Source organism: Gopherus evgoodei, chromosome 9 (assembly GCF_007399415.2).
Source record: "Gopherus evgoodei ecotype Sinaloan lineage chromosome 9, rGopEvg1_v1.p, whole genome shotgun sequence".
In the NCBI taxonomy this organism is placed as follows: domain Eukaryota; kingdom Metazoa; phylum Chordata; order Testudines; family Testudinidae; genus Gopherus; species Gopherus evgoodei.
Genome location: NC_044330.1, coordinates 81345559 through 81489737, shown reverse-complemented (window position 1 = coordinate 81489737; position 144179 = coordinate 81345559). Strand labels below are relative to the sequence as shown.

General features: G+C 40.9%; 1 protein-coding gene and 1 long non-coding RNA gene across 5 annotated transcripts in view; one reads left to right on the top strand and one right to left on the bottom strand.

Moving 5' to 3' along the window:
* LOC115657935 overlaps nt 1-15730 on the top strand; it is a 19312-nt gene extending 3582 nt beyond the window's left edge. Inside the window, exon 3 of the long non-coding RNA XR_004002094.1 lies at nt 15637-15730. This is a non-coding gene — a long non-coding RNA (uncharacterized LOC115657935). The remainder of the gene's footprint in view (nt 1-15636) is intronic.
* Nucleotides 15731-29028: 13298 nt separating this feature from the next.
* On the bottom strand, nt 29029-116015 carry BRWD3 (bromodomain and WD repeat domain containing 3). Of its 4 annotated transcripts, none has more exons than XM_030574305.1 (40): nt 115930-116015; nt 115782-115840; nt 115609-115638; nt 115215-115274; nt 107558-107708; nt 104157-104255; nt 93125-93285; nt 90192-90413; nt 88437-88537; nt 87245-87315; nt 84820-84920; nt 83041-83081; nt 77306-77410; nt 74658-74811; nt 74032-74166; nt 73456-73584; nt 67861-68086; nt 66690-66860; nt 63448-63625; nt 62603-62696; nt 60732-60881; nt 58873-58949; nt 57628-57805; nt 56246-56362; nt 55860-55967; nt 54218-54342; nt 53899-53981; nt 52524-52635; nt 49280-49341; nt 48810-48965; nt 48078-48198; nt 46992-47117; nt 46822-46903; nt 44683-44739; nt 43762-43902; nt 42998-43150; nt 40908-41071; nt 37053-37150; nt 36474-36632; nt 29029-33437 (listed from the first exon to the last, which is right to left on the bottom strand). In XM_030574305.1, exons 1-40 carry the CDS (start codon nt 115964-115966, stop codon nt 32662-32664), a joined length of 5370 nt encoding a protein of 1789 aa, XP_030430165.1. In that variant the 5' UTR covers nt 115967-116015; the 3' UTR covers nt 29029-32661. The 4 variants fall into 4 exon arrangements, with proteins under 4 accessions (XP_030430165.1, XP_030430166.1, XP_030430168.1 ...); XM_030574306.1 differs by having other exon boundaries at nt 36474-36626; XM_030574308.1 differs by lacking the exon at nt 36474-36632.
* Nucleotides 116016-144179: the final 28164 nt, after the last annotated feature.

Sequence of the window (144179 nt, the reverse complement as noted above, 5' to 3'; positions counted from 1 at the left end):
ATTTTTAAATCTCTAAAAATGTCCAGAAAAATACAGATGTATGGTAACCCTAACAAAGTCCCGGGGCTGGTGATGCTTCCTGGGGCAGCTCCTGGCACCCACCCACCAGCAGGAGCCTGCAGTATGGGCAGCCCCTAGTCACAGAGGCACTGGTTCCCTTCTGCCCAATCAGAGCTGCGGGGGTGGGGCTTGCAGGTGCTGGCAGCAGGACTGGGACACAAGAGAGAGGCTTCTGGACCTGCAATGTCCCAGGAAAGAGCAGTGCGCACTGAGTAAGTGTGAGGAAAAGGCCACAGACATTGCAAAACAAATCACTGATCTGTTCCCAGTGCTGTTCTGATTGTAAAAAACAGCACCTTTTTATTATCTCATCATACAAGCATAACTGCAGCTTCTTCCTTAGAGAAATACAGGCAAAACTGTCTCTTGATCATTTGGGTTAGTCTCCAGCAATCAGGGAACCAGAACTAGTATATTCCAAACACAAAAAACTTTGTTTTAAAAATCGTTAAGTTTTATAAGTGACAGCAATGCACTCAACTACCCCATCACATACAAACCCAAGCCCTTCACAGCAAGGTAATGAATAGTTAAGGATATCATAAGTCTCACACATATCCATATGAGCATTCTCCTCAATTATAAAGAAATGTTTATTTAATCTCAACAGAACCTCTTACCAGATCCCCCTCAAAATACTATTGTTCATCAGTAATTTCAAAATATCAAACTCAATAAAAAACTTTCCTGAAAAAGAAACATCAACATTAGATATGCACACAATGATCAGCCTCAAAAACAAGTCCCCAGGCATAATTTTACCATAAATCAACTGTTGTACACTTTCCCATTAAACTACATATATAGTCTTCTCCTTAAACAGTCAATATAAATATTTAATCAAAAACCACTATAATCAGTTGATCAATATAGCCACTGATGTTTCCCACTTAACCACCTTCAAAAGAAAATGTTTAAATGTGGAAATCAAGAGAATGGAACTATTACATCAAAAGGCAACATACTGAGATGCATCTACTAAGCAAGACCAATGATAATATATCTGCTTATCCAATATGCTGGAAGAGTTCAATGGATGATGGCTTTGAGCCTGAACTTATGTGCCCTGCTTGCCCACTGCTGTCATTTCCTCTTCCAAGTACTGCCAAAGTTCTTCAGTTCTGTCTGGGGGCTGAAAGGCTTGAGAGTGACATAGTTCCATTGCAGTCTGTCCGATTGACCACTGTCATGGTATAATTCCCCATTCTGAACCTTAGCGTCCAAAAGATAGGGTACCAGCATGAATTCCTCTAAGCTCAATTACCAGCTTAGTACTTGTAGCGCTGCCACCAAACAAGAATTCCAGAGCCTGGTACACTCCGGTCCCCCCACAACCTTGCCCAGGGACCCCCAAAACCCAGACCCTCTGGATCTTAACCCAAGTTAACAAAAATTCCTAACTGTCAGGATACTAAAGCGGAAACTCCAGTTACCAGATAGGGCAGCTAGAGACCTCTCAGGTTGGTCGAGAGCTGAATGTAGCAGCTTTAGGAGCAGAAGTTCCTGCCCTGCTACTGTCCAAAGCAGAAATGAGTGGGCAGGCTCTCTGCATCCCAGAAAACCTTGTTCTTTAGGAAGCAGGGAGCCTATTTGCCTCCCTCCAGGAAGTCAGACTAAGGAGTGGTCAACAAGCTTCCAGCTAAGCCAGCTCTCTGTGCTGGGTACTTTGAAAATATTATTTGAGGATGATAAACACAGAGATGGATGCATCACCATGTAACTGATAGTCATAGACAATTAAACGCTTGAGTTAACTTAGTACTGGCATCGTATGAAGTGTACTTCAACAAAAACAGTCCAAAAATATCTGAGCATTTATCATCAATATATTTAATGGATCATTTTGCTCATACAAATTATAGCTTCTGTAGAGTGCCAGAAGAATCTCCCCTCTGCTCCTTCCTGCTTGAACCAGCCTGTTCCTTTTAATTTGTTGGGTTTTTTTCAAAGTATTGTCCTCAGTTAAAGCCTCACTAAACACAAACCATCTGTGCAAAAATCAAGGCGAACACAAGTTAATATCTGTTTCCCACTTCCTCCATTTGTTAAATCAGGATAATAGTATGTACCTGTCTCACTAGTGCTGTGGAAGGATTAATTAATTAAGGTTTGCAAAGCCCAAGCAGATGTTAACAGCTGTGCTGTGTTAATAAGAGCTAGTTTTCTTACTTTCTCTAAAGAGTGCATCTGGAGGTACTTGATATATTACTTAGTTTTATACAAGAGGATCTGATTGTTAACAGAAGGGAACAGGTACAACCAGGTGATCATTTAAATAGCTTACACACAAAAGTAATTACGCCATACTGCAGTTCACATTGATTGACAGTCTAGTGGATGTGCTACCATTACTGTTTTTAAAGTAAGTGCTCGTGAATGAGAGAGCCCTCACACGTAGCCAAGCTATTACTAGCAAGCATTGCGCAGGTGGCTGCACATCGCAGTAATTGAGTTTTTAGGACCTTTCCTGGCACTGAGTCATCCCATAGAGTCAATTTTGCAATGTGGCAACATCCACCACTGATTTCACCAAAATGATGCTTTTCCCATGTGAGATTTGTGATGTTTCCTAGAGAAAGGCATTACCCGACAAGATGGGAAAGTCTCAGCAGTTGAGCTCCCAATACATATAGACACACACATCAGACCTCACCAACTGTACTGAGGCTTAGCTCGCCTCCTGATCTTTAAGCTTTCAAAGTGTTCCCCCGGCACCACTGAAACACCTTTTGGGGAGCAGACCTGCAGTTACCCCCAAGACGCCCATGCCACCATCCTTATCCCTTGCTCTCTCCAGGTCACATGATGGACTTTAGGTTTCTTTAGGGCAGAGGTCATGAATTCATTCATTCTGTAAAGTACCTAATGCAGCTTTGGGCACTGTTAAAAATAAATTGTCATCATTAAGAGCCTCTCTTGAAAATCCAGCCATTTATTTCAGTGCCTAAATGGAAGAGGAGCTCTTTTGAAAACCTGGCACTTTATCTCGGGCAGGTGTCCATTAGCAACTGTCCCATAACACATCAATCACCAATTCCAATTGCCTTACAATACAAATGTGTTTTGCAGCAAATGAAAGCTGAGGAGAGTGTAATCACAACAAGGCCCGGACTACACTGGAAGCATAGCTAGATTGGATCTCGAAATTACAAGGTATTGGCTAAAGCAAGATGGCACCTTGGCAAGAAGCTCTGTATCTCTACAGCTACTTGCCATTTCCCTCAGACCTGGTCTATAATAGAGTTTCTTAACAAAAATATTCCCGCCGTTGTAAACACAGATTCAGCTCAACTAGCAATAACAATGGTGAAAAGCGCTTGTGTAGACAAGGCTAGTAGAGAGAAAGGATAATGCAAGGGTTAGGGCACTAGTCTGAGACTTTGGAGACCTGGGCTCATTTCTCAGCTGAACCACAGACTTCCCTGTGTCACCTTGGGCAAGTCATTGGTCTCTCTCTGTCTGTCTCCAGTCACTATCTGTAAAATGGGGACAATAGCATGGGGGTGAGGTGAGGATAAATACATTACAGCCTGGGGGAGGCACTGAGGTGCTACACAGATGAGATCAATATAAATACCTGAGATAGACAGACAGACAGACATCTTCCCTCATCCACCAGTGTACATTACTGTTATTGTTTATTTGCATTGAAGTAGTGCCTAAGAGCCCTAGTCATGCACCAGAACTCCATTATACTAAGCACTGTACAAAGAGAACAAAAAGATGGTCCATGCCCCAGACAGCTTGCAGTCTAAGTAAAAAATGTTAATGTTAGACCTGCTTTTAGCAGGGCTAGACACTCAGTGGTGTTAAATGCCACCATGGTCTATTTTGACACTAAAGTTGACACCTTTAGCAAAATTCTAATGAGATGGACACAGCCACAGTCTCAGAATCTCTCAGGTCTCCGTGTCAGCCCTTTTGATATTTTTAATGGCTCCCCCATAACTGTAGAACATTTCATTTATATTCCCTCTAAGGCATTTTGTTTGAGCCTGAGGTTACAACAGGCCATTGTTGCCCCTTTTAGTCTGAGTGGTTAGCCAAGCTGGGTTGCTTGCATTAGGAGGAGAAATTGGTGATGGAGTCAGGCATTTTACTGGTGCAATCCCATTTATTTACAGAGAATGCACACAAAGTCCTGTTTCCCTGAAAACGGTTGGAACAAACAACAGCAGGCAGTTTCCTTGCTCAGAAATCAAAGTCTGCCTTTCCAGCAAATCCTGTGCCCAAAAGAAACTCAGTCTCTTGACTTCCTCACAAGACTATGCTCACAACTGCTTTCTCCTGGCTTTCTGCTTCTCTCAGGCACAGACACACATGAGTGTAATCAATCAATCCCCCAGCACCTGCAGTTAGTCCCCAAGAAAGCCCCTTAACCCACACAGCGTAGCTTCTGCTCAGGCCTTGCTTTCCCACTCATTGTCTTGGGTGATGACTTTCTATTGTTTCAGCTACCACTGCACAAAGAGTCTTTCAGTTTTCCTTCTGTTTAGCCTGAATGAAAGGTGGTTGGCTTCAGGGCTTGACACTGGCACTTTACAGCGCTGCAACTTTCTGGCTCAAGGGGGTGAAAAAACACCTCCCTGAGAGCAGCAAGTTTCAGCATTGTAAAGCACCAGTGTAGACATTGCATCAGCACTGGGAGCCACGCTCCCAGCACCGGTAGCTACGCCCCTCATGGAGGTGGGTTTTTTAGAGCACTGGAAGAGCTTTCTCCCAGCACTGTGCCGCAACCACACAAGGCATGTTAAAGCGATGCCATGGCAGCACTTTAGCATTGCCAGTGTAGACTAGACCTAAGTTTGCAACTGATCTATAAATCAAAGACACACTTGATGATAGCCATTAACACCTTCCAGCATAACATGTTGTTCAAGAAGTTCATGCTCCAAAAAAAGTGTCGCCTACTTCTATTTTGCACCAAAACACATCAAAATAATTTTGGGCCTTTTCCATGGACTCTTGACAGAGTCAAAATTTTGAGTTGAAAATTTCAACAAAAAATATTTTTTAATTTTCATAATTTTGGGGGGGAGGAGGAATTCTGCCCAGCTCTAATAAAAAGATTTCCAACTATGTTGTTGCTTAGGGATTTTCTTTTCCCTAAAGAGCACAAACTCTTGCTGCACAAAGGATGTGGCCCGTAGTGTTTACTTATAAAAAAAAATCTGCCATCTTTAGTAAGCCCCAGTGATGGATTTGTTGTATCTCTATCATCAAACTACCAACTCCATTTTGTTGTGTGAATGCAATTTTGACTGTAGACTGCACTGTACCTTCACTGTTGTCTTTTAACCTCTGCCTTGAGTGGAAAACATCAGGAGGTGTCAGGAGAAATCCCTACAGCTAGCAGAGGGCTCACAATGGAAAGCAATCCAGAGTTGTTTACCAAGATGATCTTCCATCAAATGGAAGATCAATAAGACATAAAGTGGCCACCATCTAGATGATCCCATTCTACCAGACATAACCAAGCAATGGATCACGTGAAAGGGACTTGAAGCTGCTCAGGGTGGTGGACAGCTGACAGAGAGGACTACAATTTATAAAAAAGATTCACTCCAGCAAGGCATGGGGAGCAGACCAGGCCCAGAAAAAGATAAGGTAGGGCAGGAAGAGGCAGGGAATCTTGGACCTCCTGAAAAGACAGTGACCTAATCCCAAAAGGCTCTTGGAGAGGTCACTAAACTGAGGCAGGGGCTTGCATGCAGATTTTGTTTTTCTGCAGATCTCTATATCTCTTTTGCTATTCATAAATCATGTGTGTTTAGAAATTTTTTTTCAAAGTCTTTGTTTCTTGTTTTCATTGTCACATAGTCCCCATGAGGGAAACAGTAAACCAGAGGGTCCTCAGCTTTTGTCCATTGTTACTGGGGAGGTTTAGGAGAGCAGGCCACAGTGTTGCGAAGTAGGCAAGTCATTCGTTCAGTTTTAAACCAAACAGTCCTCTTTTTGGGTGGTTTGTCCCCTGTCTGATACTGAGACAAAACCAGAGGTGGCTTTGTCCAATATCAGGCATGGAATGCCATTTTGAAGAGCACCCCATGCTGTGCTGCTCTGCTTCCACTGGCATGACTTCACATTCACCATGCATAAGAAATCACGCTCTTCAAAATAGCATTCTTCATGTGGTGTGACTTCATACGCACAAGGTCATGCAAGCAGGGGTGGGGACATGCCAGCAGGGACGAGCGCTCGCCATTCTCAGAAGTACTGGCATGTCCAATATTCTGGGAATGCATGAGTGGCCACCCTGCCCAACTGCCACTTAGTGAAAGTCACTGGATGAGCCTTGAAAAGTCATTAGAATAGCATAAAAAAACACCACCACAACTCCAGAGACCCTGTACAAATAACACTGGTCTACAATTTTTGAGAAGTCATCTGCTTCAGCGATAAAATGTGATATTTATTATGTATTTTGATGTGCTGAATTCAAATATGACAATTAAAACAACTGATTGGCTACTGTTTCTAAGATATTTAAGTTTTTACATTTTATGTCTATGTATATTGTGTAGATAGTAGAGTTTTAATCATAAATTGTAAGCCTAGATCTTTTCATGTGTTTATGGTTGCTTTACATGATAATAGTTCACCTGTCCTGTTTATGTAACACTTTAAAAATCAGCAAAAGGGTTATATAAATAAAATTTATTATGAAACAAAAGGCAAAAAACTATTTTGTACATAGTTTAGTCCTATTCAGTGTCTACCCGGGGCTTCTTGGCTTGTCTCTTGTATTCATTAAATGGAGCATCTCTTATCATTGTCCAGCAATAGTCTGCAAGCATTGATGGGCTCCATTTGCCCTGATAGCCTGCCAGGAGATTCCACTGCTGTAGTCTGGAGCCCAACAGCTCTGCCTTACTCTTGAGTAGTTCCAAATCCCTGACAAGGTCATTCAGTTCACCTTGTGTTATGAGGTGTGGTTCAGAGGAGGAGGATGGGAGAAAATGGGGGTCCTGTGACATTGATGGTTCAGGACCAGAAGTTTCATCCTCTTCCTCTTCCTCATCTGACTCAAGTGAGAATGATTCTGGTGCATCAGGAACCGGCAGTCCTTCTCCATGGGGTACTGGGCGTATAGCTGATGGAACGTTTGGATAATGCACAGTCCACTTTTTCTTCGACACACCTTTTCCAACTGGAGGCACCATGCAGAAGTAACAATTGCTGGTATGATCTGCTGGCTCTCTCCAAATCATTGGCACTGCAAAAGACATAGATTTCCTTTTCCTGTTCAACCACTGGCAAAGATTTGTTGCACAAGTGTTGCAGCATATGTGTGGGGCCCACCTCTTGTCCTGATCTCCAATTTTGCAGCCAAAATAAACGTGATAGGTTTTCTTAACCATAGTGGTTAGACTGCGCTTTTGTGATGCAAAACTCACTTCACCACAAACATAGCAGAAGTTATCTGCACTGTTCACACAAGTACGAGGCATCTCTGCTCACTTTGGCTAAACAGAAATGTGTCCCTTTGCAAAATCAAACACTGACAAATAAGAGAGCACCATGCTGTATGATTTCTAGAGCTGATATAGGGCAATTTGTTCAGCAGAGTGATGTAAGTGTCGTTATGATTGCATCATCCATGACTTCTAGAAATAACATGATGCAATTCATATCATGTATGACACATACCAGCTTCAGATTGCATCATGCATTGTTTTGCCTCAGAAGCAAGTACTGTCCAAACCCAGTCATAGATTTATTCATAGATCCAGTCAAAGATGTATTTTAGTCATTTCAGGTTTAAATTGAGATCCCTTTCCTTTATAACTCACTTATCCTCTGCCATTCCCAAGTCAAGGGTCGTATATACTGACCCAATAGCATATCTTGAAAACTAGAGCCAATCAACAATTTTAAGTATCATTTTCGTTCTCAGTGACCCAGAATTAGTAAAGTTGGACATTTATTTCAGAAGCATTTTGGCTGTAGAACAGTGTAATCATGCACTGTGTCTCTGTCTGTTCAGTGACAGAAGCAGCCACGAGGTGCTTCTCTCCCTTCCAGTTTAATGCATGCCACTGCAAGAAGAAAAGGAGCAGCAATGGTCAGTTACCTGCAGGTCACCACTCCCACAACATAGCTCAGGCATAGGCGGCAGGTTATATGGGCTTGAGGTGCCCGGGCTCCAGGAATATTCAGGGCTGGGGGCCCTGCTCCAGCAATATTTGGAGCTTGGTCTCTCCCCCTGCCCTGCCTGGTTCGGGCCCTGACCCCGGCCCCCGCGGGTCTCCCCCCCACCCCCCCTGCCTGGAGCGGGTCCCGGCCTCCGCCTTCCACCCTTCCCCCTGCGTCTCCCCTCCTCCGCGTCCCTGCCTGCCCCCAGCAGAACTGCTGTCTGCTGCTCCAGGGTCCTAGCGCCTGCCATCCGCTAATGACAAGGCAGGCTGCCCTTACCCTGCTTTTCTGCCCAAGCCCTGAATCTCTCCAATGCCCCAAACCCCTCATTCCCAGCCAGAGCCCTCATCCCCTTGCACCCTAATCCTCATCCCCAGCCAGAGCCCTCATCCCTCTGCACCCTAATCCTCATCCCCAGACAGAGCCCTCATCCCCCTGCACCCTAATCCTCATCCCCATCCCGAGCCCTCATCCCCCTGCATCCTAATCCTCATCCCCAGCCAGAGCCCTCATCCCCCTGCACCCTAATCCTCATCCCCAGCTAGAGCCCTCATTCCCCTGCACCCTAATCCTCATCCCCAGCCAGAGCCCTCATTCCCCTGCACCCTGATCCTCATCCCCAGCCAGAGCCCTCATTCCCCTGCACCCTGATCCTCACCCCCAGCCAGAGCCCTCATTCCCCTGCACCCTGATCCTCACCCCCAGCCAGAGCCCTCATTCCCCTGCACCCTGATCCTCATCCCCAGCCAGAGCCCTCATCCCCCTGCCCCCTAATCCTCAACCCCAGCCAGAGCCCTCATCCCCCTGCCCCCTAATCCTCAACCCCAGCCAGAGCCCTCATCCCCCTGCCCCCTAATCCTCAACCCCAGCCAGAGCCCTCATCCCCCTGCCCCCTAATCCTCAACCCCAGCCAGAGCCCTCATCCCCCTGCCCCCTAATCCTCATCCCCAGCCAGAGCCCTCATCCCCCTGCACCCTAATCCTCATCCCCAGCCAGAGCCCTCATCCCCCTGCACCCTAATCCTCATCCCCAGCCAGAGCCCTCATCCCCCTGCCCCCTAATCCTCAACCCCAGCCAGAGCCCTCATCCCCCTGCCCCCTAATCCTCATCCCCAGACAGAGCCCTCATCCCCCTGCACCCTAATCCTCATCCCCAGACAGAGCCCTCATCCCTCTGCACCCTAATCCTCAGCCCCAGCCAGAGCCCTCATCCCCCTGCATTCTAATCCTCAGCCCCAGCCAGAGCCCTCATCCCCCTACACCCTAATCCTCTGCCCCAGACAGAGCCCTCATCCCCCTACACCCTAATCCTCTGCCTCATCTCTGAGCCCCCCCGCATCATGAACCCTTCATTCTCAGCCCCAACCCTCATTCCCCTGCAGCCTGATCCTCTGCCCCAGCCAAGCCTGCAGGGGAATGAGGGTTGGGGCTGAGGATGAGGGGTGCAGGGGGATGAGGGCTTTGACTGGGGGTGGGGGCTCCCCCTTCCTACACCTCCACCCCCAGCCGAGCCTGCACCCAAACTCCGTCCCAAAGCCTGCACCCCTCACCCCCTCCTGCACACCCACCCTCTGCCCCAGCCCAGAGCCTGCTCCCAGCACCCAAACTCCCTCCCAGAGCCTGCACCATGTTCAGTCTGACAGGCATGAAGAGGTTCTGGCAAACCACTCAACTCTGAGCAAGAAAGAATTCCTGCATACATGGGCTATTACACACACACACACACACACACACACACACACACACACACACACACACACACACACACACTTTCATGCTGCAAAAGAATTCATCTGTGCCTGGGTCTCAGGACCATCCTGGACTAGCCAGTGGGGGAGGAAGGGGAATCCTGTGCTGATTGAAGTGCTATGCTTTCTTGCTGCTTCAAAGTGCCCCACCGTCACAGCAAATAAATTGAGATTAAAGAGTAAACTCGGTAAACAGAGTAGCCATCAAACAAAGAGCTTTTTGAACACTCCACCTCACACCCATGCCCTCCAGTGTACAAGTGCCTCCAACAGCAAGACTGCTCTAGAAAAGTCTAAACTCAGCCCATCCCTGAGCCCGGGCAGACATGTCACAGAATCTTTTCTTCTATACTTAAGATTATGGAACGTTACTAGAATGTCACCAGACTAGATTACAAGTCACAGGTTAGTGACTTGTGTCAGAGTTCAAGGCTGGGAGTCACCATTACATCTAGTCTGGTCTCCTGTACATCCCAGGCCACCACCCAGCACCTGCACACTAACCCCACAGGAAATGAGACCAAAGCATTACAGCCCACAGGATACTACACTATTATGTGCCACAGGCAGAGAACAGGAGGAACCGAGGTGCTTGAGGCCCCTGTAATGGCAGGAAAATGAGTAAGATACAGCCAGATAATATTGGCAAGTGACCCATGCCCACATGCTGGGTAGGAAGGAGAAAACCCCCACAGTCACTGCCAATCTGACCCGGAGAAAAATTCTTTCCCAACCCCACATATGGCAATTAGTTAGACCCTGAGCATGTAAGTGAGAACCAGCCAGCCAAGCATTTCAGAAACAGAATGCTTGGTGCCACCTCAAAGCCCTGGCCCACCCTACCCCAGTGTCCCATCTCCAGCTGTGGCCCTCTCTAATATTTCAGAAGAAGGAGATTTAAAAACACCTCCCAGAATACATTGCATGGGGAATCCCTTCCTGATCCCCTGTCAGTGACCTGCTGAAACCCTGAAGCATGTGCTTTAGGAATATAATTCATAAAACTGAAGTGAATCCTGAGGCTTTTGAGCCCTGCTCCGTACCACCACAAGCAAAGCTTGAAAAATCTCTAGCAGACCTAAAAAGTTGCTAGATCTTCTTTGCCGAAGTTGGCAGCTCTTGTTCTTTGTCTCCAAGTGTTCTTGTCAAGTTTGTCTTCAAAGCTGACACACCAACCTTCTTCGTGTGCTCCTTCAGCATTTCAAAATCACTTTTTTCAGGTCTTCCTTATGCTCTTTGTCCCATGACAAAATAGCTGTTATACTCTCTAGCCAATATATCCCACATCTCATTGTCGCATCACCCAACCAGCTCAGTCAATACTCTCTCAAGCTTTTTGATGATGAGGCTACCTATAACAGGGTTTGTACTGTTTCATTGCATAGCCCATCAGTTCTCATCTTCCCCAGCATTCACCTGAGTATTCTCATTTCAACAGTGTGAAGTAGTAGCACCCCTCTCTTCCTCATTGTCCAGCATTCCAACCCATACATCATGGCCGGTCTAATTATGATCTTATACACTTTGCTCCTACTTGACATTCTTATTGCAGAGAATATGCAACTCCCTCCACTTACACTAAGCACTCTTCATGTGACTCCTAACATCCACTCTACATTCCATCATGGCTCAGCACTGAACTAAGGTATTCAAACTGCTGCAGACTTTAACTCTATCCCAGCTAATTTTACTGTCTTCTCATTGTTCCTCTCAGTGAAGCATTGTGTGTATTTTGTCTTTTGTCGGCTGATTTATAAACCATTTTGGGGGAAAATCTGGGACTGGGAGTCTGTTGGGGTCACCTGGCAGAAGCAACCACAGCTGGTAAAAGAGAGTGCAACTCAAGTGTGGCTGGCAGGCTGCAGTTACACACAGACACTCAGGGTGTGGCCTGCATGCTGGAAGGCTGTCTGTGAGCAGCCCAGGTGGGAGCTACTGCAACAAGGCATTGTAAGGCACCCAAGGTAGCGGGATAGGGATGATCCAGACCCTCACTGGTCTGGATTGCACCCTGGTATGTCTCAGTCAGTAAACAACTACATTCTTGCACATCTCCTTTACACTAGAAGATGTGACCAATGTTCTCTTCCTCAACCCATTGGGCATTTTGCCAGTAAGGAGAATTAAGTTGAAAAAATTGTTATCAATTGTTACCTTCCCTCATGGCCTAATGCTTTACATGTCTCAACTGGATACTCCCTCCAGTCTCACCATCTTCCCCCATTTCATCATATTTAGTGCTCCTTAAGTCTCCACCATGGTGATAAGTCTTGTGAAGTTGTTGCTTGCACATACTCCCCCTCGATGGCTTCTTCACATTCCCTTCATTGAGCAGTGTCTTAGAGAACAGATGCCACCCAGTGATGTCATTGTCTTCTACCAGTACTCTTCTGTTTTCATCTTTGATACACTTCACAGCTCCCAAGCCCTCTGGACTTCTTTGCCTAATCCTTGCTAATCTATATAATTCTTTTTCCCCCATCCTTCATCAGTAGTCCTGTGTACAAGGCTTAAAATGCCTGACCTTCAGCTTCCACAACCACTCTTTTCTTTACCCACTTCCCCAGCTTGTAATCCTCATAACTTTCTACCATTCTTACTTCTGTCATTGCGTAAACCTTTCCTCCTCCGCTGCCTCCTGCACATCGCTGGACCTGTTGGCACCTCCTCTTGTACGTAATCAAGTGCTTCTCCCTCTTTACAGAGTATGTATTGTCAACAATCAGGCCATGGTCGCTGGCTAATTCAAAGGCATCTCTCCCCATTCATTTCTTGTTTCCAAGCCTCGTGCTCTATGACAATCATCGTAGCCTTCATTGTGTTCTCCCACCCATTCATTGAGATCTGCTCCAATAATCAAGTACTCAGCTTGTGGTAATTTGCTTTACTATTTGGTCCAGTGCTATTTGGAATTCCTCCTTCTCCTCACTCATACAACCAACCTACAGCATGCATCTCCATCCAACATTAAATATTTGTTCTCGGCTCCATTCTGTTCTCTGCTCAGTGCTATTCTGACTTTCATCAGCTGGTCACTCTTCCTTTGGATATCCATTACGTATCTTGTATTATTTCTACCACCATTAATCCTATTCCATTACTCCTTGCTGCTGAACCATGATACATTATCTTCTAACCCTTCCTGTTCATGGATTTTGACCACTTCCATTTTGTCTCTTGTATACAGCCAATGTACACTCTCCTTTTTAATGTCTTGGCTACTTCTCTTGGTTTCCCAGTCACTGTTCACACAGATCAGGGAAGACAAATGTATTTCCTGGACACTCTTTTTTTAGCCATGTGTCCAAAATTCAATAGCCTTTTCCCACATTCCACAGTCATCCAGCAAAGGGGTTGTGCATCACTTCCGGGGAATATCCTAGCATTGTACAAATATATTCCCTGAAGACAAAGACTCTTAGGTCATGTGTAATTGACACAACTTTTACAAAAAAGATTTGGCCGGGTTTGACATTCTTAATTTGAAGTTGGAGTCTCTTCTTCAAGGCGAACTGCCTACAATGGCTAACAAGCCCTGGAGCAATCTAGTTAAAGGGCACCAAAAACCTACATTTCACCACCATGCACACTGTCATTTAAGAACACCTCTACCACAAAAAGGCAAGTGGCAGGTATTAGCTGTCAGAGACTACATATTACGCCAGCTACATGAGGCATTTTCTAGGGAATGAGAGCTCATCCTCAAACCTACCTCAACCATGACAGCTCTTTAGGAGGCACCTAGAAGTTACTAGATCTAGCAGCAAATATAGCAAAATTGGCAACACTACAAGAACTACATATTATATAGATTGTGTTTTTCAGATACTGGTTGTATTACCCAGAATCAATATTTCTTCCCTCTTATATCTATTTCTGGTACCATTGGCTCAAAGGCTACTATTATACTATATTAGAGTTTAGCTGTTATATATGAGTTAGGACTTCCAGGGGTGGCAACTTTACTTAGATCTTAAAACACGTTACAAGCACTTGCAAGCATTTTGGAGAACAGGATTAGAATTCAAAACGAGCTTGACAAATTGGAGAACTGGTCTGAAATAAAAAAGAAGATACTCAATAAAGACAAGTGCAAAGTACTACAGTGAGGAAGGAAAAGTCAAATGCACAACTTCAAAATGGGGAATAACTGGCTAGGCGGTAGTACTGCTGAAAAGGATCTGAGGGTTCTAGTACACCACAAAGTGAATATGAGCCAACGTGTGATGGAGTTGCTAAAAGGACTATCTTCATTCTAGAGTGTATTAAGAGGAGTGTTGTATGTAAGACACAGGAGGTAACTGTCCTGTTCTACCTGGCACTGGTGAGGCTTCAGCTGACATATTGTGTCCAATTCTGAGCACCACCCTTTAGGAAAGATGAGGATATATTGGAGAGAGTCCAGAGGACAGAACAAAAATTATACAAGGTTTAGAAAACCTGACCTATGGGAAAAGGTTTTAAAAACTGATTATGCTTAATCTTGAGAAAAGAAGACTGAGGGGAGACCTGATAGTCTTCAAATATGTTTAGGGCGGTTATAAAGAGGATGGTGATCAATGGTTCTCCATGTCCTTTGGTGGTAGGACATGAATGGGCTTAATCTGCAGTAAGGGAGATTTAGGTCAGATATTTGGAACAAATTTCCAACTATAAGAGTAGTTAAGCTCAGGAATTGGCTGCCAAGAGAAGTGGTGGAATCCCTGCAATTGGATGTTTTTAAGAACAGGTTCAACAAATACCCATCAGGGATGATCTAGGTCCATCTGGTGCAGGAGGTTGGACTTGATGATTTGTCAAGGCCCCTTCCATACCTACATTTCTGTGAAAGCAGGGATCATTCTTCTCATTTTACAGATGGGGAAACTGAGGCAGAGAGCAATGACTCGACCTGTCCAAGGTCAACCAGCAGGTTAGTAACAGAGCTGGGAATAGAACTCATTCTCCTGAGCTGTCATCCAGTGCTCTATTCACTAAGCCACACTGCCTCCCTATATTAAAAAAAATCAAAATATTGTGAGAAATAATTAATCAGAATAAAAAACAAACAACATGATCACTTTCCTTTGTTACTCTAGCTGAAAAAAAAAAACTTTCTGGAACAACATCCAGCACTCTAATGATTAAGAAATTTTAGATTGTGTCCAACAGGAAATTGTATTTTATGGTCACAACTAAGACTGGTTGTTTGTAACTGCAAAATATAGGAAAAGTCATGGCAAAAAAGGCCACCACTAGAAAGGGCACAGGAAAAAAAATTAAAAATCATGAGGGCACATTCTTTTTGAGGAAAATATATAGTACTTTACGGGGGAATGATGGGTTTACAATTGAAACCTATACTTTCCCCTACACTCCTCTTTGCTGGACAGGTACAGAGAAGAGTTTGCAGCTCATGAAAACATCTTATTCAGCCACAGGCAGACATGGTCATGACGAACATGAAGCTTCAGTCACAATGAGCCTAATTAATTTGACTTATTAAAAATATAACAAAAATAAATGGCAAAACTGGTAGCAAACATGAGGGCTGAGCTCTGTTTGTTAAAAGTGGTTTTTATGAGATGCATCTGAAAAAAGGCCCTGTTTGTTTCACCTCAGGTGCACAATGAGTTTCCCTGAATCATTATAATCAACTAGCTACGTAAAATGAAAGCAAGGAGACTGGCAAAGCTCTATTATGGCTGACAAAGCCAGAAGAGGAAGTTGCTCAGAAGAAAAAGATCTCTCAAAAGAAGCTGAAGAAGCAAAAACTTATGGCTCGGGAGTAAATCTGACATAAAAGATGTACATAAATAAAAAAGAAAATGGAAAAACAACCATACTGAATGTAACGAAAGTAGGACAAGCTGGTTGTAATATTCTTGGATTAATAGAAACAGTAACATCAGTGAAGAGTGAGGGATAGATTTCAAAAACACAGATTTCATATTTGCAGTAAATACATACACAATGATAAGTGCAAAGAGAGGTGGGCCCTATAAAGGAGGGCTGCTAGCCTAGGAGTCTCCACTCCCCAGTGTAAAGGCACCACTGAAGCTCTAGAGTGGGATGACAATCAGGAAACCTGGAGTTCAGAAAACAATTTTCTGAAGTAAGACCAAAAGCACTTCACAGGCCACATTCAGCTCAGGAAACCCTCCATAGTTCATTTGGGGCTAGATCCTGCTTTCCTCATGCACATAAAGCTGACTTCAGGAGATATTTGTAGTGCATGAAAAACTCTGGGTTGGCTCCGCAGACAGCTCCTCAAACAAAGCTCCTTGTATGGCATATTATCAAGTAGTACACCTCCCCAACTATGCCCTAGGCTTGGGCAGAGAATTACTTGTCGTTCAGATTTTTGGGAAGATGTTAGATAGTGACCACACAGGTCCAAATTCATTCCTGGTTCAACTCCATTGGCTTCTCCATGAGGCTGCTCAAATGGGTAAATCTTATTCACTCCCTCAAGTGTTTGCAGGATTGGGGCCTATATTAAGACTAGAACAGCAGGAGGAAAGTGCAACAGGAAGAAAGTAAGTGAGAAAAAATATATATAATTGCCTGGTCACTTGAAAGGTTAAGGCAAATACATCTTGAGACTAACAAAGAAGAGCTATTTCCCTTTCCTCCCCGCCCTGATGGGATCCATCTGAATGAAGGTGTTATTCTAAATGTACAATATCCTGGGAAGAGAGAAAGTTAACAAGAAAATGGTATCTTGTTATGGGATTTCTTTTTAAACCTGTCCCAAGGCAACCCATGGTAGGCTGTGGGTGGGGGATGGACAGACACATAACTAGGTCACCTAGGTGCTACCATAACAAACAAAAATAATAATACAAGATGTAGGTGCTGTGTCCACAGCAAAAGGGGGAAGTGGTTAGTGAGCTTCCTTGCAGGGAAGTTTTAGAGGGGGAGGAAGATGCTGAACCGCATGTGGGAAGCAGTAGTTCCATAGAAGTGTTTTGGCTCTGGGTAGAACCCCTGTTTGAAGACTTCACGGGAGAAGCACACTGTACCTGGGTCAAGAGGACACCTGCCTACAGAGCCTAAGAATGACTGGCAGCGTGAATGAGAGACTGTATTTATTCTGTGGACTCACAGTTGGTTACTGTAGCATACCCTGGAGGACCAGCATTTGGTCTGTGAGTTAACCCCTCCAAGGGTTTTGGAATATAATCCTGCCTAATATCTAAACTGTTTATAATAGCATGCTTTCTCCCACCAGTTACTCCTATAGCTGAAGGGCAAGAGATCTGTGCAGTGGCTCTGCAGGTTCAAATTCTGCTAATGACCCTTGTGGGAATGAAAAAATATACATGCACCTATATATAAAGTTAGTATAAGGGCCATGGAGTAATTGTTGAGGTGATTTTGGGGTGTGGCAGAACATGGTATTTAGTAATGAATTTGGATGATGTGCAGAAATTACCTCTGAGCCCATTGTCCCTGATGGCTTCGGACTACAGAACTCTGCCTTATTGAGCCAAACATGCTAGTCTGCTGCAACACAGATCCAGGTCTGAACCACGCCCACAAAGCTGAAGGTTTTAACTGAAAACCACTCAGCAGGTTACCTATCTTCAGCACCCAGACACCCAGTTCCCAATGGGATCCAAATTCCAAATAAACCTGTTTTACTCTGTATAAAATTTAAAATTGTCCGCCCTCTATAACACTGATAGAGAGATATGTACAGCTGTTTGCTTCCCCAGGTATTAATCACTTACTCTAGGTTTAGTAATAAACAAAAGTGATTTTATTAAGTATAAAAAGTAGGATTTAAGTGGTTTCAAGTTAACCAAGCAAAGTAAGTTACCAAGCAAAATAAATAAAACACGCAAGTCAAGCCTAATACATTCAGTTAATACAGATTAAATCTCACCCTCAGAGATGTTCCAATAAGCTTCTTTCACAGACGACTCTTTCTTAGTCTGGGCCCAATCCTTTCCCCGGTACAGTTCTTGTTAGTTCCATCTCAGGTGGTAACTAGGGGACTTCTCATGACTGGCAGCCTCCTTTGTTCTGTTCCATCCCCTTTTATAGCTTTGACACAAGGCAGGACCCTTGTCTCTCTGGATCTCCACCCTTCGTTCTAAATTGAAAAACACCAGGTTTAAGATGGATTCCAGTACCAGGTGACATGGTCACATGTTCTGTGAGACTCAGCCTCCATTCTTTCCTGCCTGACTCATATGAATACAGGAAGGCTTACAAGTAAACAGAGCCATTTACAACAAGTTGTCCTGGTTAATGGGAGCCATCAATATTCTAAACCACCATTAATGGCCCACAGTTTGCATAGTTACAATAGGACTTCGGAATAATACTTCACATTTCTAGCTTCAGATACAAGAATGATACATTCATACAAATAGGACAAACACACTCAGATTATAAGCTTTGTAAATAGATCTTTTGCATAAAGCATATTCCAGTTACATTATATTCACACTCATAAGCATATTTCCGTAAACATATGGCGTACAACATCACAGTTTGTTTTATTGTTTCATTTGTACTGTTCACACTTTGAGCTATGGAGTCTTTCATCCTTACAGTTGTCTGTTTGAATCCAGTCCAACTCAGCAGAGATTCAAAGTTGCTCCAACCTAGAAGATGCTGAGTGGTCCCTATCTGAGAGGAGATTAATGGGTCCCAATTCCAGCTTGCATGTTGCAAACCTTCACTAGACTTAGCACCAGGTTGTAAGTTCCCACTATGCATGTTTGTGCAGTGCCTGGCACAATACAGGCCCCATCTTAGTTGGGTTCTCTGTCTGTAAGAGCTCCTGCAGTGAGGACCAAAATTACCTTACTATATGTTTGTGAGAGTTGGCAACAATGCAATTGTCACACAGATATTGTGAGTAAGCAGGGGGAGTTAAAAAAAAATCAGTAGACATCCAACCCTCCCCTTCCCCCTGACTTAATGGTCTTGATTTCTTTTGCAGAGGGGGGTGGCGAGTTGGACTTCCGAGTTTTCAACTTTTGGGGCTGTTTATTCAATGTTACTGGATCGGCTAAAGCAGATGGTTCTTTAAAGCTTCCTGGGATGGTACTAGGCCAGATTACAATAATTATTTTACCATTATCGTGTCCAGTAGCTTTATCTGAAAATCCCATGTATACCTCTCTTCCACTTGTAAAAATAAATGCTACGTGAGGATTGGCACAAGCACTGAAAACGTGGCCCTTAATATTAAGCTGTCTTGTGTGCTCATGTACTACTAGAATCAGGACTTAAATTCAGCTGGAGCTGTCCAGAGCGGAGCTCCAGTAAATATTTTTGACCCTGCTGGAGTTTTCATAGCATGTTGGGGGCAGGTAGGGGGGGGGGGGGCCTCTAGGAAATACTCTGAGAATTGTAAGTCCTGACTAGAATAATCTCATTAGAATTTGCTACATCACTGAAATCACGCAGCAAGTAAGTGAAGATTTCTCTAGCCCTGCTACATAGGCTGCATTTTCTATTATCTAAATGATGCCGCTCCACAGCTTATGTTCACTGCCAAATTTCATTTCTTTGCACGTAAAACAGTTATCTCAACCAGTTTTAGCTTGGCTGATGACCAATATACACGGAAAGGATATTTTACAGTAGGAATTTTAATTTTGCCTCTTTAGCTGATTTAAGAATCTTAATATTGGATTTCTGAAAATATAGGCCCAAATTAATCTCTTGAGTTAAGCTGTACCAGTGATGAAACTGACCCATATAGATCTTCTTGCCATTTCAATTTTAAATTATTCAAGCAGACTGTGAATCCAGCTAATACTGGTGGGTTTTAAAGAGGACTCTCAGGCTGTGCACAACTTTAAAGTACATCGCACTTAAAATACAAAACCATTCCCCTGTCATTAGTTTTCCTTGCCCTCTTACTAAATATTAGAGATATTATTGTTTAAATAAGGGCTTTCTCCTATGCAGCTAGGGTTCTCCTCCTTGCAAGTCTTGATTGTGATATCACAAATTCAGTACTGTGACTTCTCTGCAGGATAATTTCCTTGGTGATACACTGTGAAGCTATAAACACAGGATTTTACAGCTTCAGTGCAGAAGCTGGGTCATTAGGGAGAATGATCTTAAGTCAAAAGAGTGCCATTGTCGAAGTCTTATGGGAAATCCATTCTGGAGTGTGGGGCTAAGTACTCAGACAGAAATAATCAATCACTCTGTATGTCGAGGCAGGGCCCATCTTTCTTGCTCTGTGTGTGCGCAGCACGGAGCACAGCAGAGCCTTGGTCCATGACTGCTGTTCGAAAGAAAGAAGTGAAACATCCCTGGCTTGGCAAGGGCACTCTTCTCTATGTTCTAGAACTCATGCCCCCTCCAGCTCATTCCAGTGTCAGTACCACAGGTTCATGGCTCTGCTGGGTAGGGCCCCAGGAAGGAGAAAAAGAGAGCGCAAACATGCATTTGCTTTCCGCGCTACCTTGGAATCTACAGCTTTTCAAGTTTACATAAATGTCACTCTTTCAGTGCATCGTTATCTCCCAATAGCAGACCAGAACATTGGACCACATGCTGCAGACTACAGAATGGCCAGGTATTTGGTACTTAGTATTTGAAAGTTGCACTCCTAAAAGCAGTTATTAGCATTTCCCTTGAAGATTTGTTTAAATATCAAGGATGTTTATGTACATAAAGGGACCACATTACAGCCTAGAGAGGTCAAGATCCTTAAGGAGCAGGAGTTGCATCCAGCCTTAGTCCTTAGAATAGCCCCAGGCAGTTACTGATGTATTTAGGATTCAGTCTGTAGCCCACTGTCATGCTACACAGCAGTGGTGAAGAATGCTGCTGTGACAATTTCATGTCTGCTACTAATTATTGTATTTGCCTTTGATGCAACCTTTTCACATTAAATCTTTACATTCCTCACTGGTTCGCTCCAGGAAAAGTGTTATCATGCATCTTTAACTTTTATCTTGCTGACTTTTATAGGTATATAATCAAAAGCTTATAATCATCTTAGAATGCTACTCAGAGCTGTGCATATAATTTGTTACCAACTCTTTACAGTAGCAACAAAGGGAGATTATTATATGATAACTTAATAACAGGCATCATTATGATCTCTTTGAAATATAAGCAGCAATTATGTGCAATTCCACTGCACAATAGGATTTATTGTACTAACATCCTGGGAAAAAATATGGAAATACTCTATTGCCCTCTCCTTCAGGGTTCATCATAATCCAGTATATTCACAGCAAGAAATACTGCTATTTTCCGTACAAGAGTGGAGTCCAAATAGGACCTCTCTCTGCGCCAAATCTGGCAACTCGTGACCGCATGAAAAAAGTCTCTAGAAAACATGTGCCACCACCTTATTCTGAGTACATAAATGGGCACTTTCTTAGCCAACTATTATAATCAAAATAACACATACAAGAGAAGAGATTACGCTTCCTTTTTCCCTTCTGGGGCACCTGGCATTGGCCACTGTCGGTAGACAGGATACTGGGCTAGATGGACCTTTGGTCTGACCCGCTACGGCCGTTCTTATGTACTCTTTTAAATCTTTTCCTCTGTAGATTTTCCTTCATCTTTTGATAAAAAGAAGGAAAGTGGAAAAACAAACTTGCAATATGTTACTGGGATTCTCTGACCTTTTCCCATTTTAGTTTCATTCCATCAGACCTTTTCAATGTTCATTCCTTTTCCTTTACACTTACAATATTTTCATTCCTTCTGTCTTCTGTTCTCTCTTCTTATTCTCTGAGTTGCCAAACACCAAACAAAACAAATTAAGGGTTGGGGTTCTCTCTCTTTGACACTTTCCTTTCTGTTCCTTTCTGTCAGTCTCTTTTTTCTTCCCCTTAAACCCTCCTCTCATCCCTCTGTCATGGGGTGCAACACTCACTCCTGGCCTGGAGTCTCCTCCTGGTCACTCTGGTGATTAACTCTTGAGGTTGATGCCCCTGTCTGCAGTTTGCACACCAACATGCTCTCCCCCACCTCTGGTCTGAAGTCCCTCTCTCAGCCCCAGGAACCGCAGTGTCCTCTTTGTGACTCAGCCCTTTGGCTGGATCACTCAGTGTTCCCCTTTCTGAGGTAGCAAAATCCCTTCTCCCCAGCAGTTCTAGGAAGTCTTCCCTTCCACTGCCTCGGTGCCACTCCCTCAATAGCTGGTAGGGGAACCATGGCTCGCCCTCTACTCCAGGTTCCAGTCCAGGGACCCTCAGCTCAGCAGTTCTGGGCTTTGCCCTCTCAACCCTTACTGCTCCTTCCCTGAACTGCTTCCTAGCAAACCTCGTTTCCTTTCTCTCTCTGGGTATATCAGCCTCAAACCCGCTTCCATTTTCCCAGAAAGTGACTGCTGCCTGCTTTCCTGAAGCCTTCCGCAGCAGCCCCAGTCTGTTTCCAGCTACCTGTCTTCATACAGGCCCCACCTGTTCCAGCACAGCTGAACCTGCTTCTAATTAGTTCCTTGCTCTCTGGCTCTTCCTACAGGTGCAGCCTGTGGAGTTGATTGGCCTGCCCGGCCACTTTAACTCCTTTCAGTCCTGCATAGGGTGGTCACCATATCCCAGAATTCCTCCCATCACTCTAGAAATCTTGCCCCCAACTTCCCTTTTCCCTTACAGCATAGAAAGCCAGCTGCTCCTTCCTTGTTTAGGGTCTTGGGAACTTCTGTGGTCCTCCAGCACCATAAAAATGTACTAATACAAGGTAGACAGATGTTGGTGCTTTGAAGTTAGCTTATCTAACCTGTCCCTTTGACTCCAGACACCCACACAATCCCTGCAGAGCCAAAGAGAATAGTCTTTAAAACCGTTCTGAAATTCCATTACTCCCATGTGAGCAAGAGAATCACACTGGTATCCATGTTCATGAATAGACTCATAGACTCATAGACTAATAGGTCAGAAGGGACCAATCTGATCATCTAGTCTGACCTCCTGCACAAGGCAGGCCACAGAACCCCACCCATCCAATTTTATAACAACCCCTATCCCAGGATCGAGTTATTGAAATCTTCAAAACTGGTTTGAAGACCTCAAGCTGCAGAGAAACCACCAGCAAGCGACCCGTGCCCCACGCTGCAGGGGAAGGCGAAAAACCAGGGGAGGTCAGAGCAGGAGGTTTGTGGGAGATGCTTAGAAGGTGGATAAGAATTTACACAAAACATGTTAACAAAATTACAGGTGAGAAACTAATCATGAGGACAGCATCTGCTCCTCCCATAAGTATAGTTCTTAGAGAAGGGCTGCAATGTGCCAGGTAATCTTGGATTTATTAGTCTATTGGCCACCCTGCAGAAATCCAAGACCAGCTGGAAGAGGCGAATGGAGTCCACCAGCATTTCCATTAGAATGGGTTTTTACCTTCATAATTCCATGCCCCTTGGAAAGACTATGTGCTCTGCTAATTAGGTACAGTAACTCCTCACTTAAAGTCCTCCCAGTTAACATTTCATTGTTACATTGCTGATCAATTAGAGAACATGCTTGTTTAAAGTTGCGCAATGCTCCCTTATAACGTTATTTGGCAGCCACCTGCTTTGTCCACTGCTTACAGAAACAGCAACCCGTTCGAGGTAGCTTGTGGGGCCTTGGAACCAGGGTGGACTGGCAGCCCCCCATCAGCTCCCTCCGCCCCAAGTTCCCTGTGCCACAACTGCCCAGCAGGCTATCAACTGCCGGGCAGTTCAGCTGTCCCTCCCCCCACCGTCCTGTGCTGCTCCTGCCCCCTGCCTTGGAGCTGCTCCTGGGAGCCTGCTTGCTATGCGAGGGAGAGCAGGAAAGGGGGCTAATGTCAGGGGCTAGAGTCCCCTCCCCCTTGCTCCTGCCCCCTGCTTACCCCATCCCCATAGAGCGGGGGGTGACAGAACAGGGCTCAGGATGGAGGGAGCTTGCCGACAGCAGCTGCTGTCTCAACTTGCTGATCTATTTAAAAAGGCAACGTACTTAGAGTGGGGTCAGCAAACTTAAAGGGGAAATGCACCTCTCTCTCTCTCACACACACACACACACACACACACACACACACACGGTGTGTGTCTTGGTCTCTGCCTGACACGCTGTCTCCCCTCCATACATTTGTGCTGCCTTGTTAATATAGCCTCACACTCTACAACAATGTGCTAACCCTTGAGGGCTCAGCTGTTTAGTTCATTTAGCAGTAAGGCATTCCCTGGGAAATATCCCACCCTCTTTCACCTTCTGACTTCACCACCTCAACCAAGCTTCACAATCATCATTGCTGTACACAGCAGTAAATTGTGTGTGTGTGTGTGTGTGTGTGTCTGTGTGTGTGAGAGAGAGAGAGAGAGAGAAATTTCCCTGGAACCTAACCCCCACATTTACATTAATTCTTATGGGGAAAATGGATTCGCTTAACATTGTTTCCCTTAAAGTCACATTTTTCAGGAACATAACTACAATGTTAAGAGTAACTGTATTTCACAGTTTTGCTTTAAATTGTAACTGGTACAATGCTAAAAATTTTCTTCCAAAAGCACCTGGGCAAACTAAAACCACTGCCAGGGCTCTGCTCACTGTGTTCCTCAAAATATCACTATAAGATGTGAAATTCACCCTGGGGCTGGGAGCCAACACAAAGCTGTCTTCATCACATAACACCATGTTGTCGCTGTGAGAGGATGGAGGAAGTCAGGAGCCCTGCCTTCCGGCTGAGATAGAAATAACTGTCCCGGGCTGTGGTCTACAATGCACCCTTCCTGACCTACTCTTCCTGCTTTGTAGTTGCAGGTGAATTTAATCTCCTCGAGTCATTTCATGCTTCCCCACAGGAAGCCAAATAACTCAAGCTTTACAATGCAAATTCCATCCTAAATGAGCAATTTTCAGATTAATGGTATTAAAAAGTGCTAGATTGTCCCCTCCATTCCCATAAACGGAGGTGACCCAGACCCAATGTTTCTGAGCAGGGTCAGCTCCACAGCATTGTTTCCTTTCTCTGACCTGACAGATGCCACTAGCCAAGTGCTCCATGGGGAACAAACTATTCGGCATTACTCTCCACTCCTAAATGAGGGAGAAATGCTGGTTAAAATTGCAGGCTGCTGCGGGGGAAGAAGGGGCCCAATACCATGAGACCTGCCACATTGGAAAACTTCCACACTGGTGACTTGGAGGAAGCAGTTGCCATTAATACCTGGGCACAAAATGCTGCTAGGAAGCACGGATGTCTATGGTATTCTGTGCCCTTTCTGTGCCAGTGTCTGCTCCCCTCCTGCTGACAAAAATTCAAAGAACATAATCAGTTCCCACTCCTGGCGTATTTCCTTTCCTCCATCCTGGCTTATCCTGTATGGCCCAAAGACCTTAAATAAGGAATGTGGGAGCTTTCCATCAACCAACCGATGTTCCAATGATTACTACAGTATAAAAAGAACAATTTTCTCTAACTTCAATGTAGAATTATCCAGAGCTAAATCAAAAGGTGAATTTTAGGTAGGCTTAAAGTTCTAACTAGTTCACTTGTCTTTTTAATGTCTAAACTGTTTAATAAGTAATGCAAAATCAAAGTAAGATTTACGTTTTTTATTAAGACAATCCCACAGCTGGAAAAATGAAACATCCTAAATTACATAAGTGACTTCAAAAAAACTCTAGAAAAAAATCTTTACAAATTTACATTTTTACAATACAAAAACTAACAGCTCGTTGCATATAAATATTACATTTGGTCTGCCATCAAGTGGCATTAAAAATCCCTGAAGTATTCATTTAAAGGGACCTGAGATAGTGGATGTGAAGATAGGGGCATAAATATCCCCTTGAAAAAAATCAATACAGAAACTATAGACATGTCAGTTCAAATCAGTTTTGTGCATTTTTGGTGGAGTATTTTAAACTGTCAAGAACACCAAAATGAGCGAGGCTAGACAGCACTATTTCATTGTTCCAAGCCCCTCAACTGTAAAAACTGATATTTCTAAATGAAATCTGCGTAATGATTCTTATGTAAAGAATGAATAACCTATATTAATGTTCCTAGGGAAAATTAAAAAATCAGCCTTAGATACAGGAGTATGTTGAGTGAATGCCACTTACTGAGAAAGCATTTTGAAAAACTAAGTGGGGTATTTGTCCGTCAAAAGAAAACTTCTATGAATGGTAACAGCACATAGCACAGAAACACCAATTTATCTTGCATTCAAACAGACCCTTTCGTTCTCTAACACGTCAAGTGCTTTCCTTTTGCCCTGCTCTTAGTTTCACAAACGTTTAATGCACCCAGAAACCAGGAAGGTATGCACTATCCTCTTATTTATAAGAGACTCGGAAATTGTTCTAATAGGTCTGGAAGTTAAAATATTTAATGATGAATTCACAAAACATGGCTGTCCTTATCTAACAGGAGCATTAGTTTGTTTGCATTTTCAGCACCAAATGCTGAACTTAGAAGTTCTCATTTAAACACTCTTATCAGATTTGAGGTACCCACATCCATGCATATATATGTATTTAAGCACCATTTTCATACTAGAGTTAAGGCTGTGACAGCAATTCCACTGGAAATCTAATTTTTCAGGGATTCATAGCAGTTGCAGAAATTTGCTGTGGGCTGAAGCATAACATAGTAAAAATGTACAAGCTTCCAACAGGTCTTTGTGTTTCTATTACCAAAAAAGACAACTTTGTAAACCAAAATTTTGTAGGCTATTACTTACTATACATAAAGGAGGGTTTTTTTAAAAAATGTGTAAACATCTGATATATTAATATTTGAAAGTTAACTACCGCACCTGAGCAGTAATTTTCTATAATACATACTTGTAATAACACGACAGCTTCATACATTACTAAACATAAAGTTATCTGTAGATTGTTAACTGCTCCTTCAGTCTATCAAGTAAATAATGAGCATTTTATAAAACTTCCTGTGACAGTTTAAAAAAACACACACCAAGAAATGTAAACACAAAAGTACATCTTAAAAACATTAAAGTTGTGATACAGACCAACAATAGTAGGACACACTAAGTTAAGGCTGATAACATCCTTAACCTAAAACTGGTTTGTTTACTCTGTCATCATCTGCAGAGGTTAAGGGTGAATTATTAGTCTTGAGTTAGTTAAATGTATTTTCTCATTTTAATACTGTATGATTTGGAATGTTCATCAGACACATTCTATAGACATCTCGGAGCCATATTTTCAAATATTTGCCAAGATTCATCTCACTTTTAGTAATCAGTTCCTCAAAAACATTGTCAGAAGCAATACATTTTAATTTGTCTTTCCTTAATGTTTCATTACTGTACATGGATATTTTACCCATCACACACCTGACTTCAATTCTCTTCAGTATTTATATACTATACAGTTTTCATATTTATGTGCAGTAGAAACAGCCAGGTCTACATTTATTTTTTAATCATAAAGGAAGTTGATTAAAACAAACAGTATAAAGAACTTAAACTAAAATCACCAACAAGTTGGTTTCCTAACTGTAAATATTTTGCCTCCTTTCTTTTACATATTACAATTCTTGTATTACAAATATGACCGATAATTTTCCTACATGGCTCATTTTTCAGCTGAATTAGTCCCCTAATACTTCTCTTTTTCAAGCAAACATACCATCATGTCTCTCCTTTTTAATCTTTGCTTTGCAGTTTGTGAAGTTAGTAGGTTTGAAAGTGAGGATTACAGACGTGAAGCAGATATAAATACACATAGGTCTGAGTTAACTTCCTCACACAGTTCAGTTTATACACTTTACTTGTGTCCTAGCAAGACCCTGCTATTGTAGGGCTCAAGCCTGCACAGACTATAGCCATGAGTAATTTTGTAAGGTTTGTACTCTTTTTAAAAACAACAACAAAAAACAAGTGGGGATAAGTAAGACATCAGAAAGGATGTGATATTGAGATGGAAGAACCTTCGTTGGGAAGCTTAAGTACACCTCATGCTCTGTAAGGGTACGTCTTCACTACCAGCTGTATCGGCGCGTAGCAATCGATTTCTCGGGGATTGATATATCGCGTCTCATCTAGACACGATATATCGATCCCCGAATGAGCTCCTGTCGACTCCGGAACTCCACCAACGCGAACGGCGGTAGCGGAGTCAACAGGGGGAGCCGCGGCCGTCGATCCCGCGCCGTGAGGATGGTAGGTAACTTGATCTAAGATACTTCGACTTCAGCTACACTATTCACGTAGCTGAAGTTGCATATCTTAGATCAATTTCCCCCCCTAGTGTAGACCAGCCCTAAGTATAACAGCTAAAAAGCCATGAATCCTCTAGACTATTGACACAAAATGAAAAAAGGGACTGAGAAACTTAAAATCAGATACTACAGTGATTCATGTGTAAGAACCTGAATAAAGTAGTAGTAGTATAGGTTGCTTGCAACTGAAAGATCCAACTGAAAATCCAAGATTTCAAAAAATACATACACTAAAGGCAATGGAGAAAACACTTTTTAGTAATTGCCTAATGCTATTCAGCTATTTTCAGCATTTCAGAATGTTTCACGTACCATAAAAGATTTAATTTTCAAAAACTCCCCCCACCCCAAAATAAAGAGATAACCTAAACCTTCAAGATATACCATGCTGATTGGTTTTTGTGATGCTGTGTTGTAACTGAATATTCCAAAGTGCAGGTAAAATTGTATGCTAATCCCACTATCTCAGACATTAGAAAGGAAACACATGAGCTTTACAGGTGTTACATTAACTCACGTTCAGATAAAGAAAATGTGATAATTCAGATAATAGCATGAAACAATTTATACAGGCCAGGTGAGGCCTAAATTTTTAATTCAAATAGTCAGAACTGGCCTGTACCTTTACCTCAGAGTGAGTGAAAACAGTATTGGCTCTGATTTGAGTGTTTACACTGGTGTAAATGAAGACCTAAAGTGCAGGACAATGGAGAATCAGGCCCAGTAACTTTCTACATTTCTATTCATTTACTAACACCACTTTTGGAAGGTTTGTTAGGTGGACAAATGAGAAAGAACTTAATGTATTCCTAATGACCCAGCAAGAGCATCAGAGTTTAAGTTGCAGCTAGCTGATCCTGCTGACACAAATGTGGGGAATACTATGGAGTGCAGGAGCAGCAGCACAGGCAGGCTCGTAGGAGAGGACAGAGAAACAAAGAACGGAAAGAAAAAGGGATGGAACAAAGCCACAAAACCAGAAGGGGACGGAGCAGAGACATGCAAAATAAGGGGAGGCAAAATGGAAGTGTGGGACTGGGCTGAAGGCCTAGTTACAGCATATCAGTGTTCAGGACCAAGCTTGGGCTTGTGTACCCTGGGCCTGCAGGAGCTGGGCGTGCTCCAGAGGTAGTAAGCTAGTATTCAAAACACACAAGAATCAAACACACACACAAATGTTCATTCAGCTCCCTGCTCTTGAAAGTGTGTTGGTGGTGGGGGCCAAAGGAACCCTCCAACACCCACAAATCACATGTAACTGCTGACTGGTGGCTCTATTTGCAATCCTGTTTCCTAAGCCTGGTAACGGGATGCCCTCAAACTGCTGACACTAGGGAGTGAGACCATTCATTCATACCTATTCCTGGAGAAAGTCTTGAAGCACCGGTATTTAAATAGTAACTAAATATCAGCAATCTACAGCCCGACTACGGATGTTGTTAGCCATTTGTATCTTAAATATATGCTCAATTCACCTTCATACACAAGTGTTAAAGAGTAGATACAAACAGAAGTTACTTTTGGTTAAAACTGTATGAATAAAGTCAATGCTGATGATTCTGCAATGAACTCAGCGTGGACAGAGCTCTGTGCCTGCACGGAACCCATTGATTTCAATGAGGCATTACATGGGCACAGAAGTTTTGGATTGGGGTCTGAAGGACTGGGCTGCAACCCTTTTGGTGCAAGGGCTATTCTTGTTTCATTGCTCCTGCTGCAGCTGTCAGGGTAAAATCAAGCGTTATGCAGCTTTAAGTAAGTAGCTTCTAATTGAATTTAACGTATGAGTTAAAAAAAAAAGTGTCCAACTTATTACAAATTATAATTCATCCACAGAATGAGGCTGCGAGAGAAATCAAATATTTAAATTGGAAAAAAAAATCCAGATACGAAATCAAGTAAAAATAGCATTCAAAAATATAAGTTATTTCTTTCAGGCTTATAAAAAGGTTTTCATGCACAAAATAAAATAAAATAAAAAATCCTCATATTCTTTACAATAAGTAATAGATCTGTTGTTCTAGCACACCCTGCTGTCTGGCTCTTAATCACAACACATTTTAGATTAATACTTACACCACAGCAAAGTGCCGTTTTACTGTTATCTTCACAGTACTTCATTACATATAAAAGATACATTTAAGAACATATTTACTCTTATTCTAATTGTTGCTAAAAATACATTTAAACTTAGGAAATCATGATTTTTTCAGGAATCCATGTTTTTCCTCCCCCTCCCCCCCAATAAATTAATAATTACAGCTTCAGCCAGCCAGAAACATATGAATAGCATTTCTTCAGAATCTCAGGACTTTAGCATAGGAATCTTAGTATTTATACTGGTTGAAAAGAACTTTGATCTAGAATGTATATGGTTATGTCTAGGAACTGACATATCCATGCTTTTCCTGATTACATAGATATGGGGACCAATAACTCTAGGGAAGAATACATACTGTAAGAAATGATAGGACAGGCATTTGTATTTTAAAGCCCAATACAGCGCTAGGAGATCCTCTGTATCCATTTCTTTGTTAAATGGAACATCTGAGTCATGCCCAGAAATTAGTTTTGGCATAATCAGGACAATGACTGTAACAAAAAGTTTGAGAGATTTTTACTGTACCATAAATTCAGATCTTTATCATATACTACTTAGACTGCTTTCGTCTCCCCACTCCCAAGCCTGATGATCGTCACAGCATTTGTTCCAGTTATCTTTCACCTGACTAGAACTGTTGCAAAGAGTGATCAGTCTGCTGTTTGTCATAGAAAAAAGGCCAGAACCAAACCTATTTATGTATGAGAATATACACTTCACTATTCCTTCCCCCACCCCGCCCAGGTTTTCCAGAATTATTGACAAAGTGATAAAAGTTGCACACTGAGGAAGAAATTTCAGAATTGCATCCCTCATTTATTTCAATTTCCAAACCTCCTCTCTCATCCCTTTTTCTCCATATGTAATCAATGACTCACTAGCTCAACTCAGCTAGAGATGTCAGCTAGGTGTCTCTTCCTTGGTGTAACATGACAGAGTCCCACAAATCTTAACTGGACCCTACAAAGTAGAAGGCTGCAACTCTCCTTCTCACTCCACAAGAACAAGCATGTTACAATTAATTAAAACACAGCCAGTCAGTCAGTCTGAAGAGCAAGATACAGAGTAATCTCCTAACCCTACATTTCCCTCATAGCATTGCATACTGTATTACTGCCAGAATTACCTTAGTCTGCAAGTTATTATTTTTCAATGCAACATTTACAAGCTAAGAGTACAGTACAATGTGAACTCTCTTCTGGAAGCTTGAGCTACAAGGACTCTTGTCAATGATATGAATGGAAACTTATCAGTAATGATACAAAAATATGAGTAGCCAGTAGAGACACGATAGCTCAATTTAGGTTTCTTTGAATGTTTCAATAATCAAATTAAAAACAGAACACAGACTTTCACTGAATAAACAATACCAGAAATGTGAGAGTGTCTACTGGCTGTTTGCCCAACAAATTACCATCTGCTAAAAGTATATTAGGCTTGTGAAAGCGTAGATGGCTACATTAAGGTTTGTTTCAGAGTGTCAATATGATGAAGAAATGGTTACTTCACAATCTGAGCAATTCCATCCCTGCTATACTCATTCTTGCCTCTTCTTCAATAAGCACTGCAAAATAACATTTTCTTTTAAGTTTCCACTAGTTGTAAACAGAGGTAGCTGAGCTACTATTAAGACATGTTATGCTTTGAAGAGGAGAAACCTTTCAAATGTTGACATTAACCCTTTGCTGCACAATCTCTATCAATGTTATAAAAATATGAGACGACAAAAAGAAAATAGATGCAAGTAACTTTTGCATTTGGCACCTTCTGTCTAGATATTCATACTTCTCAAGTATTCTCTTTTTAATAAAGTTAATGCACACATTAGGACACACCACATCAAAGGTTTGCTACATATTTACAAGGCACCAACCCTTTTCTCACTTTTTACACGAATTACAAACCAACAGAAAGCATTTCAAACCCTCCTAAACTGTAGTACAAACATACTTCAGTTCAGCACAATTCATGAAAGTTTGGCCTGGGAAGATTAAAATAATCCAGATCCTTCTTACAATATAGAAACGGTAAACATTTTATAGCTGCCTTTAGGATTGGTGTATTGTGCAAAAGTTATAATTATTACTGTGTATAAGGATTTATGACAAACCATATAAAAACTCTGTAAGAAGGTGCTATTTCTATAATACAAAAAAAACAAAAGAAGGGAGAGATTTCATAATCATGATTCAAAAGGTCATGCTATTATTGAGAAGCTGGAAGCTCCTTGAAACAAAATGAACTTGTAGTGCGTGGGGAAGAATTTCTGTAATTTAAGGCCTATTAGGTAAGGCTGTTTTTGACCAATGAAGTGTGGCAATCTGAAGTCTTAAAACAAATGTTTACTGGCATAATGGAAAGCACCACTGTAGAAAGTGAGTGGAGTCCCCCCACAACTTGCTTGGTAGATTTTCTGGTAAAATCCCTGCAGTAGAAGGCCTTGGAAGTTCATTTGAAATTTTTCAAAGATGTTTATCTGTCAATAATTCCATCCCATGAGATGGCTGACCCTGGCTTTTTCTGTCATTTTCCGCACCCTGCCCGATCTGGAAGTACCAAGATTCAGAGGATCCTCGGTATGCACAAAGTTGTCATTATCTGAATCGTCATTATATAAAACAGTTCTCCTGCCTTCATTCCTTGTTTTAATTCGTGGTGGCCTACTGAATCGTCCTCCAAACATATTCTCGCCAAATCGGCCGCCAAACAGATTCTCAAATTCATCATCTGCCATTCGTGCACGTTTGGCTCTGGTTGCTCCTCGTGAAGCTCCTCTACCTCCTCTGCCTCTTCTTCCTCCCCTGCCTCCTCTTCTTCCTCTGCCGCAGCCTCCTCTTCCTCCTCTGCCACCTCTTCCCCCTCTGCTCCATCTACCCCATCTGCCCCATCTACCTCTCCTCCCTGTTCCTCTGCCCTGCCAGTTTCTTTTCCCACTAGCAATTTTCCTTTTAATTTTTCTTTTGGGTTTAGTTTGCACAACTTTACTGTAGTCATGATCTCCATCAATGTAATCCTGATCTGTTCTAGAGGTTGATTCAGAATCTGAATCAGAGCCACATCTGCTTTCAGAGCTCGAACTGGATTCTGACTCGCCACTTTCTGATGAAGATAAACCAGGTTTTTCTTTTAATTCTCTCTTCTTCTCCTCTTCCTCTAGGTGTTCCTCCTCTTCTGAGGCACTTACTAACTTTCGCTTAACTGCTATCCGAGGCTCTCTGCTATCACCATTTGTAAGTGGTCCATCAAGAGACTGATCTAAACAAACACAAAAAACAAAGCACTTGTTAACAGTGTAAAAAAGTTAAATCTGAACTGCTGCAGTTCAAGGGAAAAATTCTTTTCAAATATAAAAAGGATTTTCTATTAAAATTTACATTTCTCTCAAATACCTTGTGCTATCAGCCCTCATCAAACATCTGTTCTGTAAGGCCCCAATCAGCATTTCAATACATACTTAATATTAAGCATGCGAGTAGTCCAACTGAAATCAATGGGATTACTAGGTACTGAAAAGCTCAGCACATGCTTTAGCGCCTTTGCTGTGTTGGGGCTTAAAATGTTTCTCCTTTCACAGTTAACATATGCTGCTTGTGAAGTTTGAAAAATTACATTAATGCCGGAAAAGTGAAGCCCTACCCCATAATAAATAACACATTTTTATAAGTGCACCTTAATATGATAGCAATTTTATTTACAAAAATATTCATATGTTCACACAGATGTGTGTACCCTTTGACAGTTTCAGAAGAGTGAAACACTTATACCTGTTCCAGCATAGCCCTGTGAAAATTCTAACCACTGTGTAACCTCTGATTAAAAAAGCCATGAGCTAGTCAGGACATTTCTGTTCAACTTTCAAAATATTTTTTCCCTTCTCTTCAGCTTTAACATGCCAAATAAAATGTCAGCAATTTCCTAAAAGCCTTTGGGAAACTCCTAACTTTCTTTGAGAATTATCAACTTTTCCCATCTTGGCAACATTTTAGGGGTGTTGGTTGAATCTTTGGAGAACATTTATCCCATAGTTTAGATAACAGATTTCAGAATTGTAAAAAATGTGTCTGGAAACATGACAAAGCAGGGAAATAAGCTCAATTTAATACTGTACTCAGGTGGAGAGATCACAAGTACATTTAGCTGTTTGAAACAGCAGGGTTTAAGCCCACTAGGTAACTGTTTCAGTACAGGGTTCACTCTAGGGTTGTCAGGTGTCCAGTTTTCTACCACAAAGTCCAATCAAAAAGCAGACCTGGCAGTGTCTGGTCAGCATGGCTGACTGGACACTAAAAGTCCATTTATCAGAGTAACCGTGATCAGCCTCTACGCCAAGATGGCAGGAAGAGCGGCAGCTACTCAGATGCTAATGGGGAGAACTGGCTGTCTCCCAGACCCAGCTCCAGCCTCTCGTGTGGAGAGAGAGGTACTGGCACAGCCACTACCGGAGGGGAGATCCTGTCTGTCCCCCATATCTGCACCGCTGTGCCCTCATTTTCTTGCCCTGGCCTCTTGCTCTGGGGACCGACCTCAGCCCACTGTGGCCCGATTTCCCCAGCCCCATCACACACACCCCACCCCACCATTGCCAGTTAATGGTTCCCCCAATTCCACCGCCCTCTCTCTGCCAGTTAGTGCCCCCACCCACAGCATGCTCCATCAATTCCAGTTAGTCATCTCCCATACCCCTCCTCAATGACATGTACTGCTCCCTCCACACCCCCAGAACCCCCTCAGTGACACTTACTGCTCTCCCTAAAATTCTAGTGCCCACATACAGCGTTCCCCCCTCAATACCAGTTAGTGCCCCTACAGTACCAGCACCCTTCAATGCCAGTTACTGCTCCCACCCCCCAACACACACTTGGGAAGTAGGGCACGGCTACTTTTCTGTGTTATCAAGAGTGTCGATTAATACATTTCTAGTCAAACAATATTCTGAGATGCCTATTCTAGCGACAGCTTTTAAAATAAGTTTGACTTCAATTATAATACTTTCTTAAACAGCCAAAAATCATTTCCCAGCTTTTCAAAGAACTATTTAGACACCTAAAAAGACTTAATTTCTACAAAAACAAATCTTAATGTGCATAGTACGCCAAAAGCCATAAAATTTGTACCAAATTTAGAGAGACTAAAACAGAAACGAGATGATCAGGAGTATGGAAAATGGGCCTGGTAGTTAGCAGTACCCTGGCAAATGGTTTGCTGCATTTTATAGCAGCATTACATATGCTGCCAGGTTTGTTTGGCGTGATCTTGATATATGAGGCATTCTTGTTTGTACAGCTGAAACTTGCCTCTTCTAAGTTTGTGGAACTTCTCATTCACCTTCACCCCAAGAAAAAACTCACATTCCTGTACCATTTGGTATCTAACACATAGAAAAGAGGTGGGATAGGCTTTTAACCAAGTTATAGGAAAATCTGTAAACTTTTTTTTGGATATTAGTGGCAGTGCTACATCTCACTTAATGTAGATGCACTTAAATGTGTTTAACCCTCACTTAAATCAGTTTAATTTGATGTAATAGTTTACTAGTACATGCTAAACAAGGATTAAATGGGTTGAAGTGCATCTACATTAGGGGGTATCATCTATTTAACTACACAGACTTCAACATTAATTTAGTTAAGATAGAAAAGTTGTACAAATATAGACAAGCTCTAAGCATTAGGACACAATTGAAAATACGTGCACATTGGGTAAATGTCCATATGTATTTGTATAATACCGCACCGAATCAGTTCATTATGTTTGCTTCATTTGAGTGTGTAATCAGGCTTCTCTTTTAAAAATAAAAAAAGTCCCTGAAAACGTGCGTGAGGAAAGCCTGCCTACAGAATAGATGAGACATTTAATGAACGCTCCTAAGGCTAGAGGTTTTTTCTACATGATTTTTCAGTGGAGAATTTTGTTGTAGAAAGGTATCAAGTAAGAGAAGACTAAGTTTTCCAAAAGGCAAAGAGCAAACACTTCTTTTAAACTTCTCACACTGTTCTAAGTCTCAAAATTCAGCACCATCTTGCTCAATCACACCAGCTTCCTGGGAGGGGACAGTGAGCAGGGGAGGAGGGGGCATCTTGGGGGAAGAGAGAGCAGGGGTCTCTGGTTTTAAACAATTAGAAAGTTGGTGACCATAGTCCTCATGGAGTTTGAGGAGCACACTGGAGAACTATAGATTTATACCATAGCTTGCAGTGCAGTAAGTGTTTGTGTACAGTAGTTCATAGATACCAGAAGCAGATTTCTTTTCTAGTAAAATTAATCATCCACAGAAAGCATATAACTTCCAACCTTGTTTAACTGGTGTGGATTTACTCCTGACTAGTCTATTTTTCCCTGGATCAATGTTATTTCCACTTCGGTTCTGTGTATTTAACCCAGATGAGGATGGCTGGCCCTCAGTTTCTTCACCAATGGCTGAACCCAGAGCCTCCTCTGTAGTATCTGAAACTTAAAACAGGACAGCATAAACCTCAAACGATTTCCTTAACCTCTCCTTATACTGACGTGCTAGGGCACAGTGCAAACAATCAGATTTCAAAGGTCCAAAATGGCTCAATCTTTTCTTTAACTAATGCAGAGGAAACCAAATTTTTGATACACTAGTAACTTACCAAGAACTTGATGGGTGTATCTAGTTTGCATGTAATCTGTGCCAAACATACTCACATAACCAAAATCTTTAATTATACAGCAATTAGATACTAGCCTTTGATAGAGGACTACGAGTTTGTTTAAGATCAGCAATAAATGCCCCTCAGCTTTTCTTCATATTGCAGTTATTAGGAAGCAGCAGTGGAAATACTTTAGGCAGCACTCCTGTTTTCAGAATTTGGTTCTGCCATGTACACCATTTTTTATTCTACTTACCATGAGATGAAACTGAAGAGCTAGTCCTAGTCAAAGGCAGTGAGGTATTCTGGTTGATTTTAGGTTGCACCTTCACTTGTTTCTGTTTCCCTTTAGGGCTGAAGATATGAGACATCCCCAAAAATATACAAATGTTAATGCAAAAGGACTTAAAAAACAAAACCACATATAACACTGTTACCAGTATAAGTGTGATATTTAAATGTAACATGGAGCATCTGATTTTCTATCTCAAAGATTACATAGTTGTAGTACTCTAAAATATATAATAGAGAAAAAATATTGGGGAATTTATTAAAGGAATACAACTGTTCAAGAACAAGATTTTATCTTGCTTTCCTAAAAGGAACATATAGTTTGCTTTGTTAAAGTGTTATAGAAATTAATATGGCTTTTATACAGCTCCTTTCACACTTTTATAAACCACCCCTCCCCTTGCTAGGATTACACACGAATTCCAGTGTTTAAACTCTCAATCTGGTCACTCACAGGAGAGACTGTACTATAAAATAAGCCATATTGTTACTGCCTTCTTATCTGAACATTTATTTCCCCCTAAAACGGAGGATTTCAAAATATGCATGTGACATTGCAGTCTATGCGTACGTCTACACTACGGGATTATTCCGATTTTACATAAACCGGTTTTGTAAAACAGATTGTGTAAAGTCGAGTGCACGCGGCCACACTAAGCACATTAATTCGGCGGTGTGCATCCATGGTCCGAGGCTAGCGTCGATTTCTGGAGTGTTGCACTGTGGGTAGCTATTCTGTAGCTATCCCATAGTTCCCGCAGTCTCCCCCGCCCCTTGGAATTCTGGGTTGAGATCCCAGTGCCTGATGGGGCAAAAATCATTGTCACGGGTGGTTCTGGGTAAATGTTGTCACTCATTCCTTCCTCCGGGAAAACAACGGCAGACAATCATTTCATGCCCTTTTTCCCTGGATTGTCCTGGCAGACACCATAGCACGGCAACTATGGAGCCCGTTCAGTGGTTTTTTTTGTTTTTTTTGTTTTTTTTTTTTACTGTCACCGTATATCTACTGGATGCTGCTAACAGAGGCATTACTGCAGCGCTACACAGCAGCATTCGTTTGCTTTTGCATGATAGCAGAGAGGGTTATCAGTCGTTCTGTACTGTCTGCTGCCATTGTAAATTGGCAGTAAGATGACGGTTATCTGTCGTCCTGTACTGTCTGCTGCTATCATGGGTGCCCCTGGCTGAGGTCGGCCGGGGGCGCAAAGGCAAAACTGGGAATGACTCCCCGAGTCAATCCCTCCTTTATGGTTTCTAAAAATAGAGTCAGTCCTGCCTAGAATATGGGGCAAGTGTACTAGAGAACCAGTGTATCAGACAGCACAGCTGCTCCATGTCAGATCCCACAAAAATGATGAGCTGCATGCCATTCATGGGGGTACCCCTGCAACAACCCCACTTGTTGCTTCCCTCCTCCCCCAACCTTCCTGGGCTACCGTGGCAGTGTCCCCCCCATTTGTGTGATGAAATTATAAAGAATGCAGGAATAAGAAACAGTGACTTGTTAGTGAGATAAAATGAGGGGGAGGCAGCCTACCGCTGCTACGACAGTCCAGGCAGGACAGAATCTTTTCTTGACACAGGAAAGGGAGAGGGCTGATGGAGCTCAGTCCCCACTTGCTATGATGAGGACGGTTACCAGCCGTTCTGTACCATCTACTGGGAATGACCAGGAATCATTCCTATTTTTACTCAGGCGTCCCGGCCAGCCTCACCTGAGGCCAGCCAGGAGCACTCACGGGCTGATTGTGATGACAAATAGCAGTCATATTGTACCATCTGCCACCAGGAAGGGGAGAGGAGCGGATACTGCTCTTCATGCTGCAGCATCGCGTCTACCACCAGCATTCAGTAGACACAGGGTGACACTGAAAAAAGTCAAGAAACGATTTCTTTCCCTTTTCTTTCACGTGATGGGGGTGAGTAAATTGACGAGCTATACCCTGAACCATGCCGGACAATGTGTTTGAACCTACAGGCACTGGGAGCTCAGCCAAGAATGCAAATAGTTTTCGGAGACTGCTGTGAACTGTGGGATAGCTGGAGTCTTCAGTACCCCCTCCCTCCCTCAATGAGCGTCCATTTGATTCTTTGGCTTTCCGTTATGCTTGTCATGCAGCACTGTGTAGCCTGGAGATTTTTTTCAAACGCTTTGGCATTTCGTCTTCTGTAACGGAGCTCTGATAGAACAGATTTGTCTCCCCATACAGCGATCAGATCCAGTATCTCCCGTACGGTCCATGCTGGAGCTCTTTTTGGATTTGGGACTGCATCGCCACCCGTGCTGATCAGAGCTCCACGCTGGGCAAACAGGAAATGTAATTCTAAAGTTCGCGGGGCTTTTCCTGTTTACCTGGCCAGTGCATCCGACTCCAGATTGCTGTCCAGAGTGGTCACAGTAGTGCACTGTGGGATACTGCTCGGAGGCCAATACTGTCGATTTGCGGCCACACTAACCCTAATCCGATATGGTAATACCGATTTTAGCGCTACTCCTCTCGTTGGGGAGGAGTACAGAAACTGATTTAAAGAGCCCTCTGTATCGATATAAAGGGCCTCGTAGTGTGGACGGGTGCGCCGTTAAATCGGTTTAACGCTGCTAAAATCAGTTTAAATGAGTAGTGTAGACCAGGCCTATATAATTTTATAAAAATATGCTAATGAGTGAATAAAACGTAACTGGAATATGCTTCACACAAAAGGTCTCTTGTAAGGTATCATTACAAAGCTTAGAATCTACTGAGTGTGATCATCCTATTTGTATAAATGTACCACTCTTTTATCTGAAACTAGAAATGTGAAATAAAACTCTGAGGGCCTATTGTAATTATGCAAAGTGTGGGTCATTAATGGTGGTTTGGAATCTTGATGACTCCCATTAACTAGGACCATTGTGTGCAGATGGCTGTGTTTTACCTGTAAGTCTTCCTGTATACCTGTGTGCTGGCAAGTGGGCAATGAAGTCTTGCAGTGACATGTGATCATGTCACCTGAACTGGAATCCATCTTTAACCTGGTGTCTTTCCATTGAGAAGGAGGGGGTGGGAACCCAGAGAGGGACAAAGAATCCCCGCCTTATGCAAACGATATATAAAGAGGTGGAACAGAACAAAGGAGAGAGGAGCCATCATGAAGAATCCCCTAGCTACCACCTGAGCTAGAACAAGAGCTATACCAGGGGAAAGAATTGTGCCCAGGCCTGGAAGGTGTCCAGTCTGAGGAAAAAAAACTTACTGAAGCATCTCTAAGGGTGAGATTATCTGTATCCAGTTTGATTAAACATAGATTTGCACATTTTATTTTATTTTGCTTGGTGACTTACTTTGTTCTGTCTGTTACTACTTGGAACCACTTAAATCCTACTTTCTGTATGTAGTAAAATCACTTTTTACTTATTAAATTAACTCAGAGTATGTATTAATACCCGGGGGAGCAAACAACTGTGCATCTCTCTCTCTATCAGTGTTACAGAGGGCTAACAATTTATCCTGCATAAGCTTTATACAGGGTAAAATGGACTTATTTGGGTTTAGATGCCATTGGGAGTTGGGCGTCTGAGTGCTAAAGACAAGCACGCTTTTATGAGCTGCTTTCAGGAAACCTGCAGCTTTGGAATAAGTAATTCAGATCCTGGGTCTTTGTTGGAGCATACGGGAGTGTCTGGTTCAGCAAGACAGGGTGCTGGAGTCCTGAGCTGGTAGGGAAAGCAGGGGTAGAAGTAATCTTGGCACATTGGGTGGCAGCTCCTGGGGTTGGGGGGCGGTTCTGTGATCTACCCTCTCACAATGCAGATAGAGAGTTTCATTATTAAGGTTACCTGGATGCTCTGCTACTAGATGGCGAACTACTACTGCTCCTTAGTCGTTTTCGATAGTGTTGCCTATTCCTCTTCTGACACTGCATGGCCAACTTGTATTCAGAGATGATGTTTTTAATATGATTTTCAAATAAGGCAGATAGTCTAAGCGTCATGCTATAGATCTGGAGAAAGAAATTATGGCCATATTTACTGATTCCTCTAACTTGTGGAGATCAATTCCAAGCAAAATAACATTGTAAAGATTCACAGAAATATATCAACCTCAATATTCCAAAAGCAAAATCCATACCGACAGACAACTGGAAAGATCATAACACATGTACTAGTATATGGAAGTCATCTGTATTCTAGCTATAGAAATCAAGAATGAAGTATTTCAGAGTTTATGTCTTAAAATATAATCAATCTTATTTATTGTACAAGCCAAATAGATGACAAACTAGATAAACAAGTTGGGAGTAGCCCTACTAAGAAAGGGTGAAAACAATTCATTAAACCTCCCAAAGTCTCAAGTGAAACTGAACATCATTTTTTCTTTTCTTTTTTTGCATGAAGTCAAGTTCAGCCTATTTAATCAAAGGATAGATTTTTTTTATTAGCCCCAATACAGCTGGTAAATTCACTGTAAGTATAGCCAAGGCATCTCACCCTCTGAGCAGCCAAGTTAGCGCTGCTTGGGTCATGCCTCCGGCACGAAGAGGGAAGAGCAGGGACTGTACATCTGATACTCCCCTACTGTGAGTGAGTGGAGAGGAAGGGGAGGAGAGTGGGAGAAGCCACAGCTTTACCTCCATATACAGTGGCTAGCAGATTGTATGGAGGTGGGGGGAAGCTTTACCCCAAGAAAGGGTGAAGTAATTTCCTCCACACCAGAAAAAAGAGGAGAACACTTGAGACTCTAAGGGCTTGTCTATATGGGGAAGTTAGTGCATGTTAAGGTAGAATGTGAATTCAAAGTGCACTAGATCATTAGTTCCCAAACTTGTTCCACTGCTTGTGCAGGGAAAGTCCCTGGCAGGCTGGGCTGGTTTGTGTACCTGCCGCCTCTGCAGGTTCGGCTGATCGTGACTCCCAGCCAATGGGAGCTGCTAGAAGTGGTGCGGGCCGAGGGACATACTGGCCGCCACTTCCAGCAGCTCCCATTGGCCTGTAGCAGTGAACTGTGGCCACTGGGAGCTATGATCAGCCGAATCTGCAGAAGCGGCAAGTAAACAAACGGGCCTGGCTATTTCCTACATGGCAGAGGTACCTGAAATGGGAACCGGCATTCTTTCCAAGTATGTTAAATGGTGGCATTAAATGAGTGTGCCGGGACAAGGGCACTGTTTTTTTAATATGCATTATTTTCCTGCATTACTAACAGTCATGCCTACATTGGTTTTGCTTGGCTTCTGGAATCACAGTAACATTACTGACTTTCAGCTCTCGCATATATTACCAGAACAAAAACAGCTCCAACTTTAGACAGTGACAACAGATGAATTAAAAGTAGTTTTAGTAACTACACCTGCCAGTCTGGGTAACTTTACAACATTGATGATGTTCCAGATATATACAGTATTAACACTACTATTTTTAGCCCCACAGTATGAGCCCAAGTCAGTTGACCCAGGCTCTCCAACTCACTGCCATGGGTTTTTCCTACAGTGTAGATATACCTATAATATCTAGATCAGTAGTTCTCAACCCATGGCCCACTTGTGTCCCCATCAGCACAGCGCTGCAGCCCATGTGACATCCTAAGATCCATACAGGTAGTATATATAGCGTGTGGATGCGGCCCACAATGGTACATAGTTTGAGAACCACTGATCTAGCTATAACTACAGTATCTGTGAATGTTGTGCCTGAAAGTTTTCAAGAAACTGAGACAGTCACCTGAAGCATGTTCTGGGAGCGCTTTGCAAAGGGGAATCATCATCCTAGGTCCTTAAAATGACAAACACTGTTCATTTATATTTAAAAATATTATGCTACAACCTCGATCTGCACATTCCAAGTGCCATTCATTCCTTATATGAAAGTGTGACTGAAGATCTTAGCAGAAATGGCCTGAGACATCACGTATCCACATTTTAATCACTTACCCGTGACTTTTTATTAGGTGTGTAAGCTTTAGAGTTGCAGAATATTAAGCGAACGTCCTTGTAAAATTCCAGAGGATTGGTGTAATTTCCTGCTTCCAAAGTTTCTTTCACAGTGCTGAAATCCATTGGAGTATCTACAATATCTCGATAGTCCTACAAAAATAACGTATGTAATATTAACAACTAGGTAAAGTTATCACTAGCTGCCATGAACTGGTTAAGTAAACATTACATGTGTTTTGCTTCATGTCCCTGTACAGTCCAATAGCTCTCAAATTTATCCTAACCCACAAAATAATCGAATTGTTTCACAAACTCTGTTTTAGAAACTTAAATCTTCTAGCTACAAGACTCATATTTACAGATTCCAAGGGGCTTTGCTGGCACTCAAGGGTTCACATTCCATCAGAGGTGAAAATGAGTTTAATGGGCTAATCCATGTTCTTCCATTCAAAGAGCACTAATAGAATGTGTCTGGCAGTCTCTGCTCAAGAGATCGTGAGATGTAGGAACCACAGGAGAGTCTGAAGCGCACTGGCTGAGCTCTCTGAAGAAGGTGGCCCTATTCCTGCTCAATCCAAGGCTACGGGTCCCTCATTTTCTCTGAGGGAATTAATTTAGCACTCACGAAAGACGACCGACTGTGACTGACAAAGAGGAGCTCAGTAATGTATCCAGCAGCATGAAGAATATATGAATTCTTAAAAGACTGAAATATTATGATAAGAATGATTTTTAATTACAGAAAGTTGAAATATATTTACAGGATAGGAGAAGAGATCAACTGGCTGTCTAAAAGGCTCGGAGTCCTCACGTTCATATATTAGGCTTAACAACTGCTTGCACTGTTCTTTCCAAGCATCAGGGCTTGCTTTGAAGGGCTGCCTTTTTATTGGTCGTCTTACCTGAAGATTTTAAGGGAACAAAATAAAAGTTGTATTTTAATAACTTTTAAAGTGTAAAGGTTTTCGTATCTACTGGTCTTGGCTTTAAATTACTATCAATGTGCTCAGAGAATGGTTCAAAATTGAAATCCATAACTAAAAACATGCAACAAAAGTTGAGTGATATAACAGTATGGACTATGCAATTTACTGAAGAATGCATTTTCTCTTTTAATAATAAAAATACCCAACTCAATATCCACACAACATTTTAGTTGCCAAGACCTGTGGTTCAGAGCTTTGTATATTTCAGAAAGGCCACAATGCCTTACTGGCTTAAGGGAAAGTTGCTCATTAATTACCATAGGAAAATAATTGCTTTTTGAGAGTTAAACTTTTATCTATTACATGTAATAGAGGCAGCTTTCCATGGTCATTAATTTAGTAATAGTATGTATTTATAACGTAAAAAAATTCAATATTTTTCTGTCCACTTCCATGACTGAAGCAGCACAAATAGCTTGCATATTGTTGGTTAATGCTCTTTGTACAGCTATACAAAGCATCAGGACAGTAACAGCCACTAAGCAACCATCAAATTATTTCTATAGTAATATAAGGTCCTGATTCTGCCAACACTTACACATGTGCTTAAACTTAATACATACAAGCAGTCTGACTGACAATGGCCTGTGTAAAGTTAAATTTTTGTAGGATTAGACCCTAAGTGAGGGTTGTTAATTCCGTGGACCAACCCAACTCCTGCAGCATAAACTGGACACAGATAAGTTATTTACTCACTCTTCTTTTCCCAGATGAAGTTCCAGGCCCATCTGAATCTACATCTACTTCTGCCACCTAAAGGAAACGATAATGATTACGCTCAAACAAATGTTAGCATGAACACAAAGAACAAAACCAAACTATTACTGTGAGAATAAACATGTTGGGTAAAATTGCAATAAAAAAAATGATTTAAGCAAAACTAGAGTGTTTTTTTTTTTACTAGAACTTTCACTTTTTATATTTTAGTATCTTTAAACAGAAAAGCTGCTTCAACTCCCTGAGTTTAAAGCAACAGAGTCCTTTGGCACCTTATAGACTAACAGATGTATTGGAGCATGAGTTTGTTTCTGATGTGTGTGGACGTATATAAATATATCTATATAGATATAAATACAAAAATTAAAATGGATGGATGGATGGATGGATGAGGTGGAGTCTTGTAAGACCCCAAAGAGAATATACAATGTATGTTCAATGCTCTCTTATTTTTGAAGAAGTCTCTATTCATTTAATTACATACATGTTACTAGAACAAGAAATAGCACAGGAGCACAAACAGAAAAACACCTTACTTGACAGGTAAAATGCAAGAGTATTGTACTACAAAAATATGCAACAAAACATTTTATTAAAATTATTTATCCCACATTTGTGAGGAAAGAGAAAATTCAGAGATGTTTTGTGCTTTTTACATTACTAATATTAACGAACATGTCTAGCACAATACACTTACGCTGGACTTTTTCCATGAAGCTAAACATTTAAACACGAAAGCCCTGATTGACAGTCCCCTTCTTTCCACCAAAAAAAAAGCAAAACAAACAAACAAACAAAAAGCCAAAAAAAAACCCCCAAAAAAACCATGGGAGGAAGCTTACAGGGTAGAAAACTCCATGGTGAGCCCTTGTGGAGACTCCCACATTGTTCTGCTGGGGAGAAGTAGGATTTCTGCCCTGAGCAATAAGCCACAAGGTTTGCCAAGTAAATGTGGATCCCAGGGTATCTGTAGGAGGCCAGCAGCATCTGTGCGGATGAGTGGCTCCGGCACCAGTCCCAGCAATTCTAGTGAGCAGCATTACTGTCAAGGATTCACCGTAACTGCAGCTGCACCCAGGGACCTCCCTCAAAAGGAAAATCCTCATTGCAGAGAGGTCTTCATAGAAAACTAATACAGGCCTATGCTGTATTATCTTTTCTGGTTGAGCTGCGTGGTGCCAGAGGGTGGGGAAAACTGCGTTTCCTCCACCAGGCCTGTCAACTCCTTCCCTCAACCTACTCATGCTTAGAGGAAAAAAAAACTTGCATTCACAACAATAGTGATTAGGACAAAAGTAACAACCACTCCTTTCTTACCCTCAAACACAATCATTCCACTGTATTCATTCTGGTCTACTATAAAAAGCTATGAATGATGTGTGATGTTTATTCATTTGGTACAGATGTTCATCCAGCAATCAGTTTTCATTCAAAGATTTGAATAATACATATATTGGGGTAAGGGGGTTGGAGAGGGTGGATGCAAGTGACCATCATAAATGTATCCCACTGTCAAAGGCACATACACCAGATTCTGAAAGAACTAAAGGTAAAACTAAGAAGTTCTAGTTATTGGCAGTCACCACATCACAATGGAAACTGCTACACTGTAATATTCTTGAAAACTGCATTTTTTAAATAGATAAAAACAGGACAATTGTGTTAAACTTTGGAGCAGTTTCTGTCTGTCAGTCATCTTTACAAGGCAAAACCAAGAAATGAAAAAAAAGTAAAGTCTCAATAGACAAAATCCACGATGGTGCCACTTGGAAGGTGGACAGATTGCAGAGAGACGACTGTCCACCTGGTTTCTTTGGAGTGAGTAATATAATATTACATTACCTCATGCATTTCCCCTTGACTCTTAGCATTTCCTCTGTGAAACTCAGGCACTCTGTGAAGATCCAGATGGCTAGCCAGACTTCAAAGAATCAATCTTACTAAATGAGGAGAGTTTATCATCCAAGACCATGCAACACAAGTTACATAACAACCATTCTTGCATCAAACCCCAAAAAACCAGGTAAAAAAACCCCATAACAATCTTTAAACTCCATCTATCTATTGAATAGAAAAGGAGCTAATTATGCGTCTGATGATCATGCTTACTGCTCTTACCTCCTCCTCGTCATCAGTACTGCTTAGATCTTCTGCTTTCACTTTATTATATATATCCAATATATCACTACAACTCTGATCCCTGCAGAGCAACAGGACAAGTCAAAATACATTTCAGAACTGGTTTAGAAACCCAGAAATGCTGGCCTAAGGAAACACAAAGTACTCACCCAATATAGCGAAGTAAGACATCCGTTACAATTTTGGCTGCTTTAACTATAGGACTGTCTGGCTCATTGAAAGTCCTAGCATTATGCTCAATGTATCGAACCTCCCACATCAATGCTGAGATTCTCCTGAGCGGGGGGAAGGAGATGAAAGAAAAATGTTACTTTCCTTTGGTGCCATAAAAAACTTAAGTTAGAAAAGAGGTAGTCCCTGCAAGCCCAGCACCAAGACACAAAGCCTCTCTTCAGATGGCCAGGATGTCTGGCACGTGCCAGGTTGGCAGTGACAGGCTCCATGGCCTATTATATGGTAAGGGAACTCACATGCCACAATCAGCAATGAACGGAATTACCCCAGGTGGAAACAAATGCAGTGAAGGAACATGGCTGAGTGGTCCCGATGGTAAATGTTTGTCCTCCTAGGGAAAGGAGATGGGGCTAACAAAGATATTATTTGCTGCTGCCCCAAAATCAGCTCAAAAAGTTGAGATGCTACTACATGAAGGCAGGAATATTGAACTGCCTCTAAGTTTGCTGCACTGCAGAGAAAGAATCAGGTGCGAGAGCAAGAAGAGGCGTGATCAAGCAAGTCTGAACTGCCTCCAATATTTGCAGGATGGAAGACACAAGGCAGATGTCTCAGATTCAGGAAAGAGATCAAGATCCAGAAATCTGGTTTTGTTTTTGCAATATGCCAATAAATAAATAAATAAAATTATCAAGACCTATTTTTTGAAGATGGGGTATGGTATGATCTTAAGCTAGACTCGCTGAGGACACTGATTACAGTAAGTGATAATAGTCACTGAAGTTAATTTGTTGAATTGTAATACATTCAGCTCAGCAGATCATTCTAGTCCAGCGGTTCTCAAATTGTGGGTTGGGACCCCAAAGGCTGGCTTAGATTTGCTGTGAACTGCAATCAAAGCCCAAGGGCTGGCTCAGGCATTAGTTCCCCCCTCTTGGGGTCATGTAGTAATTTTTATTGTCCAAAGGGGATCACAGTGCAATGACGTTTGAGAACCCCTGTTCTAGTGGGGTACATGATAAAATACACAGGAATTTAAATGAGATACAAATCAAACTGACCTATAAAATCTGTTTTCAAGTCTCCTCCTGATTGTGGTGAGGTCAGTTGGGTAAGCAACTACAGTGCAATACATGGGATAGGCACTAAGATCCACTGGAACAGCAAAGGGGTTAGAAATATCTAAAAACAAAAAGATCAGAAACAGTTAGGCTCTGCGGATGACAGCCCTGGCCGTATAACAACAACAGAATTAGATCCCTCATAAAAAGAAAAATCCAGCAATCATTGGCCCAACGATAAATATATCTACAGTCATGTTGCTCAGTGAGCCATTCTGAATGCCCAAGGGATGAAAATGAATTTCCCCCTGTATGAACTACTATATTTAAAAAATGCATTTTTAGTTAAAAACTGCATTTGAGATTTCAATGCCAGTAGCTGTTGCTGAAAACTGCCATCTCATATAAACTTTGAAGTAGGGGTGTCCAACATCAGAAATTGTAAACCAGATTCCTTCCTTATTTAACAACATTTAAATAAAATAGTTTCATATCAAGATTAGTTAAAACTAATTATATTTTGTTCAATAGGGACTCAGTCTAGCTAGCTTGCTATCATTAGACATGAATGGGAGCAGGTATAAAAATGAACATGTGCCTGCAAAGGGTACCTAGAGGAATAAGAGGCTATTTCCAATGATTTTTTGTTAAATAAATATTCCCCCCAAAGAGTCATTTGGCATCATGCTGATTTTCTGGATGCTCCTGTAATTTATTTCACGCCCAACATACCAAGGGTCAGAAGATAATCAATTCCCCTAATAACTCGTTCACATTCTTCATCTCTGGAATGGGCCCCCCATTCTCCTTCTTGGGGTTTATACAGCAGAGATGTCAGTTCCTCTGGGGACACGGGAACTCCAGCACCAACCTCGTCTGGATAAGCAGCTACAAGAAAGGTGAAGAATTCAAAAACAATGAGCCATTAATGCTATCCTGGTATAATCGTACTGACATGCAAATTACACCTCTACCTCGAAATAACACTGTCCTCGGGAGCCAAAAAAAAAAAAATCTTACTGCATTATAGGTGAAACCGCGTTATATCGAACTTGCTTTGATCCGCCAGATTTCGAAGCCCCCTTCCCCCCCACCCCCCCGCCCTCTGGAGCGCAGCTTTACCACATTATATCCGAATCGTGTTATATGGGGTCGTGTTATATTGGGGTTGCGGTGTATAATGAATTCAAAAGCATATTTACTTCCTTCTGGAACTGGTTCCATGTCCCATGGACTCATCTTTTCTCTTTCGTTGTTGTCCCAGCTATTTAAAACAAATGAAAACCATATTACTTACATGCAAATATTTAATTTTTACCTATTTTCACTGATGCATGTAGGGTGTAAAATTTCTTCCAAAAGAGACTTGAAATAAAATGGCAGTGTGATCTTCCCAGAAGTATATTAGAGATGGGCCAGAGTCACAAGTGGATCTCAGCTTCCATTATCATTGGGGGTATTTAGATCCAGGGTTTTAATTCAAGCCCATCTCTAATACACAGAGTACGGGTCAAATCTCAGCAACGTATTTGCCTTAGCAATGACAACAATTAATAAAACCTAATGTTTGGGAAGACTGTTTTACAGCAATCAATAACTACCATCACGAGAGAAAAAAAGTCAGAACATTTCTGTAACCACTAACCACAGATTATTTTTGCAACCAGTAACTGATAGATTAATATTTTTAACAAATGTTTTTGTCAGATGATATCTACCAGAAAAGGCTGTAATATAATAGCTACAGATCACTTTTGAGAATCCCAGTAGTGCTCCAGAACAACATTGTATTTTGGTTACTACTACTACATGAACAGTGATATGCAAGGAAGAAACCTGCACAGCTTCTGTAACAGAAAATGGAGCTTTTCCAACTTGGTAGCACACTTTGAACACATCGACAAGAGGGTGGATAATAGAAAAATGGTTGATTTTATTTATTTGAACTTTTAAATTAATCCTTTGACTAAACAGGAGGCTATTAAGGAACTATTTTGTCACGGGACAAGGCACAGTCCTGCCATACACTAGCAACTGGCTAACACCACAAACCCCTGCCTCCACCAACCCCAAAAAAGCCACTATAGGGACAAATCCTTGTTTTTCAGTGTGACAAAACATTAACAGTCGGATGTCCCAAAGAACCACACTAGGACAGCTATTTTACACATATATTTAGCAATGATCTGAAAAAGTGTGGAAACAATTAGGTGACACAAATTGCAGATGACTCAAATGATGTTAGTTAAAACTAAAGAAGACTAAGAAACACTAGAACAGAGGTGGGCAAACTACGGCCCACAGGCCCCTAAGCTCCTGACCCAGGAGGCTAGCTTCCAGCCCCTCCCCTGATGTCCCCTCTCCGCGGCAGCTTCAGCTCACTGTGCCGTCAGCGCAATGCTCTGGGCAGTGGGGCTACGAGCTCCTGAGGCAGCGAAGCTGCAGAGCCTGGCCTCACCCAGTGCTCTGTGCTGCACGGTGGCATGGCTGGCTCCAGCAGGCATGCGCGGCTGTAGCACCGACAGCCACCAGTGCTCCAGGCAGCGCGGTAAGGGGGCAGGGAGTTGGATAGAGTTTGGGGTGGCGGTCAGGAGGCAGGGGTGTAGCGGTCAGAGGCCAGGGAAAAGGGAGGTTAAATGGGGGAAAGAGTCCCGGGGGACAGGTAGGAAGGAGATGGGGGGTTGGATGGGGTGGCACGGGGCAAACAAGGGCAGGGATTCCGGGGGCGGTCAGGAGACAGGGAGAAGGGGTGGTTGGATGGGGCAGGGGTTCCGGGGTGGGGGGTGAAGAGTCAGGAAGGAGATGGGGGGTTGGATGGGGTGGCAGGCGGCAGTCAGGGGCAGGGGTTCTGGGGGTGGTCAAGGGGACAAGAGGAAGGGGTGGTTGGATGGGGCAGGGGTCCCCCGGGGGCAGTCAGGAATGAGAGGAGGGGTTGGATGGGACAGCGGGGGGCTGTCAGGGTGGTGGTTCTGGGGCAGTCAGGAGACAGAGACTGGGGGGGGTGGATGGGGCAAGGGTCCCAGGTGGGTCATCAGTGAACACGGTGGGATGGAGGGGGCAGGAGTCCCGGGGCGGAGGGGGCATCAGGGGGCAAGAAGCAGGAGGGGATGGATAGGGGGCGGGGCTGGAACATGCCTGGCTATTTGAGGAGGCACAACCTCCCCTAACTGGCCCTCCATACAATTTCTGAAACCCGATGCGATCCTCAGGCCAAAAAGTTTGCCCACCTCTGCACTAGAAGGATCAAAGAGAACCAGGCCAATGGGCAGCACATTAAATGAAATTCAGTGTTGACAAATGCAAGGTAATGCACATTGAAGGACAAATCTGAACTATTTACACACACTACTGGGTTTCAAATTAACTGTAACTATTCAGGTTAAAAGCCTGAGTTGTGTCAGAATTCAACACTGTATATGAATAGTTCAAATTATTATTTTCAATGTTAATTATATTACATCTTTAAACACTGAAATGCATCTGCTGCATGTGCAGCAAACAAAACATTACGCATAAATTAATGGAATAGACAATAATACTGTCAATATTATCATGCCATAATACAAATAAATAGTATGCCCTCACCTGGAACATTGGCTCAGTTCTGGTCTCCCCATCTCAAAAGAGATAACAGAAAAAGAAGGGGTCCAGAGACCGGTGATGAAATTTATTAGATGCAGGGAAAGACTTCCATATGAGAAGCAATTACAAAGACTGGGACTTGTTAGAAAGGAGACTAATAAAAAGGAGACAGATGTATACAAAATAACGAATGGTATACAAAGGGAATCAGGTGTTCCTATTTAGCCTTATAATAAAACTAAGGGACAGTCAATGAAATTGAAAGGCAAAGTTAAAAACTAATAAAAAGAAACTTTTAAAAAAGACAACATAATTCAACTGTCATGTGATCAGTGAGGCTAAAGTTGAGTAGGATTCAGAAAGGGAATTCTATATTTTTGTAGACGAGAACGTCACGGTTCCATTAGATAGGATTAATTTCTTAAAAACATTTAAAGCTTCTTGCTCTAGCACATAAAAGACAACCAGTGGCCAGAGTAAGAATGAAACCTTCCTTATGAGCAGGTTATTTCATAACTCCCACTACATGGTTTCTTGAACCTTCTTCTGAAGCATTTAGTGCCGCTGTCAGAAACGGGGTACGGGACGAAAAAGACCACAGTCTGATCTGGTAAGGCAATTCCAGCGTAGCAAGAACCAGGAACTCAGTACAGTTGTCTGGGGCTCTAATTCATATCAAATTGGGATTTTAGTGCAAAATTCTAGTTTTGGGAGTAGGTAGGTCAGAAAGAAAGGAGGGCTGTTTGTTCACCTAATTTTTTTTTCCTTGATGCAAACATGTAAATTACATATAAATATGCAGAGGAGACGAGACCCATAAATGCTTAGATATATCTGATATATTGCAACTATAGTATTCCTTACTGAACGCTGTAGCACTGGAAGGAACTATCAGGATATTCTGCCTGGAAAGGCTGCTGACTCTCCACCATTCCAAACCACCAAGCATCATCTATTATACTGCGAAACCTATCCCCTGTAATAAAATTTTTTTTTAAAAAAAGTTACATTTAGCAATGGAGTAATGCAGATAATAATATATCCATTTCTTATGTAACAGCTAAAACACTTTACTTACATAATAAAGTAAATAATTTACAAGAGTCTGCATGTCTGCCCCCTTCATCACAGCAGCATACAGGAGCCAAAAAAGACCAAAGGAGAGCATCTTTACATGGTTGGAGACTGACAGCAGATTTCCCCTAGCCTCACACCACAACCTAGCCACAGATTCTTCCAGTCATTATGGACCTATTGACTTTTTCCTCCAATATTATAACATTTCTCTTCCTCTCCTCCTACTGCTGCTGTTAGTCACCTTGCTGCTGAAAGCACAGCTTCCATTGGTGCCATAAAGATTCAATCATTAGCATATAGTAGAACAGGGATCGGCAACCTTTGGCATGTGGCCCACCAGGGTAAGCACCCTGGGGGCCCAGGCCGGTTTGTTTACCTGCCGCGTCCGCAGGTTCAGCTGATCGCAGCTCCCACTGGCTGCAGTTCGCCATCCCAGGCCAATGAGGCTGCAGGAAGCGGCAGCCAGCACATCCCTCGTCCCGCACTGCTTCCCACAGCCCCCATTGGCCTGGAGCGGCGAACTGCGGCCAACGGGAGCTGCAATCAGCCAAACATGCAGACGCAGCAGGTGACCAAACCATCATGGCCTGCCGGGAGCTTACCCTGGCGGGCTGCGTGCAAAAGGCTGCTGATCCCTGTAGTAGAAGTTAGACAAGTCAGTGTAATTTACATAATTTGATACTGACCAAGTACATGATCCTACCAGCACACCAGCCTCCACTAACTTGGTGATGGTGGATCACAAATACAGACTCTCTCTCTGAAAGTCACAACTGTATTCTGTGTGAGTATTTAAATGGCTCCTATCACAAGCATATCTGAGCATTCTGGCATTAAAACATACCAGTCATGATCAGAAATTATTAATACATAAATTGTAGAAGTGACAAACTATAATTTTAAGTAAGTTTAAAATGCTAGAAAATAAAACATAAGGTGTTCCCCATCAAAAGGTGTGTTAGAATGCTCTCAAAGAGAAGACTGCACTTGAAAAATAATCAGTACATTTAAAAGTGAACAACCAATGACTTACAAGTGCCTCTTTCATTAAAACTGGGCAAATATTTACATTATAGATTTGGAATAAAGATAATGAATTGCATCCCGTCCAATATTGGTATTCAGCATGCCAAACACATGGATGTGGTAAAACGGTACTTGCCAATCTGCCAGTTCCTTTCTTTGGCTTCATTATAAAACTGATGCAGCACAAGGAAATCAATAACATCTGGCATATCATGGTACCTATAAACAACAGAAAACAATCTTACTTCTAAACAAGATACTGCTTCAACAGTAATTGTTCTTGTGGAATCCCCTAGGCCATCTTTTTAGTCTTCAAATACTATTTCATGTTCACTGCAGCAATGACAAGTGCTTACATAAAGCCTTCAAGTGCAAGGAGATCAGAAAAAAAGGGATTCTAGACACTTTGTAAGAATATTTATTTTTTTGGAGAAATGATTTAGTCAGTTACTCACTTAATGGAAAAAGAGTCTCCTGTCATTTTGCCTGAGATTGGATCTAGAAAGGCAAGCTTCAAGCAGCAAAGTGTAGGGGGTCCGACTTCATATTTAATTCCTACAGTCTTCACAAGTTCTTGTTCCTAATGATCAAAACACAGTGTGGGTCAATGTTTAGGGATTAAAAGCAGCATATTCATGTTTAAACTCACTCATATATATGTGCAAAGAAAGGTATGTATTTACAGATTGCTTCTTCCTTCCTGCCTAGATCCTTCTATCAGTCATATGCTTCACTCCCAAAAATCCAAGAGCATAATGGTCTCTCTAACAAAGAAGGATGAGAGGGTACATGGTACTCCTCCCCGGTAACACATTCCACAAGGCTGGTCATAATTTGGTTAACTGCACTGGAAAGTGTATTGGGGATAGTGCATTTGTTCTTCCAGAAGAAGTAGTGGCCTCAGGTGGGCATCTCTGGCCAAGGCCACAACCTCAAACCTTTGCACATCAGGAGGCAGCACTAGAGGAAGCAAAGTATGGTCTTTTTAAAAAGAAGGTTCAGCATGAGCTAAATGAATGCCTCTGGAAGTGCTAGGACTTGAGAGGCAATACCTGGTAGCATTATGCCTCTCTAAGAATATGTCTGCACTTGGAATTAGGGGTGTGAGTCCCACCTCACAGAGACATGCTCGTGCTAGCTCTCATCCAATGGGCATGTCAAAACCGGAAGTGTAGTTGTGGCAGCACAGGCAGTGGCGAGCAGTGGCACAGGCTAACCGCTCCCGAGCACAAACCCACCTGGATCCCATGGGTATGTTCTTGGGACTGCTAGCTCATGTCACCACAGGTACAATATTATTGTTAGTGCACTAGCTCAATGATAACCAGCATAAATATGTCTAGTTGAGCTAGGAATCACACTCTAGTTCCAAATGTGGATGTAACTTAAGGGGAGTAAGTTCTTTCCCATCCCCTTCAAACTGAAGACGTCTTTGAAGACTCGTAGTTGGCCCCAAACAGCTACCACTGACCCAAATTTTTATATCTATCTATACCTATTATTATATAATACATAGAAAGAGATTTTATATATAATATATAATAATAGATTATATATAGATATAGATAGATATAAAAATTTGGGTCAGTGGTGGCTGTTTGGGGCCAACTACGAGTCTTCAAAGACATCTTCAGTTTGAAGGGGATGGGAAAGAACTTACTCCTCTTAAGTATATATATATATATATAGTTGGGACCCCTATTTGTTACTCTCAGGTTCTGAAACAATGAGCAGTAGCTGTATGTTCATTCATTCTAAGAATGCTGAAGTGACTACATTAACAACTTGAGAGTTGCTCGTTCTACATGAGTTAGAATGCAAGAAAAGGCAATATTTCAAATGACAGTTGTCTAACTTTTGTTAGTGAAGATACCATTCTAGGTAAACATCTTCCTTCAACTTGAATCTCCTGCTGAGTTCCCACCATCAGTGATTGATTGATTGGTGTATGTCATAAAAAATCTTTAAAGTTTGGTTTCCAAAGCAACATTTTTAAACAGCATTTTTCTTTTATTTATTCACATTTGACTTTAATGCAGAAGTTAATGACATAATTCACAGATCATGGAAGTATTTTTTTTTTTTAAGTTGACTTACCCTGAGTTCCATTTTGTTCCAAGGTTGTTTCTGCATGTTAACATTGTAAATTTTTGCCTTCCTTACTGCCCGCACATAAGCCTCATGGCCTTGCCTAAAATATATAATCTTAAAGAAAAGAAAATGGAATGTGTAGATTTCATTCTATTCATACAGTTAATCCATAGGGTTTTGTTTGTTTGTTTTTTAACAAAAAAAAAGATATCTACAAACAAGGACCATCCTTCTTAAATTCTACAGACTATTTCCATAATGATTATTTTGTTGGAAAACACTCTTATTCCTCCTGAGCAGCAGGATATTTATATTTAGGCATCTGAAACATCTTTATTGGCCCTAGTTAAGGCAATTTCACCTGCTGTCAGTGAGAACATGCACAACATTACCTCATCTCCCATTTGTGGGACAAAGGGTGAACGACGTGGTATGGTATCCAAGATCCACTGGGGTGCAAACCATTCTTCACTGGGTTCACCTTCCATTGAAAGTAATCCACTTGGTTTCTTAAACAAATTACATTACTTTTAGGGAACAAGCTGTAATTACTATTGGCAAGGCATGTCAATAAGTCATTATGTAGAACAAAGCTGATTAAATATTATAAGCAAAGCAAATCCTGAAATGCCAAGTCTCCAGGAAGATCAAGTGATCACCCATCATCATCAATATAATGGCAGAGTAAGGAAAGAATTCATTTCATATTGTGTGTGTGTATATATATATGTTATATATATATAAATAAAAACAGGCCTAACAGCATGCTAAACATCTGCCTCGACAAAAACCAAACATTCTTCAAGAGAAGTGTATAACAAAAACATTTAAAATAGGGAACTAACATAACTCCTTTAATGTTTCAGCCCTTCCACTAACCCTTTGTAGTTCTGTCTATTTGGGACATCATTCAAAGTCAATAGGCTCACTTCTGGTGTGAATCTGACCCTTTACATTTGCCCTTTGAGATGAAGTTATACAAAAGGAAAGATGTAAGGGGGTGTTAATCACTTGTTTTTCTCTTTTCCATCCTCTCCACCCCCTATATATACATAAGAGTAAAAGTAAAATAGACAGCTGAAAAATTTGAGAACCTAAGGACTAACTCCTCATCTGTTCCACTGGAGGTGAGACAAAAGTGGCTCCAAGTCACCTTTGTGGCAAAGATCCTCATGCTGGCTAGGGGCTGAACTGGCCCCTGGTGCAAGTTACAGCAGCCATTAATATGCTTTGACTTACTTCTCGTTTGTCGTGACTCCAAGGAATGTTGCAGCAGTGGGGACTGCTGGAGCACAACTGAGTTCTGGCCCTACCTCTCCAATCCTCAAAACACTACATCCCTCCTCCTATGCATGGAGTGTACTGTGCTGGCTTTGCACTAGACAAGGAAATCCTCAGACAAAAAAAGGTCCTTCATGTGGGCCTGGTTCTGGTCACAGTTATTCAGAAAACACAAAAAACTCGGTCTGTAGCAAGTAAATATAAAAGTCTCTCTCACTAACCTAGCTCTTTTATAAAAGTCTGTTCTTTTTAGCATCCTAATTACAAATCACTAAAATATCAAAATTACCACTACACAACAATAGCATAACAAAGTTACACATCCAGAATCCTATTCTGTTCTACTTTAAAGTGAACTGTGACTACTGTGTTACCAGTCAGTCATCTTTCATATATAACTGTTAATGAAAAAATAATTTGAAGACAACCATTTATGAAAGATTTATAGCCATACAGCCATTTAAAAAAAAAAAAAAAAAAGAAAAAAGCTAACCTTTTTTCTAGTCTGTTTGGGTTTCCTTCGTTTCTCTTCCAATCCTTTAGTTTCCTTCATGTTTTCATCTTCAGAGCTGCTACAGATCTTCCGAGTCGCCTGTCTGGTTTGTCTCTTTGGAGGCTGGAGATTAATTCCAGCATCTGCTGTCCAGTCAGAATATTCACTTGAAGAATCACTGTAAATATTACAAAGTAAAAAGCTAAACAACAAGGTGTCAAGAAAACCATAACTCTGACTTTCACACAATACAGTCCTAGGCCTCATCCCCATGCTGCTCCATGCAGGTGGATTCCTGTGGTTGAGAGGACAGCTGGCAGGATTAGAACTAAATTCACATGAAGTCTATAGAAAGCCTAAATCATGCATAATTTAGACATTTCAGCATACTATTTCATTTGCAAATTCATATACAAGCCAGCATAATATTTAATATTTGCATCATAGTAATGATTCCACTCATTCACAGAAGGCTGTAGGAACATATTTTACTGCCCTCACGGTTTCACATAAATTCTTAATGGATTTATTACTGGAATTTGCCAAAGTTTTAGCCTATAGTAGCATTGTATACCACCAAGCATTGTATTTTTAAAAAATTCTAAAAATTATGCACCAAGATATTTTAACAAATTCATTACAGAGAGCAGAACAGATTTGGCCACTTTAGCACAATGCAATCATCCTGTGTCAATACTATTACTTCACTAGTCAAATAATCACGTAACATTTGTGTTTTGGGTAGCTGACTCACAAATATGCAGATCTACTTCATCCTAGCTCCTAATCTTGCACAGAGAATACAAAAAACTGTATAGAGGATAAGAAAAAAAGAAGAAAGTCTTCAGACTAAACAACATTTGAAAGTACAGATCTTTCACACTGCCTTTAAAAGTGTTTACAAAAGCACTTACATTTTGTTAACACTTTTATAATTACTTGGTCAGTTTCACTATGATATTTCCTAGTTAAAGAGACACAAACATTCTGTCCAGAGTGATGGAGCCTGTGAACTTCAATGGTGAGCAATGCAGAGCACAAAAATCTACTAAACAAGGTGTGATTCTCCTCCTTACCAATCTCTCACAGGAGTAACAGATTTACTTATTTTATAGTGAAATAAGTCCTAGATACTCATTTCCATATTGCAGTCATGGCTCCAGAAATACCAGCCATTACGGTATGGCTTTCTAAGACTACATAATCACTAGATAAAGAAGAAATATTTAGGACAGGAAAAGCTACCTGGAACTGCTTTCACTTTGCCACACAGCTACAGCGTCGTCCACAGAGGCATCACTTGTGCCAACTGTTTCATCTTCCTGCATTAAAAACAAAAAAGAGTCGTGTTGTTATTCCTGCTGCCACACTTTCACCAAATATTTTCTCTTTCACAGTACATCAGAGTTATGAACAGACCAGTCAATCACACACTTCATTTGGAACAGGAACTATGCAATCAGGCAGCAGCAGAGACAAAGAAAATAAAACCACCACAAATACAGTACGGTACTATGTTAAACACAAACTACTAAAAGAGGGAAAGTATAAAAAAAAAGATTTGACAGTAAGGAAACTGTTTCTGTGCTTGTTTAATTTAAATTAAGATGGTTAAAAGCAGCATTCTTCTTCTGCATAGTAAAGTTTCAGAGCTGTATTAAGTCAATGTTCAGCTGTAAACTTTTGAGAGCACAACCATAACATTTTGTTCAGAGTTACGAACGTTTCAGAGTTATGAATAACCTCCACTCCCAAGGTGTTAATATCCGAGGTTCTACTGTATTCGCCTGAAAATGTCATGATGCAAACACTTAGATGTCATTTGTCAAAGGAAACTCAAGTTCTCAAAAAAAGGTTTCTCCAGAGTGATGTAGGAGAAGTTACAAGACATGACTCCCCTCATAAACCACTGCACCTTTGATAGTAGCATGAACTACTAAAGGCATGGGACAGCACCCACCCTTGCGGCATTCTAGAACCAATATATATAATTCCACACCCCTATAAAACTGTCCTTCAGGTCCTTGCAACCTCAGAAAACCGAACCCAAAATCCATAGGAAAGGAAAAGGCTGGATGTGGTCATTGCAGATCTACAGACCCAAAATATATTCAGAGAATTCCAGTTACTGGTACGTGACCATCGTTCCTTTCTCACAAAGTTGCCTCAGCAGAACAGGTGGAAGAAGAAAAGACTGATTTTTTGGGGGGTGATGCACATAACCTTTAATGGTTCTTGCTGCTACTGAAGGTTTGTGGTCTGCAAGGCAAAGAGCTCCTACAGTGGAGAGTTGCAAAAGCAGATGCATGAGGAAGAACTTCATATCATCAGATGTTAAAACAATTTAAAAAAATACTTAAAATGTTTTTTTCTAATATCTGAAACATATATCCATTAATATATAAGTATGGCCATCAATCAATCAAATACTAAGCTTTTTCTTCTCATCAGAATTCTGATAACTATGGCGAGCTTTTAACTGAGAATTTAATTCACAGGTATTTTAGTTTTAAGTTAGAGCAGGAGAAAGCAGTGAATACTTAGAATATGTATAATGTGTCGTCTTATTTTACATGCTCCCCTTTCCTTGCTGAGAGGAAATTCCATTTAATCTGTGAAACTTTCAGTCCTTACTCTCACCAATATCAACCACTAACACCAACACGGTATCTTTAAAAGTTGCTGCACAGATGTACACGAAACCAATCTACTTAGTGACATCTACAATACACGTGCAATATGAAGTCTCTTATTTGCATGAAACACCAGAATAGCAAATGTCCAGGCCAATTAAATTAACCCAACAACACTTCAAGACTTCCTAGCAGATGATGTCCATAAAACAATCCATTTTTAACTAGATTCGAATACTTTTATATTTATATTTCTGCCAATTTAGGCACTGAAATAAATAGCTCATCTCCTTCCCAGACTGATTTAATAAAATAATGGCATGAATCCTAAAAACAATATGAATCAAATCCTTCTTCACAAAGGAAGAGAAAATCTTGAGTCTTAATAACACCATTTTGAGAACATCTGTAGTCAAACCACACAATCTATGAACAAGGAACCTACTGAAACAATCACTTGATGTATCATACCTCAGAGGAGCTTTCAGATTCTTCCTTTGTACGTGGATTTTGACTTGCTCCCTGCTGATTGTGTTCAATGGTGGAGCGTGTTTGGTAGGCATGCTGGCGTTTGCGTTGGTTTCTTCTCAAAGATCGTCCACTCCCAGGTTGATAATCGCTCTTTTGTTATTGGGGGGGAAAAGACAAAGATTAGATTTTTTTTAACAGTTAAATATATATACACTACAAAAATATGCCATATCAAAAAGGAATGGATGCTGTCCAACTCTCAGCCGAAAACCAGAAAATCTGGAGTTCGGGCTGAAATGCCATCCCTAACTTACTCTGGCTTGGCTAGGTATTGCTGGAAAAAATATTGCCCATTGTTTTAAGAAGTGATTCGACCCTGAAAAATTAGTAATGCAAAAATACCACTTTCTTGCATAACAGCTGTTCCCTGTGGTCTTGACTACAAAAAAGGAAATTACTGTTCTAAGAACTGTGTGGTTCCTCTAGCGTACTTGTATAATGCAATGCCACACATCAAACTGTGAGATTAGACTTGCTTTCAACAAGACTCTAAATACTGTTTCAGTCAACACCATTTTAGTACTAGCCTACGCTCTATTACATGTCTGATTCCAAAGAAAAACATAGGATTGAACATATGATTTTATTGATTACGCATCAGCAGCAATGAAGCCAGCTTGACTTTCAGCTCTCAGGTTGAGTTTACAGAATTGGCACTTGGAAAAAGAATCTCATCTCTTTTACTTGTAACAAACATGAACAATGTGTGTTTTTTAACGAAGTAAAAGGTCTCCATCACTGAAAGCCCTTTCAGGCAGGAACAGTCTTTTTACTTTGTATTTGTTCAGAAACTAGCACAGTGAACTTCTAGGCACTATGATAATCCAAATAATATGAATAGAGAGGAGGAAGACGGGACTGAAGATCCCTGAAAAAAGGATCCTATCAGCTGCAATACTTGCATACAATGGGTGAAATCCATGTCCAATGAAATCAATGGGAGTTTTTTTCAATGACTTCAGTGTGGACAGGATTTCATCCAATACAGACGTACTAAAAAATGGTGTTTAGTATTTTAATTAATGGCACTTTTAAAAAGCTCTTACAGCAGGGTGTGTGACTTCGTCTTTGAATGATATCAATATTATCTGGTAGGCGTACAAAACAGATCTTTGATGTGGTATCTTAAACTGGCTGTGTAATATGAATTCATAGAACAGTGCTACTGCAATTTAGGGGCCTCTGTGCCCAAACACTGGGACTTCACATAGACCCAGGATAGCAGTTGTAGAATAGAGACGTTATATTAATCCCTTTTAAAAAAATGTGTAAAGTAGTTACACATATACAACACATAATTTGTCAAGCAGTCAGCCATTTAAACTATTTTTCAATTTAAAATCCAACATATTTGGTCCTCAAAGTCTATGCATAACAAAATATTTATTGCATTTCCGAGAGCCTGAAAATACCTTAGGCCCTCATCCTGCAAAAATCACCATGTGGAAAGACCTCTTTCCATCCACACAGAGCCCCACTAAAGAACAGGAGCCTTCATGTGGATGCAGCATTTGCCCAAATATTGCAAGTTGCAGGATCTAGATCTTGGTACCAATGTTTTTTTTTAAATCTAAGATAAGTCTTTTCTCACTTAAACCATGTACTTCACCATTTCCCCTCCCATAACAATGGTTTACACAGCTAACAGCACAGACTAAATTAAAAATGGAGCTACATATAGTAAAATTAGAAAGATTAAGTAGCAATGATATTAAAACATCTAGAAAAACTGCTGTTGGACTTTTTTTTGCATAATGCTTAAAATGGTCTCCATTCTTATTTTCCCTTTTCTTCTAGTGAAAATTACTCACTCTTTGCAAAGTGTAGGATGGTTTTCTCTTCTTTTCAACAGTGTAAAGATTAACTTCCATATCACCTTTGGCAGCTCGGCATTCTTCCTGAACCCTTAAAACATACAGCAGACATTCAGCCTATTCACTAAATCATTAAACAGACTAGCAACAATATTTGCTTCCTTGCTACCAGCTAAATGGGCTTAAGTCCTCCTAGCACCCAGAGATTTTGCTTTGTTTAAAAACAAACACAACTCTTTTGATGCCATTAGTCATTTCCTTATAAAAGGGGAGCTGGCTGGATGTTTGATAATAGCTCAAGAAATCTTTCACTGAGCATGACGACCTATTAAAAATTTTTAAAAGCTGCAGTAGGAAAAACAAACCTTTAGAGAAAGAACAGTCGAAATAAAACTGGCCCCAAAAAGGTAAGAATGGACTATCTGAACCAGCAAAGAAGGAATTAAATAACCATATAGGTAAGAAATTATCAGTCTTCAAATTCCCAGGCAGAATATAATCCTAATTTTTAAAGTCTAAGTCTGAAGAAAATATGGAACTGAAAAATCAATTTATTAAAAAAAAAATGTAAATCTCTCATTTTTGAAAGAGGCATCATTGAAACAGTACATGATTTATTCTCTTTCTCCCCCAAGCATTCTTTGGAACATTATACATGCACACAATATGATCTTTACTAGTATATATAGTTCATAATGTTTGTACAATTGATTCCATATGGACAGCACATATTGGATTAATAAAGAAATAGGAACAAATTAACTCAATGTTTTAGTATTCTTGTACTGCAAAGGAATGGAGACAGTTCCAACAGAAATTCAGCATCAATGGCTTCATCTTACCTGCTAACCCCTGGATGCAGCTCATTCACCACTACTCTTCTGCTCCAAGCCATGAGATCTCTCTCTGTGGCTATCTGACTGCGAGGAGCATTGAGATGCATTTGCCGGACTCCCTCAATCTGACCACTACGTCTGAGACCAACGTTTGGTGGGGAGTCCAAACCTGGACTTCTAAGAGCTAAAACACAAAAATGAAGATCTCTTTCATTTCCACAACTATTTTAATAAAAATCTATGCATAAAATTTAGAGCCAGACAGAGAGTTTCTTCTCAGCCCTCTGCAAGTGGCAGAGTATAGCTGTGCTGGTCCAGAGGAGGGCAGTTTTATCACAGTTACTGATAAACTGAAAATCAGTGACTAATATGAGGTGAGGGGGTTTGATGCTTTTGATGAATATCTAGGGGAATACCTACTTCTATGTGTCGCTGGAATGTTACCAACCACTTTGCACACTCATAAAAAATGTGATCAGTCAGATACCTGGAGTTTTCGAGGAGATTTCTCAGCCAAGTAACAACTAGGCCAACATAAGATGTATATGTAAAGTTTTTGTAAGTACCTAGGGGCCAAAGTCCCACTGATTTTCAATAGGACTTTGACTTAGGAGCTTTTGAAAGTGTCACGCTACAAAAGTGGATGAGATCACTGTAGGATCCAACACATCCGCTTGCTCTGTTTCTATAACCTACCCTGTTGTGCCTTTTTTGAGAGTTCAAAAAAGAACTAGATAAATTAATGGACAATAGTTCCATCAATGGCTATTAGCCAGGATGGGTAGGGATGGTGTCCCTAGCCTCTGTTTGCCAGAAGCTCAGAATGGGCGACAGGGAATGGCTCATTAGATGATTACCTGTTCTGTTCATCCCCTCTGAAGGACTTGGCATTGGCCACTGTCGGAAAACAGGATACTAGGCTAGATAGTCCTTTGCTCTGATCCAGTATGGCCATTCTTATGTTCTCAACACAACTCTGTCCCTGAGCTGCTCTCAAGGCAGCACAGCTATATGCTGCCACTTACCCAGAGCCAGACAAAGTCTGAATCTTTCCTTTAGTCAGTCAAGTGGGGATAAGAAGATGCTGTGCTGTATTAGTACCACAGCTATTCCTATCTTTGGTTTACCTGGCTATTTAGAAGTGAAATTATCTAATTTCTATATGCACAAATATGGTGCACATGGAAAGTACACTCATAATTAGGCAAAATTGTATGAAAATCTAGTTCTTAAAGTGTCAATTAGGCTTAAATGTAAACATCTCATTGAGGTGAATACGGGTAGTTAATGTGTCCCACAGCTACTGTTTAAAGTGGCCTGCAAACTCTGGAAGGCAATGGGGCATCTGTTAACACTCTGTTCATGTTTGGAGGGTTATCTTACCCATATGGACTAGATTTTTTTTTTTAAATGAAACGTTGCACTATGCAAAATTTAAAATCGGTCACAAGGGCCAGATAAGAACCTCAAGCAGGCTGGATCTGGCTTGTGAGCTAGGTGTTTGGAACCACTGGTTTAGATCAAAATAAAATTAGGTGTTCTGTTGGTAATCCTTTCCTATCACTTTGGTTTAAGGAAAGGCAGTTCTAAGCATACTGCTCCCATGGATCTGTATCAGTGGCAAATAGTTTAAATATAAGCAAGTCACTCAGTCATTTAAAACCTAAAACCAGATTACTAGCAAATGTACAGTAAACTTTTTAAGAGCTTTGGATACTATGAATAAACTGATTTGTGACTAGCTGACTTACAGCACAAGTCCACAGCATCTGTTACAACAGACAGTAAGCTGCTTTGTAATCAGCTGGTCAGATCTGACTGGGTTTGATTTTAGTTTTTAACCATGGTCTATATCAGAAGAGAAGAAAGGGAAACAGAACAGTGGGACAGGAGAACAAATTCAAGCTTTGAAATGAAACACTGGGACAAAGCAGATATTTTATTTTTTTATACATAGGCAGCAGCAAGAGAGCATTAATCTTTCGCAGCACTGTACTCTAATAACTTTGTCTAAATATTACTTATACACTGTTGTGATGACATTAAGACATGAAAAGTTAGAAAGCATCATCCCTGCAGCAAATATATGATAATAAGATAATATAGTAAAAGTTTATATTAAAATAAGTTTGTAAGAGAATTATGGTCTAATTATCTTAAGCAGTCAGGCACTGCCCAGTTAGATCATCAAGTGCCCTCATTTGTACCTCACACTCTCAGTTCTTCTACTAAGTCATCACCTGAGCTCCAAAGACCTCTGGATGGGTTACTAATGCTTAAATCAGTGGTTCTCAAACTGTGGGTCACAACCTCATTTTAATGGGGTTGTTTGGGCTGGAGTTAGACTTGCTGGGGCCCAGCGCCAAAGCCCGACCCCCACCGTCTGGGGCCAAAGCCGAGGGCTTCAGCCCAGGGCAGCGGGGCTTGGGCTTCAGCCCACCCGCCTGGGGTCATGAAGTAATTTTTGTAGTCAGAAGGGGAGGGGGGTCACGGTGCAATGAAGGTTGAGACCCCCTGGCTTAAATGATTAGGGCAAGACAGGGAAAGACAGCAAACACAAGACAGAATTATGGTAGAACTGGGCGAATAAATGATATTCTGGTTAAAATCAGCAAACTGAAAAAAACAGACAGAAAATGTTCTGTAAAATGTTAGGCATTTGTCAAAAAAACAGAAAAGGCCTTTTTTTGGGGGGGTGAAGGGGGAATAGACTTTGAGGGAGTGTGTGTGGTGTCCCTTGATAACCTTTAGCCAGCGGTTAATGCACTTGTCTGGGATTGGGAGACTCACATTTGAATCCCCAGTCTGAAAGCAGGGATCTGAATTCACATCTCTCTCCTTCTTTGTAACCATCCTAACCACCAGGCTATAGGCTATTATGCTCTGAATCTCTCTGGCTGAAGCTGTTCCACTTTGCATAAATATTCACTCAGCAAGGAGAGAGAGAGAAAGATTGCCTCCATAGCCTGGTGATTAACACACTCATCTGTGAGATAGGTGATGTGGATTGAAATCAATCCTCTGAAACAAACAGATAGAAGATCTGAATCTGGATGGACACAGACAAACACACACGCTTTTCTGAAGTTGGCCCTGAAAAACATTTCCTCAGCTGAAACTATTGGGTCAAATTTGCAAAAGCACTGGCATTCTCGGTGCAGCCAATCCAGGCACCTAGTCACAGTAGTTCAAGTGTTTTCCTAGCAGTCTGACTAAATGAGTAATCAAGACAAGGGGGGAAAACTTACCACCATTAATAGAGTGTGATCTACTGTATGGAGGGTTTGGGATAGCTTCTCCTTCATTCATTCTCCTCAGATCTTGTTCTCTCTGCAGCTCCCTAATCATTCCATCCAGAATACTCTCATCGTGGTCATTCGTTTGCTGCCCTATCACCTGTTCAATCACTTCACCATCACCTGTTGAGAACAAAAACACCAGTTTTACTAACAACTCAAACACACTCAAACTCCGCACCAAGTGCCTTCCATTCACATACACTATATAATTTTGCATTTCATTTGTATAGAGCCAAGTTGACTTTTCTATTGTAAAATACATTGCTTACCAACTAATTTCAACAAGGTGGTAGACTACAAAGATTTCCATGAGATACCTAGCTCCTCTGAATACTTTCCCATTAAGTTCAGCTCTAGTGGGTTCTCATTCCACTCATGCCAGAGATTTAAAAAACTATTTTTATCATTCATATAGATAGCAGCAAGAGCCAAAGACTATCAGTTTGTATGAAAGCATATACTCATAAAAGAACCAAGAGAAGTCTTCTTGCGATCTGGTTCTTATACCTTGTTATTTGTTACCCAAATTTCTCTTGCCATATAGGGAAATACTTTTCTACACAGAGTCCAAAATTAAAAAGATTCTCCCCACCCATTGCAAGTATTAAGCCTAAAGCCACATTTAGCAGCAGAGAAAACAAATACTGTACTAATGTTTCACTTGGTATTAACAGTCAGATTTTTTACAGAAATCCTCCTGTAGCAAAGTTTATATTACAAAGAACAAATCTGATTCCAAAACCAAAAACCCTCTTCCTTTTCAAAGATTACTTTATAACTACTGTATTAAAAAAAATACAGAGCCCTATTCTGCCAGCCTGGCATACAGCCCCACTGAAATTAATGGATTCGTTGACTATACAGAATAAGGCTCACTAATGTTTGAGTGCTACAGATTCTCTACAATAACTCAAATCCTGATTTTAAGACAGGCCAATCTGTACACTTACATTGCTTCATTCATGCTGTAATTCATCCCCCACATATTAACATTGGGCTGAAGATTACTATCTACCTGAAGAAGAGTGATAATAGATCATTCCCTCTAGTGTTGCCCTAGTTAATTAGCATTTATATACTTTTCAATAAGTTTGTTAAAGAAGAATTTTAGATAACATACCATTAGCCACATATCCCAGTTGAGGAATAAGTTGCTCATCCTTACAATTTTCACGTCCTGGTACAAGACGTTGGTATCTTGTGGGATGTGGATTTCCATCCACATCCACCAGGAATGGGGGAGGCATGAGATGTGGAGCCTGTTGGGTCTGTTCATCCAGCACATAGTTATTAGCATCACGGATCAGTGGTCGATAATCCGTATGGAAGAACATCTGATCAGGAATCTACATGAAGGACAATTTAGTAATAGGTGAGTGTCCACTAACTGCAGTCTGCTTTGGAACGGTTTCTGCACCCACAGAACACAACTCCAGCACTGGGGATCTGCAGAGCCAATTACATGATGAAGAACACAAATGCATTTTATACCCAAGGCTTGAAAATTCTGACACCATGGATCAAACTTCAGCAGGAGGATATGCCAAGTGAGGCAGGAAGACTGCCTTGTAGCCCTTTCTGATGATTCTCCTTGGACAGTTTAGAGAATGACATTGCTGGATTCTGGAAGTAAGCATGCAGTCCTCCACTCGTTATAATGAAGAGCAAATGGAGAAATAACAAAAATTAAACATGTAAGTAGATAGGGAAGAGAGTGAGAATGAGGTAGCCAGGTGCCAACAGAAGCTCAGAAGACCAAGTTTCACATTTCCTGTAAACTAAACATAATTCTATTATAGGTTACCAAAAAAAACCCAAAGCCAAAACCACTATTGGTCCCACCGCTACTCATAGACTCTAGGACTGGAAGGGACCTCAAGAGGTCATCGAGTCCAGTCCCCTGCCCTCATGGCAGGACCAAATACTGTCTAGACCATCCCTAATAGACATTTATCTAACCTACTCTTAAATATCTCCAGAGATGGAGATTCCACAACTTCCCTAGGCAATCTATTCCAGTGTTTAACTACCCTGACAGTTAGGAACTTTTTCGTAATGTCCAACCTAAATCTACCTTGCTGCAGTTGAAGCCCATTGCTTCTTGTTCTATCATTGGAGGCTAAGGTGAACAAGTTTTCTCCCTTCTCCTGATGACACCCTTTTAGATACCTGAAAACTGCTATCATGTTCCCTCTCAGTCTTCTCTTTTTCCAAACTAAACAAACCCAATTCTTTCAGCCTTCCTTCATAGGTCATGTTCTCAAGACCTTTAATCATTCTTGTTGCTCTTCTCTGGACCCTCTCCAATTTCTCCACATCTTTCTTGAAAAGCAGTGCCCAGAACTGGACACAATACTCCAGTTGAGGCCTAACCAGCGCAGAGTAAAGCGGAAGAATGACTTCTCATGTCTTGTTTACAACACACCTGTTAATGCATCCCAGAATCACGTTTGCTTTTTTTGCAACAGTATCACACTGTTGACTCATATTAAGCTTGTGGTCCACTATGACCCCTAGATCTCTTTCTGCCATATTCCTTCCTAATAGTCTCATCCCATTCTGTATGTGTGAAACTGATTGTTCCTTCCTAAGTGGAGCACTTTGCATTTATCTTTATTAAACTTCATCCTGTTTACCTCAGACCATTTCTCCAATTTGTCCAGATCATTTTGAATTTTGACCCTGTCCTCCAAAGCAGTTGCAATCCCTCCCAGTTTGTTATCATCCGCAAACTTAATAAGTGTACTTTCTATGCCAACATCTAAATCGTTGATGAAGATATTGAACAGAGCCGGTCCCAAAACAGACCCCTGCGGAACCCCACTTGTTATACCTTTCCAGCAGGATTGGGAGCCATTAATAACTACTCTCTGAGTACGGTTATCCAGCCAGTTATGCACCCACCTTATAGTAGCCCCATCTAAATTGTACTTTCCTAGTTTATCTATAAGAATATCATGCGAGACCGTATCAAATGCCTTACTAAAGTCTAGGTATATCACATCCACCGCTTCTCCCTTATCCACAAGGCTTGTTATCCTATCAAAGAATATCAGATTAGTTTGACACGATTTGTTCTTTACAAATCCATGCTGGCTATTCCCTATCACCTTACCACCTTCCAAGTGTTTGCAGATGATTTCTTTAATTACTTGCTCCATTATCTTCCCTGGCACAGAAGTTAAACTAACTGGTCTGTAGTTTCCTGGGTTGTTTTTATTTCCCTTTTTATAGATGGGCACTATATCTGCCCCCTTCCAGTCTTCTGGAATCTCCCTCTCCCATGATTTCCCAAAGATAGTAGCTAGAGGCTCAGATACTTCCTCTATTAACTCCTTGAGTATTCTAGGATGCATTTCATCAGGCCCTGGTGACTTGCAGGCATCTAACTTTTCTAAGTGATTTTTTACTTGCCCTTTTTTTTATTTTATCTTCTAAACCTACCCTCTTCCCGTAAGCATTCACTATACTAGACATTCCTTCAGACTTCTCAGTGAAGACCGAAACAAAGAAGTCATTAAGCATCTCTGCCATTTCCAAGTCTCCTGTTACTGTTTGTCCCTCCTCACTGAGCAGTGGGCCTACCCTGTCCTTGGTTTTCCTCTTGCTTCTAATGTATTGATGAAAAGTCTTCTTGTTTCCCTTTATTCCCATAGCTAGTTTGAGCTCATTTTGTGCCTTTGCCTTTCTAATCTTGCCTCTGCATTCCTGTGTTATTTGCCTATATTCGTCCTTTGTGATCTGACCTAGTTTCCATATTTTATGAAGCCTTTTTATTTTGTAGGTGACGCAAGATCTCGTGGTTAAGCCAAGGTGTTTTTTTGCCACATTTTCTATCTTTCCTAACCATCGGAATAGCTTGCTTTTGGGCCCTTAATAGCGCCCCTTTGAAAAACTGCCAACTCTCCTCAGTTGTTTTTCCCCTCAGTCTTGATTCCCATGGGACCTTACCTATCAGCTCTCTGAGCTTACCAAAATCCGCCTTCCTGAAATCCATGGTCTCTATTTTGCTGTACTCCCTTCTACCCTTCCTTAGAATTGCAAACTCTATGATTTCATGATCACTTTCATCCAAGCTTCCTTCTACTTTCAAATTCTCAATGAGTTCCTCCCTATTTGTTAAAATCAAGTCTAGAACAGCTTCCCCCCTAGTAGCTTTTTCAACTTTCTGAAATAAAAAGTTGTCTGCAATGCAGTCCAGGAACTTATTGGATAGTCTGTGCCCCGCGGTGTTATTTTCCCAACATATATCTGGATAGTTGAAGTCCCCCATCACCACCAAATCTTGGGCTTTGGATGATTTTGTTAGTTGTTTGAAAAAAGCCTCATCCACCTGATTAGGTGTCCTGTAGTAGACTCCCAGCACGACATCATCCGTGTTTTTTACCCCTTTTAGCCTAACCCAGAGACTCTCAACACTTCCATCTCCTATGTCCATCTCCACCTCAGTCCAAGTGTGTACATTTTTAATATAGAAGGCAACACCTCCTCCCTTTTTCCCCTGTCTATCCTTCCTGAGCAAACTATACCCATCCACACCAACATTCCAGTCGTGTGTATTATCGCACCAAGTTTCAGTAATGCCAACAATGTCATAGTTGTATTTATTTATTAGCACTTCCAGTTCTTCCTGCTTATTACCCATACTTTTTGCATTTGTATATAGGCATCTAGGATACTGGTTTGATCTTGCCTTCCAGCTTTGCCCTGACCCTCCTTTCTCTCTGCCATTATAGCTCGTGCTCCCTCCTGTTTCCAACCCATCTCCCAGGTCTTGTTCCCCACTTACCCGTGGGGTTTGCTCACCTGTCCCCGTCGAACCTAGAACTCATATCCTAGAATATATCTCTGAAAAGGCCTCATTTCATTTTTATTATGGCAGAGCAGCATTCTGCTCTATTTAAGGTTCAGAGTCACTGTTTAAAAGGTAACTATTGTAAGTGCACTAAAATCCACATGCTGACTCAGAATGTCTTTAAATCCACATGCTGACTGTATCTCATGAGTGAGAGGGCCAAATTCAGGTTCATGTGTGCAAAGGGTTCCTGAGATACTGCCCCACAAAATGGTGGTGTTTACAAAAGTCAACTGGAGGTTCTAACTCCTTTTGCCCACACATGGGTCTCAGACTCAAACTATAGCTCTGATCCTCTCCAAACTGGTTTCACCCTTAGGAATTTATCTAGTGCTTGGACCCACTGCCCCTTTGGAGAAGCACATTTCAAAAGCTATTGAGGGTAAAGTTTAAAACTCCAGGTCAGCATGAGTAAAACTGACATGCCAAAGAGAACAAAACCAGACCATGGTCCCTGGCAAAGCCAGAGGGCTTCCAGACAGTTATTACAAATGCTGGGAGGTGACATCCTATGGTCACTGAACCTGAGCTACACTCATGTACCACAAGGGCAAACCCTACCCTTGGCAGCTTCCAAGTGTGCCTTGTACAGGTTCCTTGCTCTTTGCCTGCACTCTGCAAAGGCTCTTTTTAGAAGTTTGTCGCTGAGATGAATATATCTACGTTACAGAGCTCTAAAATCCACAAGGAGACACTGATCCTACTGTAGAAGCGTTGTCAAGGAAATCAGTGTTAATTAAACAGAGGAAAGATGAACAACTATAGTAAGCAGTTAGGATAATGCACTCCTGTCAACCTTCTGAACAATGGGACTACGTGGGATCAAAGAAAAGTTGCTCATAAGATTTTCTGATTCTTATAACTATTTTGGTGCAGAGCTAAGGAATAGAAGGAGATCAGAGCAGAGTGGGGGAATGCAGGGCTGTGTTAGAGCAGTGCACGAGGTGTGAGGAATGGGAGGTGGTGTGGGGAATGCCCCTTTGTCAACCCTTAGTGCTGTGCTTCTACACAGCTAATAAGGAGCCAGCACACCTCGATAATGACCCTTATTAGCGTAAGGCAGTCTTTCCCAAACTTGGGATGCCGCTTGTGTAGGGAAAGCCCCTGGCAAACTGAGCATGTTCCAGGCCAATGGGAGCTGCTGGAAGTGGCACGGTCCAAAGGACGTACTGGCCACCGCTCCCAGCAGCTCCCATTGGCCTGGAGTGGCAAACCATAGCCAGTGGGAGCCACGACTGGCCAAACCTGCAGATGCGGCAGGTAAACAAACCAGTCCAGACCGCTGGAGCCTTCCCTACACAAGCGGCGTCCCAAGTTTGGGAAACACTGGCATAAGGGAACATCTAAACACTATGTTTTTGAAAATCTAGTTTTATATAGTCAATTTTCTGTTCAGTTTCAACATGGAAGAAATGATTTTATTGGATCACACAGAACATGACACCAACTGACCACCTATGATGGAGAAAAGAACTTGTGTAAAACTTAAAAGAACAACAGTGACACATTTTGATCAAATAAAACCCTTATCTCTTCCTTAAGGTACCTACAGACCTTCTTTGGTGTTCTGAGTGCTTTTTCAGAAAGTGACACTTTTCCTTGCCACGTTAAGTTAACAACAACATGTAGTGCAGGCTTGCATCACTCTCTCCAGGTCTGCCAAACCTCCTCTATTCCCACTACCAAAGGAAAATTTACTGTGGGATATTTAAATACATGCAGATTTCGATTTAGAAAACCAGTGACTGACGCATGATCAAGTACCATTTAGAGCTCATCATGAGAGAAGTACCATAAATAACACTTCCCAAACAAAACCAGCCCAAAAATGCAGAAAAGTCTAAGATTCAGTCAACCCACCTTTTCATAATATTTATTGCATCCAAAACCAAATAATAGCAGATGCCCATGTGAGTCTGTGCAGGCAAAATGCTGTCCATCTGGTGAGAATTTGCAATCAAAAACAGCACCATGGCCTTGGCCTTCAATCTGAAACATACAAACACCGCATACCCATTTAAAATCATTTATTTTCTACACTAGCTTCAACATGACGATTTAATCTGCCCTACTTCAGATTCTTCAAATATCATTATATAACTGCACACATTCTATATACAAGTCCCAGTTTAATGTAAGATCCATCTCACAGCAATGAAATGGAATTTCACTAATTCCCTCCCTCCCCCATTTAGCTATTTTTTAACATTTACAATTCTCAGTTAACTTTTAAATTAGTGTCCCATCTTTCCTAAACCTTAATACCAATGACCTTAAACTCCATTGTGAAAAAGTTGGTCAAAAACATTCCACTGATTTTCAGAGATGTAAACACGATAGATTACCAAATGACTTAGTATTATTCTTAAAGTAATTCTTAAAATCCTTCCTTCCTTCCTAAAGCCTAGTTTCATACAAGTGTGAAAATATTCTTACCATGTTAAAGTAATTGCGAATTTTTGTTCCTTTATCAAGGTCCCAAACAAAAATGTTCCCATCATGACCTGCAGAAAGCATGATCCTTTGGTCAAATGGATGTGCTTCCAAAACAAAAACTTCATCATCATGGCCCTGTGATGAAAGCAAAGTGGGAAAGGAAAGTAATGTTTCTACATAACAGCTCAATGTGCAACTAAATATTTATTTTGAGGTCAGTGATATGTAAACGCATCACTTTTCAGTCACTGTTCTGAGGACTTTTAGGTCCATTTACTATCATTCACTATCTCTTAGCCCAGATTCCCAGCTGGGCAAAGGTAAAGTGGAGGCCAACAAAGAGGACAGTTGCAGCTCTGATCTTGGAGCTACATTAATACAAGCTGGCTATGGGACTGAGGCCCTTATGTCAGCCAGCAATTTCTGGAGAGCAGCAGCACCATGATAATTTCCTCTCTCTCCATAATACACACTCCTTAAACCAGGACTCAGGAGAAGCCTACAGCTGACTTACTTCAGAAGTAAGACATTACTTAGTGCCTGGAAGGATGGCAGACTCCACTCCTTAATCTTGTTCTGGTCACAGAAGTACAGAATTTTGAAATATACACTGGATTTTTACTCACAGATAAACTATGAAGAAGCTGTCCTGTGGTCGAGTTCCATACTTTCAAAAGGAAGTTGTTGACCGCAGTGATGACAGTGGTATCATATCGATCCCAAGCCACCATAGTAACCTTCAGTTTAGTTACTTTGTCCTCCCCAGACACCAAGTTGTTACTGTGGAAATTCATAATTGAAAGTACAAATCATACCTCAGTAACTATAGCAAAACCTCTCAGTAGCAATTCAATTGGAAATGAGTGGGCGATTGGCTGTCACCACTATATTGTATACCAGAGATCAGCAACCTTTGGCATGTGGCCCGTCAGGGTGTGGGCTGAGGGATGTGCTGGCCGCCACTTCCCCCAGCCCCCATTGGCCTGGAACGGGAAGCCACGGCCAATGGGAGCTGCGACTGGCCGAACCTACAGATGTTGTAGGTAAACAAACCATCCCGGCCCACCAGCAGATTTCCCTGATGGGCCACGTGCCAAAGGTTGCCAATCTCTGCTGTATACTATTGCGTATAACAGGACAGTGAAGTTTGATTGAATTTGAAAATAAATAATGGTTCATGCAATTCTAGAATATATTTTGTTGTGATGAAAGCAGGATACAGGAAATATTTAATACATTTGACATTAACCTTAATCCTTCACTTCTCTACCTGAGTAAAGCAGCTCTTACTATTATTAAACATTTACATTGCAGAAGCACTTACAGGCTGCAACCAGCTTCAGCTCCATTGCGTTAGGTGCTGTACAAACATATAATGAATGACAGACCTTGCCCCAAGGAGCTTACAATTGAGGTGGAAAGAATATCTCTCTCCTTAGTCTTAAAATAAATTTTTGTTTTGAAACTGTGGAAATTTGAGAGACGCATGCACATCCATGCAATTTATAAACATTTGGAATTCATAAACATATTTATAAAAAACTGTGGAAAAGTTGGTTTATATTGAAAGATTTTCACTCTCTTTGAAAAGCAGAAGTAGTTTCACTTCCTGTTCTGTGTAACAGATCATTCTTTTTCCTACAAAATCAATCAATCATTCTCCCTTTTTTCCTGTAGGCACTTGAAAAAAAAACAATAACAAAAAACCACCCACCACTGTTATGTGCTATAGTAAACTCCATCACAAGTACCTACTAGTTACATAAATCTAAATTACAGTTAGATGGCCACCTTAAAGATGTTTAGTACTACACATGTAACTTTTGAGATATATATTTTCTGCAACAGCAGAGGGAAATGGACAGAATTCTCCATTAGGTTTTTTCCATCTCTATTTTCTATGCTTGTGTTTGTTCTAATACTGGGCCACTTATTGAAGTCATTTGAAGAACAGGTAAAAAAAAAAAAAAAAAAAAAAAAAAACTACCCTAAAAAATTAAAAACCCAACCAGCATATCAAATCTTACATCATGTTGCATCTCCAACAGGAAAAAAAATGTTAAGAAACACTATGAAAACATTCAGATAAAAGTCTTATAACCATATTAGATGAAGCAATAAGAAATCCCAAAATATATTTTAAAAGGGACATAATATGGAAAAAAATAAAAGAACTAAGTTCAGACCTTTTCAGCACTTTTCTGCTCTCTGCCCTTTGTTTTCAACTATATAAGACAATTTTCAAAATGACCTCACATCCTTTTACTGAAAACATTACTTCACTAGTATTCTAACTGTAATTGCAGGAAATCTTCACTATACACTAATGACGGGGTGATCCATGAAAAATTATTGAATTCATATGATTCAACACCAAGATGAATCACACAATGTCCTTTGTTTATTTTTGTCCATTCTTAGTTTAATTTAAATGTTTATTTTAATACTTCATAGTATATAATAAATATAATATGGCATATTTTGTAAAAAAATAAAGAAATCTTTGGAATTTAAGGCCACACTACAGTAACTACAATTGAATCTTCACAGATAGGTGGGAGAGACCATACTTTTTTTGTACGTCTTATAAAATATGCAGCTCAAACTGCATATAAGTGAGGTTCCACTACAGCAGAGGTGGGCAAACTACGGCCCACGGGCCAGACTGTTCTGCCTGGCCCTTGAGCTCCCAGCTGGGGATGCTAGCCCCAGCCCCCACCCCGCAGCCACATGGGCAGTGCTCTGGGCAGTAGGGTTGCGTGCTCCTGCCAAGCAGGGCGGCAGCGTGCCTGGCTTCAGACGGGCAGCACGGCTGCCAGACATGTTGCTCCTGGGGGTCAGTCAGGGGACAGGGAGCAGAGGGTGGTTGGATGGGGCAGAGGTTCGGGGGGCCCTCCATGGAGTTTTTTAAAGCCAATGGGGCCCTCGGGCCAAAAAGTTTGCCCACCCCTGCACTACAGCTTCTTTATGAGAGAGAGACTATTCAACATTCTAGTTTCTTATGTAAAATAGGAAGAATGTGCCACCCATGGGAGTGATGAAACTGCTGAGTAGATATGATAACAGAGATTAATTTCAAGGTTAATTAAAATGTTCAAAAGAATTGTGTTATTTAATGGACAAGGACACAGCTCTTTCAATACACATCAAACTACGTGCACTGAGATTAATTCAAAATATAAAATACAACATTTTTCAAATTAGTTGCTGGAAAGGTTTTGTTGTTACACATAGATGATGGCACAATATAAATTAGTGTTTTGTTCTCTTTTACCCTGTCATTTTAGTAGCCATATCCAGGACTATACTCTTCCATTCCTGCTGCTGGTATTGCCATATTCTTGCTGTTCCATCTCTGCTCCCACTGACAAATCTTAAACTGTAGACAAATGGGGAAAAAATAAGTCATGTAATTTGTTAGCATCAAAGCCAGAGAATATTTAATCTTTTCTATTTTGTTTGTACATCTCTGTTCCAGAGTATAATGAGAAAACAATGAGTTTATATTTTTTCTATTAGATATAGTACACAAGATTAATTACCGTTACAGCTAGCAGATGGCCTTGGAGCGAATTCAATGTTGTATTTCATATAAGCTGCACTTTCTCTTTTTAATGAGAACAGAAAATCCCTTGAAACAGTTTATAATGGCAGCAGAAAAGAAAATATATGGCCAGGTCCTACTATAAATTATACTGTATTAACATTTGTACAGATTATGCCCAAATCTGCAAAAGAATAGTCCTGTTTGTGAAGATGAATGTACACAGCTTTATTTTTCAAACTATTTTAGGTTAAAATGTTAAATATTTAATAAAATGACACACCCACATAAAACTGTCATGGTCATCAACGAAACAATATTTAGTTTTTCTTGTCATGGCGAAATTCCCCAAGTATTGTACATTTAATTCAAGGATGCCCAGCAACACTTTTTACTCTTACAAAAAAAAAAAAAATCCCCTGAAGCTTTCTGTGTAAAAATGCAAGCCTACAGAATTTTAATAAGTGATAGTTTCTTTTTTTAAAAAAAGTTTAATTTTGACTGTCATGGAGAAAGAAGGGAAAAATCACCTATAAATACACTTATGCTAGGTTCTTCCTTTATTTTGACTTTATTTTCTTTCAAGGACTTTTCATTACTCCTGTAATCTAAACGGGGATTGTGGAATTTATATTAAAAGCATCAATATAATAGGCTGATTGGGGAATTTTCAAGTGTCTAAGTGACTTAGGACTTTCAGTGAGACTTTTATACCTACATCACTTAGGCCAGATCTGCATTTGGAGCACTTTCCTGGTATAACTATACCAGAACACTACACAGGCAAAGCACTCCTACGGTCTACATAGCTTATACTGGCAAAGAGGGCACAGTTCTGCCAGTATAAACTACAGTAGGAGTTTTTGCTGGCACAGCTACGTTGGTCAGAAATCACACCTCTTCACACCACTGACTGACAGAGGTATGCCAGCAAAGATTTGTAGAGCAGAGCTGGCCTTAGGAACTTTTGAAAATTCTACCATGGGCCTATTGGTTTTATTCTCTAACTTTCCTCCAGTGTTTATCTTCTAGTTCAAAAGGTCCTGCAAGTAGGGACAGCGTATATATTAGTTTTCTGCAGAGTGCCAGTGACATAGTCAGAGGACAGGAAACAAATGTGAATAAAACATACCAAAGGAATGATAGCCAGGATATTAAGGTTTTAAATCCTGATCCTACAAAAGTGGAGCCAGTAGAAGGCTGGGAGTTTAGCGAGCAGATGCTGCTTACGTATATTAACTATTTTACTTATTGTAATATGGATCCACAATAGAGTACACAGGGTAATAGTCTTACTAAAAATCTGTACCAGCGTTCATAATAATTCATGCCAGGCACATAAGAGGTATTTCAGCTTAGGAAATATTAAGACTGTTACACAATATTAAACTCTATTAATACGGTTCCTCCACACAATGTCACTTGGGGAAAAAAGTGTACATAAATGACCAATAAAATGTGGAGAGAATACTAAGCAATACATGGAGCATCTGTATTCTTGTGAAAATTGGACTGTAGTGCTCTCTGCTGCTGATTACAAGAACAATTAACTGAGAGCTGCTTTTAGGTAAGTTTCAATATATCTGAAATAGGAGGGATGAAATATGATTTTGTTTTAAGTGAATTGTTATCTATTTTACAAACAGATGTAATCTGACATTTGTACTTGAAGATAAACTGCATCTCCCACTCCTCTTGGAGCGTGGTCCTCTGCTTTGTCCTTTACATACAAACCAACACAAACCCCAAAGCCAAAAACTTGGGGGATGGGGAGTTTCCAGGCTACCCCTACACAGTACATCTTTCCCTACAGAACCTCCCAAAAGCTGAGATCAGCTAAAGTGCTTCATTGAACAGCATGTACATCTGAATACATGGGGACGGGAGGCAGCATGTTAGTAACTAAAAACGTGCTTCTCTCGCATGATTTTCAGAAGTCTGTTCTGCTGAACTTCAGGGCATAGGAAAGGACTATTTGCTTACTCAAGCCATTGCCCAAGATAGGCCTGACAGAAGAAATCATATGTCAAGGAATTAGGTCAGATAGTTAGTAGCGGTTGCTGTTCTTGTCTTGCAGTAGCATATCAGCAGTTTTATCCGTTTGGAAAGCATTTTAAAATATGCCAACTATTCACTTTCAAAAAAAACAACACTAATGGAAATGCCCCCAAGAAGACTATGCAATGGGGGCATATTTTTCTATTAAATCAGATGCAAAAATAAAATAGCCTTCTTAATTCCAATATCTCTCTTACAGAAGTGAGATCAGTATATGATGGGGTCAGGACAAAAAGTGAGCCATAGCTCTTAATTTAACATTTCATATTTAACAAAAGCAAGGAAATTAAGAAAAAAAGAGAGTCTAAATTAAATTAATTGCCTTCCCACACCACCTTTAAAAAACGAACAAAGGGAAAAAAGGGGAAATAAAACTGCCTTTTCATTCAGTATCACATTGGGTTCATGGGTTCTTTTGGCCAGCTGCACTGTTGATTGCATCACTAGGATGTTGATCCAAGCACATTTCTTTTGAAATCAAAGAATTTTGCATTGTGCTTAATGCAAAGGCAGGATTGTGCAATGAATAGTGGGGGAAGAGGACACAAGTAGCCTCCTCTTCTGTGTCTCAATGTAGGAAATGGGAAAAATACAGCTCATCTGAATTCGAGAACTACATTAACAAAGCACTAATGCCAGTGGTAGCTTCTCCAAATAGGGGCTGTGGTCATGGCCTCACCTCTTCTGAAATAGCCATCAAAGATGGCTGACCATTGCAAGGGTGGTACAGTAACCACTCTCCTTGAGATCTCTGGAATTCCAGGAAGCTTTGACCCTACTTTCTGTAAGAAACATTGTTGCTCTAAGGCAGTGGTTATTAACCTTTACTGCAGCCTGCACCTCTTTGGTTCTCAAAATATGTTCTCGTAGTCCTTATCAAAAATCATTGAAGTCAGTTCTTTAAAAATAGATATATTTGTTTGTATATTACAGTAATTGTTATAAAAATGTATAATGTTAATAAATACACAGGTTTGATGAAACAAAGTAGTTGTACTGACGTGCCTGAGCTTAATTTGTGTTTTTGATGATTTACCTTCTAAAAAAATCTGACGTCTCGCACCCCCAGAAAGGGCATCTCACACCCCCAGGTTAAGAACCACTGCTCCAAGGGTATTAGTCTGCACTAAAGCAAACAAACCCCTCACAACATGCATATTTTTAAAAACTTGCTCTAAATGTGACTAAAGCCACAGCGCTGAAAAACTAGATGCCATGTTTTAACCTGATGCAATTTCCAGCTGAAAAGTTATTAATGTTAGGAGATGTACAGAAACCTAGGCTTACTGGCAGAGTTGGTCCTACTAGAATTAATTAAAAAAAATACAGACATGTCACTCAATGTGAACCTAATCCTATAACGCATGGAGCACCTCCCATGAGATGCTTAGAACCCTAAATTCCTGTTAAACTCAAAGAAGACTGAGGGTGCTAAGCACTTTGCAGCATCACAATCCTCTAAAGCATGATGTCAAGTTTACTTGCTGGGTAACCTGTGTATCCATGATAAGTCTATCATTTTTGTTAATCTTTCATTTAGGGCCAGATTCCAATACCCTTAGTCATGTGGAATAGTACCACAGTCCATGAGTATGATGTTCATCTTAGAAAAGAGATGACTTGGGGAGGGGGGAGGAGGGGATGTGACAGAGATTTATAAAATCATGCATGGTGTGGAGAAAGTGAACAGAGAAGTGTTATTTACCCCTTCACAAAATACAAGAACCAGGCGTCACCCAATGAAATTAACAGGCAGCAGGTTTAAAACAAATATAAGGAAATATTTCTTCACACAATGCACAGTCAAGCTGTGGAATTATTTGCCAGGGGATGTGGTGAAGGCCAAAAGTTCAACTCGGTTTAAAAAAAAAAAAAAGAGAGAGAGAAATGGATAAGTTCATGAAGGATAGGTCCATTAATGTCTATTAGCCAAGCTAGTCAGGGACACAATCCCTTCTTCTGGGTATCCCTAAAATCCAGACTGCCAAAAGCTGGAACTGGATGACAGAGGATGGATCATTTGATAATTGCCCAGTTCTGTTCATTCCTTCTGAAGCATCTGGAACCAGCCACTGTCGGAAGACAGGATACTGCACTAGATAGACTGTTGTTCTGACCCAGCATGCCCATTCTTATTGTTTTATGCAATCCCACTGTACTCAATAACGCTACATGTGGAGTACAAGTCTACTAAACAGAAATAAGGATACGGAACTGAGCACCCGATTTGTTTTTTCTAAAGCATAAAAAAAAAGAACTTACTATTTTTAGTGGCTTACTCCTGAGGGAATTCTGTGCCACCGCACAATGCAGAATTTGGGCAGAAGCACAGAATTTAATTTTTCCCCACAGAATCGGTGATGCATAACTGCTGGCCACAACTAGGGGCCACTGGACCCAGCAGAGCCAGGATTCCCAGCTTGCAGTGAGCGGAGCACCTGGCCTAGCAGGAATGGAGCCCTGCGGCTCTGCACGCTTTGGCTGCCGGGCTTGAGCCTCATCTGCCTGGGGACGGGAGTGGGTCTCGGAGACCCAGCTCTGGCAAAGGGTAAGGAAGGGCAGGGCTGCACCATTTCCCCTGGCAGGACAGTAATGAAGCTATGCAGAGCAGAGCCTGCAGATGAGCTCGGGAGGGGTGTGTGTGCGTGCAGGCTTCTGGTCTGGGGAGCCCCACAGAGCCCCTTCCAGCATCCCCCAAAATCCTCTCCCAATACACAGACCCCTCCTGCACCCCCAAATACACCCTCCAGTATCCCCCATACATATCTCCCCTCCAACTCTGCTTCCCCCAGGCAGCTTCCATTATTTGGGAACTTGAAATATAGTAATCCTATGAGAGCAGGTTGAAAAAAATAAGAACTGACTAAAAGACTGGAGGTGCAGAGTTTTCCCCTCCAAGATGTGCCCCACTGGCACGTGACACACCCAGACAGAGGCACCTGACAAAAGAACAACAGAGAAACAGGACTTGGACAGTTGTAGAGGTTTCTTTAACTCTCTGCTCCTGGGGAAATCTTTTTTGTTGTCTATATTGTTGCAGACATACTTGCTGACGGGTATTTTGAAATAAATTACCAAAATAACTGAAACTGGCATGACTATATTGAGTTATTATGACAAAATATGCAGAATTTTTAAATATTGTGTGTAGAATTTTTAATTAATTCTTTGGTGCAGAATTCTGCAGAAGTAGTGGTTACACTAGGAGACACTGAATCCAGACTCAGGTCTGCCATTGGCTCACTATATAACCTTGGACAAATCAATTAAAATGAGAGGACCCTGTGTAAAGTATGACTACTGTTAGAAAACAAAAGATTCTTTCTCAAAAAGTTGTTTGGAAAATTAAATACTACAACCACAACATCATCATCATCATACAGGAAAAGCCCAGAATACATGCTTACCTGTCACCATTGTTACAGAACTGAACTGCAACTACTTTGTCCTAAAAACAAACAAACAAATAGAGCAGAAAGCATTTTGTAAGTCTGGAATTCTTTTTGACTAGTTTTAAAAAAACTAAATTGGATCTTATAGAATTTCACAATACAGAAGTAAAAATATTTGGAGTTAAATTTCCAGAAACAAATATTACTAGACATTATGATCTATACCGTTAGTTAAGTAGTAGTTATTGTACTGCCACTGGAGCAGCCTGGGAAGGAAACTGATTTCCTAAGCCACAATCTCGCTACCTATTCTTGTGAGGGGGTGTGCTGCAAAAGATGTATATTTGTCACAGCACACACTCCCAGATGCGTTGATATAGCTATACTGCTATGAGCATAAGATGGAATCAAGGCTGGGAGCCTGTATATTTTATGAACTCACAATAACTGGGGAATTGCTAGGACTAGAGCCTTTCTCAGCTACTGAGGCCCAGTGAGTGCCAACTCCCAAGGAGGCTGGGGAAGACTGTATTTTAGTTCAAAGCCATAACGGTTGCTGGTGTTTCTGGATTGATTATTTCAGGATGTGAGATCAATTTATTCCTCAAATTTCAACCATATTCCCATTTTTGAATTGTTCAGCTAGACACATTATTAAAAATTTGCTCACAATTCATATTTTTGATTAATATTTCATGCAAACAAGAGTCAGCTTATGGATTGCTCCCATGACATGTTGGCCATGTGCCTTTCTTATTCACCATTCCTGACTGCTTATTTTAATCACATGGTTTTGATTCTGTTCCCTGACTGGATGACTATAATGAAAAAGAAAAATAATAATGAAGATTTATCCTGAACAAGTCTCTGATGTTTCAACTTTTCAGGAACATGCTGACAGCAGTTTGTAGAGTTAAGAGGAGCAAGGCTGGGGCTATAAAGCAGAGAGCAATAACCATATAGAGAACATGTGATGTTAACATGCGCTGTCCAACCGCTAAGCACACTGCCAGGGCTCAATATCAAACGGGTATTAAGAAATGTTCTAATGCTGGGTTTAGCAATTTCCATCACCCTTCATCAAAATTGAGAAATACATTAGTTATAACAAAAGCCACTGAGACTCATAACTTCGTTAAAGACAGATTGATATTTAAAAAACATTTTTCAAAAAATGCTGTTTGTTAAAAGGATTCTCATTAATCTTTTTCTTTCAAAATGAAACCACACTTGTATGCTCTGTTTGATTTCACACTCTAAAACCAGAACACTTGTTCTCTCTCATTACAGGCATTTCTGATCTATATCAATATTAAAGTCAGATACTTAAAAATAAAATGAAGAGGGTGAGGGTGTAGTCAGGTACTTGAGGCACTAGCATAGGGGGTCCAGGTTTGGTTTTCTACTTTGCCACGGACCTCTCATGCGACCTTGGGCAGGTCACTTTGCCTTTCTGTGCCTCAGTTCCCCATCTGTAAGATGGGAATAATAAAATCACAGAACAGACTCACAGGACTGGAACAGACCTCAAGAGATCTTCTAATCCAGTCCCCAGCAGGATAAGTATTATCACCCTGGCAAGTTTGTTCGTTCAATAGCACTTCCCTACCTTATACGTTTATTGTAAAGATAAATACATTAAAGACTGTCATGTGCTCAGATACTAAGGTACTTATATGGCCCTCATCATCAAAGACAGACTGAAAATTAGTCCAACAGGATTTACAAGACCAAACCTAAATACCAGGGTGAGTTAAAAATGGAAAGAGATTTAATTTCTCTTTCAGCTCTTACCGTATGGGACTCTAACTCAGCAATTTTCTCTGGCGATTCCGAGCCCAAATAATATATTCTTATCACATGGTCAGTGCTACCTGTTGCAATGAACATGCCACCTGAGAAAGACAGTATTTTCTGTGAGAAGAAAAGCCACTAAAGGAACTAAAAAAACTTTGTGAGCATGGTGTTACTGCTAGAGGAGCATAATTCACAGTTTTAAATTGAGGATTTTCAGTCGAATTAAACTTGTTCATAAATATTTAATCTTGGTTTAAATGTTTCCCTGATCTGCACCTTCTGAGACCATTTACACTTCAACGTATCTCCTTACTGCTAAAGAAGGGTTGAAATTACTGGACCTGTTACTGAACGAACAAGGATAACATTTCAAAATACAGCATTTAGTTACAGCAAGTCTACTGCAGTTCTATCAGCCAGACCAATACGCAGAAATAAAAGGCGAAGAATGGTTTACAAATCTCTAGGCCCAAATTTAGTAAAAGACTTAGGACTCAAGCAAATTCTTATTGAAGTGACTTCACATGCTTGTTGAATCAGGGCCTGACAGCATAAACTATTTTCTTGTAATGATTGTTCTCCGATGACAGTGTCACACAGAGTCATTATTCAGAAAGGGATGCCTGACTTGTGACAGTGAAAGTGCTCTAGTGATTTCTGAAATCCTAACTTTCATCAGGGGGAAAAGGCACAGTTAGTGTGGACCTGAAACAGACTAGCAATTTCACATAAAGATAATTACAGGTAAATGATTTTGTTTCACTCTGTAGGTAAGTACCACAGTAAGATATCTTCTCTCTTGCAAACTACAAGCCTGGATCAAAAACAGGGAAACAGACTATACATCTTGAAAGACACAGCGTGACACAAAAACATACATTACCACAAAAAATAGCCCTGTGACTGAAGTGTTATTGAAACAAGTCCCTGACACTTTTGGATTAGTTTTGTTAGTTATAATCTACAATATCATCTATATTACATGATGAACTATTACACACAAAAAATGTCAAAAGAACATTATTCAGGATGCAAAGTCAAGGACCTAAAAGTTAGGAAATGCCCAAATTAAGGAGGCCTGTACAAGTTTAATTCAGCACCCTGAGCATCTGCATGATGACACAGTCTAATTAACTAAATCATATACTTTCCCTCCCAGATTTGGCCAAATTTGGGCAGATTTTTCACAGGGACAGCACAAGGAACAGCTCTGACACAGAGGCTACACCACTGCTAAATTTCAAGTCTGCGCTCCAAATTACAGAGAGGCATGAGAGAGCTTTTCAACAAAAAAGTCACCAGAGTTTTTTTACACGGGCAAAATATTGTATTTTTCCCCAGTCTCATTCTCAGAAATGGATTAACTATGTTGGCTGAAATTTAAAAACACCTAAGGACAGAAAATTTAAAGTTTAGCAAAGTTATAAGCAACAGAAAAATAAAATAGGATCTTATAATGGGAAGTGTCAGACTACCATAATAGTAGGGAGTGCTCCCAGCTGTGCCTATGATATCTATTATAGGGAACACATGTGATCTTTTCAATATGAAACTGTTTTCTATCCAATTTCAAGTTCATAGAATGCTCTTTAAAAGTAAAAAGATTTTAAAAAGGGAAAGGAAGGTAAAAAAAAATACATTTTCTTTTGAACCACACAATGTTGGACAAAGCCATAAACACAACAGTGGCAGGAAATACAGGCTGAGAACAACATTACTTCCCAGTTTGGAAACAGAACTTATTTAAAAAAAAAAAAAATTAGAAAACTCTGGACTCTTATCGAGGAATGAGTTAGAGTTTGACTCAGAGTTTTGTAACACTACCAATGTCACAGACAGGAGCTAAATAGTAATTCCTTTACATTATACTGCAATAAAGAGTTTAATATTAAAGATAAATTTAAAAGGAGATGGAGATTCTTTTCTACCAGCCACCATGCTGAAGCAAAATTCCCTCTGAAGTCAATAGGCGTTATTTCTAAATATGGACTTTGTGATTTGACCATATGAAAAATTAATGCTTCCTAACTATAGATTTTCCCCCACTTTCCACATGAGGGCAAAATTAAGCTAATCATCTTTCCTACTGAAGAATTAGCCAATTTAAATGTACAAATTGCCACTGAATATTTAATTTAAATCACTTTGTTTCTCCCCAAAAAATCTCAGATCATTAGCAAACTTTGTTCTATAGAATATCAATGTATTCCCAGATATATTGTCTTCATTATTTTTCAGTAGCTACAGAGGACCAGAGATTGTTTTAAAGCTAACCTTCATTTTTTGTTTATGTTCTCTCTCTCTCTCACACACACACACACACACACACACACACACACACACACACACACACACACACACACACACACACACACACACACACACTAAAACTGAAGTGCTATTTCTTGACTTCCATACATACCGGAGCTGAAAGATGAACAAGATATCTGAACCCCAGGCCTGGATCTCTCAGCAAATTTCACAGGGCGATCCCTAAATACAAGAAAATAACATGACAATTTTAATTTTATGACCTTATCTTCATGTCCCCTAAGAAGAGCAGTATCAGAGTAACTCTGTGGTTAAAATTAAGGTCAGTGTTTCCAATTTAAGTTCTTTTATTACAGAATTTGTAACTTGAACTTTGCCATCAGCTAGATACCCTTAAAATCAGTTTAATAAAAAAAGTAAAGAGTCATGTTGCACCTTATAGACTAACAGTCGTATTGGAGCATGAGCTTTCGTGAGTGAATACCCACTTCGTTGGATGCATGTATTCCGACGAAGTGGGTATTCACCCACGAAAGCTCATGCTCCAATTCGTCTGTTAGTCTATAAGCTGCCACAGGACTCTGCTGCTTTTACAGATCCAGACTAACACGGTTACCCCTCTGATATTTAATAAAAAAGTAACTCATGCTTTCTACTTTTAAGAGTTAAAAAAGGTCTTTTAACCTTTTTACACTTCTTTGTTTATATTCAACAAGCCAAACACTTAAAATAGAAACTGACAAGTCACCAGCCTGTAGCATGTCATCAAACTCATACTTCTTAGGGATGAAATTCTGTCTAAAGAGGTGTACATCTCCAATTAAAGTCAATGGAATTTGCATTCCTGCACATTTTAGAGAAGAATTTGGGCCTAAACATACAGGCCTTGGGCCTAAAAGTGAGGAAAACATCCCACAAAACTATGACTTGCAAAGCATAGAGCAAAGAACTCAGGGACCAATCCTTTGCAGCCCTGTGGAAATCACAGCACACAAGGAGAAAGCACACTCCCTAAGATAGCTGCAAAGACTTATGTGGCTACCCCCTCAACCGCTTCTCACACTCCACACTGTCCCAAAGAGCAGTATGGCAATCGGGCACTGGGGAACGGGGAATTGCAGATTGAGTTCTTCACTGAAAGCATCATGCCAACCAGGCAAAGGAATAAACAGCAAGGGAAACTGCTCTCTTTTCATTTATCGACCCCAAAAAGAACACACACCTTTTCTCTACACACATCTCACTGCCCCCTCTCTGGTTCCACATGCTTCAACACTTTCTAAAATAAGTTAACATAAATTGCTTCTTTAACTGAATGATTATAATCATCAAAATGAGCTTACTTAAATTTAATTGTATTGGCATGCCACTGCCAGAAACAGATTGCTCCATCAGCACCAGTAGAAGTGAGGTATCGGGTTATTCCTTTTCTTGCTGGAGAAAACTAAAAATACAGTTATGGCAGTTAAACCAGCTGACTTCCCTGCGCTCTTAAATGCGGGTATCTTATGAAAAGAATCTACTTGCCGCTGACAGTATGAACTTTCTCTGAGTGTAAAAAAAGACTAAACACACATAGCTCCAAAATTTAAGCTTTCATAAAAGTCAAACAAACAAAGGGAGTGGAGCATGTGTATGTTTTGAGTAGCGAAGGCACTCAGAAGCTAGGAGGCCGGGAGAAGGTAAGAGTAGCCTAGACCTTCCTTTCTTACAGGACAAGGTGAGAGAATACCCCTCCTTTCCAGCAGCTGAGATTTATCTGACACACATTAGCAGAGACTGATAGAAAACTGGACACTGGATCCAGTATGATCCAGGATAGCATCCTGACAGGAATTTGAGCACCCTCCCACTTCCCAGCAGGTTGTTTTTTGGTTTTGTTTTTTGGGGGATGGGGGGAGGAGAGGGGGCATGACACTTTTCACCAGGGTGTCACTCTGTGGCCACGGGTTTGTCTTTGGTGACACCGTCTAGATAGGAAGTTTAATGCTCTTGAAACTAAGTATTTCATAAATTGCTTAAGCTCTGCTTATAAACAATAAAACCAATTTAAAATAGCATACATTCTTTACAGAAATTGTAAACTTGTATAGGAATGTCACAGAAAGCTATTACAACCATTTTTTGCATTCTGTACATGTATGTAAACCTCCAAAGGAGCTACATATTTTATGATTCATTATAACATGGCAAAAAAAGTCAAATATTTTAAATGAAAACCATTGACTCAGAAGTAAAAAACTGACTCTCTTTGGACACAAAGCTCTGAAACATCCAACAGTTACTGAATAAACTCCTGAATGAATTCATTTTCCAATTATGTGTTCATATTTATGTGCTCCTTTCAACATCCACCTACATGAAATTGTATTAGTGTAAATTAGTTGTTTCCATTTATAACCTAGTAGCATAAAGTTCAGTCTGCACTGTGCCTCCTCCCATATTAGGGAACTGTGTTTGAACTTGGTTTAAACACGGTGCCAACTATAACAATGTAACATGATTTCATCGGCTATTACAGACTACACTGCCACTACAGAATGGAACTGCTGGTAACGTAACGGAGGATGTAACAGTGCAAGTATGACCAGAGAAGTCTGCACACAGTGACCATGCTATTTCAGTTTTGTCCCTTATCCACACTTGCATGTGCCACACCATTGTAGTTATACTGCCCTCTGTCTACATATGCCACAGTTTCCAGCACATCTCTCTGAAGTTCAGATTAAGATATATGCAAATCAAATGCAAGTGATCTGAAATAAAAAGCTTTTCCAAAAAATATCTGTTTGCTAAAAGTAAATAAACCTCTAGGAGCGTCCATTCAGTCACAACCCTCTGTGCAGACTGCCAAAAGGATGACAGTTGTGATGACAGCCTTTGAGATACCTGATCACTAGGAACTACACCAATCAATGGATTTTACACAAACCACAGAAAAGTGGTTACATGGCAACAACTTTAGGTCACTCTCAAGCTGAGGCAGATTTGAACTGCCAACTCAGATGTGAAAGAGGTCTGCTTCCCACTGCTACTCCACACCCTTCCCCACCATTTTAAAAGACACTTGGGAATCTGGAGCAAGTGTTATCCCTTACCTGTATGGACGTAATGGAAGAAGAATGGCCCTGCAGCACTGCAACTGGTGCACAGGTTCGAAGACACCATACTCTAACTACCTTATCACAGCTGCCTGCAGCCAGCAGTGTGTTTTCATAGTTAACAGCCATGTCAGAAATTTCAGCTGAGTGTCCTCGCAACGTTGAGAGCAGACGACCATCATCTGTAGCCCAAATTTTCACCAAACAATCATCTGAGCCCTAATATTACACAAACACAAAGATTAGGCAATTATATTTCCATATATTTTAGACAGATGAGAATCCAAAACAAAACAACAGTCGCTGGGCCATGACTGCAAGAAATGACTACAAGAGGGCTCCAACGAACATAAGAGTCTAAGCTCGTGGATGCCTTTGCAGGATCAGGACTTTAAATATTTCTTAAAATGACAAAAATATCTGAACATGGAACACAAAGGGAAGACTACTACTGTTAATATTACCTTCTGCAATATGATCAGGTCAGCAATAACTGAGGTACATATAGGAACCTACCACATATATTTTCAATCATTTTATTCTATATAATAAAATCATATACACATCACATTTGTGGAAATGATCCGTATCTGATAGACTAAAGACCCACATGAAGTTTCAGAGCTATGTAATAAATACATTTGTCTAAGGGGATCTCTGATCAATAATCCATCCCTATCAGGATTTATTAGCTACCATTCCAACCTGTGAACCATTTTGTACACCTTCAATATTTTTAAATGAAACTTCAAATGTGGAATTTCTCCAACCAAATTACACCAACCGAGGTCTTGGGATAAGACTCAGCCCTGAGCCTCTGATAGTTTTTTTGATACCCAACAATGTCATGGAACACCTACAGCTTACACTGACTAGCTGGAGCAATGGTCATTCAGCTCTTCTGTAAACAGGACCAACAATACTGCACACATCTCCAAACAGTAGAAAAAGAGCTTCAAACCCTAAAAAGAGGAGATTCCAGCACTCACTTCTAGTTCTGATAGAAGCTGTGGACTTTAAAAATCATGACATTTTAATATACAGAAAAGCATTTAAGGTTAGGAGGTGGTTATTGTTTGGCTGGTTTTAAAATGGTTCTCTGGCTCCCCTGGAATTGAGTATAATTGGACTAGTAATAAATGAGGCACCAAGATTTAGAGATGCAATGATACAAAAAAAACCCAAGCCACAACATGTTTTAAAAACTCTTTTAAAGAGATTAATATAGGTTAGTGTTGTGTGCTAGAAAAGGTTTTATGACAACACAACATGCTCATGGCCTCACCATCCAGGAAAGACATAGCCATCCCAATTTCATGCCAATAAAGCCTTTATCCAAACCACATCACTCTATATGACACATACACACTTCAAAATAATGGCCCAAATGCAGTCCTAGCAGAAGCAGGTGTAGTTCCATGAAAGCTAATGGAGAAAAAGCTGCTCATCAGGACTGAATTTGGTCATTAAGGTAATGTGAATAGGATTTCTCTTCTTTTTCATCCTTCTGACATGTAAGTACAGTGAATCCCAGGTATACTGAATTTGTTAAACACCTTTTTACCCAGATTAAACAAATACCATTACATATTATACTGACTACAAGACTTGACTTTACACTCAAAAAAACCAACAACCCTGTAATAGAAACTGTAACACAACCAAACACTTAGGGCTCAGAGTTTATGGCCTTGTATACCACTCAGCATAATCTAGACACTAATACCCATCAGAAAAGTTCCCTGGTGCAGGGGAATTCTCTGCTGAGTATTACTGTTTTGGATCCAGGTCTGTGGCTCTGCCTTCCCAAAGCTCTGCTCAGCACAGGAGAGAATCTTGCCAGCATATTTTTTAAAGTGTAACCCAATATACTAGCACAATTGAATATAATGTGAAGTGTAATGGGGATTCACATTTAATTCCACTCAAGTGAATAAAATTTCAGAGATAGATGTGTTACATGACAGCATGTAACTGTTTCTGGGAATACAGGCAGAAAAGAGAAAGAAGATTAAAATAAAAACAGAACAGTTTGTATTGATAATGTATAAGTTTTTTCTACAGTGTGGGAAAAAGCTGCCTTTGAACATGGAACCACAATAAAAACCTCACAAATTCAGATTTACAGCTGAAAGATAAACTCTTGTGGATTAGTAAGTGAATACACACAATAAAAGGTAAGGAATAACATCACAAAATATATTTTGTTCACTAATTTTGACAGCTGCAGTTTAGTTTTATTTTTTATACTTCATAGTATGCTAATAAATGTATGAGAGGTTTTTATTTTTTAAAGAAGCTAGATAATCTTAATAATGAAACTTCAGTAATAAGAGACCTCACTACAGAATCTGCTATCTAGTTTTTAAATAAGAGATAAGCGAAAGCCTTCCAGTTTTTCAAAGTGTGTAGCTTAACAAAATGCACGCTAGTGAGGGACTTCTGTGAATGGTTTAAAAACAAACCAGACTCACTCAAGTAAGATGCATCTGAAGTATTTCCAAACCCCAGAGTATCACAGGAATCTGGCACCATTGAGCAGGAAAGCTTATAAACATAACAAATTTATTGATACAGATCACAGAGCTTTGAGCTGTAAACAACTCTCCTATAGTTTTGTGTGGGGAAGTGGATAGTTGACTAATAGTTTCAGTTGCCTGTCCACTGACGTGGTGAGCTGTTCTAAAAAACACAAAGATAAAACAAGTATACTACACAGACTCTGTGTGTGGGAAGGTGGAAATTCTGGGAGAGGTAGTGCAGAAAGAGTTGAATTTCTAAGCCTTTCATAACCTTTGTTTTTATTTCTTCCTCGATGACAAAGTTCATTCTCTGTAAGCCAGGAAGACATGTTTAGGGCATCAAGGGAAAAAAATAATAAAAACAAACAAACATTCAGTGATCCAAGATACTACAATTTTTCAACTCACTGTGAAAATTCGTCTCCCACTGCGGTCAAATGCCACACAATATACTGATGATAAGTGCCCCAGAATCCTCTTGTGCATCTTCATATGTTGATAGTTGGATGATGGGAATAAATGGTTGAAGCGCCCATATCCAGTTAATTGCTTGGCAGAGATTATATTTACTAGGGGGGGGAAAAATACATAATCATCTCCTAAGACCTTGTTTGGCCTGGATTTTAATTTAAATATATCACATTTAGTAGGAAAGTATGATTCCACAGCTTTTTAAGACTGACTCTCCCATTTCTTACATATATCTGTATATCACCTAGTACTATGGAAACCCAATCGTGATTGAGGCCTCCGAGGGTTATGACAATGCAAATAATAAGAACAACAGCTCGCACTGGCAAAAATTAAGGCAAAAAAATAAAAATAAAGTCAGTGTCTTTTTAATCAGACCACCGGGGATGGGGGGGTAGCTAAAGACCAAAACTACAATCCTTTCTATGCTTCTCATATTTAACCATCCTTCTAAGAAACAGCTTAGTTGTGTTAATAAGCAAAAATTAAATCAGATATTTTAATCATATAGAAATATCAAAGAGAAACAAGAATGAACAAAATCAAACCCAGATAAATGAAAAGTGAAGAACTGGAAGGAGGAACTTAAGATAAATTTTCAGTTGTATCAACATCATTGGCTTTCTGAGAAGAATAAGAAAGGGTCAATGGTAAAAAATGAAGCATCTGTATTCAACGCTGTAGGCAAGTCAACATGTAATTCACCAATAAAAATGAACAACACTAAAGCAACACACACAGGAAGAATTTCCCAACCCTTAACTTACATTCTGTAGATAAGAGAAAAATTCCTGTAGGTCAACGAAGAGTGCAAAATTGATCTTTATACACATGCAAACGGGAGCACTTACAATGTATCTCTTGCGCATTTTAAGAAGCTACCACCTTGAAGCAGAATGGATGCTCCTATTTTTAATTTTTAAAATTACCACATTCAATAAATTGCTTTTAACACAAACATTAAAACAGTAGTAAGAAGCAATTTTCAAAGTGGGTGCCATTATTTAAAAATAAATTACGATTTGATGTAATTGAAGTACGTGATGGAGAATATGGTGATAGAGAATGCTTATGATTACCCTCTGAACGGGCTTAGACTACTTTTCACAAGTGAAAAGAGCTACCTCCAGGACCCAATAAATTGGCCTCTTCACATACATTCCCCACAGCCTACAGAGAAGGAGTACAGGGCCATTTTCCAGTTGGAATCTCTGTTGCTTATGCTACATCTAGACTACCCGCCGTATCGGCGGGTTAAAATCGATTGCTCGGGAATCGATTATCGCGTCTCATCTAGACGCAATATATCGATCCCCGAGCGCGCTTATATCGATTCCGGAACTCCACCAACCCCAACGGAGTTACGGAATCGACAGGGGGAGCTGCGGACATCGATCCCGCGCGGTGAGGACAGGTGAGTAATCCGATCTTAGATATTCGACTTCAGCTACGTTATTCACGTAGCTGAAGTTTCGTATCTAAGCTCGATTTCCCCCCGTAGTGTAGACCAGCCCTAAGTTTCCCTAAGTGACTTGAAAAAAAGAAAAGACATAGGAAATTTGTGGTGCAACTGGGAACATAGTCCTGATCTAAGAAACATTAGCCCCACAGCCTATCCCCTAGATCAGTGGTTCTCAACCAGAGGTACACGTACCCCTGGAGATATTCAGAGGTCTTTCAGGGGATGCATCCAATTCATCAGGGATATTTCATAGATTCACAGATTCCAGGACTGGAAGGGACCTCAAGAGGTCATCGAGTCCAGTCCCCTGACTAGTTTGACAACTAGTTTGCCTAGTGTTACAACGGGCTACATAAAAAGCATTAGTAAAGTCAGTACAAACTAAAATTTCATATAGACAATGACTTGTTTATACTGTTTCATGTACTATACACTGAAATGTAGGTACAATATTTATATTCCAATTGATTTATTTTATAATTATATGGTAAATATGAGCAAGTAAGCAATTTTTCAGTAACAGTGTGCAGTGACACTTCTGTATTTTTATGTCTGATTTTGTGAGCAAGTAGTTATTTAAATAGGTTGAAACTTGAGGTATGCAAGACAAATCATACACATGAGAGAGGTACAGTAATCTGGAAAGGTTGGGAGCCACCCCCCTAGATCAGGGCCTCTCACACAAAATTACTTAATCTTTTTTTAGACGAACTGATAACACTTTGGTAGAGTACCACAAGTTCTATTTACATAACATGCTAAATAAATTAAAAACACTATTATTAGGCTTTTTTCCCCCCTTCCAGATGAGGTAACTAAGGAATAAGAGGGTGAATGACTTGGCTGGGAAGCACTGTAGTCTAATAGAACAAGCACTGGCTGTAGAACCAAACAGTGATCAGAGTTCCAATCCTGGGTTTGGTGCTTACTTGCTATTGTTTTCAGTATATTTTTTAAACCAATATTCAGGACCAGATACTCATTTGGTGTCTATCAGCATAGGCAAACTTATACCAGCTAAAGGTCTGGTTATCACAGCATCGATAGGGTTTTGTTGTGCATACATGGCTTTGGCTTTGTAAAGAGCTCCCAACAGCTCAAGTAAAAGTAGAGAGGTTATTTTACCTCTGTCTTTGGTAATGGTGTGACTACTGCTAGAATACTATGTCCAGTTCTACTCACAATTCAAGAATGATAGGGATAAACTGGAGAGGGTTCAGAGAACAGCCATGAAAATAATTAAAGAATTAGAAAACATGCCTTACAGTGACAGACTCAAGGAGCTTAGGAGGTGACTTGATCATAGTCTATGAGTATTTACATGGGGAGTAAATATTTGAAAATGGGTTTTCAAACCACCAGAGAAAGGCATAACATGATCCAATGGCTGGAAGTTAAAGCTAGAAAAAAATCAGATTGGAAATAAGACACACACATTTTTAACAGTGACTTTAATTAACCAGTGGAACAAATTTACCAAGGGCTGAATTCGCCATCACTGACAATTTTTAAAATCAAGATTGTATGTTTTTTCTAAAAGATATGCTTTACTAATTATTTTGGGAGAGTTTAAGGCCTGTATTATATAGGAAGTCAGACTAGATGATCACAGCAGTCCCTTCCAGCCTTGGAATCTATGGTCTACAACGCAATTAAAAACCCCTGGCTGGCCTGTATCAGTTGGCTCATGCTAAGAGACTGTTTAATTGCAGTGTAGATGTTCGGGCGCAGGCCAGACTTGCGGAGCTCTAGGACACAGCAAAGTGGGAGGCTGCCAGAGCCCAAGCTCCAGCCCAAGCCCAAATGTCTACACTGCAATGAAACCTCCCCTTAACATGAGCCCTACGAGCCTGCATCAGCTGACATGAGCCAGCCGTGGGTTTTTAATTGCAATGTAGACATATCCTATTAATTTAAGCTTATCTTATCAACTGAACGTTGAAGGACGAAGGTCTTCTCTGTAGCCACTATTAGCACCTCTCACTCCTTTAGTTTAATAATCTGGTGAACTGTTTGTCCCATTTATAATTTGTTTTTAATTTTATCATCCTTTAGCTACATACACAAAAGATTATGAAGGATTTTTATGAAAGGGGGAGGGAGGGAGGGAGGGAGTGGGAGAATGACATTATTTCAGAAGCCAATTAAGGTTGCCAACTGACTAGACGGTCCAATAAAAGATATTCCTCATCCACATTGTCTCTCTACACATTCTGGGACCAACACAGCTACAAAAACACTGCATACAACAATATATATACACACCTATCACATCATTTACAAATCCCAAGCACATCGAAGCAAGGTAATAAAGAAACTGCCCAGACAACCAAAACATTGTTTTCAAGTACAAAGAAATATTTATTTCATATTAGACAACTCCAGATGAGTAGTGTTTTGACATTAGTGATGAAAAATGGTATTTGTGGTATTTCAGAGTTATCTATAGTAAGTGCACATTACACACAGTGATCAGCCTCAAATACAAGTCCACAATAGAAGTAACAATTTTACCGTCCATCAACTTACACTTTACCTATTAAAATACATATTCAACTTTCTTCTCAGGGAACAGTACTATGCCAAAATATTAACTGATATTTTCCATTTAACTGTACCTGAGAACATTGTGTTAATTCTTACACTGCCTACATAATAATGTTCTTAACTATTCATGTATCTTTTTTCCCCATTACTACAGTAGTGCATAGAGGTTCTACTGTGCTAGGTTCTGTATATACATTCTTCCTTGCTTTTCAGTGTTTAGGTTTTGTAAATAATATGATAGGCAACAAAGTATTTGCCTTTTAGCAATTTCAAACAGCTCTGCACCAGAGTTTTGTTTCTGGAACATAAATGTTTAAAAGATTTAATAGTAGCATGAACCAGGAAGTTTCACATACATATCAAAATATGCTAGAAAATACTATCTTCCCTCTACTATAAATTCCACAAGGCTTTTCTCACCGTGTTATTCATAAAATTAAATATATCAGAAACCCTATTTTAAGAAAAGTAGAACATGGTTTATTTTGTTGAAAATTTTAACTTAAAAGCATCTATGAGACTTATTTTGAAAATGTTAGCACCCTCCCCTCCTCCACATTTGCTATATACAACATCAGGGAAATTTTCAAAAACAAACAGCAGTGAGGTGCTGAACTCCAACTGAAAGTCAATGGCAATCTGGCATCTACCTCCCCGCTTAGAATCCTAGGTTTATTCTCAGGTTTGCAGTTGGCTCACACCTTGACCACGTGAAAACCCCTTTAACTTCTCTCTGCTTCCACTTCCTCCATGTGTAAAATGGAAATACTATTACTTCCCGACTTTAAGTGGATGATAATAAAACTTAAATATATTCATGTTTGTAGAGTGCTTGGATATCTTTGACTACAAAGTGCTTAAGAAATACCAAGTATTATTGTATCATTAAGCAAAAAGAAGATGGTTAGCAAATTTGAAGTGTTCACACACTGGATTCCCATTTTTTTTTTAAAAAAAGCAGCCAATATTAAACACACGCATACCACACACACACACACACAAAATTAGGCTGCAATTGGTTTTCTATATTCTTATATTTCAGTGAATTGCTGTTTTCAGATAAATTGCAAACAAAAAAATACGCAATCCCAGCTCTCATCTTTCAGTGGAAGATTAAAACAAGTTTAGATATAACAAGGAATTGCATGCATGCACAAACACACACTCTCCAAAAAGCCTTTCTGAAGGCTGGTTCCTTCAGTACAATGATGTTATTGTGCTCATAATGCCTAAAGCTTTAAAACTGGGATTCCCACACAGAGAATAGGCAACATACCAGCCCTAAGAAATTTTAGCAACATCTCTCACTAGTTGCTTTACTTCATGCTATATCGGGCGTAACAGCAGCCTAATAGTCTATCTGACCACAATTATTTCTCCTGGGAGGACCTTTTTAAACTGTATTTCCATGTAGCACTCCCTCATAGGATGGGCTCTCTCTAACTGCAGATGGCATGGTGCACAGAACACAAGCACATCCAGTTCACTCTTTAAAAAAAAACAAGTGCTTCCTTAGAGTGTTCTTCTTGTGTAAGAGCTTAATTTCTAGCTGCTTAAATGATTCATCACTTAGACATATAGGTGCCAGCAAATCTTCTGGTTATTTACTGCCATTTGCAGCCATAATATTCATTTACACACTGAGATCCATGCTCCCAAAAATATCAATTGTTTGATGCAACAGATAACCTGAGTTATTCTCCCCTCAGGAAGGAGAGGATTCTTCTCTCAGAGAAGGAATCTGCAGCTTCCCTTGTACATGAAGCTTGTAGATCCATTGAGAATTTATAATTCCAACTCATAGATGTTGGGACATCTCAAGGGGAAGCCAACCCCTTTGTTGAATGTCCTAGCTCTCCTCTCCCACCCAAAGGCAGCACAACTAGCTCTGTGGCTGTGCTGACACTGAATTCCCTGATCCACATGGTATATTAACCCTCCTCACCTTATCAAGGAACAGCATTAATTTTGGATGAACTTTCCATCTGAAAAATCTGCCTATAAACTAAAGGAGCATGCTTTAGGTGTGGCTGTTCTCCTGCTTTCCCCTGACAGCTAGCTCCACTCCCTCAATGCATAGATATACACACACATTCTTACATTACGCCAATTCCTAGACAAAAATACTTAAACTAGAGTCCAAGCCATGAACACATATTAGTAATTTATGCGTAAAATTCCCAACAAGCATGTTATTTAAATAAAACACACCCAAGAAATTGAGAGTTAACGGTTGAAACACAAAAATCTGAAAATACAGAAACAGTTGCTCAATTGTACAAATGCTTGAACTACTTTAGGTGGAGAACTGAAAACATGAGCCACAGAACATTAACGCCAATGTCAGCACCATATATACACGTCTCCAATACTAGGTGTGGTGCCTTTGCACCACATTAGCATTTGTTCTTTTAATGTAAGCACTGTAATTTCATAATCCGGACATATGGAGTTTTACAGGGAGAATGAAACCTGCCTGGCTAGCTAACCCAATCAGAAGGCCTGATTTAGCAAGGAGACTAGGAACACCACACATGAGGGAATTGGGCTCTGAGTTGGGGAATAATTGCCTTCAACACATTGTTTTTATAGTGAAATATTTGTAAAATATTTTTGTGGACTGCATATGGCCAAAAAAAGGAGCAGAATTTGGAACACCTACTGTAAGAATAGAGCATTTTAGCCTTCATAGTCACTGATATGACAAAGTTCTTTTTTTATGAATAAGTAAATCTTCAGAGTTTCTGATTTTCTCAGAGCATTGCTATGTGGGCAGACTTAAGGTAGTCTGGATACCTTAACAATGAATTTCCATACATGCAATTGTGTTTCTTGTATATTGATGTTAAACTATGAATTTTCCGGTTTAATTTTTTTTGTACTACCTACAGTGATTACATAATAATGTTCACCCTTAAGTTACTGATCCATACTCTCAGCACTAACTTTTTTAAGAACAGTTCTAACATGGGACAGAGAAGGGAAGCCTGCCTGCTTCCTTATGTCTGCACAAAGGACACCTGTCTCCTGCAAGATGTAACAGGTGCCTAGGAGTAAGTTTGTGCCACCCACTGAAAGGGCTGTTAGAACTCCCAACTCTCTCTCCACCATAATTCCCCCAGGAGCCCTAGAAAGTTCACAACTCATTCTCCATCTCCCAGTTGTGATGGCACAAAGGTGGCCTCAATTTCCCACTTCTGAAGGAGAAGATTAAAGAGCATTTATATCTATGAGGTTGTCCTCATGGAAATTTCATCCCAGTTATTCTGTTAGTGGGGGAAGAGGACATCAGCACATGTCTCAAAGAATCAACAAGGAAACTCCACATCCCTGTGGTATAAGCCTCTATCTAGGGGCCGGCAGCATGATTCCTGGTAGCTGGTAGTTTCCGCAGACACATCTTCCTCCTGTCCCAAAGAGTTTCTTAAAGCACCCTATGTATAAGCACACAATTGCACTACATACCAGTACTCTTACTGCATTCCCTCCCCAATCTCCCAGTTGTAAGTTGAGTGTTTGTATTTGTTGGAGGGGGAAGAAATGATCTGTATCATTCCCAATCTTACCTCACTCTCCACAAATCCCCTGACCTGGAGGGAAAGGATCTAGGTGCTGTGCAGCACACAACTGAAGGATGAGGAGACAACTATGTGCACTCCCACGGAAGTAGCATCATATCGGTTAGTAAATTTTTGCATAATCAAGTCCTTGGTTAAGTTATTACTGAAGTCAACATTACTCACTGAGGGGAAAAATGATATTGGACACTTTTACACCTGCTATTTCTGCCCTTTGTTTATTTATCTAATCTTCAAGTGTAAATCATTTGTATGCACAACCACAATTTCATAAACAAACGAAACAATTATGTGCCTATGTTACTGGAAATTTGACACTTAAAGCAACATTAGGCTTCAGAATTAACTTATTATTTAAAAGATCTGTGAAGTACCCCGTTCACTTTGAGCTGTTTCCAGCTGTCTAAGACCGGAATACATGAGTTCACATTTGGAAGGCTCTCTTCTCAAGCATACCCACTAGAATGTGTTTATATAAAGAAAAAGTAGGGGGATGTGGAAGGAAAGGGGAATTTGTCAATTTTAAGATAAAACGTTTATTCTGCAGCATGTCCGCCTGTCACAGCGGCAGTCAGGAGCTTAACATTTCTAGTTTAAATATTAACCTGCTTGTTTACCGGAATTCAACCCATTCTACAAAGCATGTAACACGGACACTCATCTTGCCTTCTAAGCAACAAGATTTTTAAGTACAGCATTATAAGTTTGCTTGGTACTTAACAAACATACAATGGGACATCTTTAAAAACCTTACAGCCTATCAGACCCACGAGAACCTATTATGTACAAGAGGAGAATTCGGAAAACAGTTCAGAAACGTGAGTAGGAATTGTTGTGAAATCATATCCCAAAATGACCATATAGTTCAACTATAACCAAGTTTTAGGGAGTGTGGTTTTTACACATACCTGTACACTAAGTTTCCTGTCTCACCTAACAGCAGTTATGCGTACATATGGAAAGCAGAAAAAACCCTTTAAGTTGTAACCACACATATTAATATTTATACAATGAATTCAAATGTACATAACAGCTGCTTCTACCATCACAGTTTTATATCTTGGTGGGTTCAGAAGTGACAAGAGATGAAGCAGTAAGGATGCAAAAAAACAGAAAACTATTCTGCTCTTTACCACCCTAAAGTCATTTTACAACTGTTATGTCAGAGGTAACATATAGCTCTTTGACAGAACAGCCATGAAGAAAAAAGATCAAACTTCTGAGCCTAACTATAATTAACGAATGGTAATATAAATTATCCAAAACCAGCTGTATTTTGATTGGCTGAATCACCTAATTAAGGTTGTGATCCAGAAGCCTTTACATATGTATTACTTCTATTTCTATCAATAGGAGTTGTATGTTAATGAATAAGGTCAGACCCATTAACAGTCCATTAACACAACTGTTGCTTTATCATTACTAGGCTACTTTAAAAGAATAAATGGAGAGACGTTATCATGTAATACAAAGCCATAATCCCTTTGTGACTTCTAACTATCAGGATCACACACGAGTTATTAGCCAACAAAAGGAAAATTTACAAATGTTACATCGTTGCATATTATTTGTCGGGATATTAGAGAGACAAGGCCGTGAGGTGATATCTTCTACTGGACCAACTTCTGTTGGTGAGAGACAGAAGCTTTCGAGCTTACACAGAGCTCTTCTTCAAGTGTAAACTCGGAAGCATCTCTCTCTCTCCCATCAACAGAAGTTGGTTCAATAAAAGATATCACCTCACCCACTCATTGACAGAATAGAAGTAATAATGAGACATTCTGTTACTTATGTAACACACATCTTGTGCAGAGTGACACTGACGGGGTTTCATTCTCAGCAGATGTTAATTTTAGGAAATAAAGGAGGAAAAAGATTGGGATGGAGACCAGAAACACAAAAAATGGAATGGGGACAGTAGGAACAAAAAATAAGCATCCTCAACATGAAGAAGAAAATCAAAATAATCCCAGATGGGAGGGTCCTAGCTTTGGACCGCGGATAGAGAAACTCACTAAGAAGGTGAAGGGGAAAATTTCCAAAAAGGCTAAAGCAGGGATAGCGGGAAGGAAGAGAGACAAAAAAGAAAAAAAAACTTTTTTTTTTGATATTTTAAATTAAAAACAATAGTTGGACTGGATGCTACAGAAACCTAGAAAATCTCCCCTGTTACATTTGTCAGCTTGCTCTATTTGAGAGATGTGAGGGTGACAGCAGATTCCTCAGCAGACAATAAAAAAAAAAAAGTGTGCACTTGTGTGTGCCCATCTGAAAAATAAAATAATAAAACAACAAAGAAGGTGTGCGCAGAGGGCAGCTGCTTGTCCTCCAGCAAGCCATCAAGTTGGTTTCTTTGCTGTAACAATGGCTAGTTTAAGTTTTAGCCCTTGTCTACAGAAGAGAGGTTTTTTTCAGCACAGACTACGGCATGAATGTAAATCCATGTAGTTATATCACAATAAGAGTGTCCACATTAGGATTTGTATTGGTATAAGCATTCCTTCTGTTATTTTAGTTTATTTTAAATCACTTGGGAAGGTGTCTCTACTAAACCAACAAAAGGAATGTTTATATCAGAATAAAAGTATCTTCACTGGGGAGGGAGGGGGAGCACGAACTATACCAATATAACTATAGCTGTATATCTAATAAAGCACTCCGACGTAGAAAAGGGCTTAAACAGTTCAATGCCTACATGTCTTATAGTTATGGTGGGAATCACCATTGGTGCTATTATACATAGTCTTACAAGTTATTTTTCCTTAACATGTGTACGCTGTTCAGACTGACACAATGCTTGGGTTCTTAGTTTTGTGATTCAATTTCTCTTTGAGGGAGCTGTGACAAGCAGTTCGCTTTGTCTTAATCTCTCTAATCAATCCTTGAGGCAGAAGTGTTCCCCAGGAACCAAGAACTGGTGTTTTGGCTGAGATTCCTGGAAGAAGGAATTGCCTGTATGCTCTTTCTGACCAAGTCTGTTGAAAAGACTCTCATGTATAGGTTAAACAAACAAGAACATACCCCGATTTCATATCACTGATTTCTCCTCCAAAGGGATGCTAACAAGTCAGGCTCTGACATCCACCACCACTTGGCAGAGGGGCAACAATATAATTTATGTATATACAGGTGTGCGTGCAAGCACACACAGATTTAAAAATAAGAAAGCAAGAAAGCATATGAAAAAGACTCATGGAAGAAGCAAAACACTTATAGAATAAATTAAAAGCTTTTGGGATGAGTTCATCTTGAAACTCATCAAAAAATGTAAATGAAAACCTAAAGTAGCATCTGGATTAATAACAAAAGTTTCAATTAAAAAAGCTAATAAAGATACAAATAAAATCCAAAACACTTTATATTTTAATGAGATATTACTTACCCACATTTGGTGGCTTCCCATAATTTACAGGTAGTTCAGGAGGACGGCCTCTGTGAAGAGCTGCAAATGCAGATCCCTTCCATAGTGTATGCCTGCAATCTAGATCAATGAAATTAACAGTTGATCAAAAAAAAAATAAAAGAGCTGCAGAGGTGGGTTCTGCATTCAGCTGACCCATTTGTCCGAATACTTATAACACCAAAAACTCATCCCCTGACTATCTAGTACGTCCTGACTACTGAGAATCAGAGTTTTCATAAAACGCAGCTAAATCATTTTAAAGAGTCAGGTTTCAGACAAACTAGTGATGATGAAACTCTGATTTGTATTTACTATGTGATAAAGTCTTAGAATTTGGAAACATTTCTATCTTTATTTACTTGGCTTCTCAGGTTTAGAAAGTCTAAATTTGATGGGGTAAAAAAAGTGCGAGAGAATAAGAGTACATGTAATTAACAGTGTAATAACATTTAATAAACTTCCCATGAGGAAGGAACACTAAAAAGTAACAATCTCAACTTTTCATCTTAATTTGCATTAAGAAAATCCCAGTGTATTATACATCTGGGAGAGAGTACACACAAATACTTTATACTTGGGATGGGAGTGAGTAAGATTTTTGTTTTACTAAATCTGGTTTCCTTTAATTGGTGGTAATGTGCTTTCCACATTCTCTCTCTTTTAAAACATTGTTTTTAGAATTAAGGCCATTTTCTTTTAAGGTTCTCCAGCCACGTTGCTGCCAGTTGGCCTCAGACAGACTTCCCTCTAATGGAAAAAATAGTGCATTTTCAGAGCCCGCTCAACAAAGTGCCTCGGAAATCACAGTTGGGCATTTTCCATTAGTGGCCATCTGGAAGGAGAGAAATGAACTTCTATGAAGAGGAAGGTCTGTGGAGCAGAAGGCTAATGCCAGTGATGGATGGACTCATGCATCACCACTGAATCCATGAACACGGAGTGTCCAAATCCAGGCAGAACCCTGATGGAACATATAACAACCCAAAATTTCTCTTATTCTCAGCTTTCTCTTATTGTAATAATTATATATAGAAGTGCAACTTAAGCTTTCTAGAACAAAGGTGTGAGCTCTCTATTTTCTGTCACTATCTAGACCACTACTTCTCAAAGCCAATCCACTGCTTGTTCAGGGAAAGTCCCTGGCCATCTGGGCTGGTTTGTTTACCTGCTGCGTCCCCAGGTCCAGCCTATCGCAGTTCCCATTGGCCGCGGTTCACCGCTTCAAGCCAATGGGGGCTGCAGAAAGGGCGCCCAGCACATCCCTTGGCCTGTGCCACTTCTGGCAGCCCCCATTGGCCTGGAGCAGCGAACCGTGGCTAGTGGGAGCTGCGATCGGCCAGACCTGGGGACACGGCAGGTAAACAAACCGGCTGGGACCACCAGGGGCTTTCCCCAAACAAGCGGATTGGCTTTGAGAAGCCCTGATTTAGATTACTCAAGTGCAACTCTAAAAGATCCATAAAACTGTCATCTGGAAAGAACTACTACTTCTTAGAACAAAGATATTGTTTACTCACCAAGTGGCTCAAGGCCAATATATTTTCTCTATACAGAAAGTCAAATACATGGAAGAAATCTCCCTGTAACTCATCACATTGCTCTTCAAGTTATCCTATATCTCTGACTGACTCATCTGAGCTCTGCCCAGTAATCATCTGCCCTGAGATTTATTCTAACATTAAACTGGAACAGAGGTTTGCAACCAGCCGTTGTTTTTTTCTTTTGTTTGCTTTATCAATCTGCCACAGAAATGTTTTCTTCTTCTCCCTACAAGTATGGAATTTCTCCATTACATTACACCTGCCAAGCGCCCACATCAGGCAAGATTAAGCCCTGGGCTTGCAGCAGCTTTTCTGTACCTAAAAAATGGCACAATTTTAAAGGATATCCCATGGTTTAGCAGGACTACCCTCAGGGACAACATCCAAATGAAAGAGGAGACTCCCAGCTTCCCAGTGGGACCCAGAACTCACTTGTAGTCATGAAAGGACCAGATACAACTCTTCATTTTTACAGCTGCTTCATTTCTTCTCCTTCTAAATGTTACACAATTACATTCAAAGTAATGTATCTAGTAATGTACATTCAAAACTAAGTACCTAGTTTTACAGGAACAGGGATACTAAACACTGTTTCAGCAACATCTTTTAAAATAACTGAATATTTCGAAAATAATTTTCTGTACACATATCCATAGACAGAATAAAAGCTGGTATGGTATAAAAGGTTTTATGGACACTTGCTTTGGATGACCTGCATAGTGCTGAGTGGCAATGTATATCCTCTCCCAAGAAAAGCTCTATCTCAGGTTATTGCATGTTGAACTATAGCACCTTAAATTTATAAGTATAGGGTGGGGTTTGGATGCTGAGTTTATGGTTTGGGTTTTTTCATGACATATTGAAGTCTGGGATATAATTAACAAGTTACTGGCAACATCTCAAGACTCCCATTCTTCAGGATGACAATAGCTGATGGCTTACAAGCAAAGCAATGGCACCTATGTCCAGTTTGGATATTGCACACATCCCGCTTCTATACTTCCTACCAACTTTAGGCTATTTCTACACTACAGACCTTATAGTGGCACAGATGTACTGCTGCAGCTGCACTCCTATAAGATCTCCCATATAAGCTGCCAACATAGTGCTGTCTACACTGGGGCTTTTGTTGGTGAAACTTATGTCAGTTGGGAGAGTGTTTCTTTTCCACACCCCTGACCAACAAGTTTACCAGCAAAAGTGCTACTGTAGACATAGCCTCAGGCCAGTATGCCTTTTGCCAGTGCTGTTTAGGGGCAATGGGTTTTTGCAACATTGTACTGTCAAAACTCCTTGGAGGAGGGATAGCTCAGTGGTTTGAGCACTGGCCTGCTAAACCCAGGGTTGTGAGTTCAATCCTTGAGAGGGCCATTTAGGGATTTGGGGAAAAAAATCTGTCTGGGGATTGGTCCTGCTTTTATTAGGGGTTTGGACTAGATGACCTCCTGAGGTCCCTTCCAACCCTGATACTCTATATTGGTATAAAAAGGCTTTTGGCAGTACAGCATATTTTGCTTCTAGAACCAACATAAGCCTCATCAGTGAATGCACTTTTTTGCCAGTATAAACTTGGAGGGTTTATCATTATAGCTATAATGTACCAGCAAACCTTTTCTAGTGTAATCCTGGCCTTAGAGAAAGCCAAACTTTCTCCTAGTGGTTGTGTTTTAGCAAGTTTGTAACTAGAACATAGAAACTGTCCATGTAAAGTAGCATGAGGAGTGCTCACACAAGTATGCAAACACCTCAGATACTGAACTTAAAAGATACTTTGCATTAAATATTAATCATTCTTAACTGTTTAAATTAGTTGTGATTATGTGGACTTTTAAATCTTACCTTTTGCTGCCCTTAGCAAAGATTGCCGTCCTACACCTAGTAAAGTCTGCACTCCAAGAACACTCTGTGGGATCTCTTTGTCTAAGAGGGGTCCAATTCTCTCACAGATTTTCAGAAGATAGTCTGGAGGGATGTGTGTATTGGCTGCCACCTAAACACATGAAACACCACACACAATTTTTATTTTTCCTTAAATTGGAAGGGTAGAAAAAATATTTCTTTCCTCTTCATCTGAGCTTTTTCCATTTAACATTTTATTTGTTTAGTTCATATTTAAATATTTACGTACACAGACAAGCAAGAACAATTTTTTTAAAACTCAACATGAATTATACCCAGCATATCTAACAGAATCCTGTAAATATCTTGGACACTAAAAAAATTGACCAGTAAGGTCATGCCAACAGCTAACTCAATAGCTTGTATTATAGTTTCAAGTATAACATGAGGACTTCAAATTCTGAAAGCCAGAGAGGAAGAAACATGAATCCCCCAAACCTCAGTGTTTTCAAAGGAGTACTTTGAATAAGCAGAGGGCAGTTTGGGGAATCATTTTCTATTTCACCACACCAGTTTATTCTTTTTACATAAAGTATCTACTACTCAGCTAAGCAACTATGGCCTTTCTCACTTGCCAGACATTTTAACCCCATACTGTTACAAACATGTTCCATTTAAATTCTAAACAATAGGAAGTGGAGGATAACCTGAAAACATTACAACAGCCACAAGATCTGTCTGCGCAGTTTTTAGCTGTTGTGAATGGGTTCAATTAAGATCTGACATTAACTGAGCTTACTCCATACCCATGGTGGAAGATTCAAGTCTTCCATCATAAGAAAATGGCCTGCCTTCTTCTTCAGTATTGTCCTTTCCTAGATAAAGATAGCCTATTTCCCCAATACAAAAACAAGCAAATCACTTCTTCATTAGCCAGTATGACTAGCAAGCAAGTAGCTCTGGCCATCTGAAATTTCCTAAGCCAATTTTTCTTTTGCTATTTCTAATACATTTCATTTAAAATTCAGTGTTAAGATTTTCAGTTTAAATTGTTCTTCCAACATAGAACACACAGTTGCTTCCACCTCCTTTTTATGGTCAACATTAAGGGAACATTCATAATTACATACTGCAGATTTGAAAACCAGAAAATACACTGTATCACTAACAGCTATTTTACACTCTGACTACCTTTCCCAGGCATGAAGAAGAGCTCTGTGTAAGCTTCTCTCTTTCACCAACAGAAGCTGGTCTAATAAAAGATATCACTTCACCCACCTCATTTCACTAACATCCTGGGACCAACAGTACTACAATAACACTGCAAGCATTTATAGGTTATATCCCACATGCTCCGATGCGATGAAAAAAATTTCCATTAGCTAAAATGAGTCTATGGAAGAAGAGCTCTGTGTAACCTCGAAAGTTTGTCTCACATCAAAAGAAGTCAAGTCAATAAGAATTATTATCTCACTCACCTTGTCCCACTATACTGTAATCTGTCTTTTAAATTCATCAGACAGCAGAACTAACTACTTATTACTAAAGTAGGACCAGAAGTTCTGGCATTGCATCCATTGCAAAGAAGCGATATGCATGCACAGAGCACTCTCATTCCAACCTGGATAGTTTGTCAGGTGGATTATTATGACATTAGGATTCTAAATGGTCAATAGCAGTGATATTATCCTGGCACAACATGATGAGCTACATCCTCTACAATAGACTTCCACAAGCAACATCAATAGGCCAATGAAAAAGGAGGATTTTCTAATGACAAATACAACATAATATTTGATTAAAAGAAATAAAATGCTTCTGATTCAACTATGAGAGGGATCAGAAAATCAGGTCCTTCAGTGCCACCTGAGCAACCATTGCTTCTCAAAAGGAAAAGTAGCACGCAGAGAAATCAATAATAATTCCAGTAATGCTGAGCTCTCCCAAAGATTCTGGATTTAATAGCAAGATAAGGCTCATGGAAGAGCCACACCCAATACACTTAAGGATTTAAAGAGCAAACAGAACTGATTAAAGTGAATCTGTCACTTCATAAGCAGCCAACATAAAGAACACTGTGTGAATGTAATATGACCATGATTGCCCAAACTAGGCAGCAAACAAGTTGCTGCCAGCAATGAAGAAGAGCAGCTGGAACCAGTGCTAGAAGGAAGCTTCAACTATCAAGCCTCACAATCACAAGAGTATATTGTTCTGTTAAGGGTCATCATAATACAGTTAAGTCAAAAGTGACTAAACTCTTAACGCTGTTCACTGTCTGTAAAAGAGGCCCCTCAATAAATGGGAAACAAAGAAAAATGAGTCTTCATGACAGCTTTTATCCACAAGCAAAACTTCTTTCTTCCCAGAGATGGAAAGTAGATAGCGCCAACATATTCATTAGGCAAACTCATTCATATTAGAGACTGACTTTGTGGAGTTGTGGTGCAGGAACTAATAACTTTCATCTCATTAGCATATTGATCAGACCCCACTTTCTTCTTTGAAGTGATCTCACCAGTTTCATATGTATTTAATACAGGAGATAGCATAGCATCTTGAGACACCCTGCATACCAAATTCCTTGTGGATGGACATTTGTCATCAATGATAGATTTCTCCCCTCTGCTCTAGATATGACTTTCACCCAAACCCAGTTTCCCTCAGCTCCCAAAGAAACAGCCAACGGTCAACTGTATCAAAAAGCAACCAAGTCCAGAAGGACCCAAATAAATAAATGACTGTTATATAAGGTAAGCAGGAAGTTAGTCAAGACCCTGATGAGTGGAGTTTCAATTCAAAAGGAAGTTCAGAATCTGGAACTCACCCAGGATGTCATTGGTGTTCAAATGCACCTGTGGCTGTAAAGCCACCATCCACTCAACTACCTTCTCTAAAAGAAAAAGGTTTCAGAATGGGTTACAAGAACCCTATTATAAAGCAATGTTGTTTTTTTGAGATGAGGCAAACTGACTTACAAGGATTTCCAATATCTTCTCCCTTGCTAGAATTGGCATTGACAATGTCAGTCAATAACAGCCCCACAATCTCACAACTAGTTTTAAGTAACTTAGACAAGGTAAGAACTTGGGACCCAGTCCCACAATCTGATCCATACTGGCAGAGCCTTTCATTGGTATGAAGTCCCATTGAATTAATGCCTACATAGATCAAACTGCAGGATTAGTACTCAAAACCAGTAGGTCTCAGGGAACCCAGGAAACCATGTACACATCTTCAGACAGACAGACCTCTAATAAAATAAGACGGCACATCAGAAACCAGGACACAGCAAATCTATTTTTAAATGTAACGAACAAAATCTGTAAAAGTAGTCAGCTAGAGGCAAGCCAGCTGGGATAATCAGCCTGCACAACCACCAAGCAGATGTGTTCACTAGATCTCCCACAATCCAAACTTCAAATTATTGATTGTCAATGAACTCTAAGCACTTCAGGAGTTTCTGAAGGCTAGTGTGGACACAGGCTGTAACAAACACATGGAGAGCATCCACATTAGCCTTTACAAAAGCACCAGAGGTAGTTCAAAAGTTCACTGGTTATCTATAGCTCAGGGTTAAAAAAAAGTCTAGTGAAGACAAGCCTTTAGAGTCGGGTAGTGAATTATTTTTTGTTAAGGTCCAAATTTCTTGGTCAAGGTATAGTCAAGGTCCACACTCCAGAGCAAAGAAAAAAATCCACAACACTAATTATAAGTAAATAAAAAGATTTTGGGGGCCGTTCAAAAGCTTCTAGTGGTCCAGGTTTGGCCCACAGTCCGCCTATTGACTATCCCTGCTAGAGTTCACTGAGTTGCTCAGGTTGCATATGCAAGCAGTTGCACAGCATTAGTCACAGCACTTGCGTAAAAGTGCCCAAAACTGTTGTTTCCTCCGCCCCCATCTTTTCAACGAAGAGTAATACACATACACACTTGGCCAGAAAGCTCTACAGTTTTTTGTTCAGTAAGTATGTTTAAAATTCTTACTTGCCCTTAAGCACATTTTAAATGACTTCTCATGTCCCATATTATCTGCCATTTAAATACAAGACCAGGTCCAAACAGAATAGAAATACAGAGAAATCTTCACAGAAGTTCAGAAGATTTTGGATAGAACACAGAAGTTTGAGCAGATTGTTGGCAAGAATTAACCAGAGTTCTCTTATCCCTGTTAATTATGTTCTTATTGTTAATTATACAGAATCAGAGGGCAACTTTTTTTTCTAAAATTTAACAAAGAAAACTCTGTTTTTAAAAATGTACTTTTAAAAATTGCTTATGAATACCGTTAAAAACAATTATAAAATAGAGGGAAAGTCTACAAAGCAGGTTTTTAAGATATATCCCTGGTCATGTCCCAAAAGCCAAATATTTAGTCAGACTATATAAAACACCAAATTTGTTAAAACCTGTTGAATTCAAGCTCCTGACTATCATTTAGGAGAAAAGCTTCTTTTGTAAAAGATGTAAAACAACCCCTTCTCTATTCAAATCCTGCAGCAAGAACAGTGAAATCAAGACTTGATAGTCAATTTTTTTTAAGATTTGGAAAAGACAGGAAAAAAAATGAAAAAATAAAAGAGGCCTCTCTTTATACACTATAGGAGCAAGCAAAAATAAAAGTTCTTCCTTTGCAGTTCACCTATCTGCCTTCTCTCTATTGTCAATATTGGCATCAGCATGAAGAAACAGTGATGCTGCAACTTTTTTAAGAGAGGTTTGTAACTCAGTGTGTAAGTGATTGGTAAGGAGTGGTAACTGCATCTCCAAGATCCCCCGTTACATTTCCAAGAAAGACTATTACAATGAATTTCACTTTGACCTGGGCACCTCATGATGGTGACACTGTTCTGCACAATACCTTCAAAATGTCTGACTCCCTCCATAACACTGGAGGCCAGACAAGTAGTCCAAATATATACAGTCACGTACATTCAAGAATCCAGACATCAAGTATATCAAACCCTGAATGATGATGGCTGGAGAAAAGCCACTCCTCTAACATCCTCAGGTGAGATAAAGCTTTATTCTGGGAACTGATAGAAAAGGCAAGCAGGAAAGAAAATGAACAACATGAAGGCAGCCAAAACAGAGAGCTACAAACACAATATTTAATTTATACTCCTTTACTCTACTGTAACCCACCTTAACTAGTTATGTAATATTAACACAAAATGCAAATGAGGGAAATTTCCTGCCTGTTTTAAAGTCAGAAAGCAAAACCTTTTAATTATCTATTAAAATATAGAAATCACAACCACTTGCAAACAATTCCAAAACCTTGTTTTTTCCGTTTTTTTCCCCACCTGACTTTTATTGTCTTCATTTTACTGATACAAGGTTAAAGAATTTTATGTGGCCTCAAAAAATGCCATTAGATGAACAAACAAGGTGATCCAGAGGCGCCCCAATGTGCTCCAGAAAGTACGGATAGATTTAATAATATAAAGAACAAAAATGCAAAGATTAATGTTACTGTTGAAGCAAATGCCATATATGCCTGAAATCAGATTCGGTCTCCCTTACTGTTAGAGTTCATTTCAGGTGACAGATATAATAGCAGAGCAAACATGAAATAACCTAGCAGCTAGATATTTGGTTCCCTAGAAAAAAATATTACACTGAAGTTTTATTCACCACTGTACTTACTCTCCTCTCTTTCTTTCAGTTTAAATATCAGGCCAGACTACCATCTGACAGAGGTTAGATGGAGTATGATATTCTCCTTCAACTCTCCATAGCTTAGGGAAAAGAAAAACCACAAGGTATGGATGCCGCAAGTCCCCTCTGTAAGGGGTCCTTTCGATTTTTTAGTTTAACTTCAAAGTTACTATTCCAGGGGACACTGCCACATGAAAAACTTATTATTCAGTCAATAACAATGTAGTAAAGTTTGAGTAATACCATGTCACCCTTCCACACAATCATTATAATTTGTGGGGTGGGGAGGGAAACAGGTGCTTATCTTCAGTTTCTGACAGGCAGGGCAAGTCAAGATCATGTGTGTGCAAAATATGGGTGTTGTGAAAATTAATTCAAATGATTTAATGTCATTCTGAACTTCAAAGTCCTATATTGGTGCCAAGCTTTATTGTATGTAACTCCTGGTAACTTTAAAAGCACAGGGCGGGGGTGGGGGAGATATGTACCCTCCAAAGGTAATGAAAACCAACTCATTTCTTCCAGTCTTTGCTGCCTCCATACAGAACCACCACAACTTCATATACTGTCCGCAGGAACTGCAGATGCCCGCGAACTCTGAAAATTAGACTTTGAGTGTCTCCAGGCGCCTAAAGCCCAAGTGCTTCATCTGCAGTCAACAGGGGCTTCAGGTGCAACCTCCTCTGAAGATCAGGCCCACAGAGCCTCCAGAGGCCTAAAGGCCATATGTAGCTCCACTGCAGAGGGGAGCCAACTCCTCTAGAAACGAGGCACTCTCTCTGACTGCCTTGTGTCTCTGCACATGGAATCTCTGGACTTGCTAACTATAATGTGAAACATTTCATATTTTTACTACATAATCCTGAAACATTTAAGTGACATTGTGCAGGATTTATTGTTTAAATAAGGCAGTCAATTACATCAGTGTGGTGTGGTGGATTGAACATAAGCCAGGAGTCAGGAACCCTTGAATCATAATACTGTCTCTGTCCAGTGACTTCCTGTGTATCACTTAAACAATCAACCTGCCTTTTAGTTCCCCTCTTGCAAACTGTGGGTGCTTGTGTCTTACTTCACAGGGAACATTCTGAGGTTATTAAAAAGCTATTGCAGTATCTTATGTTGTAAACTCTCTTTGCCTTATCAGTAATATTGGATTTCAGTGAAGTTCTTTCAGTTCTAATAATCTATTTTCTTGTTACTATATTTTGTTTACATTTGGCATTTCGTCTCATCTGGGACAAGAGCAACCAATGCAAAGTGTTATTTGTTGATTGATGGTTTCACATTCAAGTTCTTAGTGTTGCCTGTGATGGCTGGGTTTCCAGCACTGCAGGGGAATGTTTACTTGTTGTTTTTAAAGGGAGGGAAAAAAAACTATTTACATTGAAATTCTTTTTAAAGTGGAAATATCACTGTAGTTGGTAGATTTCCCAAAAGGTTTATTTAGATCCCATTTAAAGGTGACAGTGTGTTAGTGCTTTGAAATCCTAGAAGGCCAAAGAAGTGTGGCTGGTATTGTCATCGATGACGAGGAACCCACAGCTCACAGCGTTATTACTCAGCCGCAGTAAGTGACTCTTGGGCTCCAGCTATCCCTCTGTCTGCCAGCAGCCCCCCACTGTGCCAGGGCCATGGTGTCCTCCCCGCTCCCCCACGCAGAAACACTGGCCCTGTCCTCAGTTCCCGTATTTTGGAGCTTCAGCCAATCAGAAGGCAGCTTCCATTCCCAAACACGGAACTACAGCTTGTTAAGCGTTGTGCCATTCGCCAGGCTCCCCCCCAGTTCTTTCTCGTGCCCTCAGATAACCCTCCACAACAGGCACCTCGCTCGCAGCCTCCCGCACACACGCGCCGGGGGCAGTAACTCCCCCACCCCAGTGACCGGCGAGGCGGCCGCCCCCCGCCCCACCCCGGGCTCAGCGCTCACCCCACGGTGGGGAGCGGCAGCCAGGCGGGGGAACTTACGGGGAAGTTGGAGCGAAACTTCACTTACCAGATCCTCGAAGCTCCTCCGGTGCTCCTTGCCCTGCCAGTCCAGGCGGCGGGGGATCAGCTGCGGCAGGGGACGGGGCAGTCAGCGCAGGCACGGCCTCTCCCGCAACTCCCCCAGCCCCCTTCCCAGCCAGCCAGCCCTGCCCCGCGCCCCGGCTGCTCCACGGCCCGGCCCCAGACGAGGGGCGCGCGGGGGCCGGGCGGGGGCTGATCCTTACCCCGCTCCTAGGCCCTGCCCACCCCCGCGCGGGTAGCACCTGGAGATGCGCCCGCCGCAGGGCACCCCCCCGACCCCTCCCCGCTGCCGCCCGAAGGGTCCCCAGGAGCCGCAGGGGGGCCCGCTGCGGAGCCGGGCGACTCTCACCTGCCCGCCCGCCCCAGCCCGTAGTCCCTACCTGGTGCGCCTCCAGCTCCTCCACCAGCACCTGGGGAGAGACACAAAGGACGTGAGTCCGGCACCCACCGAGCGAGCGAGCTGCGGCTCCGCCGCCTCATCCGCCCAAGCCCGTCCCCCCGCTGGCCCCGGCGGCGGGGCCGGGCCGGCCGGAGCCCCGCGCTGGCCGCTCACCTGGGCGGATTTCCTGCAGGGTCCGGACTGCAGAAACCGGGCGATCAGGTAGTAGAGCTCTGCGGAGAAGAAGGGGCCGCGGTTACAAGGGGGACACCCCTCAGGGAGCGCCGCCCGCCGCCCGCCTCCCCCCGCCACCGATACCCACCGGCTTCCAGCTGGGTCGGGGCGGCCGCTGTCGCCATCCTCCTCCAGAGGCCCGAGGGGAGGACAGGGGCGGATCGTACCCGAGGGGAGCCGCTCCTACTGCGGCCGATCCCCCATGGAGCAGCTCCGGTGCGTATCCGCCGCGCTCGTCGCTGTCTCGCTCGCTCTCGGGTTCATTGCATCTCGTTTCGCCCCATAGATATCCCGGCCCGAGGCAGCGGCCGAGCAGGGTGTAGCGCTGCCGCCCGGCGCTAGGGGGCGGCCGCCCAGGCAGGTGAAAATCCAAGCGGAAGGAAGGACGAACGGACTCGGGGGACGTGCTGGGACAGAACCACGACGCTCTGGTACGAGTATTCCGGAAACTCAGTGATTATGCGGCTTCCGGGTCTGCGTCCTGCGCGCTGTGACTTGGTCCCTCCCCCTGCGGGGGGCGATGCTGAGTCCCGCCATTGTAAGCCCTGGCACACAGCGCCCCCTGGCCGCCGGCTGCCCTGTGGCCGGCTGACGTGCTGCCTGGGCGGCCGTCCTCGCGCTGGGCCTCCTCGACCGCGCCCAGCCAGGAGATCGGGCTGAGCTGGCCCCAGCGCAGCCTGACCGAGCTGCCAGTGAAACCCGGTTCGGAATCCTGGGGCCGGCTGCACCCAGGGGAGGCGGATGCCTTCAAACACGGCAGGCCTGTAGGGTCAGAGGCGGTGCCTGCCCAACGGGGGCGCTAAGCAAGATCACTCCTCCCCCAGGCTGTAAGGCGAGAAGGAACCATCGTGTTCATCTGTCTGCAGCAGGCCTATAACCCGTGCCTGATCATCCACCATTTATTGTAGTGCAGTCCAGCCAGTGACCTAATTGTATTATTTCCCGGGCCAGACAATCCATCAACACAGCACTTATGTACACGTGTTAAAAAGCCCACATTAACTAAGATGAATGGTATTTTGGGGAGTAGTACTAATGGGTGGGAGGGAGCTGAGCTGCCTGGATCCTAAGCAATTGTTTAGTCTGCTTATGCCTAATGTCATGTCTGCTTAAATTAAAGGTGCCTTGGTTTTGATCTGCATGTCTTTCCCCATGGTTGAAATATAGTGTTTTGATAGGAAGTGACCTTTACACACACAAATACACACTTCTAAGTTTTAAGGAAGTTCATTTATCCCTTTTTGAACTATGTTTTACATATCTGTATGAATACCTGTTTATCTCTAAGCATTTTACAAAGTATGTATAATATTTTAAGCACCTCTGGTATAAGAGGCAGGTATTTCAAGCACTGGGGTACAGAAGAAGTGTGATTACAGAAGTACATTACAGTCCTGCTGCCCACACAAGGAAGTAGTTAAGAAAGAGTGAGGCCAAGAACAGACCTTTCTCAGCCCTTAACATATAAGACTGAAATTCATGAAATTCAGTTATTGTTCTACTTTACTATTATGTGAATTAGAGGTGGAAAAAGTATTAGGTCATCTAGTCTAGGCAACCTGAAAAGAGGTAAAGCTTAGCTGCAATGGTAACAGCAGTCCAAAGTAATAGGGATTTTACGGATGTGATGCCTGTTTTTGTATGCAGTGTTGTAGGTATGTTAGTCCCAAGATATGAGAAAGACAAGGTGGGTGAGGTAATATCATTTATTAGACCAACTTCTGTTGGCAAGAGATACAAGTTTTTGAGCTTACACGCTTGTCTCTCTCGCCAACAGAAGTTGGTCCAATAAAAGATATTACCTCACCCACCTTGTCATGCTTATTTTTGTTGTTTGACTGGTTACCAAATAGTTGCTACTGATAAGTAGGGCTTTGAAGACAATGTCTGATCATTTGATAGCATGAATATAGCAGCCATTTGGAAATAAGTATTAACTTTAAAAAATAATGTGCATTGTTCATGAGTCAAAGTTTTCTTAAACTAAGATACACAACAATGTGCATGTTAGTGTTTTCTAATGATATATAAAGAACTTAAATAGACCTATAAATAATACCAGTATATGTTTGTAGTGATTTACTCTCTGCTGTAACTGTTAAATAAAGGTATTCAAGCCACAATGTTCAAATTTGGGAGCCTATAGATAGGTACCTAAATAAATGGTCAGATCGTCAGAAGTGCTGTGCACTCATTTTTCCCATTGGATTAAGTAGGACTTGGACCTGCAAGTGTTCAGCTGTTCTGAAGTTCAGACCAGCCTCAGTCCTGCAGTCAGCTCAATGTGGGCCGACCCCTAAGTTCAATGAGATTCCATGTAGGTGCCAGGGTCCACCTACCCTCATCCAGTTCCAGGATCAGGGCCACACTTAGGCTACCTTTAGTCACTCAAGTAAAAATGATTTGCCCTCAGTGTTCAAGAAAACAGACATTATTGTTAAATTGCATTTTTAAAAAAAAAAGATTGCAACCATCAGAGGAAGACAGTTGCAATAGCAACCAACTTAAAGATCCTCAAGGACAGCTGATAATTTCCCATAGGAAACATGGCTTGGCAAAGCTTCAGAAAATGACTTCGCCATACCAAAAGATGTCAAAACCTGATAGCTTTATATTTTTAAGGGGTTGCCAAAATGTATCGTTCTGTCAGATAAAATGACAGCTATTCACTACAGATCCTCTATATTTTTGTGGGAACATCTCCTTAGTCCTACCTTCTCGTTACTTGTTTCTTCACTTCTTTACTAATAATTCTTTATTTTGAAGTTGTATTTTGACATATTTGGTATTCTCTAGCAGTATCTGTTTAACAATGCTTTGAATGGCTGCTTTGGCATCAGAGAAGTTGCCATTCAAGCTGAAAAAATAACAACACATGGATCTAGTACACAAGTAGCTGAATCCCAGTGTTCTGCTTCAGCATAGCTGAAACATGAGAAACAATTTAATTGTTTCTGCTTTCATTAGATTTATGCATAGTTTAAAAACTTTTGTGAAGTACAGGTTCAAAGCCCTCAGTGTTGTTATTACAGAGATGCAGTCTGGCCTACATTAATTTTTTCCTGTTAGGTTTTCAGATGACTTCAGTATTATCTGCCCTAGTTTCAGCAATAGTCCATTGAGAAGGAATCAGATTTATAGAATTTGGTTGCTCTGCACTGTTCACACTCCCAAGCTGGTTTGTTTTCTATGAGACATTTTAACATAGTAGTTCCATGTTGTTACAGCATCTTGAATTAACTGGTTGGTGGGTAGGCATAGTCTTTTGTATACATGGTAGTGTAGAAATTGCTAATGCTAGGGGTTTAAAATAACCAAGAAGCTTCCAGCCCTTGATAGCAGATATGAAATAGTGGCTGGATAAAGCATCATTACTGACAGAGATGCAAGCTGTGCACAAACAGGCTGAATTGTAAATATCAGATTTGGTGTTTGTTTCCAACATTATCTCCTCTCTGTAACTTTTTTTTCCCAATATTTCCCCAAAAACTCTTGAAAGTCACCATACCTGCACTTGTGAGAGAGAGAGAGTGCAGTTCTGTTAAATTAGTTCTCAACATAGAAAACTAATGAAGCCCCATGTTGTGTTATTCTGGAGCTATGCGTCAGTGGTGAAGAACATCAGTAATATTTCTCTCGCCCCCAGCATTAATAGTTATAGGCATATTCTTTCACGGATGTCAGAAATTTGATTGAACAAAAACTAAGAAGAGATTTTATAATATGGTTTGAAAATACTCTGCAATATAACAAATCTCTTGTCTTCCAAAGTTGAATATAGATCCATATCATGTGCAAATATCTCACCAAGAGCATTGTGTAGCACCATGTCCTTTCATGGCCCAGGCCTTCTTCTGAGTGTTAACAGTCACCCAGCATATTTCATCTGGAAAATGATAGGTTTCCTTGGCAACCATTTGATTGATGTGTCAGTCTTAATATATCTCTGCATGCCTGACCTGCACTTACTTCACCATGGCAATTGTAACATACCCTGAAACTGCACCACTGCAACAGAGAGTGGCTTTGCCATTTCTATATTTAGCTTTGGCAGAATTATTTTTGTAGGGTCTATTCCAAAGCCCACTGAATCTTTCCATTAACTTCAGTGGGCTTTAGACTGAAAGCCTAATACAGGTTGAAAAAATTCCCACGCTTGGCACACCTTTCTATTGCTCATATGCTTCCCACACATTCAAAATAGAGGTCTCTTGCCAAATGCTGCAAGATTTCACAGGATTCCTAGTCACTGTACTCACAAACCTGCCATATGACAGCTCTGCATAGTATTCCCTAATGTTCAGATTTAATAATTCATCAGCAAGAAGGCATCATCTTAATACTCACATGACTGTTTGTTAATTCATGTTCACGGAGTACAGATATTTGGAACATGGCACTATGTGTACAAATCAAATAAAAACCGATCATTAGTCATGTCCCTGCCGGCAGCTGCATAGCTCCGCCCCTGGCCAGCCTCCAATCCAAGATATTATTGTTGCGTATACTACTGCTGGGCAGCCTCCCGCCCTTGGAATCTTTTCTTTCATGTGTCAGGTTCTAAGCTACTATATCTTCACATTGTTCCCATTCTGCCAGCCACCTTCTAGTACCCCTCTAGTTATGAGGCCCTTGACTGTGAACAGTGCTGCTTTGCACATGCCCACGGATCTCATCCTAAGTGGTCTTTGCTTTCTGGTGAGTGATGCCTGCTTGCCCTCGAGCACTGGAGCACTGTTTCCTCACCACCACCACCCCGCATCTCCCCAGGCATACTAAAATTATTCCACTAATGGTTCCTACCTGCAGCTCCATGACCACCTTCTTTCTGGCTCCTCCTCATCGAAGAAACACCACTTTTGGAGGACCAGGGAGTCTCTTAGCCACAGCAAGGTGCTATGCCAGTGTCCACTTACGCAAATTGCTCCACATCCAAATTTTATTATACAAATGGACTAATGAGGGAAGCAGTATGGAAAAATAAAGAAGAACATGAACCTTAATTAGCGTGATAATTTTTGCTACTAAGCAAGAGAGCAAAATTGTCAAAGAGGAGGGGGAGATTGAAAGAAGTTAGCTGAAGTTTACCTCTCTCGGTTTTCATTACATTCTCCTTTATTTTATTTTTCTTTATATCTTTTCAGTTGTAAAGTAGGTGTTTGGGGTACCACATTTAAAAGGAGGAGAGATGGAAGGTTGGAATCAGTTTCTTTAGCAACTGGAGAGAGATGGGGAAAATTGAAGCAGTGCAGTGATATCTGCAGGATCATTTTGATAAGGGGAGAAAAAGGTCATAGAAAGCCATGTAGCACCATGTGACCAAGTCTAACAACTACATCCTCCCTCCCTACCCACCCCCCAATTTTTTGTGATAATGGGGAGCCTCGACAGTTGTTTGATCCCAGGATTACATACTATGGAAATCAAATGGAAGGAGTATGGGGAAAACTTTATTTGCCAGGTTTGTTAATGTTTTTAAATAGCAAGAAGAGGAAGACAGCCCTGGATTTATACATCTTTCTGTGCCTTAGCTGTAAAGGCTGACACAAAGAGGTTTACTCAGCATCCTTGCCGCTCCTTTATGATTATAGATTGCCAGCGAGCCGTATTTAAAGGATATCTCCCATTCATACACAATTGCTTCTCTCTGGTCATCTCCTTTTAAATACAGGTTCACATCTCCACAAACCCTACAACAGATTAAAGCCAACTTCCTTATGCCAATGTAAAATAGTTGAGTCACTGCTAACATACCTAGTTAATCTCTATACTTGAAGGTCTCGCTCATTATCCCTCTAAGATGATGATAAGAGCATGGATCTTTTACCAGACACAGTTCATGGTTTATAGTAATCTCCCAGATAAACACAATGTAGGAATGGTAGGTAATGAACCTTTACACACGAACTGAAATTATATTACTATGAAAGAGAAGAGCTTGTTGATATTGATGTAGGTCTCAAGTTGATTTATGATGTTTCCATGTGTTATATGTATGTGCATTTTCTCATATAGCTACGTATTAATGAGTTCCCTTTGCTTTTGCTCACTTCATCTTTGATCTCCCTCTGTCATGGATGTAATTAAACATCCTTCCCCAACATACCTTGTCTCCATATATTAGCAGTATGTCAAATAAAAAATATTTGGGGGGTGGGAAGAAAAACTCCCTCATAATTCTCTCATTACACCATTTACTGTGTAAACTCACCAGGCCCATTTTCAAAATACAAGTGCCTTGTCATCATACTTAATACAACTTGACCAGTCAAAGCCTAAGGCTTTATCTACACTACCACTTTTGTCAGTAAAACTTTTGTTGGCCACGGTTGTGAAAAAAACACCCTCCTGACCCGACATAAGTGTCACTGGCAAAAGTGCTGGTGTGGACAGTGCTATGTCAGCAGGAGAGGCTCTCCTGCTGACATAGCTAACACCACTTGTTGTGGGTGGTTTAATTATGCTGGCAGGAGAGCTCTCTCTTGCTAGCAAAGAGCGGCTACACGGGAGACCTCACAGCAATGCAGCTGTAGCAGTACAGCTCTGCTGCTGGAAGTCTGTAGTGTACACATAGCCTAAGAAACCCTAGCCAGCAACGCACAAACACTTCCTTTCTTCACCCATACTCGCATTTGATAATATCAGGAACTTCTCTTGCATTCACATTTATTAGCGAGAGGAACAAACATCAGTTTTTAGAGGCAGGCCATTCTGCTCCAACCAGCAGCCTCATTCTGCTGCACCAGGGTTGTTTGCATTCTTGTCTATCAGGGTTCCTCTTACGCTCTGTCTATTAGTAGCCTTTTACGTAGCCTGTTGTATACTAACGCCAGCTCTACACTACAGACTTGTGCCAGCATAGCTATTTGGGTCAGAGGTGTAATGAGATATGATTTGTGACCAACATAGCTGTGTTGGCAAAAGTGCCTAGTGTAGATACAGTTATATCAGCAAGTGCACTTTTTTCAGTACCACTTATTTTGCTCAAGGGGGTCATACCACAAAAGTGCAGTTTAGCCAGTCCACACTAGGAGTGTGTTGCCAGTATAGTAAATCAATATAGCTATATTGGCAATGCACTCCTAGTGTAGATCTGGCCTCTTAAAAACAAGATCAATGGCTGTGAGTTGAAGCTTAACAAATCCAGATTTGAAATAAGGTGTACGTTTTTAATTGTGGGAGTAATTAACCATTGGGATAATTTACCAAGGGTTATGGTGGATTCTCTGTCACCGGCAATATTTAAATCAAGATTGATTTTTTTAAAAGATACTCTGTAGTGCAAAAGGAAATATGTTGGGGAAGTTCTCTGACCTGTATTATACACTAGGCCAGACTGGATGATCAGAATGGTCCCTTCTGGCCTCGGAATCTATGAATGTAATGAAATACAGGCCATTTAAAAGTTACATTTCAAAGGGATCCAGCTTTCCGAGGTCCTTGAGAAAAACACTTGAAAAGCAGAAGAGAAAGGGAGTGACCCACCTATGCCAAAACATGGCCAAGGTGAAGCAATCTCCCATAGTAAAAAGATAAAGTGTGTGAGGAGACCACAGAAAGGGAAGGGAATGTGAACTGAAATAAGAAAATGAGAGACAGCAAAAGTGGCAGCCAACAGGAAGAGAGAGAAAGAGAGTACCTATCTCTGTGTTCCATCGGGATCCCATGTATTGTGTGGCCTATCTGAGCAGTAATCAGGAAAATACCACAGCAGGTACACCCTGCAACCAATAGCAATCATTCTTTTACAGCATCCTAGAAACTTCTACTCTTTTTGCAGCATCCTGCTAAGATAGAGATGTGGTAGCATTCTTTTATAAAAGGAAAGTTTAGCCCTTCTGGTTGTAATACACTTGGCAGTAAGAATCATTGTAGTTAAAGACAGATGGGTCAGTGCTCCTCCTGGGAAAGTTGTGCTTATAACTGATCATCAATGATAGTGTGGAAAGCAATACTTGGTAAGTAATACATGCTTTAGACTGCAGTCTTTTGTATTCACACAGAACTTACACATGGAAGTTGTATGTGAAAACTTACAGTCCTGTTCTATATAAGCAATGTTCTACTTGCAGCTGTTGGGGATGGTGGAAAGAAGGAAGGACGCTAGAGCCAGAAGAGAGATTGGAAGTCTGGCTGGCTGAAGGATAGGGTTGATGCTGGACAGCAGGTGGTAGTGTGAATGGCAGAGGATAGTGTGGTCTGAAATGGCACTGCTGATGGGGGAGAAGAGGGAATGGCTCTGTAGCTGGAATAGAGGCAGTTATGTGTATGTGTTGCTGTGTGGAAGAGCTTCTGCTCATATCTGGTCCTGAACTGTAAGTATCTCCATCTAAACCAGTGGTGGGCAGCCTGCGACCCATCAGGGTAATCTGCTGGTGGGCCACAAGACAGTTTGTTTACATTGACAATCCACAGGCATGACTTCCCGCAGCTCACAGTGGCCACAGTTCACCGTTCCTGGCCAAACGGAGCTGCAGGAAGCGGTGTCCAGCCCGCACCACTTCCCGCAATTCCTATTGGCCAGGAACGGCGAACCTCAGCCACTAGGAACTGCAGGCAGCCATACCTGCAGATGGTCAATGTAAACAAACTGTCTCGCGGCCCGTCAGCAAATTACCCTGACTGGCTTCAGGTTGCCCATCCTGATCTAAACCCTCGTGGAATTTATGTTCCACTTAATGCTATTAATTCTGCAGCATCCCCATTGTAGTTTGCAGCTGATGGGTGGGTTCAGCTGGTGGTACTTCCCCTTTCTCCTGAAACCAAGTCCGCTTCCCCATACCAGCTCACAGAACGGCATGTCCTGTGTGGAGCCCAAGTACTTGTCTCTGTCCTCCTCCCCACCTAGCAGCCTGTCAGCAGAAGCATTTGTTGCATGGAGAAAGCACATTCCACATGGTCATGTGATACAGAGGAAACAGTTACATGAATTTTTTCATAAAGATAACAGTGCTTTGGAAGCCTAATTACCACTGATTTTCAATAGGATTTTGGCTCCTAAGTCTCTTAAGTGCTTTTGAAAGTTTTACTTTTAATGAAGAATGAAGATCAAATTTCATAAAGAAGAAACAAAACGATGGAAAGCTCAATCGGTAGAAAGAGTCTAAGATAGAAATCATTAGGGACAGCAGGCAGTACATTACACTCTATGCATCGCTTGGCTATACACATCCAGGGAAGCTTCACAGACTTCAGCAGAGTTAGACTGGATTTACAATGGACTGAATAAGGGCAGCAGAATTCATCCATTTGTTTTCAATGAAATAACCTCCTGGGGGGTTGGAAGGTGCGGAAGGTCCTAGAACACTGAAGCATAGTTCCTGAGGAGGGTTCATGTCTCTCATACAGTCCAGCCCAACACTATCAATTAAATTTTTCAACATTGTCAGTTAAATGTATTTGTGGAGCACTTTACTCATAACAGATCACATTCTGTCCTCAATTATACCTGTGCAACCCTATTTGTAACACAGAGGCCTGTAGCTCTGATCCCAGCAGGATAACCTGTCTGAAATATGATAGAATTCCACTGTAATATCTAGGACCAACTTTTCAAGTCTAATTGACACCACCATATATTTTAAATGATAGTCTTTGCTCAAAACATGCAGACCAGATCAGGACTGAAGTTCACTGATAGTGCTATGAGGGAGAGTTGGCACAGCATTAAAGCCGAGCCATTTTTCAGTGGCCAAAACAAATTTGTTTGTGTTGAACAAAAAGTTTCAAACATCATTTCAAAATGACATTTTTTAAACAAAATGTAGATTAAAAAAATATTGACATTTCTAAAAAAAAAGTCATCATATTTTTTTCAACCAAAACTATTCACTGAATTCAACCTGAACTCACAAATAGTTTAGATTCCTTGAAAAAATGCATTTTTGGCAAATTTACTATTAGCCAAAATAGATTTGCCCAGCTATGCATGGCACCAACATGCACTGTACTTGTGTCTAGTCAGTAATATCACTTTCTTGCATTAATATGCTCTAAAAATAACATACTTCCAGAAAATAGTGTTTTTGAAAGATTTAAGGATATGTTCTGTCATGTGACTGAAGGTCTAGGGTTATATCCTGTTCAGATCAGCTCTGAAAGGAGAAATGAATCAAGACAAATCCTGTTGTCCAGAGCAGAATTGAATAGGCATGCTAGGGAGAAGATTTGCCTCCATCCTTAAATATATACAAAATGGGTATATGTCTGGATCTGGATTTGCCTTGACTCTTAGATATATACAAATAGGTATATGTGTCCATGTGAAGTTTAAAGGCTACAGAATTTATACAACATAAGCAGTTTTTAATGCTTTTATACATTCACCGTTGTCCTTTGTACATGTCTACCTTGCATATCACATACCTAGCAAAGACATCCCTACCCCGATATAACGCGACCTGATATAACATGAACGCGGCACACGAGCTGATTTTCAGTGGCACTCACACTGCCCGGGTCCTGGCCACCGGTCCGGAGGGCTCTGCATTTTAACTTAATTTTAAATGAAGCTTCTGAAACATTTTGAAACCTTATTTAATTTACATATAACAATTGTTTAGTTATATATTATAGACTTATAGAAAGAGACCTTCTAACAAGGTTAAAATGTATTACTGGCACGCAAAACCATAAATTAGAGTGAATAAATGAAGACTCGGCACACCACGTTTGAAAGGTTGCCGACCCTTGTTTTATAACGTGCTGTCTTGGTGACTATTAAATAAATAGTTGTGATATTCTAGAGTATCTTAGTTTGCATTTTTGCTATTTGTTTCAATTTGATACCATTTAATTTTACCTCTGTGCCATACAAATATTCCTCTAGATGGTGCTCCATAATCAAGAATTACATTTAATACTATCCCATTCTAAAGACTCCCGAGACATAGTCTTAGTCAAGAAGACAGTCTCCTTTGTCTCTAAATTCTGTATTATAATAATTCCATTTGTACTGCAATTTACAGGCTTCTGATTCAGTAAAATAGAAATACATTATTTATTGCTCTTGCAAATCTTAAAACCTATGCACCATAACACAAAATGCCATCTGTGTGGAATAATATCATCTGATCCGCTGTGGACTGATCCATATCTCATGTCTGTTATGGCAGCCATTAAGTGGTGTGAGCTGTTCAGTGTCCTGTTGAGCTGCTAGACGGTATGTATGTCATTGATTTAATATTGATAATTTTTATTTACAAAGGTCACAGATAATATAATTATCTCTCTAAATATGTAATACACACACATGTAGGTGCAAGTGTTTATATTGGATGTAGTGTATAAGAAAACAAGTAATTCTAACAACAGTGGTAATGTGTGTCCATATATGTACACGCAGATATAGAAATATATATTAGAGACCAAGATAAATAATTTTACCATTTAATTAATATATGTATCACAACATTGCTGAGACAAAATGTATACAGGAAAACTCACAAGTTATTAAGTTATTTTCAAACTAGGAAAAAGCAGAATAGGTCCTAACTGTCTAATTTTCATTATTTTCGGTATTAGAATTCTCCTTTTACACATCCATGTTTAAGGGCCTGATCCATCGTCAGGAGTCTTTCCACTGCCTTCAGTGAGTTTTGGATTAGGCCCTGAATGTTCACACATTCTCTAGTTCATGGGTTCTCAACCTTTTTCTTGCTGAGGCCCTCTTCAACATGCTATAAAAATGCCGGGGCCCAGTGGAGCAGGAGGAGGAACTTGGGGCTCCGAGCCAGGGGGGACCCTTGGGCATAGGCATAGTTTTACTTCTAGTTGGGGGTGGGGTTAAGGGCCGGCAGGGATCAACCTAGCTCCGCACAGCGGGGTCCAGGGAGGGAGCGCCATCTCCGCCCCATGACTCACTCAGGAGGCCACCGAGCCTGTCTGGGCTATGGGGGGACACAGCCAAAAAATATAACTCAGAGAGGACTCAGTTCAAAAAGTTTGAAAACCGCTCAGGGTGCAGGGAGAGAGTAGCTGGGGGCTGTGTGTGGGCAGGAGGGTAGTTTGGTGCAGGGAGGGGGTAGCTAGGGGCTGTGTGCAGGCGGGGGTAGCTCAGGGTGCAGGGAGAGAGGTAGCTAGGGGCTGTGTGCAGGCAGAGGGGTAGCTCAGGGTGCAGGGAGGAGGTAGCTAGGGACTGTGTGCAGGCAGGGGAGTAGCTCAGGGTGCAGGAGAGAGGTAACTAGGGGCTGTGTGCAGGCAGGGGGTAGCTCAGTGTAGGGAGAGGGGTATCTAGGGGTGGTGTGCAGGCAGGGGGGTTAGGTCAGGGTGCAGGGAGATGGGTAGCTAAGGGCTGTGTGCAGGCAGGGGTAGCTCAGGGTGCAGGGAGAGAAGTAGCTTGGGGCTATGTGTGGGCAGGGGGTAGCTCAGAGTGCAGAGAGGGAGTAGCTAGGGGCTGTGTATGGGTGGGGGGCGCTCCCAGTGTGGCTTCCAGCTTCTTTTCAGCCTGCCGCTGCTCCTGGCTTGGGGAGGGAGGTTTGCCAGCTTCAGCCCCACGCTGCTCCCTGCTTCAGGGGTTTGAGGTGGGGCCATTGGCTTCAGCCCCGTGCCGCTCCCAGCTTCGGCACTGGGGCTCGGGGCACTGGGTTTCAGCCACAGAGCTCTGCAGCACCCAGAAAGGGCTCATGGACCCCTAGGGGGCCGTGGATCCCCAGTTGAGAACCGCTGCTCTAGTTAGCTAAGACATTTCTTCTCATGCAAATTGCTACCATTATAGCTTTAGCTCCAATTCTAGGAAGTTGACAGTGCCCAGAAGGGCGCTTACGCCTAGAAAGAGTAATGACATTTCCTTGATAAGGTACTTGGACAGCTGCAAACCTTAAAAAAAGTGGATCCCTTTTTAAAGGCTAATCCAGTGTACCCTCAACTTCCACTGCAGTAAAGAGGAGCTGAAGGCACTCCGTACCTTTCAGGACTGGACCGTTAGCACCTGAATATATGACTCAGAGTATCTCTGTAGCAATGTCACTGTATTTACAAACCTTACTTTAATTTTAACAGAATTATGGATCTAGCTCAGGAGTCAGCAACCTTTCAGAAGTGGTGTGCCAAGTCTTCATTTATTCACTCTAATTTAAGGTTTCGCGTGCCAGTAATACATTTTAACCTTTTTAGAAGGTCTCTTTTTGTAAGTCTAGAATATATAACTAAACTATTGTTGTATGTAAAGTAAATAAGGTTTTTAAACTGTTTCAGAAGCTTCATTTAAAATTAAATTAAAATGCAGAGCCCCCTGGACCGATGGCCAGGACTTGGGCAGTGTGAGCGCCACTGAAAATCAGCTCGGGTGCCGCTTTCGGCACGCGTGCTATAGGTTGCCTAACCCTGATCTGGCTGATAGTTATGTTGTGCTAAATATTGCCTGTTTTTTCCCCCCTTTCTTAGATTAAGTGTTGAGGATTTTTAAAAATCATGTAGTTTTTGTGTATCATCTGTACCAGAATGATACAATCAGCTATTTTTGTTAAGGTGCCCAGGGGCTAAGGTGACCAGATGTCCCGATTTTATAGGGACAGTCACGATTTTTGGGTCTTTTTATTAGATAGGCTCCTATTACCACCCTCCCTGTCCCGATTTTTCACACTTACCATCTGGTCACCCTACCAGGAGCCTTCATGATTGGCTGTCTAAAATGATGTTATAATGGGTACCTAAAATGTTACCTTCATTTACTGAAATAAAATGATGCACCTGCCATACCCTCTCCTTTTTCCCATTCACTTGTTAGCTTATTGAAAGAGCCTTTAATAAGCCTTACTTTTAAATGTTCTCCTCCTCCATATCCATCCTGGATCTCCTACACTCTGGCTCCTGCCTGTTGCACACCCTAAATTGCTCTCACCAAGGTTTCTGACACCCTCCTCTTAGCCAAATCTCAGTGCCTCTCCTTCAGCCTCATTCTCCTGGATGTCTCTGCTGCTTTTAACACTGTCAATCACTTCCTCTCCCTCATGGCATTGTCCTCTCCAGGTTCTCCTTCTACCCCTCTGTTCACTCCTTCAGCATCTCCTTGGAGGGTCCTTTTCCACCCATTTTTGTGAGGGTTCCACATAGAGTGACCAGACAGCAAATGGGAAAAATCGGGATGGGGTGGGGGGTAATAGGAGCCTATATAAGAAAAAGACCCTAAAATCGGGACATCTGGTCACCCTAGTTCCACAGGGCTCTGTTCTTGGGGCCTTTTTCTTTTCTCCTTCTGCAGTCTCTCTTTGGATGATTTCATCTGTTCACTACAGCCCATAAGGCCAGTCAGCTAGTTGCTATCTTGTATAATGTGTTTTCTTCATTGGTTTGGTTGATTATATTGTTATTTTCTTGGGTTTTGTTTATGCTGAATTTCAGTATATGTTACTCATAATAGTTGGCTGTAATGCAAGGAACCTACAGGGCTGTATTCTGTATGATTAGCTAGAGTAAGTTAGTATAAGTGTTTTTAACCTTTGGCATAGATAAATGGCGTACCGGTTACCCCTTTTGACTTTGGGGAACTGAGTATGGAACCAAACAAAGAACTGAATGTGTTTACCATAAGTCAGGAACAGACCGGTAACCGGTAACAGCAGGGTACACCACAGAACATGGAAGTCATGATTTAGGCCAAAGGTAACAGTTTCGGGGATGAGATAATTGATATTAATACGTATGAATACATGTCATAATATGTTAACCTATAGAATAAGTGTACCTGAAGATTTATCTGGGTGAGGAAACAGGATTTGGGCATGGTAGGTTGGGCCCTGATTAAGGCAGGGCCAGGACCCTATAAGAGGGTAAACAACCAAGCAGGAGATTGTTCTTTCCTAGTTTCTATCAAGCTATCAACTCAGCTTTGCAGTATAGCTTAGTTACTCAACACTCGAGCCTGATCCCTACCAACTTGGGAAGCCTGGACCATCGAATTCATCAGGTATACCAGAGATGAGGCTGGTCCTCTGTCTCCCACTACCAGGTCTTCAGGGAAGGGTTTGAATATGTTAGTTTAGGTAGTATTTTAGAATAGAAATGTTAGCACCCTGGGCCATAGAATTGTATTACTGCTTTTTGACTCAGTGCTTTATATTTTTGATTATTCTTTCATTCATTTTAATAAAGATCTTAACATTTTGGTATTGTCCTCCATATAAGTGTTCTTTCCACATAACCTGAGGGTCCTTTCACGGCTTTGAACTCTCTGAGTTTTCTAACCCTGTAGCCTGAAATGGGACAGGAACCTAAGTATCTTCTGGCCAGATCAATGGCAAGCCACAATAAACTAGTCCATAAATTCAGGTCAACATCACACAGTTTCAGCTACCATCTCTTTGTTCCTTATTTAACTCTCACCGTCCAATCCTGCATCCCAAAAGTGTCTTGCATCTCAGATTGTCTCTCTGACATTTAGCTGCTGCACTGGCAAGTTAAAATTAACAGGGCCAAAACTGAATTCCTGATCTGTTCTCCAAACCCCTCTCTTCTCCACCCTTTGTCACTGTTCTTCATTAATCTAACCAAGTCATCCCCCGCCTGTCCCATCTCTATCCCCATGTTAAGTCCAAACTTCTTGTCCTTGCTACAACTCCTATCCTGGGATGATCTGGAGTGGCACAGCAATGCAGCAGCATCCTGTGCTTATGGGATACAGTCTAGCTTTAAGAGAGGCATTATCAGCTCCTTTCAATGAACCCAACCTCTCACCACAGACTTTTATTAGTAACCAGCTTTTGCTTAATTCATAGGTGGTTGAGTAAAATTTTGTCTGCACATTTGGAACTTCCATCCCGTAATTTGAATGAACCTCAGAGATATGGTGAGAAATGAGCAGTGCAGATAGAGAACATCAGAAGTATGAGGACTCTGTCTGTGGAGGAGGGCTGTGGTGGTGTAGCATAGATTGCAGCACAGATGATTCTTTGCTTCCCCCTGCTCTGACACAGTGTCCATCTCATCAGACAGGCTACCAAGGGTCTAGTTCAGTAGTGCCCAACCTTATTACACAGGAGGACCACATAAATATAAGCAGGGGTGGCTCTATGTTTTTTGCCTCCCCAAGCACGGCAGGCAGACAGCTTTCGGCAGTGTGCCTGCAGGTGGTCTGCTGGTCACATGGATTCAGCGACGTGCCTGCAGGAGGTCCACCGGTGCCATGCCATCGGCGTCCCTGCTGCTGAATTGCCATTGAAGCCGCAGGACTGGCGGACCTCCCGCAGGCGTGCCACCAAAAGCCACCTGCCTGCCACCCTCACAGCGAATGGCAGACTGCCCCCTGCGGGTTGCTGCCACAGGCACGCGCTTGGTGCACTGGTGACTGGAGCCACCCCTGAACATAAGCACAACCTTGTATGGGCCAAACAGATTCTACATATTTTAATAAGATTTAAAGTCACCTATATTGATTTATATTTTAAGTTCAGCTTGTTTTGTATGTATTTAGAGAGGTTGTTTCTATGTTCAGTATTGTCTGTTTACACACTTGTGTAAATTAAAATGATATAAACATGATGACAAAACGCTAATAAATCAGCCATTAGTGTATTATGTTGAAGCAGGCCACGGGCCTCATGAAATGCTCTGGTGGACTGTGTATGGTCCACGGGCTGTAGGTTGGGCACCCCTGGTCTAGTTGATATTATCTGTCAAGTAGTTAGCTAACTGAGGGAATCTATTCATTTGTTTCCTCATTTAAACCAAAATGTTTCAGCATAGCCATAACCATATAAGGAGACAACACATTCTATTAAGCTGCATTTTGCTGGAAATATTCATACCTTGCTCCTGAAAAACATACTGAGTAGGATTTTCAGAAGCTTCCAAGTGATTTAGGAGCACAAGTTTCTAAGACACTTAGGAATTTTTAAAAATCCCACCCTCAAATCCCATTGACTTTCTACAGGACTTGTGTGCATGAGTCACTTAAGGAGCTTTGAAAATCATACCCTGTGCTGCTAACTATACTGTGTATATCAGTGGTTCTCAAACTTTTGTTCTGGTGACCTCTTTCACATAGCGAGCCTTTGAGCGCAACCCTCCCCCCCCCTTATAAATTAAAAACACTTTTTAATATATTTAACACCGTTATAAATACTGGAGGCAAAGGGGGGTTTGGGGTGGAGGCTGACAGCTTGCAACCCCCCATGTAATAACCTCGTGACCCCCTGAGGAGTCCCGACCCCCAGTTTGAGAACCCCTGGTGTATATTGATAGCATAAGAGAGTATCCCACTCGTGTAATTTAAAGAGGGGGCTGTAGATGAAGTTCTTGTAGGAAGTTTCTTCTCCCTTGTTTTTTTCTTAAATATCTGTTATTTCAGCCATCATCCATCTAAAGACAAAAAGTTTGCCTTTCAGCCCCATTGTATGAGCTCCAGGGAAAAGTCCTGTCTGGCAAGGGTGGTTTAGCAGCATTCAAAAAGGCAAACTTCACTGGAGTCATGAAAATCCCCTTCACCCTCTCATGGTTCCATGCTATTATTTTAACAGCTGGCTCCTGGGAGCCTATCCATTGTATCGCTGAGGAACCTCAATGGAATTCCTTATTCTGAGAAATGTTCCTGTTTGTAATTTATTATTATAATGACTTGCAAATAGAATTTGAGCTTCCTTAATAATAAATAGTTACAGCAGCAAAAAGACCTGACCATAAATGGGGTGGGTATTTTTTATGTTTTGGTTTGGTTTTTGGCAATATGAATGGTATGAATAGGGTGCTTACCAGAGTAAACAATTTGCCTTGAATGGAGATGATGGACATTTTCCCGTGAAGTGCTGCAACTCCATAAGCATCATTATGAAATTCACAGACACAAGATAAAGTGACTGTATTAAGTAAGGCTTAGGAGGATTATGGAATTAAACTGGTTGCCCCCCTTTCACCCTTCCCCAATCAAAGAAATTAGAAATTTAAATACAAAAAAGGTGTTAAAATAATACAAAGGGTTTGACTAAAACGTATAAAAGCAAAGAAACTCATTGTTAAGACTGCTGTTTTATTCTGGACTCCTAGTGTGTTTAGACTTGTCATGTTATTTTAATAGCTTGTGTATTTAATTCCTTCTGCTTTTTAAAAATTTTGCAACATAACTGTTTACAGACCAATACTGTTGCCTTGAAGTATAACCACCAAATTATTCTTATTCCATATTAATTTCCTACTCAGTGTTACTATCCGTTGTACTTACCTATATAATTTCACAGTGAGAACAATGCAAGCGTCCTATTCATTTCAATGAGAGTTTGCATAATGAAAGCTATACAGTCAGACTTGATTAATCTATGCTGGATTTCTCCAGATGTCTGAATATCTGAAAGGCTTAAATGGATACCTGTCTTCTGCTACATGCACGTACCCTTGATTTGTTAATCTGAAAATGTTTTACTCTCAGTAAAATTTTAAAAAATAGACTTTCTAAACTGATTTACATTAATCAGCTCTGATTGTGCAGTGAAACAACTGGCACAAGTGCACCGTGGTCTGATCATATAATAGGACACATACACACTATCTTTCAAGATACTCTGCAACATACCTTTCATATTACAGTCAATGGCAAAAGTGCCTTAATAACTGAAATGAAGCATAGAAAAAATATTTTAAAATAACACTTCTCACTTAAATGACTAGAAAAGTAGTTCTAACCAGGGGCTCTTTTTTCCCCCCGTAACTTTCTCTGTGCTATTACTGTGTCTTCCCATTCAAATCAGTGGTGAGGTGCTTGAACGTCTTTATATTTAGAACAGTTTTCTCAATAATAAAATACATTTATAACACCGGCTAAACCCAGCCAGGGGCATAGGGAACAGTAGGAAGGTATCCTATTAATATTAACAGGATTTATTCAGATTGAAAGCTCTTTGAGGGCAGCGACTGCCTTTTTTATTATGTGTATGTGCAGCATCTCTTTGCCTGGGAACTTTGATGCTGTGGGAAAGCTTGTATGTTCCACTGACCCTGTGAGCTATGCTGGCATGTGTCTTAACTCCTGGTAAGGCCACCCAAGCTGGACAGGTCAAAGAGTAGGAACCAGATGAAAAACAGACCACTGGTTCTCCAGTTGGAGGGCTGAGCCATAGACCAACAATCCATCTTCATGAAAGAGTTAGTTATAGAAACAACAAGGTAGCTAGTCCAGCAAACAGCATGATAGATGGGTGGAGGAGCCTTGTTTGTGCCCTAAATGACATCTGACAGTGCGACAAGGATTCAGATTTAGTGTAAAGTGTCTAGCCCAATGAGCCCTTGACTGGGGACTCTGAGCACTACAGCAATACAAATAAATAATAATAAGTAGGACTGTCAATTAATTGCAGTTAACTGACACGATTAACTCAAACAATTAATCATGATTAAAACAATCATGATTAATTGCTGTTTTAGTCACACTGTTAAACAATACAAAACCAACTGAAATTTATTAAATATTTTTGGATGTTTTTCTACATTATCAAATATATTGACTTCAGTTACAGCTCAGAATACAAAGTGTGCAGTATTTTATATTATTATTTTTATTACAAATATTTGCACTGTAAAAATGATAAAAGAAATAGTAATTTTCAATTCACCTGATACAAGTACTGTAGTGCAATCTCTTTACCATAAAAGTGCAATTTACAAATTTAGATTTTTTTATTACATAACTGCACTCAAAAACAAAATTGTAAAACTTTAGAGCCTACAAGTCCACTCAGTCCTACTTCTTGTTCAGCCAACCTCTAAGAGAAACAAGTTTGTTAACATTTACGGGAGATAACGCTGACTGCTTCTTATTTACAATGTTACCTGAAAGTGAGAACAGGCATTCGCATGGCACTTTTGTAGTCGGCATTGCAAGGTATTTACATGCCAGATATGCTAAACATTCATATGCCCCTTCATGCTTCGGCCGCCATTCCAGAGGACGTGCTTCCATGCTGATGATGCCCCTTAAAAAAGAATGTGTTAATTAAATTAGTGACTGAACTCCTTCGGAGAGAATTGTATGTGCCTTGCTCTGTTTTACCTGCACTCTGCAATATATTTCATGTTATAGCAGTCTTGGATGATGACTCATCACTTGTTGTTCATTTTAAGAACACTTTCACTTCAGATCTGACAAAACGCAAAGAAGGTACCTATATGAGATTTCTAAGAATAGATACAGCAGTCAACCCAAGGTTGAAGACTCTAAAGTGCCTTCCAAAGCCTGAGAAGGACAAGGTGTGGAGCATGCTTTCAGATGTCTTAAAAGAGCAACACTCCCATGTGGAAACTACAGAATCTGACTACCAAAGAGAAAATCAACCTTCTGCTGGTGGCATCTGACTCAGATAAGGAAAATGAACATGCATGGTCTGCACTGTTTTGAATCATTATCGAGCAGAACCCATCATCAGCATGGATGCATTTTCTCTGGAATGGTGGTTGAAGCATGAAAGACATACGAATCTTTAGTGCATCTGTCATAAATATCATGCAATGCTGGCTACAACAGTGCCACGTGAATGCCTTTTCTCACTTTCAGGTGATATTGTAAACAAGAAGCGGGCAGCATTATCTCCTGCAAATGTAAACAAACTTGTTTGTCTGAGCAATTGGCTGAACAAGAAATAGGACTTAGAGGACACGTAGGCTCTAAAGTTTTACATTGCTTTATTTTTTAATGCAGATTTTTTTGTACATAATTCTACATTTGTAAGTTCAACTTTCACGATAAAGAGATTTGACTCCAGTACTTGTAATGGGGGAATTGAAAAATACTACTACTTTTGTTTTTTTACAGTGCAAATATTTGTAATAAAAATAAATAGGAAGTGAGCACTGTACATCTTGTATTCTGTGTTGTAGTTGAAATCCATATATTTAAAAATGTAGAAAACATCCAAAAATATTTAATTAAATGGTATTCTATTATTGTTTAACAGCATGATTAATCGCACAGTTAATCACAATTTTTGTAATCGCTTAACTGCCTTAATAATACATTTTACTAAACATAATGGGCTATGTTCAATGTTGGTGTAACTCCACTGAAGTCAGCCAAATCATCTCTTGTGAAGGAAAAATTGGGGAAAGGGACAAGAAATGAAACGTGCAGAGCTATTGACAAATCATCCTTTGAGAGGATACGGGTGACAAGGAACAGAGCTCGTGGCCTCAGCACACCGCTAGGAATTTAGGGAGAGCCATGAGTGCTTCCTGGGGTACTCTGCATAGCGGGACAGACTCAAAAAACAAATCAGAGAAAGAATTTTCTGAGTTTTTTTCCCCAACTTCACTCAGCCCTAGGAGAACATAGTTGACTGTGGATAGTTCATTTGCTTCTGCATTCTGTGTTTAGCAAAGATATTTGAGTATGCATCCTACAGATTCAAACTGAAGTTTTAAGGTATTTGCAACACTGTGTAATACACATCGACAGGAAGTGACTAGGGATACTGACTGACTGTGACAGGTGTAGCCTAAAGGAAAACAAATATGATAACATTTTTGGATGGGCGCATTTTACTATGGCAACAAAAAAAACTTACCTTCAAAGTTTTCACAAAGCAAGGAAGAGTGCTCAGTATTCCAGCTGTTAAGGGAAACAGATACTACCATTTTTTAACTGATTTCTGGATTCTTGATCTGTTTACTAGAATCTGACTCAGAAAAGAAAAATACCTTCTCTATGATAAATGAAGTGTGAACTGAACACAACTGAAAACTCCTCTGCTAGGAGAAGTCTTAAAATAATGCAACCCATGTTCCAAAAACGATGGTCTCACAAACGAAACCAGGGAATGTGACCTTAAAGAATGAAGATCTTTTCTTTCAGAATTTCTAATGTGACAGGTAGTTTTGGACAGTAATTTGGAACTGCAGCTGGGATTGAGGTGAGCATCCAAACAGTCAAATAACTTTTCTAAGCAACTTGAATGTATTGAGGGCCCTGATAGGCAAGCCCCAGGAGCCTCAATCTTTATGCAACTTTCAAAGAGCTGGTTTTCAGTCCTATGTCGAAGCTTCCACAACTTCCACTAACTTCACTTGTTATTGGGACTGTCAAGCGATAAAAAAAATTAAGTGCGTGATTAATCACACTGTTAAACAATAATAAAATACCATTTATTTAAATATTTTGGATGTTTTCTACATTTTCAAATATATTGATTTCAGTTACAACACAGAACATAAAGGGTACAATCCTCACTTTATAGTTATCTTTGATTACAAATATTTGCACTGTAAAAATCAAAAGAAATAATATATTTCAATTCACCTAATACAAGTACCGTAGTGCAATCTCTTTATAATGAAAGTTGAACTTACAAATGTAGAATTATGTACAAAAAATAACTGCATTCAAAAATAAAACAATGTAAAACTTTAGAACTACAAGTCCACTCAGTCCTACTTCAGCAATCGCTCAGACAAACAAGTTTGGTTACGATTTTCAGGAGATAATGCTGCCCATGTCTTGTTTACAATGTCACCTGAAAGTGAGAACAGGCATTCACATAACACTGTTGTGGCCAGCATTGCAAGATATTTACATGCCAGATGCGCTAAAGAGTCATATGTCCCTTCATGTTTCAACCACCATTCCAGAATATATGTGTCCGTGCTGATGTTGGGTTCTGCTCTCCAAAGCAGAGCAGACCGACGCAGGTTCATTTTCATCATCTGAGTCAGATGCCACCAGCAGAAGATTGATTTTCTTTTTTTGATGGTTTGGGTTCTGTAGTTTCCGCATCGGAGTGTTGCTCTTTCAAGACTTCTGAAAGCATTCCCCACACCTCATCCCTCCCAGATTTTGAAAGGCACTTCAGATTCTTAAACCCTGGGTCAAGTGCTGTATCTATCCTTAGAAATCTCACAATTGGTACCTTCTTTGTGTTTTGTCAAATTTGCTGTGAAAGCGTTCTTAAAATGAACACGTGCTGGGTCATTATCCGAGACTGCTTTAACATGAAATATATAGCAGAATGTGGGTAAAACAGAGCAGGAGACATACAATTCTCCCTCAAGGAGTTCAGTCACAAATTTAATTAACGCATTATTTTTTTAACAAGCATCATCAGCATGGAAACATATCCTCTGGAATGGCGCCCGAAGCATGAAGGGGCATATGAATGTTTAGCATATCTGGCACGTAAATACCTTGCAATGCCAGCTACAAAAGTGCCATGCAAATACCTGTTCTCACCTGCAGGTGGCACTGTAAATAAGAAGCATTCAGCAGTATCTCCTGTAAATGTAAACAAACTTGTTTGTCTTAGAGGTTGGCTGAACAAGAAGTAGGACTGAGTGGACTTGTAGGCTCTAAAGTTTTACATTATTTTGTTTTTGAGTGCAGTTATGTAATAAAAAAATCTGTTGTGAGTTACACTTTCACGATAAAGAGATTGCACTACAGTACTTGGATGAGGTGAACTGAAAAATACTATTTCTTTTGTTTATTATTTTTACAATGCAAATATTTGTAATAAAAAATAATACTATAAAATGAGCACTATATACTGTGTATTCTGTGTTGTAATAGAAATCAATATATTTGAAAATGTAGAAAAACATCCAAAAATATTTAATAAATTTCAATTGGTATTCTATTGTTTAACAGTGCGATTAATTGTGATTAATTTTTTAATCGCAGTTAATTTTTTGTGTTAATTGCGTGAGTTGACTGTGATTAATCGACAGCCCTAATTGTAATGGCAGACGTTTCTGAAAGTCAGGTCCTAACTGTATCAAGCTGGGCACCTGAAAACAGAGGCAGCTAGAATCAGCGGCCTTTTTTGAAAATAGGAGAGTCAGTCACAGAATACCTCTCTTTTCATGGGCATAATACTACTAGCCTAATTCATAGGGGCATTGTGAGCTAACTGTATTAATATATGTAAGATGCTCTGAGAGTCTATAGGCAGAAGGCATTGGGCCAGACCCTTGGGCCTGCCCAAGCCTGATTGGTACAGAAGCCCAGTAAAACAGTAAAGGTGGCTGGAAGCCACCTTGTGCTCTCCTGGGCCTGGCAGGGAGCCAATTTGTCCCTATTACTGCCATTTCAGGTATGCACCAACTCATGTGTTATCCAATTAGGCATCACAGAACCCAAAGGGAGAGATGCAAACAAGTCCAGACATGTCAAAATTATTTCCCCCCTCTTTAGAGTTAGACAAGAGATGGTCCCAAATCTCTTGAGGAAGGGCAGTCCTGAAACTTTTCTCTGTTGTAACATGCGATAATACTATGAAAAACGTTGAGAACCATTGTTCTAACCTATGTAGTTCTGCCAGCGCTGGATTATCCCTACCACATGTCTCCAGTATAAGGACCATTCTGGGCAAGGAGTAGATAGAGTGCATAGGAGTAGATAGAGTGCATAGAGCTGGCTACACCAACTGTATGCCAATCAAGGATTCCCCTACACAAGGGAATCTGTCTATTTGTTTGATACAGTTTTCCAGCCCCTTTGGTCCACCAGGACAAAGTATTTTGACTTTTTGATAATTATTGATTAGAGCTGATCATAGAATATTAGGGTTGGAAGAAACCTCAGGAGGTCATCTAGTCCAATCCCCTGCTCAAAGCAGGGCCAACTAAATCATCCCAGCCAGGGCTTTGGCAAGCCAGGCCTAAAAAACCTCTAAGAATGGAGATTCCACCACCTGCCTAGTAACCCATTCCAGGGCCACACTCCTCTCCAAGTGAAATAGTGTTTCCTAATATCCAATCTAGACCTCCCCCACTGCAATTTGAGACCATTGCTTCTTATTCTGTCATCTGCCACCACCGAGAACAGCCTAGCTCAAGAAATGTTTTTTTGGTCCAATGAACATTTTTGACAGAAAAAAGGTCTAATGTTCTTAGAAATGTTTCTTTGAAAGTTTTTGGGTGTTCTTTTTGTTTTAAAAAGTCTGAGGGTCAGGTCAAAATATTTTGGGGTTTTGCAGCCAAAAGAAAAGGAGAGGGGAAGGGGGCTGGTTGTCAGCTGAATGTTTTCAGTTTTCAGCCACCAAAGAAAATTTCCATTTTCAGTTTTTTCAATAAAAACATTTTGTTGAAAATGGCTATTTCATTTTGATTAAAAAGCCTTGTTGGGGGAAAAAAAACAAAAAAAAAGAAAAAAATCATTATTATTAATAATATCAAGAGTTGTGTGTATAAATTCCAGGGCAGAGCAATGAAACTTTAGCATTAAGGGCCAGATTTTCAAAAGTATTTAGGTGCCTAAAGATGCAGATAGGCACCTAGTGGGATTTCCTGAAGCACTTAAGCAGGTTAGGTGTCCATGTCCTTGAAATCATTGGGTGTTAATCACCTAACCAGCTTAGGCACTTTTGAAACTAGGCACCAATTTGCATGTTTAGTACCTCTGGAAATCTGGCCCTAAGAGATGTGTACCTGTGCCAGGACCAAGTTGAGTCTAGACTGTTAGAAGGACACATCACGGGAGAGTCAGGTTTAGACACAAAAACCCCTGTATGTGGTTTTTGAGTAGTTGAAGAAGATCTTCACACACTTGACAAAAGTCTGTGGGTGCTGCATTCCTGCCATGGTGCATTACAGCCAGTAAATTCCAAACCAGAAAACACATACACATGTTAGTGAAAAGCTCACTCCTCAGTTTTCCTAGCACTTCTTGCTTCTGGTTAGCAAGAGCCTTGTTTCCCTCTCCCATGGAAGTAACCCAGTCCCTCTTTATAGTGCTGAATTTAAATACCTCTCAGCTGGAATTGCATTAATGAGCTGACTTTGAACCTTGCTGGGATATTCCCCTCACCCTTAAAAATAAGGTCACACTGGTTATGTCTACACTAAATAAAAGACCCACGGCACAGCTGCAGCTGGTCCAAGTCAGCTGACTTGAGCTCATGGCCTTGGGCTGCAAAGCTATAAAATTGCAGTATAGATATTTGGGTCAAGCAAGAGCTAGGGCTCTGAGACCCTGCAAGGGGAGAGAGTCTCAAGCCCAAATGTCTACACTATTTTTAGTCCCACAGTCCAAGCCAGCTGACCCAGGCTCTGAGGCTTGGTGCCACTGTTTTTTTATCATAGTGTAGACATGCCCTCTCTGGGACTCCTAGAGAAACTATTGGGGAGGATGTGGCAGAATTTCATGATCCTCTCCAGGGGCCACTGAGAAACCTGGACACCCTGTCATGGGAGCCAGCTGAGGAGCTCTTGAAGTGCTAATCCTGTTCCCATTCAAAATGTAACCATACCAACTGCAAATTGCAGCATCTTTCAAGCTATACAAATGCAAGAGGAAGAAGATCAGCCATGCTCCTGTGTTTCTACAGGGCAGTTGTGTTTTCAAATAGAACTGGGTGGGAAACAATGTTCCTGTCCTCTGAAAGTCTGAGAGATTTTGAAAAAATTTGGCATCTTGAATCAGGGCTGAAAGTCAAAATCTTGAACATTTTTCAGGAACCGAAAATCCCCCCAAAAGTTTAGTTTTGTCTTCAGCCATTTTTCTTACTATAATTAGCTTACATTTCACACCAAAAAGTTATTTCACAGTTGAAAAGTGAAATTTGTCATTTAGAAAATGACAAAATAAAATGTTTTGACCATTTACAAACTAAATCTCAACATTTTTCAGTCGAAAAATTCATCAAAACTGACCTCTTCAGCAGAAACAAATTATGACTTCAGTTGGGCCCTGAGTGTTTGTAAAAAGTATTGCTATATGGGTCAGAAACCTGGACTCTCTTCCAGGCAGACTTGGAGTGGCTAGAGGCATTCTGTATGCGTTGTCAGCGCCAAATCCTGTGCTCTCAAACTCTCCATCAACACAAAAGAGGTGCACTCCCTGACCCTACCTAGCATTGACTATGAGGCTTCCTCAGAGAGTTGTGGATTCACATGGATTCACACAGTGTCTGGTGTGAGGCCATCAGCTATGGTCAAAGGTCCTCAGTTCACTATGTTTGCTCCTGTCTTAAAGACTGTGGCATACTGAAGAGACTTTTTTCTTAAAATCTTGTTGCAAGGTTGGTTCCTGAATCCAAAACATACAACTCACAGCCTCCGGTCTTTGGGAAGAACCTTGGGACCCTTTAGGTATGACATGTCTTCTAGAAAACAAAATCTAAATGTGCTTCCTAGAATGGTGGGACCTGGGTGCAAACCTGACAAGACATTTTTCACAGGTCTGACTCCATGCCAGGCTCACACTGTTCAGCATAGACCCTTTTTTTATTTTCTCTAGTATATTTCATAAATCTTCAGTTCCTTCTGGACAACATATGGTCTCAGTGACTCTTTAAACAGGATGATGCTAAGAAGGAAATAGTGTTCTTTCAAAGGTATTAGCATTGTTTTTAAGAGCACAGATCTGTCGCATCTTACGTGCATTTAACATGCGAGATTTCAGCTTTCCGCGGTCGGCAAAAACAAAAAAACAAAAGAGAAAAAATAACACTTTTAATACTGTAACTGTAGCGCGGGTGGAATTGCGATTCCGCCCGCCATTCAACTCAATGTAATTTTGACTATATGCAGTTTTCACTTTACGCGCTAACCGCGGAACGGAACCCCCGCGTAAGCTGTGACTCGCCTGTATGTCTTTTGTTATAAAGTTATAATCAATACTGGTTACCGTGCATAAAATTACATTAAAAGTTCAACCCTCCTTTAATTGTGATTTTAACATTTTGACTAAAATTTTAAGCCTCGTGAACCTCTCTTTCACACAGCTATTGTTAGCTATACTCTGTGGGTCTGAGTCACACTCCCTGCCTCTGCTAAAGCTAGAGTTATTGTTAGAGTCTCAGCTAGAGCGGATGTACATTGAGGTTGGAGCTTATTGGTGTTCTTATGCGTAAGCACACTCCAAAAAGTCATTTGTTTAAAACTAAATTATAGGGCTTGGATCTGACCTCATGAGTTTTACTGTCACCAGCCATGGCCACCACTGCTGCTGTCTGCCTTGTCTACACTGGAGTTACTCCTGATTTACACTGAGTCCAAGAGAGCCCCTCTTATTGTGGGGAAGGTGAATCAGACTGAGTGCGGCTTTCCCAGTTTTCTCCTCCACTGGGGAGGGGGGAGGATTTATTTCTGAAAGGACCCTAGTTTTCAGGCAGTAGAGGTGGAGTCAGACTAGGAAAGGCCTCCCTTCTGGAATTAAAGAATTGAAGAGTATGGAGAATAGTTGTGGGAGTTTTTTAACTGCCCTTATTAAGAGCTGAACTGATTTAAAATCTATACCTACAGAAATCTACACACCTGGTGCAGAGATGCAGAACTGAAAGAGTGAGCAACTAGAGTTTCTCTCTCATGGAGACGTTATATTTATTCTTTCTTTTCTATTTTCTTTAATCTGAAATAAAAGCCACTGAGACGAAAGAGTGTTTCCTTTGTGTATGGGGAACCATAATGCCTGCCATTTCTCTTCAGCAACAG

Bases quoted from the DNA above. Each gene is read 5' to 3' on its own strand.
- BRWD3 (XM_030574305.1), bottom strand. From the start codon at position 115,966: ATGGCGACAGCGGCCGCCCCGACCCAGCTGGAAGCCG. The intron at 93,286-104,156 runs GTAAGTAATATC...TCCCCCCCCTAG, and splicing joins TGGGAAGCCACCAAATGTGG to TAAATATAATCTCTGCCAAG. The intron at 55,968-56,245 runs GTAATGTTGTGC...CTTTTCTTTAAG, and splicing joins TCCCACAAATGGGAGATGAG to ATTATATATTTTAGGCAAGG.